This window comes from Hydra vulgaris, chromosome 10 (genome assembly GCF_038396675.1).
Source record: "Hydra vulgaris chromosome 10, alternate assembly HydraT2T_AEP".
NCBI lineage: Eukaryota > Metazoa > Cnidaria > Hydrozoa > Anthoathecata > Hydridae > Hydra > Hydra vulgaris.
Window position 1 is genome coordinate 47,333,309 of NC_088929.1, and position 144,179 is coordinate 47,477,487.

Here is a 144,179-nt window from a genome sequence, read left to right on the forward strand (position 1 = left end):
GATATCATTTGCTGTAGCTATGATAGATACATTTCCATCAAAAATATTCATAGGGACTTTGGCAGTAATGTTACAATCATCTGCTCTTCTATGATGCCAAACTTCGGGTTCGAATTCTGAATCAGAATCAGCGCTAGTGTCAGTGAAACTCAAGTCTAATTCTAAGGTAGCGTCAATCTTAGGAGATTCGTCTTCTAGCCTTGTCCTCTTCCTCACACCTTCAGAAACCTAAAATTTACTTTAACATGGTATATGTGTATTAACAAATAATGTATGTTAAATTAGCAAATTTTAATAAAAAGGTCAAATTAACCCACTATAAACAACATAAAACCTTTTTGCTAAATTTTCTATCTTCTGATCCCAAACTAAAATGTCTCGGTCCTTCCTGGTCTTCCAAAAAAGTTAAATCATTGTGCTTATCTTTATCTGAGCGTTTTTTATCCTTCCTAATTTGGTTCTTTAAATCTGTAGAACCAATCCAAAACAGCTTTTTCAAAAATGAAATAAACTCCCCTTGATTAACCTTGTCTCTAGCTGATCCTCTGTATTTATTTCTACTCAAATCTGAATACTTCTTGTCCATCTTCATTAGGTTTTTGATAATATTTTTATCTGACATTACTTGAAATCCCGCTTTAAGCCATGGTCTTTTAATTAAGCCTAAAATGCATTCACAATCATCTACTTCACATCTCTTGTAACCCTAAATCTTGTTAGGAGGGCATGATAAAATTGTTGACTTCTTAACATTATGAGGAAGTAGTGATCTTCTGTAGGGAATGTGTTGAAGAATATCCATTCCAGTAGGGAGTTGAAGACCTTAAGGAAAAAAAAATCAATAATCTAATTTTTAACAAAAAGTTTAAAATTCAAAACAATTTTTTTAAATTAGATATGTACATGTAATAGCTGGTTTAGCCTCATTTATGATAAAAAGTTTGCTTTTGCTTGATCTGAGAAACCTTCTCTTCCCAATATCTTTTACAATTTTTTTTTCCATTTTTGTATTCAATCTAAATAGATTTAATGGTTTGTAATTAGTTAAAAACTTCAATACAATTTTACTTTATATTGTAATTCGATTAATAACAATCAAGTAAATACGAAAGTTATTTACAAAATAAAATAATGTAACACAATTTCACGTACAATTTGTTTATAAAAACGCTTAGTGACTTAAAACATACAGTGCAGGATCTTCAGCACATTTTCTTCTGCATTATTTTATTAGAATTTTTTTATTGTTGCCGATTTTCATAACCGTGCGTAACATAAAATTTTCATTTTTTCCTTTCGTATATATCGTTTTAACCAAGAATATGTAAAAAACATGATGACATACCCTTTTAAAATGAAAATATAGATAACAAGTAACAAAAAAAAAAAAAAAATGGAGATAATTTTTTCATTTAAGTCCCCCTCAAACAACCTGAACACACCCTATTTAACCTTTTTTGAAGTACAATTTCTAAGCAACTTTAGTCTTGAGGAGGACTTAAAAGTCACCCGATTGACCTAAAAAAATTTTTGACTAAGTTTTAGCATATTTGCTCCAATTTTAGCTGGGTATGTACTTCGTTTTCGAAAATTCCCTCAAAATGACTACCCCTAATATATATATATATATATATATATATATATATATATATATATATATATATATATATATATATATATATATATATATATATATATATATATATATATATATATATATATATATATATAAATATATATATATATATATATATATATATATATATATATATATATATATATATATATATAAATATATATATATTGAGCGCTCTATTTGTTGTATATGCAAAATAAATAAAGAATCAAATTTAAATGAATTGCTTCATATGTGGAAAAAATTATCTTATTTTCACCTATTTGCATTGCATAACTTTTTTATGTTAAATTTTTATTTTTAGTTTACCCACAACAAGCTAATATCAGTAATGCAGTAGATCTACTGCATTACAGTGTAAAACTTCAACTTGATTTATCTCAGTTTAAACAAATGCAGAGTTATAACAAAATAATTCAACAATAAAATTACTATCGTTCTATTTTAAAATTTTTAAAATTTGCGAAAAATATATATATAGAGATTTGGTTTTGATGGAAAAATTTTTTTCTTTTAAATATAATTTCAATTTGTAGTATATTTTATATACGCGATGCTGTTTTTGATAGTTAAAATTTCAATAAAAAAGTATTTATTTTTCAACAATTGAAATTGTAACATTTTAATTTATATTACACTTATATACACTTTAAGTTGTATTTAAATGAGGATACGAAGAATTTTTTTTTTATAAACAGTAACTTAATGAATTTCTAATGAATTAGTCTCTTATTTAGAAAACAAAAGTGTGTTTATTACTATTTTGAATAAATAAATGACAAAAGATTTTTACTATTTTAAATGAAATTATTTTTATTAGCTACAATGACCAACAGGATAAAGAGGACAAACTCTTTAGATGACTATTTTTTCAAAAGAAATAAAATTCTTCCAATACATGACCATGCTGGTCCTATCGTTTTGCCTTTACCTTCGGTGTCATCATCCGAACGATTTAATTGTGCATTTATTGGCGGGGCTGAAAATATTCAAATTACAATGAAACATAGTCCTTTTTCTCCAGAACCTGAACTTGGTATGGAAGCTGCTAATTTTACAAGTAAAACTAACGCAGAAATTAATAAAGAAGACTCAATACCCGCGACAAAAGATGATAGATGTTTGCCTGTAGACATTGGGGCATTTTTAACACGTCCGGTAACTGAACAAGATAAATACCAAATATTGAAATGCAATTGGTTTCCTGGTCCAAATTAAAAATATCCATATTCTGTGCATTTAAAGAAGGGTAAGAATGTTAATTGCTTTTTGTCCGAGAAGCATATACATAAATTTTCTTGAATAATGATTTAAGAATGCCTTTATGGAATCTTTTGTAAGTATTGCTTTCTTTTTGCAAAAGTTGGGGGAATACGCGGTCAAGTGCAATTACTCAAGCTAGCTACTTTACCTCTTAAAAGTTATTCAAAGCTTTTGGGTAAGAATGGAGACTTACAATTACATGATTGCAATGCGTATCACAAAGTTGCTATGTTGGCAACATCAGATTTCATCAGAACATATGAATGTCTTTCTACAGATGTACGTAATTTAGTTAGCGAAGGAAGACTTAAAGAGGCTAAAGAAAACCGAGAACCATTAAAACCTATGATTGATTCTATAAAGTTTCTTGGTCGACAGAACATTGCTCTGCGGGGTCATCGCGATGAAGGCAGATTTTTGAAATACATCAAAACTCTTTAGTAATTAATGAAACCTGTATTAACTTGAGAATTACTAGCAAACACAGTTGCAAACACATTGACAAAATTTGACTTCAATTTAAAGGATTGTGTTGGTATAGGTACTGATGGATGCAGCCTTATGTTAGGTGAAAAGAATGGAGTAGTCCCGAAATTACAGATGATCCTGCCAAACGCTATAAAAAGTATATGCTACAATCATGCTTTAAACTTATCAATTTCCAAATGTTCGTCTGTGCGAGCTGTAAGAAATACAATTGGCACAATGAAAGAAGTAATATCATTTTTTAAAGCTTTGCTGAATCAAAGTAACGTTCTTAAATATATATATAAGGGAATGCTTACAAGCTTATGCGAAACGAGATAGATTAAACAGCATGATTCTGTGTTAAGTTTTAAACCTTGTTTGATAAATATAGTAGAAATACTGGTGGCCTATGACTGGACCTAATTTTGAAATTTCTAAAATCATCGAATATGACAATTTTGGTTTTCAACCTACAACTTTTTATTTTTTATTTTTACTACTAATTAAAACATGAACTACTTATTTATAAGCCTACTACATTTTCAACCTACTGAAATTTCAACCTACTGAAATTTCAACCTACTGAAATTTCAACCTACTGGGTTTTCAACCTAATGAATTTTTAACCTACTGTATTTTCGACCTACTTTTCTTTCGATCGACTTTATAACTACGTCTTTTCCGGTATGTATTTTATTTTAATTAGAACTCAATCTAATCAGCCGTTGAGCGCTGGCTTATAACTGAGAGGTCTAAGGTTCGACGCCTTGTTTTGGTATATAAGGCAGCATGAAAGTTCTCCTTAAATGCACTTCTTTGCAGCTCTACGACAAAACTTTTAGGCCTTGTTGGAACACTGTTATACCAGAAGAAAAGAAAATAAATCATTGTCTAACATTTGATGTAAATGACGGTACTTTATTTTATTCAAAGTGACTTAACGGTCTTATTATAGAGTATAACGAAGGAGCATTTAACAAGGTTTTTATTACTCCTCCCGTACTAATGTTGCTCATCTTACTTTTTTTAATATATAACTTTCGAGTTCTAAATACAAGGTGGGGGGTGGGAATAGAAGGAGGGATTTGAATTTTAGTTCAGATCTAAAAAACGGGGGTGGCGTGGTGGGTGGTGGGAGGTTTAATAAAAAGCTGGGGGGAATTCTTTTCTTCTAAACTATATTTGTCTCGGTCAGATCGTGAAAATTTTCAATCGGACGCCATGTTATAAATCTTTAGTTAGATTTTTTATAAAACACGCATCAAACCATTTAATTCTTGCGTGGCTTAAGGTCAAATACATATTTTCTAGCAGCTGTTTTATCAAAATTTCAATAGGATTTAAATGGTGATGTAAGTTTTAAACTAAGGTGAGTAAATTAAGAACTCCAGAGTACCTTTACATATTACAAATTAAAACATTTAGTTAATAAAAATAATTTTAAACATCTTTTTCTTCTATCAATTGATTTCTAAATAACAACAAAAAAATAAACAAGAGAAAGTAACGTAACAAACAAAAGTAAAAGCTTGCGGTTTATTTGTTCTCGTATAAACTCGCTTGCAAGTCATTTTTTTGTTTTTTGCTAAAAAAATGGAGTATCAAAAAGTTAAAGGCGATCGTAGAAGTTCCTTTTTATATATATCTGGGGAATTCGCCTACATAAAAGATAGAACAAGTTCAACGGGTGTTGTTTATTTTAAGTGCAAGCACTATAGAGACTGCAATGGGACAGCCAAAATTGATCCATCAAATGAACTTATGGAACCAATTGCTTCTCACACTTGTGGATCATCTGTTATGTTCTATGACTATCTTGGTTGTCTGCAAAACATGCGCGAGCAAGCCGCTAGTTCCCAAAAGCCTTTAAAAACCATCTACAATGAAGTTCTTGAAAATGCTCCGCGTAAATGAATCTTATAAGAACAGATAAAATGTTCATTAAATGTTTAATGAAAACATTTAACAACTCAAATATTTGTTGTTGTGATAAATAAAAATGCATGTCGGCTAATATTGCCTAATTTTTTCCAGTGACGAAGAATGTTTAGTTGGTTTATACTATTTTTTTAGAATCTACGAAATGCTCGTCAAAGTCAGTTTGAACGTAACCCATTGACTCCTAATGAAGCTATAGTGATGCTATTAGAACCAAACCCATTTCAAGATTTTTACTGAGGGGAAATTCGTTTTGAAGATCAGATTGGCATTGTTTTTGCTTCGCCTATTTTACTCAATCTTTTAAAAGGTAAATATGTTAAAAAATAAATAAATTTATATTTATTTTAAATTTTAAATAAAAAGAGCTTTTCCCATGGAAAGTATCAATCTAAGAACTTCCAATGAATATTCATGGAAAGTATAATTATAACTATTTAAATAAACATCTTTATCAATTAAATATTCAAAAGTTATTTGAACTTTTTATTTTTAACTGTTAATTTTGCCGTTTAATTGCGTCTACAACGTACTCATAATAAAGATCTTAATGCCTGGAGTGACATCATTTTGTCCTATTATCAAGCCTTTATTATATAATTTTTTATATAATATAACAATGTTTTATTATATAAAACAATTACATATTTTCTAAAATTCTAAAATTATAAAAAATCATAGAAATTGTAAATTGGTATATAGTTGATTGCTAAACTTGTAAAGAAAAAAATTATTAGTTATTATTCGTTAAATGCTTATAAATCTACAAAAAATAAAATTGATAAAGATATATTTTTAAATAAGTAAAAATGTACTTAGAATTTATGTGAAATTTGTTGAGTGGTTTTCTGTGTAAAACTTCTAAATATCTCCCTCTTCTGCGCGTGTAAATTTCCTTGCTACGTGTAAATTAAAATAATAAACTGTTATCTACCAAACAGTATATGTTTTAAAGTATTATGTGTATTGCTATCATCTTGTTTTATCAGTTTATTTTTCACTTTAAATAACTTTTGTTTAATTTTTTTTATCTAGAAGCTACCATTATGTTTGCAGATGCTACTTTTAAAGTTGTTCTAACAAACTTTTCTGGAGAATATTCATGACAATGTTATAAGAAAATGGGGAAAAAAATATATAGCTTTGTGTATGCTTCTTTCCTACTTAGTTCAAGGGGAGTTGACAAAACTGAAACTTATAACCGCTCAATTTCCCCGTGCAGATGTTAAAGAAAAAATGAAAAGGTTCGAATTATACTTTGATCAATTTTGGATGGCTTCTAAAACTCCTAACTATTTTTCTGTTTATGGACTAAAACATCGTACCAATAATGTTTCTGAGTCAATTTATTCAAAAATGCGTCGAAACATGACTTCACATACTGGTTTTTGGAGATTTCTTGATGAATTAGTTCATCAGATTATTTTGTCTACTGAGGTTGACGTCAGACAAATTGAAAATGGAGAAAACCCAAGACCAGCACCAAGAAGAGATAGACAAAAAACTGCTGAAAAACTGAATCTTTATGAATGTCGTCTTAATTCAGGCGATTGGACCCCTACCAAATTTTTAGATTCTTGTGCACATCTTTTTTCAGACTTAAAAATGCCGTTAGATGAAGAAGTTCAAGAACAGGTTGAAATAGAACTTATTGGCCTCAACACTTTACAGACAATTTCCAATATTGATCCTATAGATCCAAGTGAGGAAAGTAAATGTAAAATTTGTTATGTAAATCGCCTTGAAGTTCTTATTTTTGCCTTGTAGGCATTTTAGTCTTTGTCACCGGTGTAAAGAAATATTGTCGCTTAACAACGATAAAAAAATGTTCAATCTGTCGTGCAGACATTGCCGAATTTGTTTCTGTCTTTTACTAGCCTCTTACTAGGCTTAGATATAATCTTTTTATTCTTCAATCCTAGTAACAAATATGACAATAAAAAAATTTATGTGTTTTATTTAATTTTTAAAGATTTAAAAACTTCAGAGGTGTAATACCACTAAAGTTTTTAACTGAACTTTCCAGTAAGGTAGGTTTTAGAGGAGTTTCGCGGGGTTGGTTACACATCCCAAAATTGGTCAACTCCCGCCTACATTTTCAATCCTATCCCTACTTTTCGGATAATCTCCTTCATTTATTGCAGTTTTTTGAAATTTACTTTTTTTGTTTGGTTCTTTTTTTAAACATTAAGGGGTCGTTTTCACATATCTCCGTTAAGCTTAACGGAGTATTTGTCAGAAATTTCATTGCATCTTTTTAAAGTGAAAGATGGTTAAAAACTTCACTCAAATACATTAAAATAAAACAAAAACTATAATTAAACATTTATTTAAAAACAAATTATATTTAAAATTATTTTTTTATTAATAAAAATAAGACGAAACTTCTGACTAACTCTCCGTTAAGTTTAATGAATAGATAAGATTACGTTAGTTACTCTGAAGTGCCATATACACGAGGGAAGAGAGGGGGTGGTTTATCCAACGGGGTTTGAGACTTTTTGATAATATTGTTAAAAGGGGGCTTTAAATTGAAAGGGGTATCTTTTAAATAATAAAAAGATGGTTCCTACTAAACATTGAATGCTCCAGTGAATAGCCTATTATTAACTACAATTTTTAATTCACAATTAAAACAAAGAATATTAAATAAATTCTTTCCGTTTCAAAAAAGACTTGGGTTGAGTAAATTAGTCTTCAAATTGGCGAATTGAACAATATACTTCTGCTGATGATAAAGGGGTTTGTTACTACCTCAAACAATATTTTCATAGTTTAGAGCAATTAATAGAAAAAAATGTTCGTGACGCCAACTGTGTTCATTTTAGATTAAAATGATTAAAACTCAGATTTATAAATATTTTTATAAGAGGCATGAACTTCCGATTAAACACTCATCCGCGGTTCTATGTGATAAGGTGCACCTAAATAAATTAAAAAAAAAAAGTCACCTTCCCTCCGCGGTGTAGCCCTTGCACAGTAATGATGAAACATTATCCACTTGTGTCACTTTAAATATAAAAAAACAATCATTAATAAAGTTAAGTAAATTTTCAAAAGGTTCATTTAATCTTCCTCAGCTCAAATAACTAATTAAAGCTTCATAAATAAAAACAACATACTTACCGAGACTTCGTTTAATGAATTTTCAAGTACCAACGTAACTGGTTATAATATGTACTAAAAAGATTGAAGCAATGAAAGAAGAGAGATGGCGTAGCGTTATATATAGACAATTAAATAAATTTGTATTTATTTGAAGATGTTTGTTTTACTTACCGTAAGATTGAACAAGTTTAGATAATAATAACTGCAGATAGATAATAATATATGCAGATCCAAATATTTAGTTGGATGTATATACAGGCCATATTATATGGTAGATATTATAGATTAGGCCAATGTATTTTAAAATGCTTAGGCTTATATTGACAAATTCAGCATGAAAAAACTTTAATGTCCCAAATATTAAATGGTCTAATGGCTAATTTTATCAAGTTGAAGTAGCATTGAATTCCTATTTCGAGAAACTAGTTTTGAGCAATTTTTGATTTAACAGTGGGTACCCAACATTTCAATTAAACATAAATAACTCATACAGTTTTATTAAATCTTATTTTAACATTGTATTTCGATAATATTACTGAGCTTAAATCATAATTCATCTTAGGCATAGTAGTCAAAGGCCAATTGTTACTTAGTTTTAAATTTATCATTTTTGAAAATGTAAGTCTGCAGCGACCAATTTATAAAATGGATTATAAAAGAGGTAACATTGCTAATATGTTATTTAATTAGTTTGAATTAAATTATTGTTTTAAAGATCAACCAGTACAATTAATGTAGATGGATTAATGATGTTTTTAACGGCAGGTTTAGTTACTTTGCCCCAAAAATAAATGTAAATTTGAAATGCAAAAATGTAGCTCTTTGAATCAATAGCTATTTAAAGATTTTTTTTTAATAACAAGAAAATTCTTTATTACATCATTTTTTTTTGTCTGGATGGAAAGGTTAAAATTAGTTAGTACAATATAATATGTAAAGTAGTAAAAAAAGAAGCGTTATTGGCTTGGAAATTGTTTATTGGTTCGGAAATTGTTTATTGGTTCGGAAATTGTTTATTGGTTCGGAAATTGTTTATTGGTTCGGAAATTGTTTATTGGTTCGGAAATTGTTTATTGGTTCGGAAATTGTTTATTGGTTCGGAAATTGTTTATTGGTTCGGAAATTGTTTATTGGTTCGGAAATTGTTTATTGGTTTGGAAATTGTTTATTGGTTCGGAAATTGTTTATTGGTTCGGAAATTGTTTATTGGTTCGGAAATTGTTTGAACAAGAATTAGTTTAAAAATTAAAAAAAAATCCAAACTATTGTATAAATATGGTAATTTGCGAAAACCGTAGGTATAGATGACAGTATTGTTGAATTGCTAGCAAAATTAAATCTATTAAATCTTATAAACCTTGCTCAACCAACAATTTAAAAAATTATTCTACCGCATTGGCATCCATCGCCGATAACTTTAATTTTCAAAGCTTCAATTGAAATTTGCTACTTGCCATTACAATGGAGATCTGCTAATGTAAGACCATTGCACAAAAATGGTGATATATTATCAGCCTGTAACTACAGGCTATTATCGCTGCTCAGCTAGCAAAAATTTAAGACAGTTATTGCTATTAGCTAGCACAAATACTCATATACAAACATCGCGAAGGTTGGTTGTTTTTTCGAATGCACAAACAATATTGATTTAATGACGGTTGTTTAACAATGATAACAATCATAAGCTTAATACCAACGCGCCTGCATAGGTCATAAATACATGTGACCCCTTATATAGACCAAATATTTCTTAATATATAAATATAAGAAAAAATAAAAATTATATTCAAATTATGATTTCGATAAACATACAACACAAAATATAACGTCGAATTAACTTAAAATGCAACCCTAACTTAAAATACAACAATGTGCCAACGTTAGTTTTTTGTTGTTACACATACATAACTTTGCATAGTAACAAGCTTTTGGTAGTCGCAGAGCCGAATTTTTATACAAAATTTATAACATATTTTATAACTTCATTTACTATAAGTTATTAAATTTTTAATTTGAGCTTATAAAATAAATAAATTTTTTAATTTTGTATAATCCAGGTGTATAATCTTTCACACATTTCAGTTATAGTATTTAAAGTTCTGGCACACAACCCAGAAGTCCATGGTTTGATTAGCCTAACAAACGACATTGGTACGGAAGAAGACGTAAACTTTTAGTTAAGTATTCTCCTACCGTGCTTTGTGATAAGACCATAAGGGAACACCGACGAAATGTACGAGGGAATACAAAAAATGTACGCGTGACACAAAAAAATGTACGCGTGAACTTAATATCACTGAAGCACAAATACTGACAAATTTAATAATCAGCTTCAAAAACCAATACTGCTTTGTGAAAATAATTCACAACTAATTAATTAGTAACATTGGATTACACTGGATTGTCGCTCTCTTAACTGATTGGAGACAAAGAGTGCTCCTGGATGATATTTTATTATTGTTGAATGCTGCTCTTAGTGGAGTTCCACAAAAATCATTACTCGGACCTTTACATTTGATAATCTAGCCGCAGTTTATGTTAATGCTAGTTGTAGAATATTGTTAGAAGAGAATCAGATATATGATTAAACCTTAAAAGCAATATCAGAAAATAACTTATGGTAGAGATGCTGATATATTAACAGTAACTCAAGAAATAAGAAAAACAGCTGAACCATCTACAGTACTTCATAAAGTTTTAGGTACATCTAATTCTGATGAAGAACTATACAAAATTTGAAAAAGAGCTTGATAAAAAAATAAAATTGAGAAGTGTGACAAATGAACTTTTTAAATAAAAATACTTTAAATACAAATTTTATGGATACAAATTATCCATTTTTATTATTTTATGGATACAAATTATAATTAGGATACTAAAATACAAATTTTATGGGCAATTGTCACAACGAGAAGAAAAAGAACGTTTAAAAGTGAAATCAGCTTTTGAGAGAATTAATAAATACCCAAAAAGGATACAGAGGTGAGCAGAGTAATTACTTCTGTGACTTTCTTACTAGAAGTAGAGAGAGAGGCTATTTTCTGCATTTGATTTAGTATCAAGCAAAATACAACTACCAAAACTTATTATTTTATGAAATATTTTATTATTTTAATTTATTTCCTAATTTATATATATATATATATATATATATATATATATATATATATATATATATATATATATATATATATATATATATATATATATATATATATATATATATATAATTAATTAGTAAAAAACACTTATCTAACTTTTTTTACTAATTAATTATTGCTCTGTTCTTTAAGAACATTGAGCACTCTATTTGTAAAATACACTAACATAATTTACATATATATATATATATATATATATATATATATATATATATATATATATATATATATATATATATATATATATATATATATATATATATATATATATATATATATATATATATATATATATATATATATATATATATATATATATATATATATATATATATATATATATATATATATACATATATATATATAAATTTAAAAAACGGTAAAAACACTAACTAGTAGGTTGAAATGAAAATCTCTGAAAATCGGTTGAAAATCAAATAATCGCAAATCAAAATTTTATAATCGACATTTACTTCAACGTTTTAAAATGTACTTGTTATAAATAAGCACATGCTTGTGATACATATAATAAATTGATAACATTCCTTTAGTTACTGATTAATAAATTATATAAAACTATTACATAAATATAATTTTATATTTATATTGAATATAATTTGAGATATATTGTCAAAATGTTGGGAATTTTCTAAAAAAGGTCCTAAAAAACTCAAAAAAACACTCTAAAAAAAAAAGTCAGTGACTTTTGGGAATTTTAAGCCCATTGGGAATTCCACGTTATACGCGGCACCATTGGGTAGCTAACACCCTGATTGTATATAACTTTATATATATATATATTGTATATAACTTTATAAATACAGTATCGGACAAAACGAGTGCAACCAAATAATGCTAATTTAGTTTCTTTATATGAAAGTGCTGCATTTTTTCAATTTAGAGAAATAACTATGTAACTGTTTAGAGACAAAGTTCTTCAAGTTTTATTCATCACAAAGTTCATTATTTGTACACGAAAATTAATAAATTAATCAAAAGTATTAAAAAAAATTGATTTCCTTCTGGACAAAACAAGTGCAACTCGACAAAATGTTGACCAAGCTGTATTTCGCTATCAATATTTCGTGGCGAATCCTTTGTTGTCGATCACAGCCTTGCATCTTCGAGGCATAGATTCGATCAGGTGATCAATGAAACTTTGTGGAATTGCTGCCCAGGCCTTTTGGATTTGTTCAAACAGTTGATCCTTATTACGAATACCTTCACGATTAATTCTGCGGTTGACGATATCCCACAGGATCTCGATAGGGTTGAGATCCAAAGATTGAGGCGGTCAATCCATCACCGATAGGTGGTTGTCTTGAAACCACTGCTTGACTACTTTTGCAGTGTGTTTCGGATCGTTGTCTGGCTGAAAAACCCATTTTATTGGCATATTCCATTCAGCATGAGGTAACATAACATCTTTCAGGATATTTTTATACATGAAACGGTCTATTATTCCATCGTTTCGATGTATTGGACCTAGACTGTTAGCAGAAAAACACCCCCAGACCATTACATTGCCTCCACCATGCTTCACGGTCTTATGGCAGTAACGTAAATTGAGGCGTTTTCCGGCCGGTCGACGTACACGGCAAATGCCATCGCTCCCAATGCTGTTGAAATTCGATTCATCACTGAACAGGACATTTTGCCATTTCTGCAAATTCCAGTCAATATGAGATGTAGCAAACAGGAGTCTTTTCTTCTGGTTTTTTAGTGAAATCAGCTGTTTCTTTGCGGGGCGTCGAGAAAACAATCCGGCTTCAACAGCACGTCGCCTGATTGTTCGGTCCGATACAGGCAGCTCTAATTGCTTTTGTATCTCGACTGATGATATCCAGGGATCCTTCTTGACGGATCTGACAATCATAGAATCCTCTCTAGAAGTGGTGGAACGCGGTCTTCTACCTTTGTTATCTGCTGCCGATATTTGGAACATAGTCTTGATACGGTCCATTTATTCACGCGATATTTATCACAAATACTTTTTTGTGACATTCCACTTACGTAATCGCCAATAATTTTCTTTCTTAGTTATAACCCCAGACTGTCGGGAGCCATTTTTGCACTTGAAGTCATAAAAATAATAAAAATAAATAATCACGCTTCTCAAGGCTTACCGTGTTACATTTACCTTGTGATGATATAATAATGCTCTGTGGAACACAACGTCTTGGTTGGATGTGGACTGTATTGATGTAATGAAACACTTGTTGTATTTCACTTCTTGTATTGATGTTCTTCGATATATATGAAAAGTTCAATATATGAAAAGTTATATAAGTTTATTTGAAAAGAGTTAAAAGTTTAAACAAAAAAATTGTCCAAACACTATGTTAATTTTTAAATTAAAATTAGTTAAAATTAAATTAATATCTTGCTGGACCACCATCAGCTTCAATAACTGCTCTACAACGATTTTTCATTGATGAGACGAGTTTAGACGTAATTTCTTGATTAATTGATGACCAAACATGTAAAACCAATTCTTTGAGCTCGTTTTTATTCTTTGGAGCTCGATCTTTCATTCTTTTTTCCACCACCGACCATAAATGTTCTATAGGGTTCAAATCGGGCCATTGTGCAAACCAATCCAACACGTTAATGCCCTTTGCAGCAAGATATCTGATCTGTTACAGATCCAGCTTTGTGCTTTGGATCGTTGTCATGTTGGAATATAAATTCCGTTCCAAGTCCTAATTTTCCTGCCGAAGCCACCAAATTCCCTTCTAATATGGATCTATATAAGTGTTGATCCATTTTCTCATCAATAAATTCAATTTTGCCAACACCGGACGCACTTATGCAGCCCCAAACCATAACATTTCCACCACAAAATTCAAATGTTGCCTTCAAACACTTCACATTATATTCTTCTCCGACTCTTCTATAAACTTTTGCACCACCATCAGCTCCATATAAATTAAATTTACTCTCGTCTGACCAAATAATCATATTCCAGAATGTATCATCCTTCAGAACATGTTCCTTTGCCCACTGCAACCGTTTTCTCTTGTTCACTATGCTGATGAATGGTTTTCTCCGAGGCGTCCATGCAAAAATATTGGCTTCATGCAGTCTGTTCCTAATTGTTTGTGGCGATAATTTAATATTTAATTCATTTTCCAGCTCTTTTGATACTTCTTGGGCATTTTTTCTTCTAGTCTGCTCGATTTTCCCACCTATGCACCTGTCAACTCTTGGCGTTGTTGATCTTTTACTGCCTCGTACACCATTATTTGCCACTGATTTGGTTTTTAAATACTTTTCCCATATATATTGAACAGAGCTTGGTGGTATTTTCAACATTTTTGCAACTTTTCTAATTGATAATTTATTTTCCCTATCAAAAATTACTGGTTTACGTAAGTCAATACTATATTCTTTTCTTTTTCCTTCCATCGTAGCCACGTAGTTAAGGAAAGGTTTATTTTTATGTATATGTATATAAAAAAGTTCTTGAGAGTTGGGATTTTCCTAGCAATTTTAGGGATTTTCTCGGAAACTTATTTGTAAAAATCAATTCTCAAAATTTGCTCATAATTTTTTGCAATGCCTTCCAACAACATTAAACATTATATAAAAAATAGCAATATACAATCTAAAAAAATAAAAAATATGTTTGGTTTAACATCTGCATTTCTTTAAAAGTTTTGCCTATTTTGGCTGAAAATTCAAATAACTTATCATGGCCGACGACATGGGTTTCGAAGTGGAGGGGCACAATCGTCACTTTCTGAAAAAAGTCCTATAACTAGGATTTTCTGAAAGAAAAAAAATAAGTCCTTTAGAAAAAAAGTGGTGGTGGTGGTGGGTGTTTATCAAAAATATTGAGAAGCCGTTTGCGTCAGATACTTACGAAATTTTGATCAAATGCGAGTATTACGGAAAGTCTTAGTTATTGTTTTCGTTTTTTGTTTGGTAGTTTATTTTCAACTGAATTAGAAGATCACATCAACTATTATCTTTTTTGACTTATCGACATCGACTGTAATCATTTTTTATGTATCTCCTATTTTTCTCGACTAACTTTTTTTTTAAAACGCTGCTGAAATATAAGTTAAATACAAAAAATGTTTTACGATTATAACAAACAAGGTACTAGAAATTTATTTAACAAGGAAAATAGATTCTTTTACTTTACTGCTCGCTTGTATTAAAAGAATTCCATGTACATTAATGCCCACCAGTGAAAAAGAAATGTATTAAAAAGAATACTCTTAAAATGAAAGCAGCAATGATATACTAAGGTTAAAATAAAATCAAATGTTCAATTCTTACTAATAATTAATATATACTGATTAAAATAATATAAAAATATATAATTCCTAATAATCAAAGTTTAATTTGCCGTGTCATTGTGAAGCCAATTTAATTTTGTGTTGATTTCATATTCATCACATTTTAATCTCGACGGGGTCGGGAGAGGGTGGGGTAAGAGGGAGTGGGGAGATGAGGAAATATTTTGACCAAGTCCCAATTTCGTCAAAATGCTGTATCAAATTTATTCCTGGTTTACTATATATATATATATATACAGTAAACCATATATATGTATATATATATATATATATATATATATATATATATATATATATATATATATATATATATATATATATATATATATACATATATACATATATATATATATATATATATATATATATATATATATATATATATATATATATACATATATATATATATATGTATATATATATATATATATATATATATATATATATATATATATATATATATTTAAATATATAAATATATATGTATATATATTATATATATACACACAGGGTGTAAACTGGAATAAATCTGATACAGTATTTTTATGAAATCGGGACTTTGTCAAAATATTTCCCAATCTCCCCACTCCCTCCTCCCACACCCTCTCCCAGCCCCGTCGAGAATAAAATGTGTTTGTGTGGTTTTTTTATTTTCTTTCCTTTTCTACTAAAAAGCTGCAAATTCCTCAAACATAACCTATTCATCACAGGATTTGCCTGCTTTTTAAAAAGATTTTAAACTAAACCATTTTTTCGTAATTTCGTTATTAACTGAAACAAAACATTCAAAACCTTGATAATTTAAATTGTAAACAGTGTCTCAATGCAATGGTTACTGACCCATCAAAATGAGGAATACTAAACTTCTGTTTATCGCCTTGTACGTGTTTATTTGAGCAACCCTTTGGTCTTTGAACAAGCTTTTTTAATTGACCTGAAAAAGTTTTATATTTGAACGAGGGACAAATATAAAATATTGCGTAAACTCATGCATAAAGTGTTATGGTTACAAAATTTAGGTGAGAATTACTTAAATTAAATTTGATCATCTACTTTTAAATATTTTTTATTTCAGCCAATCAGTGTTGATTCAAATAACTTTACTAAACAAACTTTAACATCGAGACTTGCAAAAGCGCTAGTTGTGTAGGGGTAGAGCACTTGCCTCTACCCCTACACAACTACCGCTAAGCAAGAAGTTATGAGTTTGATCCCCACCATGTCCCTGGTAGTATCACGCTCAACTTGTTCCTCCACGCAGTGGCCTTGTTTGTCACAGTTCATATTTCTGAGTTATAGAGTTGAGAGAGGGTTGGTCTTTTGCTTTTTTAATTGACCTAAAAAAGTTTTATATTTGAACGAGGGATCAAGTACTTAAGATTTAACTGTATAATTTCCTATATGTATTAAAAAAAGGGCATTGTAAACTAGTTGATCCTTACCAAATGACTGCACAGAATAAGTTAGTAACTGACAAGCAAAATCAACATATTTTTTCAACAAAATAAAACATAAAAATAGAACTGCAACTGAAAGTACTAAAAAATTTGAATAGACTTTTGGCTAAATCATCCCCTTAAACAACTGCCCCAGTGTATACTAAAAAAAGTTTAGGCTCATTTGCTTTCCATTTTCTAATATCTAATAAGACCTTGGTTTTCTAGAGAATTTTCTTGGAATGTAACAACATATCTAGAACAACCCACCAGATAAAGTATTGACTGCAATCAGAGAAAATTTACAACATTTGGGCAATTTAACCATATTTTGATGAGTCTCCGCATATCCCTAAGCATACTAGATGCATAAACTCTAAAGGAAACTTTGTCATCATTTGTCATGTTAAAATTTAATTACATTTAACACACCACTAAGATGTTCAGAATGTTTTTGATGACAAAAATCTGAATCAGTGCTTAAAATTGATGAAATATGTGGGAGTACTATCTTGCCACACCACTCTCCTTTTGAACACAATGCTCACATCAGTTATAACCATTGTATCCCTAAATACACTTAACAAATGCTCTAGCTGGTGCATCACATATGAAAGCAGAAAGATTGATTTCATACTCAATATTTTCATAGATAAAACCATCTTTTGGAAGAACTTTGAACTCTACCAAAAAGTTATGTAGATAATCAAAAATGGAATTAGGTTATTGGGAACCACTTTTTAAACAAACCTCTAAAAACCCAATTTGGGTCCCCCAAAATTGCGAGTCCTAGGCCTAGGCTCTGACAGCAACATTTATAAACAGCAACAACTTTTGGCAAATTTTATTTAACATTTTTTACATGTATGTTTAAATTTTGCCACTATTTTAGATTTTCATTGAATAATTTCCTACATGTTTTTTTAACATAAAATAATTATGAAGTATTATTCATTTTTAGTATCAGCTATCAAGCTGATTAAACTGACTTGATCAGCTTCAGTTTTAATTTGAAGCTAATGATTTTAAAGCTGAAGCTGAAATATCAGCTGCAACCCCTGCTTTATAGACAACATAGTTAATATGATGTATATACTTTATCATACCACATGTGTTTTTTTCATACTTGAACACTTATTTTTTTATTTTATGATACATGTATTTTTTTATACGTGTTTTTTTATAACATTCAATACTTAAGAAAATATTGACTTTGGCCCAATATTCTCTAGACAAAAATAATATTTTTTTACATTGTGAAATAAAAAAAGGTAATACTCTAATTGTGGTAATAAACAAAGGTAATATTTACTCCAATCATTATATTTGTCCCCAAAAAGTTTAAGCATGTTTATCATACATAAGTCTTTCACTCATTCTAATAAATAAAAGTTATTACCATTACTATTGTAAATATATTTACTAGCCTGTCATAACTAATATTTATCAAAAATACATTCTGGTTGTTGAAGTCACTTTTACTCATATCAGTATGCAAATATTGTCAACAATCAGAGTGCAACAAGCAGAAATATTCTTAAACATGCTGCAAAATACAAGATATACATAAGATACATATCATATAAGATCTATTTTTGTTCCTTTAACCTGGAATTTAATATTTTTATCCCAACATTTTAAAATTAATAACTAAGTTATAATAAATAAGCATATGGTCATAATCTATATAATAACTACTTTCTTTTTTTAGTTATTGTTATTTATGTTAAAGTTATCAAGTTAAATTAAAGTTTTATAATTAAAGTTTGAATGCAAAAGTTCATATCAATAAAAATTTTATCAGTATTGTAAACATAAGTAAAGTATTATAAGTATTTACAAGTATTAGTATTGTAAGTGTAAGTTATTATTATTGTTAATAAAATTTTAAATTGTGAAAAAATGCGTACAATTTAAATCGAAGTCAAAAATATAAATGAATAAAAACTGCAGTTGATGTATGAAAGAGTTCAAAAAACTCCAACCACCTTTATCGACTTTTCTTAATTTAAAACAAAATCAATTTAAAAAAATTCTGAGAACAATTTTATTCTAACTTATTGACATGATTTTCACTAAATATTTAAAATATAGTCTTATTTTTTTAAATTATGATTACTACAACTATTATCATTAACTTCTTGTTGTTTATTTTTTATTATTATCATCAACGTTTTTATTATTATCATCAACCTATCCATCACAACACTCGCCTGTTTGCTCTTTTTAAATGTTTCTGACGAAACTAAAGTTTTGATTAAAGCAGTTATTACCATCACTAGCAGAAACAAAACTTTATATTTTGATCATTTTAAAAACACAAACAGTGTCTCAATGGAATAGTCACGTCATGTTTAATTGTTACTGGAACATATGCTAAACGTATTTGTTAAACTTAATAAATTTATTTTTAAAAAATATAAAAAAATTCTTTTATAATGGTAATAAATGAAATTTTAAAACGTCTTTGTTTTGGAGTTTCACAGTGAAAAAATACATCGAATAAAAGCATCGAAAAAAAATTTTCTCTTTAATGTAAATAGAATGTATACAAAAACTATAATGCATAAAAGTTAAATTTTTAAATTTATTTCATGCACAATACGAATTATAAATGGCAACCATCGATTAAGTTTTGTAATGATTTTTTTATTATCAGGTTAAACCTTTTGGGAACCTTATGGGAAACCTGTCAAATCTACAGATCCTTCGGGTCTGATAAAAAGCAAATAAAACCCAATCAAGCAAATTTGCTTAACCTTTTTACCATATGGGGCCCATTCGGAAAACAAAACACTTACCCGTCAAAATCCTGTTCCCAGACAAAAACCATACAGTACCCATCTGTCAATGTTGGTTGGGTATTTATAAGAAAAACTAAAATCATATTTAATGGTGAATGGAGAACTATTCCACCAGAAAACTCATAATTATTAAAATTTTTATTTTTGTTTAATTTGTTAAACAGTTGAGCAAGTGTTTTGCCAACTTCTAGCAAAACACAATAGCTGTGGGTAAACCCATGTATTTATTATTTATTTATTTATATATATAAAAGCCCGTCTAACTTATCTAAATCTACAAACTCTAAAACAAAGAAGGCAGTAAGGGGATAAGATACAATATTTTTAAGCATTCAAGGGGTTTAATGAAGTAAATTGGTTGCATATCAATGCAAACCATTTTCCCTTTTAGCACAAGGACCTGCAAGTAATGTTAAAGGCTCTAAATTATATACATATATATATATATATATATATATATATATATATATATATATATATATATATATATATATATATATATATGTATATCTATATATATATGTATATATATATATATATATATATATATATATATATATATATATATATATATATACATATATATGTATATATATATATATATATGTATATATATATATGTATATATATGTATATATATGTATATATATGTATATATATATATATATATATATATATATATATATATATATATATATATATATATATATATATATATATATATATATATATATATATATACATATATATATTAGGGTGTCTCAAAAAACAACATTTTTGAAAAATATATGCAGAGACCCCCTTAATGTGTTCTATCTAATACAAAAACATTAGATTTAAAATTTTTTTGAATAAAAAATAATTTAAGGGGTCCCTCAAGACCCTCGAATATTTAATGAGTCCCTAATATTTTCAAAAAAAAAGTTTTTTAAAAGTATGTCAACCTGGTACTCAAATGAAGCAAAATTATATAAAAATTTCAAAAATAATATTTAATTTAGAAAAATTTTAACTTATTTATTAAAATTGTCATAAAAATACATAAAAAATGAATTTTTTTGTTTTTTGTTAAAAAAACGTTATTTTTCATGTAATAAAACCAAAAATAACAATTCTATATTTGAAATCTGTATTATTTTTGAAATTTTTATATAACTTCGCTTCATTTCAGTACCAGGTTGACATATTTTTGAAAATTTTTTTTTTTGAAAATATTAGGGACCCATTAAATATTCGAGGGTCTTGAGGGACCCCTTTAAATATTTTTTATTCAAAAAAATTTTAAATCTAGTGTTTTTGTATTAGATTGAACACATGCTTAAATAAATTTATAAAAAATTATCAAAACTATTACTTTACTATCTTTGAGAATATTATATAAACTACCTGCAGTTGACAAATTTCTTCCTGAAAATTAGGTAAATCAATATGTGAAGAACCTCAGGTTCTTCACATATTGATTTACCTAAGTCTATTTTATCAGCAAGACCAATAAAAATCTGTAGATTTTCTTGAGGAAATTATTGATAACACATTTTGACTCGTAGCATTTACTAACCAAATTAGTGGTAGGTAATCTGTATTGTTTTCTTCATTGAATGCAACAATTGCATACAACATCTTACTCAGTAACACAGTGCAGTAATTATACAGTAAGTTACTCTGCCACAAAATGTAAAAGAAAATTAAAAAAATCCATATTCCGTAATCTCCTTTATATAGGAATAATTTCAATTTTCTTTTACATTTGAATTACAATTTTAATTTGAATTACAATTGAATTGTCTTCATAAACCATTCATGATTCTTAGAGTTTATGCCACAAGGAAGTAAGACAATAATGAAACCCACACGTCAACTTTATAATATTTTATGCATTTCCTTGTGGTGTTACTTTTCATAAACGTAAATGTTAATGAATTCTTTAAAGTAGTTATTGTTGTAATTGCATGTAAAACTTTGCAAAATTTTTAACTTTTTACTAAAGAAAGAAAAAGAGAAAAATTTATATATAAAAAATAAAAAATAGTTATCACAAATTTTTTATAAAGAGTTTCATAAAAAACATAAAACGAGAAAACGATTATAACTATAATATATACGCTATATTGTAAGAACTTTTTTTGCACAAGGTAAGTTGCAAATGGCGATAGTGGTCTGATCGCATAGATTTTTCCGCAAATTATTTTCACCAGATGGATCCCAAATCGGAAAATCCCGTGAAAATCCCAGTTTTCTTAGCCCTTAATCACTCAAAATCAAAAATAATGATATGCGGCCCATATCATTATTTTTGCTAAATTTTTCAACCGAACGGGACCCGTCTGGAAACCAGAACACAAACCCTTCTAAATCCCGTTCCCGTAAGCCCTGTTAAAAACCATACGGTACCCGTCTCTCAATGTTCGCTGGGAAATTACTTTTTAATGTAATCTTCTTTTACATCACTTACTTTTAAAATTAAAAAAAACTTACATTAATAAGTAAAAGTCGCTTCGAAAAAATTAATTACTTATACGGAAATCTAAATTAAAATAAAACGTTTAAAACTACTTATGTTATTTACTTTTTGATAAAAATTAACTTTCTCATGTAAGTAAAAAAAAAAGTAAGTAAAAGAGCCTTCCCTCTTTTATATAAATAACAATAGTTATTGTTTCTGTGACTGTTTTCATTACAATTACATCGTCCGAACTCTAGGGAAGCCGTTGTTCGATTCCTACCACTGATGTTTTTTTTTTTTTGTTTTTTTTGTTTTTTTTTAATTATTAATAATCTTTTTCGATTTTTCTAAAATACAAAATAAAACACTTTTGAAGAAAGAAGTTTGTATTAAAAGAAGTTTTGGTTTGTATGTTATATAACAAAATCAAATAACATAATTTGAACTCGCGACGATTTAACTTTCTAAAACAGTAAGGGGGTTTAAAAAAATATGTTTCTTTAAGAACATAGTTGAAAACTTTAATTTTATATTTAAAATTAACCATTTTATTAAATTCATAACTTTTAAAAATATAAAAAATTTAAAAAATACCTAATATTAAGGTAATAAAGAATTGTAAACTTTTACAGCAATTTTGCCACGCCCCCGTTAAACATTCCAAACCATGTGTGCAACAATGACAGAATTTAGATTACCATCAAAATACTATTATACTCCGTACTTGGCGATACATCTATGGTTACTATTTTTATAGTTAGTTAATCAACCAATTGTTAATTGATAATGCAAATTGATTTAAATTTTATTTGTAAATGTTTATACGTGCCTCAGTACTGGTGCACAGTGAATCAATGGACACAGCTGTGAATTAATGATAGTGAATAGGGACATCGCCAAATAACTATGAGGCTGATGGAGTAAAGACACTGTACACTATATTATTGGCATACTTTTATTAACTAGATTAATATAAAATCGAAAAAAAAGACATTTTGAAAATTGAGAAGAAAAAAAAAGAGTTTTATTGAAAACTTTTAAAAATATTAAAAAATTATTCATAAATTAATAAATTCTTTTTCGTGTAGTTTGTTTGTTAAAAATGCATAAATTTAATCTTTAAGATCATTAATGGGGCAAAGTGAATCAACTTATTCACTGTACCCTAATTAACTGTGCCCCACCATAACAAATTTTGTTCAAGTCTAATTTCTTGGGACACGAGTGTTGTTAAAAGAAGAGCTAAACTACCATAAGGAAGCATAAATATCAATAATCCGAATGAATAACTTCAACCATGATCTCTATAACAAACATTAGGAAGGTAAGAAAATTTACTTTAGTTAGCTAAAAACAAAGTTTTTAAAAAGTAAGCAATTGTTTAAAAAGTAAACAATTGAAAAAAAAATTTAAGTAGACTCTAGTACACCACAAAATATATTGACTCCTTATGTTATTAAAGTTTTAATAAAATAAATTTGTTTTAACACATGTGCAAGTAATCAACGCGCTTTAAAATAAAATAACTTCCGCATGATTAATGCGTAGGCGTTTTGTCAGCGTTACACTATCAGGAAATCAGTGACCTGGGTAAGTATATATAAGATTTTATTATTATCAGGGCCGTCCCGAAGAGATTTTAAAGGAAAGAGGGTAGCTCACTAACTTATCTAACGACTGCGGCTATTTCAATTTAACATAAATTGGAATTGACTTTGAAAATTGGAATTGAAAAAAAATCGTGAGGGGGCTAGACACCCCTTACGCCCTCTCTCGGGACAGCCCTGATTATTATCAGCTATTTTTTCATCAATGATATATCTGCTATATCTTTGGCTCATAAACCTTAGACGTATACGTTAAGCGACTAAAATTTAAATCAATTTATAAAAGGTTAATTCCAATAAAATTTAAGTCAATTAAAAAAGTCAACTCCAATTTATGTTAAATTGAAATAGCCGCAGTCGAGTGTGTTAGGCCAAGCACTTTTTTAATCAATGAAAAAGATTTTCTAGATTTGAAAATCTAAAAAAAAAATGTTGCTTCACATAACTAAAAAACCTCCTTCCTCCTTCTTTAACAAATTGTTACAAAATCCCTAACCACCCACCACCCCCCAATGAATGACGTAATTTGTGGATGACCCCTATCGAAGTTTGTGGGCTAGAAGTTGTTATTGTATCTATTTTTATACAGAAAAATTAGATGCTGATAGATTAGAGTGTGTCACGTTTTTTTTTTATTTATTTTCAATTTCAAAAATGGCAAGGTTACTTTTGGTGAAAAATTTTATGCAGATTCTAAATCTGATTCAAATACCTTGGTGATGCACCAGCCATACACAGTGGACATTTTAGACTTTTGGAGAGTCAATGTAGGCAAATACTCTATACTTGCAAGGTTTGCTAGGCTGATTCTGGCTATCCCAGCTTCATCTGCTTCATCTAAAAGAGTATTTTCAAGTGTAGCGAACATTTGCACTGTAAAGAGAACAAACTTAAGTGTTAGCGAAATGGAGCAGCTAGTGTTCATGAAAGAGAACAGTAAACTACTGGTTGAAATTTCAGATTTAAAATAGCCAGGCTACAATAATTTGAGTTGAATTGTTTTGCGTATTTTTACTTCTTCGGGTATTTCTACGAGTATTCTACGGGTATCAAGTATGGGGTATTCTAAGGGTATTTTCTACGGGTATTCTACGGGTATCAAGTATCGGGTATTAAAAACAATCGGGTATTATCCGATTTAAAAAGAAACGGGTATTTTATAACTTTTGGGTAATTACCCGAATATTTAAATTCAGGCCATACCGGAAACAACTAAACGGATGCGAGTCCCTAATAGCGTACTTGCTTGCTGCTCTGCCGTCAAAGATTTACAAGACCATGGAAGAATTAACAGCACCTGAAGTGCCAGAAAACGTTTTGTACAAAGATTCGGTGGCGAAACTGGAAACGTTGGAAGTAAAAAAACCATTGTTAATCTCACGGTATGAATTTGGTAAAACTTATCGTGGCAATGAATAATCGATACAGACCTTTGCGCATCGAGTAATCCGAGCAGCTCAAGAATGCAAGTTCTCGCCTTCAGAGAGAGACGGCCGACTTCGTGAACAATTTATTATTGGGATTAATAATGGTGCTGTTCTGCGTGCCATTCTTCAGGAAGAAGATGCGTTGAGCTTTGACGATTTGTCCAAACTAGAATAGATGCGGCATATTTATCTGTAAATGAAGAAGTAAATGCAAGTTACCGAACAACTGGGACTATAATTGTTTGATTAAGTTGTCATCGACACCTCGTGTTGCGACAATTGAAATTGTAACAAGCAAAGCTAATTTTGATGACAAAAAACGGATTGTAAGTTGGGAGTGGGAGAACAAGCCTATAATGAAAAACAGAACAAGCCATCTAAGTATCTAACCAACATCGTGAGGCTTTCAACAATGAAGTTACTGAATGGATTAAGAAGGCATACTTATCAAATATGACAACAAAATTATGAGAAAAGCTAAAGGATTATTACCGTTGATGTTTGACATTCTAGATAACAAAAAGAAGATAAGACTGGTTCTTGATTATCGCGAACTTAACACCTATATAAAAGCCTCTACAAGGGATGCGGATGCCATCAATGATGCAAGGAGGGATTGGAGAGTCATAAATAAAAATAGCATCGACTCGATGGAGGATCTAAAAAGAGCATACCTACACAAAATGTCATTTACAAAGATCAACGATATGCGCTTACATGTTTGGGCTTTGGTTTGAACCTAGCACCTGTGATGATGAGCTCAATACTACAATATGTTTTCCAAAAAAATTATACACTTGCAAAATCAACAAGAGGATACATTGATGACACCTAAGCAACCAATGAAAATGAAAGAAAACTGGTGGCACATATAAAGAAATGGGGTCTTCACGCAAAAACACCTAAATATTTTGGCGAAAACCCAGCTCATGCAATAGGATTGGAAGTAGCAATAAATCCATCTACAAAAAAAATGTCTTGGAAGAGATTCCCATTATTAGACATGTGCTCACCAAAAGGGAGATATTTTCATTATGTGGTAATCTAATTGCGAATCTACAAGTTGCTGGATGGTTGAGACTCGTATGTAGCTTTATAAAGAGATGTAAAAACGAAACAAGTTGGGATGAACCTATTACGAATAAGTACGTTAATGAAATGATGCAGGAAGTTGTGTATAAAATCATCATATGCGATGCAGCAAAAGACGTATAGAATGTCAAACCAAATGCATCTCTAACTGTATGGTGTGATGCAAACTCGCTCGCAAAAGGAGTTGTGATAATGCAAGGTGCCAAGAAAATAGAAGATGCAACATGGCTCCGACCAAAGTCTGATGCAATGCATATCAACGTAGCTGGATTGGATGCATGTATTGAAGGTCTCAGTATGGCATTGAAATGGAACCCAAGTGATATCTCTATCAAAATTGATTTTCATAGTGTATTCAGTTGGTTAAATTTTGAACTGACTCGTGACAAACCTGTAAAATGTGCTAGGCAATGCGAAACGCTAATTTGACAAAGGCTTTAAATATTCGGAAAATTGAGGATTATGCCATAAATGTAAATGTTACGTGGGTACTAACAACAAAAAGTATCGCAGACGAACTCACACGAGTGCCAACAAAATGGATAAAAACAAAGTTGCAACGTAAGAATGTAAAATCAAAAAAGTTCATTTAATAGCACACATAGGAGTTTCCAAGAGTATGGAGTTATGCTTGCGTGCTGTTATCCACGCTAACAGAGACACAGTGATACAAATTGTCGCTGAATGTGATAAATGTATTTCAATTGATCCTAATGTGATTTCGTGGGATAAAGGACTCTTGCTGTCAATAAAGTTCGGGAAAGAAAAGCCTGCGATGTTACTCACGTTGATTCGTTGCTATATCTCACCTGTATTGATTGTGGTCCAAGTAGATACACATTGTGGACACCATTAAGCGACGAAATTGCAGCAACAAAGGCGTAGCTGACAATAGTATAGACCGCGCTAATAAAAACTATCCAACAGATTGTGAGACAGAGTTACAACCTGTTTGGTTCACTCGCTATGGGAGAAGAGTACTTCCTAACCAAAAGTATCACGGTTATGTATAAGCTCTTGTTGAGCTGGGGGAGATGTTGTGATTTAAATGTGCGTCAATAATTTTGTCAATAATTAGCAAAGCTAATTATTGACAAAAAAAAGTCACATGTTTTTATTATTATAACGTTTTATATATGCATATTTTTATTATTATAACGTTTTGTAAAATAATTATTAATTGTTGACAAGAGTCACAAGTTGTATTTTTAATTGCTATATATAGCGAACAATTTTGTTGTAAAAACGTTGAGGTTGTTGATAAATAATAAAAACATTGAAAACAAAATGGCTTTTAAAAACAACACACACACACATTTATATATATATATATATATATATATATATATATATATATATATATATATATATATATATATATATATATATATATATATATATATATACATATATATATATATATATATATATATATATATATATATATATATATATATATATATATATGTATATTATATATATATATATATATATATATATATATATATATATACATATATATATATATATATATATATATATATATATATACATATATATATATATATATATATATATATATATATATATATATATATATATATATGTATATATATATATATATATATATATATATATATATATATATATATATATATATATATATATATATATATATATATATATATATGAATTAAAAAAATATCCATGTGATACTCATTAATTCATCAGATTGAGAGTTTGTGACGTATTTAAAAATTAAATCGTATTTCTCAAAGTTTTATGTATGTTTTATTTATGTACATAATATAAAAGTTTTATTTATGTATATAATATAAAAGTCAATTATTTTATGATTTGCCTTTTTTTAGAATGGAAGTTTTGAGGCATATTGTCAAAGATGAAATTATGTGAAGTTACAGTCAAATAAATACTAATCAATTTTAATGAAATCTATGAGTTCGGGTCCCGATTTTACGACAAACGAAAAATTTTCGGAAAGAAAGAACATACCATACTTTTCAGCTCCACCGAATACTTATGGTTTAAATGAAGAATTTTAGTCACTCAAAATATATAGGTGTTATTGATATTGACTGTAAAAGAATTTTATGGAAAAAAAGCTTGTTTAGTTTTGCTTTTTTTATTGCCTAAAGATATTCAACGTTAATATTTAGTTTTCATATAAGAACTTTTAAATTTTGAGCGATGATTTATTATATCTACATATGTTTTAAGTTCTAATCAGAGTGATAACGTTTTGAGTATTTTCTGAAATTCAGTTAAAATAATCAATGTATTTATATTTACACTTTTACTTCACCTACATTAAATAAAGAGAATATTTATAAGTTCTTAAATGAAAACTAAATAATAACGTTGAATATCTCTATGCAATAAGAAAAGCAAAACTAAACAAGCTTTTTTTCCATAAAATTATTTTACAGTCAATATCAAAAACACCTTGTTAATTTTAATGACTTAAATTCTTTATTTAAACCATAAGTAATCGGTGGAGGTGAAAAGTATGGTTCATTCCTTCATTTGGTAAATTTTTTGTTTGTTGTGTCAATCAGGTTATTTTGTCAAGACAACACTAGGATTCTTGGTGTTAACGACACCAACACACTACTGTTATCGACTTGTGAAATATTATTTTCGCATTTATGTTAGATTTAACATTATAGTTCAATATTTTCAAATGTTTTGTGTAAAATGACATGTCATTTAATCATATTGTTCATAAATTTTAAATTTCTTGTATATAAAGACATATTTGTGTTGTGCTTATTAATCTATCATGATATGTAAGGTATATTGTATTTTTATCGTAGATAATAATCTGTAGATTAATTTCATATCTTAATACTTAATATAGGTTTATTTTAAATTTAAGTATACTAAATTATAAAATACAAACAACTCACATTAATTAGAATTAGAGTTTTAGTATAACTTTTTGATTATAGTTTTAGATTTTAGATAATAATTTCCTTATTGTTATTTATAATTTATATATTATATATATTTTTTGTTAAAAACATTTTCAAAATTTTATTTTTATAAAATAAATGGAGTTATATATAATATGTGAGCCATTATTTAACTAATATTTTCATACTAATACTATTTTGTTATAGAGACTGATTAATTAAAAAAAGTATGGACAGACAAAATACAAGGTTTCAGTCTCACTTTGATCAGTATCCTATGTACCAGTCCCAAAGGTATTTAGATCAACAACAGAGTAGCCAGCAGCAACAATATCCTACTGAGAATGACAATTCTGAGTTAAAAGAATTTGGTGACATGGGTGCAGCTGTGAAAAAGTTTGCAGAAACTAGCTTTTCTAAGACTAGTAATTATGATTCAGTAGATATTGCTGAAAATATTCCTGAAATAAATGATTTTAACCCTTATAGAAAAAGTCATGGTTTAGTTGCTTGGGATAATTTTGGGGGACAAATTCCTGATCCATATCAAAGATTTGAAGATTTTAGAGGTTTAAACCCTGCTCAATTAAAGGCACTTTACAACTCAGGTTACAAGGCTCCTACTCCTATTCAAGCTCAAACATGGCCAATCGCAATGTATGATCGGGATGTTGTATCAATTGCAAAAACTGGTTCAGGTAAAACGCTAGCATTTTTATTACCAGCATATATGAAAATAAATCTCAGAAGATCTCAAGGTACAATTTCAGTATTAGTATTAGCCCCAACAAGAGAATTAGCTACACAAATTCAATTAGAAGCTGAAAAGTTTGGAAGTGTTGCTGGATATTATAGTGCTTGTGCTTATGGTGGCGCACCAAAACGTAATCAGCTACAAGCAATTAATTCTGGAATTTCTGTATTAGTAGCCACACCTGGTAGATTAAACGATTTTCTAGAATCTAATGAAGTTAACTTGTCATCAGTTTTTTATTTAGTTTTGGATGAAGCTGATAGAATGCTCGATATGGGCTTTGAACCACAAATTCGAACAATAATTCGATGTTTACCTCGTAAAAGACAAACACTGATGTTTTCAGCCACTTGGCCAGAAGAGGTAAGACGTTTAGCTGATGACTTTTTATATCAACCAGTTCATATTCGTCTTGGGATTGTTGGTGGTAGCACTAGTAGTGGCTTGCAAGCTAATGAAATGATTAAACAACATTTAATTTTATTAAATTCAGGTGAAGACAAGGATGGAGAACTTATTAATTTGATTAAATCAAGGTTTCATCAAAATAGGGATCTAGTTCTGATCTTTGTTGCTAGAAAAAACACCTGTGATTTTTTAACTAACATTTTAAATCGAGTGGGAATAGCAGCTTCTGCTATGCATGGTGATCGAGATCAAAAGTATAGGGAAAAAACTTTGGCTGCTTTTCGAGATGGTTCAAGACCTATAATGGTTGCTACAGATTTAGCTTCTCGGGGTATTGATGTTAAAGGTATCAGTGCTGTGATAAACTATGACCTTGCAAATAGTACAGAAGATTATGTTCATCGAATTGGAAGAACTGGGCGAGCTGGTATGTCTGGTGAGTCATTCACATTTCTCACGCGCAGCAATGATGATATTTGGAAAGCAATAGGAATTGTTGAAGTTATGGCAAAAACAGGTCAGTATCCTCCACCAGCTGTTCAGGAACTTATTAATCGGGTTAAAATGCGTCAAGAACAGAATAAAGAGCGTCGTGCTGCTGAAAATGAGCAGTTTTCAAAAGTTCTTATTGTTGCAGAGAAGCCTTCTGTTGCAAAAATGATAGCCGAACAATTATCTGGAGGACACTTTCGTACAAGACGTGGGAAAAGTCGTGCCAATCAGATTTTTGAATTTATAAAATGGTTTGGACCCGCTCAACAAAAATGTAAGTTAATGGTGACATCAGTGGTTGGCCATATTTTTGGATTAGGGTTTGCTGGTCGTCCAGACAGAGATATATCAAAGTTGTTTGATGCTTCAGTAGAAAAACAACTTGCTGATAGCACAAAAAAACTAAACATTGTTGACCATTTACAGGAATTAGGTCAAGAATCTGAATATCTTTTCCTGTGGTTGGACTGTGATAGAGAAGGGGAGAATATTGGTTTTGAGGTAATATCTTTAACTCAACAATGGATTCCTTATGATAATGTGTACAGAGCACGCTTTTCTGCACTCACAAAAACTGAACTCTCACAAGCATATGATAATCCTGTAAGACCTGATAAATATGCAGCAATGAGTGTGGATGCAAGACAGGAACTGGATCTCAAAATTGGGGTAATAATTTTTGTAATTGTCATCATGATTTTTTTAAATGTAAATGTTCTACACAAATGGGTTAAACAGTAATAGGCTGTGATTACTTAATTTGCCCTAATTTTACCCAAATAAAGCTAATTTAAATGTTATAACTTGTTCATAGAGAAATACCAGTCCTTTCATGTTGTGTTACACACTCTGTTTCCAACATCCAAATTCTATCTAACACTCCAGAAAAAGAAATATTCATACCCAATTATTTGTATCTTAATACTCTATAGTATAATAATTCTTGATAATGCAAAGCACTTTGACCTTCTCTAGTAAATCTGATCCAATCTTTACCTAAGTTCTCAGCTTGATTTTTTGTTCTTTAGAAAAACGTCACTAATTTATTTTTGCATTGTCTTTTTTTCCTGGTTTATTATCAACTATCATCAACATTAGTAAAAGACTATCATCGACATTTAAAGTGTTTCAGAGATAACTAAATTATCACATTACAACACACTAAACATGTATCCTGTACATTTTTCCTAAAATTTTTAGCAATGCATCTTTAGATGTTAGAAGTGAAGATGCTTCTTTGACTACACACTGGGGATATCTTGCCCATACCTCCTCTGCATCGCCTTGTCTAACTATATCTCCCAAATGATAAAAACTTACTTACACATGCTGTTTTGCAATCTTAATATCTTCTTTCATTATAAAATTCCCTAAATTCTATTGTTTCAAAAAATGAAATTTGGAATTTTTGTACGCTATTCAATATTTGAGATTTCAAGTTTTTAAGATTGTAATCATTAATTTCAAGAGAGCGTAACCATTAAATTTTCAAAACTGAAATCAATCAAAATTAAGTATTTACTGAAAAATTTCAGTAAAAGACTTTTTTTATTTGTGTCTGAAGAAATTATGTCAGAAAATAACAACTTAACCTCTAGTTAGTAACTTCTGCCATTATGACTGTTTTAATAGAAAATATTTTCCAAAATAATTTTGGCAGTTTTAAGTTCAAATAATGGCTATAATTTTTGTGAAAATCACTTTATATAGGTTTTTTATTTAGGTTAGGATTTTGGTTAGGTTTGCTTTGGATTTTGGTTTGGTTAGCTTTATTTAGGTTAGGATTTTGTATTTTTCACAGTATATTTTTACAATGCACAAATATTCAAGATATTGCTGATTTTTGCACAATTTGGTCACAAAATCGATATATCCAATAAGGTATTCAACCAGGGCAGAGTTAGAATTCGAAGAAAGTTCATTAGAGGTAGAGTTCGGACTGTTGTAATTGTAATGAAATCAATAACAGAAACAATTAACTATTGTTATTGTATTAACTTTTTTTACAAACAATAACAATACTTGTGCATTTCAATTATTTTTATACTGCAGTACAATAACAATAAATATTGTATTGCAATTCATCTTCATAATACAATAGCAATATCTGAAAAGGTATTGTAATGACCCACTACAATAACAATAAATATTGTATTGTAATTCATCTTTATAATGCAATAATAATTTATTGTTATTGTAATAAAAAAATTTATTGTAATTACCCACGTCAATAGTATAACTGATTCCATAATGCTGTAATTTATTACTCATTAACAATAAATTATTGTAATAAAAATAAATCATTTTCATGCGGTTTATGCAGTTAATTAATTAGTGAAGAGGTCATCTTCTGGTGGAAGATTTTAATATCAGTTTAGGCAAAAATAAAGTAAATAGTTATTTAATTACAAACGTATAATAAATTATATATTTGTATGATTTTGAATGAATATTATTAATGTTAATTCTAAATAACTTATTCTTTACACATTTATATTATTGAACTCAAAATAAATAAAAGTTTTATATGTAAATGGTTGCTAGAAATGGGTGCCACGAGCGCCCCTGAATTATATATATATACTTCTTTGGCTTTTCTGGCTTAACTTCTCCAAATTATTAAAATTTATATATGTAAAAGATTGCTAAAAACGAGCATCACAGGCACTATTGAATTTTCTAGTGTCTTAATGATAATAAATGTGTGGAAAAAAAATCTAAATACTTTAAAATACAATAGCTATTGGACTTTAAAACAGTAATACAATACACCACAACAGTTATTGTAATTGTTTTTCATCAAAACAGTACAATAGTTTTTAATTGTTTTTCATCCCAGCAATATAATTCAAAAGTTATTGTAATTGTTTCACAACACAATAGTTTTAGGATTTATGTATTCTTAAAACAAAAACAATACAATAGTTATTGTAACTGTTTTTCATCGAGGCAATATAATAACAATAAAGAATGTTTTAATTGCATCTCTGGTATTACAAAACAACATTATTGTATTGTGAAGTGTTATTGTATTTAAATTTTACAATTACAATTACAACTGAACCCTATTTAAAGGCCTGGGAAATCATGAAGAAGTAATATGGCTTTTCCTAATTTTCTTTCATATTTTTCTTAACTATGGCACACTAAAACTATATAAGTGTGTGTTTGTATATATATATATATATATATATATATATATATATATATATATATATATATATATATATATATATATATATATATATATATATATATATATATATATATTTATATATATATATATATATATATATCTATATATATATATATCTATATATATATATATATATATATATATATATATATATATATATATATATCTATATATATATCTATATATATATCTATATATATATATATATATATATATATATATATATATATATATATATATATATATATATATATATATATATATATATATATATATATACAAAACAACTTTTTCTATGGTACTTTAATTTTCATGCTTATACAGCAATCATCAGTCGTTGAATACAAAATCAAAAACAAAAAGATCTGCTAAAAATTACAAAATACTGTGTAGTGGGATCTTTAGGTCACTAAAAGACATGTTTGATGGCAACCAAAGACAAAAAAAAGTATTAGCTAATCACTGTGGAAGATAAGAGGAATTTATTCTTGTGCCTGCATTTTGAAATCAACTCATTTTGTTTATTTAACAAGTTTTCACCTTTATATGTTAAAATAAGGATAAATTTTTGATGAGGAGTTATAAGGATTGCAACGTTTCACTATTTTCCACAAGGGTATAAACAATGGTAAGCGAATTTGCAGATAAAACTTGATTTGAATAATGCATCTTGATAAGGAGGAATGGATTGTTTAAAAATATTTTCATTAGAAGAATTAGTTGACAATCTTAGTTTGATAGTTTGAGGAAGACTTTTTAGTATGCTAGGAGGGTGGTTAGAGACAGCATTTATATAGCTGATAGAATTACCAGGCTTGCAGTAAGTTGGAAAGAACTGTCATTAAGAATTAACATTAACGTTATGTAATTTTAAAATTGTTAAATAATTAACAATTTTAAAATTACAGCTGATGGATATAAAAAGATTATTATTTTACAAAATTTTCACAAAGTGCTTTTTAATTTTTTCATTTGTTGGTCACTCCGGTTTTTAAACACTGCTAGACCATCATCTCTATACAATCAGAATTCATCTTTATTTTAAGACTGTGATAGTTGAAACAAGGTAAATATTCCAACTAACTAACAAACTTCTGCGCCATCAAATGCACATGGTGACATTAAATAAACATACGGTTTTTTTAATCCTGGCTCCGCCATTGTTAAATAATAATGATTTCCTGGCGTGATTTATTAACTTTTTTTTTATCTTATTTTATAATTAAGTATTTTTCAGCCAAGGCTATAGCGTTCAGTAAATTTTCATTAATTGAAGGATAAAAATCAGTTATATCGAAAATTAAGAATTTGTATAGATGTTTTTATTACTTTGAAACCAATCTATAATGTTCTGTGAGTTTAACCACTGATTGATGCAAACTTTTTTTCTAAGATCACTATTTATTTTTGATCGAATAACTTTAGAAATTCTTCTAACTTCTAAAAAACTAAAGTTTTTTAGAAGTTAGAAGTATTTCTTAACTTCTAAAAAACTAAAGTTTTTTGCAGGGTTAAATAGCCAAACTGCAGGGTTGTTTAAAAAATTAACAGCCTTAAATATCAATATATAAACTGCCTTAAATATTGATATACACACACACACACACACACACACACACACACACACACACACACACACACACACACACAGACTATGTCAAAAAAGTCTATCACCCCCTGTTGATTCTTCAATAAAAACAAATTTTTATATGCTTAAATATAGATTTTTGACGTCAATTTTTTTTTCAATATTGAATTTATATCAAAAAACATTTTTATAACGAGAAATTAATATTCTTATACTTTAAACAAAAATTATCTACTAAATTGACTTTACACTTTTTTGACATACACTAAAAAAGTGTAAGTTTTTTTTTTTTTTTAAACATCTTTGCTTCCAACAAGGCTGCAAGCAACCACTAATTAAAGTTGGAAGTTACTGGAAGAGAAAAGATGAAGATTGTAGAGCAAGATAACGATTGACGGACGACTTAAAAGATTGCAAATTATATGAATCAGGAAAGCGAGATGTAGGAAGTGAATTCCAAAGAGCTAATGTTCGAGGAAAAAAACTAGATGAATAAGCGTTTTTGGAGCACTTAGGAACAGTCACAGAAAAAGGATGACACTTGATTGAATGACGAGTAACACGAGAATGAATTTTAGTAGATGGCACAAGAGACGCTAGCTCTTTAGAGCAGTGCCCATTATAGTATTTGTAGAAAAGAGAAAGAGAAGCAACATTACGACGATGTAATAATGGTTGGAGGTTGGCTGCAAGAGCAGGTCCAACTATGTTTACAATACGTTTTTGCACCTTGTCTAAAAGAGAAAGGGCATCATTAGAAGAACCGCCCCAGATATGGCAACAGTATTCCATACAAGGCCGGATTTGAGATTTATAGAGAATAGAATCCGAAGTAAGAAAGTGTCGAGCTCGATAAAGAGATGCAACCTTAGCAGATGCTAATTTTGCAACTGATTTGATATATGATTTCTAAGAAAGATTGGAGGTGAAAGTTAATCCTAAAAGATAAAGAGCAGATGACTCATCGAGTAAATCACCATTCATAAATATAGGAAGATCTAAATTATTGCGATAACGATTGGCTGAAAAAAATTGAGTTTTTATGTGTATTGAAGTTCACCAGCCACTGTGAGCCTCATGCTGTAGCAGAATTAAGATCCTTTTCAAGCTCAAATGAGGGTATTTGAGCAATCAGAGAGTGTTGGTTTCTTATAACGACAAGAATAAATGGTAGTATCATCAGCAAACAATGCCACCTTAGATGTGAGAATGTCTGGAAGATTGTTAATGTAAATTAAATAGAGTATAGGGCCAAGGATAGAACCTTGAGGAACCCCTGAAGTTACAGAATAAGAAGAAAAGTGCTATCCATCGAGGACAACTTTTATACTACGACTGGAAAAGAAGGATTAAATGATCTTAAAGATGTTGCCAGATACACCATAAGAAGAAAGCTTATGGAGAAGACCAGCATGCCAAACTTTATCAAAAGCTTTAGAAATTTCAAGAGCGATGACCTTAACCTCTCCACCTTTATCTAATGCACTATAAAACCTATCAGTTATTACTGTTAGCAAATCAGCTGTAGAACGAGAAGATCGAAATCCATATTGATGGTTAGAAAGTAAGTTATTAGATTCATAATGAGAAATTAGGTGTTTGTTAATTAAAGATTCAAAAACCTTCCTTATGATAGTAAGAAGACTAATCAGATTGTAGTTAAACAAATCAGATCACTCTCCAGAATTTTTGAAGATAGGGATAACAGATGCCGCTTTTTAGCAGGCTGGAAAACAAGAGTCTGATAAGCACTTGATGAATAGTTTTGAGACGACAGCTTTGGAGAACACTTCTGCAAGACAATAACAGGTATGTTGTCCAGGCCACAAGCTGTAGAAGATTCTAGGCAGGAAATCACTTTAGATACAGAAGCTGGAGTGATACGAATCATCCTCTAATCATTTTTTATCTTTTCTGTTGTTAACTTAGTAAAATTGCAGAAAAAAGCCAAAAACAAACAGATTTTATTGATAGAAGTTATTCTAATTTTTTAACAAAGTTTGTTTTCTTTTTAGGTTCCTAATAAAAAAATCATGGTGAAAAGATAGAAAGTTCATGAATCTGTAAAAAAACTGATCCTGGGACACTATAAAAGTGGAAAAAGATATAAAACTATTTCTAAAATAGTAAATGTTAAGCCTAATAGTGTAGGAAATATCATTAGAAAATATAAAAAAAGGGTACTCTAAAAAATTAGCCAAGAAAAGGGTGCCCAGCTAAGACTACCTAATGCATTGATAGAGAAATTGTTCGAAAAGTTGAACAAGATTGAGGATTATCTGCACCAAAGCTTGCAAAAGATTTACAAACAGATCATGGTATAACTGTAAATCCTCAAACTGTTCACAATCGCTTATAAAATCAATGTTATGTAGGTAGAGTTGCTCCAAAAAACCCTTTTTTGAGTAAAAAGAAAAGATTGGCTTGGGCTAAGAAACATTCAAATTGGACTATTGACCAATGGCAAAGAGTTTTATGGTTCGATGAAATAAAAATATGTTTGTTTGGTTCTGATGGTATCATACACAAATGGAGAAAAATTGGTGAACGCATAAGTCCTAAATTTATGAGACCAACTGTCAAGCATTGAGGAGATAACATTTAGCTTTATTATAATATTTCAATATGATATATACTTCTAACTAATTTTTTTCTCTTATCATAGGTCGAATGATGGTTTGGGACTCTTTTGCTTGAAGTGGTGTTGGCAAACTCGAACTCATTAATGGAATAATGACAAAAGAGGTTTATACTGATATTCAGAAGCGAAAACTGAGATCAAGCGCCAAAAGTGCTGGCTTATCTCGTAATTTTATCTTTCAACTGGATGGAGATCCTAAACACACATCAAAGTTAGCTACTGAGTGGTTAAAGAAAAACGGTGTTAAGATGTTAGATTGGGTTCCTTAGTCAGCAGACCTAAATCCGATTGAAAATTTATGGAATCTTTTTAAAATTAAAGTAGCTGATCAAAAACCATCCAGTTTGTCGCGATTAAAGGCAATTCTCATTTGAGGAGTGGGAAAAGTTTGACACACAATGGCTTAAAAACTTTGTAAATTCAATGCCTAAAAGATGTCTTGCAGTCATCAAGGCAAAAGGCGCACAAATAGAATATTAATTTTATATTAGCAAAATAATTATATAAAATAATAAGGGGTAATACACTTTTTTGACTTGCACTTTTTCTAATTTAGTGGATAATTTTTGTTTTAAATATAAGAATATTAATTTCTTGTTATAAAAATGTTTTTTGATATAAATTCAATATTAAAAAAAAAATTTGGGTCAAAAATCTAAATTTAAGCATATAAAAATCATCAGGGTGATGACTTTTTTGACATGTATATTATTTTTCTCATTTAGTTTTTGTTTTATCAAGATATTAAGTTGTTTGCATCTTCAATAATAAATACAAGTATTTTATGTAAATATTTATTATTTTAATTTCAGGTAGCATTTTCAAGATTAATGACTCGTGCATTTTTGGACATGGCAAAAGAAAAGTTTCGTTTAAAAGACCAAAAAGTTGTTAGTTATGGTCCTTGTCAAACACCAACACTTTGGTTTTGTGTACAGCGTCATAAAGAGATTCAGAATTTCAAATCAACACCATTTTATGTTGTCTCTGTTGTTGTCAACATTCAGGTAGGCTAATTTTACGGTATTATATAATTTTTATCAAAATATTCTATGGTAATCAATAAAATTAAAACATTTGTGATGGTAAATGTCTTATTGAATAGTTTACTTGAGAATATCTTAACATTATTAAGATATATAAAAATACCAATAATAAACTTAATTTGTTGGTAAACATAACAATCAAAAATCAAAGAAAAAAAAAATCAAAAACTGCAAAGATAAAACATATAATGCAATAAAAAAAGTAATCTTTATTTACCTGCATTTTTTTTTTAATCATTTTTTTAAATTTACGATTAGTATAATATAATTACATGATATTCTCTTAAATTTACTTACCACCTTTACACTCACCTGTTCTATTTGATGTTTTTGTTACATATTTTAATTGATTCTAAAACAACATAATGTAATGAAAGTTTTTTTAACATTTTTTTTTACCAAATTCTGTTAAAAAGTATTATTTTAAAAGACCTTGATGGTCTACTCAGTTTCATATGATTTTAATTTTTTTAAATTTAGATTCAACCCATTAAAATAATAACAAAATGCTTTCCACTAATGAAAAGTATTATTAAAAACTATAACCAAGTTAAACTAAAAAAAATAATCATTACTAAACAAGGAAAAAGTATATTTGAAGTGTTACTCGTCATTTAAAGTATAACTAGAGTTGTCTAATATAAATTGGTGTTTTGTTTTCCTTAAAATTTGTGCTAACAACAACTATTATCTTTTTTGGGAGAAATTTTTTAGTTTTTGCAGTAAGTATTTAAAAAAAAAATACATGTCACATGTTAAAATCTTTAAAATTAAAAAATATGTGCTAAAATCTTTAAATTTAAATAACATGGGTTGTTAAAATTAAAAGACTTATTAATCCTTGCTTTGTTAAAAGCCTCTTATAACACTGGCCAACAATAAATTTGCACCAGCTTTAATTTTAGGCTTACTAGATGTAGTTTTTCACGCTGATTCCAAATCTGTGTGAAAAACTACATCTGTGTATATTTCACACTGAAACTATATATTAATGCAAAAAACACACATACATTATCTCAAGAATCAGACGTGCTGATTCCAGCACGTCTGAATCTTGAGATAATGTATGTGTGTTTTTTGCATTAATATATAGTTTCAGTGTGAAATATACTAATGTTTCTTTATTTTCAGGGTAATTATTTCAATAAAATTAACTTTATATAATGCCTAGAAATTGCAAAAATTCACCAGACGCCTTTTGCTACATTTGTGAGCAATTTACATTGTCAAGGCAGCGAAAGAAAATCACTCCAGAAATCTCGAAAATTTACAAGCTGTATTTCGGTTGTCTTTTGGGAGATCAAGATAAAACTTGGGCACCACATGTGGTTTGTTATAGTTGTTGCAGCTTATTACGAGATTGGATCAACAACCGAAGGTCTTCTTTTCGATTTGCTAAACAGATGATTTGGAGGGAACCAAAAGATCATTACAATGACTACTATTTTTGCGCTGTTAATACTGCTGGATTTTTGTCGAAAAATAAGCACCAAATTGTGTACCTGAATTTGGATTCGGCCATGAGGCCTGTTCCTCATGACAGTACCCTGCTCATTCCAGTACCACCAGCTGATGGATTAGACTCTGTTGATGACAAATGTGTTGTTGATGTTGAACGTCAAAATGCGGCTGATGTTGACTTTGATCCAGATATTGACGGTGAAGAGCCCAAAGTTTTCACACATGGTGAACTGAATTAATTTGGTTAGAATAATTTGGTTATTTTTTAATAATTTGGTTAGAGACTTGTCCCTTTCCAAGGAAAAGGCTGACCTTTTGGCGTCAAGACTAAAAGAAAAGAATTTGTTAGCAGTTGGTTTCAAAGTATCCCACTTTCGAAAGCGCAACAACAATTTATCTAGGTTTTTCACCATTGATGGACCCTTGTGCTACTGCAATAATGTCAATGGCCTTTTCAAAAATTTTTCCCAAGTGCATTTGCCTCGTGATTGGAGCCTCTTCATTGATTCATCCAAGAGGAGTTTGAAGGCCGTGTTGTTGCATATTGGCAATCAAAAGCCATGTATTCCAATTGCTCATTCTGTACACTTGAATGAAACTCACGAAAATATGAAAATATTACTAGACGCTATTGATTACAAAACTCATCTGTGGAACATTTGTGGTGATTTGAAAGTGATTAGTATGTTAATGGGTATGCAAACAAGGTTTACCAAGTTCTGCTGCTTTCTTTGTTTATCGGATAGTCGTGCTGTGAACGAACATTACATAAAACGTGATTGGATGTTGAGAACTGAATACAAACCCGGTGTGAGCAGCATTCACCATATTCCGCTGGTTGATCCAGACAAAATATTTTTGCCACCGCTTCACATCAAGCTTGATTTCATGAAAAACTTTGTAAAAGCGTTAGGTAAAACTGAATCAGCAGGTTTTCAATACTTGGTTGAGAAGTTTCCCAAAATTAGTGCAGCGAAACTCAAAGAAGGCGTTTTTGTTGGACCCCAAATTCGAGAGGTTTTGAAAGACCATGGATTTGAAGAGTCACTTACTTCCAACGAAAAGAAGCGTAGAAAGCGTTTGTATGGGTTTTGGAAGAACTTCTTGGGGAATCACAAATCGTGTGAATATGAAAATTGTATTCAAAAGCTACTCGATTCGTTCCAAAAAGTGGGCTGTCGTATGTCATTGAAAATGCATTTTCAGCATTCGCATTTGGCATTTTTTCATGAAAATTCGGGCTTTGTGAGTGATGAACATGGTGAACGATTCCACCAAGATATTTAAGTGATGGAAAAGCCTTACCAAAGATTTTGGAATGAAAGCATGTTAGCTAACTACTGTTGGATACTTTATCGTGATGGACCGGAAAAAGTCTACAAAAGGAAGTCATATTCACAGAGATTTTAGGTGATTTATATGCTTTAGTCAACAGTCTTTAAACTATTAAATGTGTATAAATGTTTACTAATAAAGCTAGTCACAGAGACTTTGGCTTATTTGTATAGAAACATAAGTGGTGCTTGAAATATTGAATGTTTATCAATGTTTATGCATAGGGATAAAGGACAGAATGTCCGAAAATTACAGAAAAGTACTTTAAAAACAACCTATTAGAATAAAAAAAAACATATGATACTGTTAAAGAGATTTTTAGTAAACAAAAAAGATATAGCAAAGTCTTGCTGAGCATGATTGCCAAACACAACACTCAGATCTCTAATCTTACAACATCTCAGATCAATGTAAAATTAAGTAGCAGCAAAATTTAATGATTTTTTTGTAAACTTCCAAAGCAAAAGCCCTGTCCAAACTTCCCAAGCAAAAGCCCTGTTTAATTTTCAAACTATTAAAGTATGATAAAAAGTTTTTATTTAAAAACCTTACTTATAGAAAACTTGGTTGCTTAATCAGAAACTATATTGAAGACCCTTTTCGACAGCGTTGAAAAGGGTCTTCAATAGTATTTGGGCGCTGTTCAAATTCAAAAATTGAGGACCTTTTTTTTTTCTACAACAAATATTGTTTGTTTTTTTTCTCCTGAAAAATGCCTTCATACGACAATGCTTCTGCCAAATTTCCTTATGGCAGCCGCTGGCATGTTGGGTACCGCCGCCCAAATTATTTGTCTAGAATAGTCCCTGTCAATAAAAGAATTTAAATTAAATGAAGCAAGCAGACTATGATTCTATTTCTTTTGAATGACTTTATTTATTATTTTAAAACAGGAGTAGATTAGTACTACTAAGAGATCTAATTACAAATTATAAACATATATCACTGTTAACATGATGTATCATGCAAAATTTTTGAAGAAAAACAATCTTTTTGAAGGAAAAAAATTTATAACCAAAACTAATCATTTCTAGTGTAACTTGATTTTCAAACAAGTTACACTAGAAAATATGTACTTATGCAACTTGTTATAATTATCAACAGAGCATCTTCTCATAATAAATTTACTTCAAGTATATTTTCAGACATGGTAGAAGTATTTAATACTGTAAACCATTAGATTTTGTTAAAAAAAAACTAAAATATTGCAATCAAAATATTGTCAATCAAGATTCATAAGTTGATTTTTTCTAATAATACAATTTTTTTTTACCCAAGATTACTGATGATAAGATTTTTTTAACTTTAAATTCTCTAATTTAAGTTCTTCCTGTCGTGTAAATATACTTAACTATATTTTTTATTTAGTATTTTGTATTGCATGTTGTATCGATGGCTATAGGCAAAGGGGCAAAACACGAAATAATTAAGACATAAATAAAGAGTAATCTAGAAAAAAATATTTTTGGTGGCATCACCCACATCACAAATTAGTATCTGGTAAGGGGTGCTATAAAAACACTTAAAAAAAAGGTTCTTGGAGAAGGGACAATAATAGGATATTAACAATATTGAAAAAGCGTCGTTTAAACCCCTGTCATGCCATTTTTAATCTCTGCATAAGAGGGTTTGTTCATGTAACTCAGACTCTGTATTCTGCCACTGCTTGAATGTTAGTGGCAATCAACCATGACCAAATTTCATTGAGGTTGTTCCTTGCAAACTTTAAGTTTGTCTTTTTAAAATCAACATCAGCTAAGATACCTCTCTCATTCAGATGGTTGCTTTTAGTTATTAAATCGCAATATTAATTCACTGCCATAAGACTGTGAAGCATGGTGGAGGCAATGTAATGGTCTGGGGGTGCTTTTCTGCTAACGGTCTAGGTCCAATACATCGAAACAATGGAATAATGGACCGTTTCATGTATAAAAATATCCTGAAAGATGTTATGTTACCTCATGCTGAATGGAATATGCCAATAAAATGGGTTTTTCAGCAAGACAACGATCCAAAAGACAAATCCAAAAGGTCTGGGCAGCGATTCCACAAAGTTTCATTGATCACCTTATCGAATCTATGCCTCGAAGGCTGTGATCGACAACAAAGAATTCGCCACGAAATATTGATAGCGAAATACAGCTTGGTCAACATTTTGTCGAGTTGCACTTGTTTTGTCCAGAAGGAAATCAACTTTTATTTAATACTTTTGATTAATTTATTAATTTTCATGTACAAATAATGAACTTTGTGATGAATAAAACTTGAAGAACTTTGTCTCTAAATAGTTACATAGTTATTTCTCTAAATTGAAAAAATGCAGCACTTTTATATAAAGAAACTAAATTAGCATTATTTGGTTGCGCTTGTTTTGTCCGATACTGTATATGTATTATTATGTCAACATTCCTATCATAGTCACTATTAGTGATACAAAAGCGATCTTCAGTACTCTCTTCGATTTTTTCTAAATTTTTTTTTTTATTTTTTTTCTTTTCCAATTAAATTTTTCCATATTCTAATCTCAAATAGAAGATGGTAAAGGCGATACCATTTTGAAAATATTTTTATTTAATTTAAAGCAATATCAAATTTAAACATTTTCTATAAATACGCTTTTGTTAGGATTTTTTTTTTTTTCTATTTGAACAAAAGAATTTGTCTTCTAAAATTCTCTTGTTCAAATAATTTTGCTTTTTAAATTTTAAATTTAAAAAAAAAAAAAAAAAAAGGAAAGATTTAAAAGAAATTTGATGCTCAATAATCATAAATTTAATTGCAGCCGTATCCATAATACTCTTTGGAATAGTGAGGATCATTCCTGAAAAGTAAAGGTATATCTAGCTACAGTAACAGATTTATAACATAGTGCAAGTGAGTAAGAAAGTCTTATTAAAATCGTAAACATTTTGAATGGTTAATTATTTCTTAGTTTCTTGAAAGTAGTTTTGAAACATTAGTAGAAACATTTTATTGCAAACATTAAACCATTGATTATTGCAAACATTAAAACCAAAAATTAAATTATAAAAAAATTTAAATTAAAAAAAATAAATTATTTTACTTCTGTTCAAAGAAATTTTTTTCCAAAAAAATAATTTAAGCATATATTAACTATAATTGAAATATAATTCAATTTGTTAAACCAAATTTTTTTCATTCACTTTTTATTGCAAAACAATTTGAAAAATTAATTAAACTTCAGTTTTTAATAGTACGCAAGATCAAGGAAAAATGAATTATCAAGATTTTTATTCAAACTCAACCCTTCTCCCCTTACCGCAAAGCGGTAAGAGGAGGGGGGGGGGAGGATTTTTTTTTTTTTTTGCAACAAGATTTTTTTTGAATTAATTCAAGCCCTGCGGTTTTCAATCTTCAAAACTTAGCATTTGCTAAAGTTCCTTCTCTTTATTATGCTTGCCATTATCTTACTCCTGATTCAATTCTCTACCTATATAAAACTTTTATTTGTATCTAACCTTGAGAAAAAATCTTACCTATATAAAACTTTTATTTAATATCTAACTTTAAGAATAAAAATGGATAAAAATCAGCAAAATATGTTAAACTTTATAAAAGTAACATATATTACAGGCTTGGACAGAAATGACATGCAATCGCACGCTGTATCTGACCACGCTTATAATTTTTTTTCTTTACAATTTGACTACGGCTGTTTTGATGTTTTAACAATTTAAATGCAATTTAAAAATTTTTTATGTCATGAATAACTTTTTATCGTTGATCTTTTCTGAAGTTTTTTATTTTACGCAAAGGCTTTAAGTAAAATAAAAAATTAATTATAATGATTGTTTAAAATAAACACATTTTGTGTAAATTAACAAAAAAATATTATATATAAATTTTTTTATGTAGGCATGTATTTTTTATAATGAATTTAAACATTTGAAATTATTTTTCTATGTCTTTCTAAAAATCTTTTAAAATAACATTCGTTCTAGTTACTTAAAATTATGAATAATTTAAATAAAATCTTCGCTGCAATTGAATGATTTAGTTGCTTTATTTTATTTGTTTGTATTTTTAAAAAGAGTTGTTTAAATTTTTTTTTTTTAGCTTGACTTAATCAGAGCATGAAATAATTAAAAATTACTATTTTAAAAAGACTTCGTTATTCAAAAATAATATATATAACACTTTTTTTTTTTTGCACTTGCGTAATTTCTTTTTTGAATTGAAAATTTGGAATTGTTTTCATTTTATTAAGTTTTTTTTTTTAATTTACTTCCTAGTTTAAGTTTAGCTTTTTTTGCATTTCTAAAATCATTTCTAAAACATCTAAACAGTCGTGGTCAAGCTCGATCGTACACCGTTCTGTCCAAACCTGATGTTAGGGGTCTCCGCTATGCAACAAAAATTTTTTTTTAACTATATATATTTAAAATAGTCAATGTAGCAGAACCTTGCAGCACCAGGTTAAAAGATAGTTGATACAACAGCACTTCCTTGTAGCAGCAGGGTATAAGATAGTTGACTAATTTTAATTTGCATTTTTAGACTAATATTTGTCTCTCACATAACATTTCTGGATGAATTTATAGATTTACTTAAAACAATAGCATCAACAGGTTGCACATGCCTTATAGCTGGTGATATAAATATAGATACTAAAGATACTAAAGACCTATTTAGCAAAAGCTTCAAAGAAATACTAGATGTACTAAATCTTACAAGTCAAAGGACCAACTCATAAAATGGGACACATACTAGATGTATAAACTAATAAGCCAGATGAAATATCAGTAATTATGCTTGCTGTGACAGACTTAGGTTTAAGTGACCATTTTCTCATTGATTTTAAACTAGAACAAGCAAATAGAAAAAAAGCTATACCATACTATCACATACAGGAATTTAAAAACAGTGGACATAAAGTCCTTTAACAATGAAATATCAAGAAAGAAACCAGAAATATCATCAGCTGAAAATATGAAAGACAAAATAACCATATCCAATAATGAAATCCAAATAATCCAAATAATGAAAGAGATAGTGCAGAAACATGTTCCTTTGCAAACAAAAAGAGTAAAAATAGTCAAAACAGCTCTTTGGTTTGATGGAGAATATATGCAACTTACGCAAAAACCAAGAAAAGCAGAAAAATTGTTTATTAGAACAAAAAATGGAAGTGACAAAAAAAAAATAGGTACCTTAGGAAAAAAACAACAATAATTGCTTATATAAAAAAAGAACATATTTCTCTAAGCTATTAGATAAAAACACTATAAGTAAAAATCTATTCTTAATGGTAAACAAGCTACTAGATAAAACTCAAGAATATGTACTACCAATAGCTAATTGAGACAAAGAACTAGCTAACAATGTAAATAATTATTTTACTGAAAAAATCAGAAAACTCAGGTCTATTCTTCAAATATCTTAAACAAAGATAAACACATCAGATTATAATGGTCGATTTTTAAGAAATTTTGGTCCAGTGACATATGAAGAAATTTACGAAATAACCATGTCATTTAGAGTAAAATGTTCTTCTGATGAAACGATTCCAGTATATCTACTATGGAATAATTTACAAACATTTATACATATATGGATTGAAATAGTAAACCTATCGCTAGAATCAAGCAGCATGGATTGTCTAAAAGATGCTACATTACTTCCAATAATAAAGAAGTTAGACTCTACCACTTATACTGGAGGCTTCAAAAATTATAGGCCAATTATAGTTAAATTTATAATTATAACTAAATTATAGTTTCTAATTTAGTATTTATTAGCAAGCTAATAGAAAAAGTAGTTTCCAATTGTCTTGATTCCCACATGACAACAAGCAATCTGCATATAGAATATCAATATCGATACAAAAAACATCACTCAACTGAAACACTTTTACTTAAGCTTACAATCATATATTTGAACTCTTTGATAAACATACACTTTCAGTTTTAATGTTACTTGATCTAAGTGCTACCTTTGACACTATTGATCAGCAAAAACTACTTGGACTATTAACCAGTGAAATAGGTATAATTGACTCAGCTCAAAAGCGGTTTGAATCATTTTCAGTTAACCGTACACAAAAAGTTAAAATTGGTAACTCATTCCACAAACCGAAATGTAAAATATGGAGCATCACAAGGTATAGTCCTGGGTCCAAAACACTTTTATATATATATGAGACCACTATACAAATATTTGAACGAATTCAATGTTAAAACTAGTCCTGGATATACCAAAATGTCCAGAATACATATCTAAAAGGATGAATGAATCATTCTTATGTATTAACCAATTGAAAACAAAAATAATAATTATAGTACCACCTAGCATTCAAAAAGATATTATTATTAAAGGTACTTAAATAATAATATCTTTTTAAATAGTAAACAAAATGCAGCAATAGTTTTGGTAATCGAGCGTTATCCCACTATGGTCCTAAACTTTGGAATATACTTTCAAATATCATCAGTGACGAAAAAAACAACTATTTATAAGAAAAAACTAAAATCTTATTTAATGATGAATGGTGAACTACTCAACCAGAAAGCTCTTGAATGTTAAATTAAAATCTCTTAAATATTAATATTAATAATTTTATTGCTGAGCAAGTGTTGCCAACTTTATCCATTATTCTGGCAAAACACAATATCTGGGGGTAAACCTATGTATTTATTTATTTTATTACTTTATAAAAGTTATATATATATTAGTGGTGTCCGATTTGCAACAAAATTTTCAAAACCGTATATATGTGCGTGTGTGTGTATATATTTTATATATATATATTATATATATATATATATATATTTTATATATATATATTTTTTAAATATATATATATATATATATATATATATATATATATATATATATATATATATATATATATATATATATATATATCTTTTAAATAGTAATTAAAGATATGAAAAAGTTTGAAAAACATAAAAAAATATTTTTGAAATTATTTAAACTTCAGGATGCACATTAGTAGCAGTTTTTAACTTAACTTTACATATATTTATGATATATTTCCAGTATAATTTTTTAAATTGATTGATTGCTATTCCAAACCAAAAACCTCAGTCACTGTAGTTGTACTCCTTTCTCCTTATTCTACCTAATTATAATATAACAAATAAGTTAAATATTAAAAAAAGTAAAATCATTCAAAATTTATTTGTCTAAACACACATAGACATATAGTCACATAGATTTTGAAAATTATATTTTAGGGTCAAAACATTACTTTAAAATGGGTCAACGACACTGTTAAAAATGCAGAAGATCTCAGACAAATGGAGTCGATCATACAAAGAAATCCAGTTGCACATATTATTGATGTTAAAGAAGATAAAAAAGTTGTATACAAGCCAATAGGTTTAAATACAGTAACGTTATTAAAGTCTTGCTCCAAAGGATTTGGTATTTCGCCAACACAAGCAATGAATATAGCTGAGCATTTATACACATCAGGTTATATTTCATACCCACGTACTGAAACTACTCGATATCCTCCAACTTTTGATCTTGTTGGTGCCTTGGAAGAACAAGTCAATAATCCAAATTGTATGTTTATACTTTTGATTTAATTAAATAACAAATATTTATCTCATGTTTACGTATTATATTATATTTTTTCATATTATATTTATTTTGTATTTAAATTTAATTAATTGATTTTTGCATATTATTTCTTGTATACATTTTAATTTTTTACTTTTTTATAAAATTATATAGAGAGTAATTAAAATCAATTTTATTTTAAAATTATTTTATAAGTTATAATAAGGATGTAATAATATTGTGATGTAATTAGGCCAACTTTGACAATAGTGGTTTGGGTACAAATGGCTTGGGTACCTAAACTATTCTGTTCAAATTATTCTGCCCAATCTCGAAAATAAATATAATTGCCACTTGAAAGAAAGCAATTTTTTTTTCTAAATGATGCGCATTTGTTATTTAAACTTAAACTGAAGTAATTGATTATTGCAACAACAACAACAACGCATGCAAATTTTGATTAACAGATTCAACACTTAAGCAAACATAATAAAACAGACATTAATTATTGTTCTCAAAATAATTTCTAAAAAGATCTGCTGCATTCTAAAAATTTCATAAAATAAAAGAGCCTAAATCATTAATAACATGTCGATTCATTTTTTTTTTTTAGCTTTTATTAATTTCATCAATTTAGTTTCTTCTTCTCCTAATACACTTTTATAAAAAATAAAATAAATATAAAATAATTTTTTATGGACAGAAACCAATTAATAAAATAAAAGGTATGAAACCATAAAATGATTTCTTCATCTAATTCATTTCCTCTTGTTAGTAGTAAGTCTATTAGTGGTATTATTTTTTACTTATTATGTAGCATTTGGCTTTTTGTTTTGCTGCTATAGCCCAATCAAAATTTGTTGAACACAAGTTGGTTTTAGTTGTTAAAGGAAAAAACTTTTGCAAGTAAATATCTCGGCAAAAGAATATAAAGTTTATATCTTTTCAAAAAATCTAGAAAGTTTATATCTTGGCTTACTGTGTACTTTATATCTTTACTGCAAATTTTATATTTTTATGTGTACTTTATATAGCAAGTTTATATCTTGGCTTACTGTGCAAATTACTGTGTTTTAAACAAATACTATTATTTGTTACATATAATTTTTTGTTTAAAATATTAATTTTTTTCTTTTTCCTTTTTGGAAAATTTTGTTTTTATTTTACTATTTATGATTTTATTTTTATGACTTTGTTTTTAATGAGTTTTTAATTAGTATGAAAAAAGAATTGCTTACAAATTTTTATTTTTTAAATTAAGGGGGTAGAATTGCTGCATATATCCTAGAGTCTGGCAGAATGAACCCATCACAAAAAGGTTTTGATGTAAGTTATGTTCAATTGATCTTTTTAATTGATTGTGTTAAAATGTAGGTTATTTGTTATTTCTGGTTTAAGGGTTTAAAAAATTTATTTTTTTACTTCATCAAAATTATTTTTTTGTAAAATCAAGATAAAAGGCAGAAAGTTTTGAAGAATATTTGCTAAGGTTTTCAAATTTCCAATCTCTCTGAAAGTTAAAAATTTTAATATATTTTCAACTATTTTAAAATTTTTTTTGCAGAATTTATTTTTAACTATTTAAAAGTATATTTTAATAATTTTAAATAAAAAACAATATCAGCCAAGAAGGTAGTTCTGATTGTCACCTGTGGGAAATGATATATTATATATACTAGATATCTAACTTCAATCCAAAAAGTAAAGCCGCAGTTGCCCTTATTAAAAATGGCTTCAACACCATTAACTATATAGTTTTTTGTTTTTTTTAACATGGCGGGTTAAATTTGTAAATAAAAAAAGCAGCTTCACCTTTGGTCCAATAAAATCCCAATTTTTTTAAAAAATTTTTTAAAAGCTAAAAATTTAAAGACCAGAAGCATTTCTAGATATCACAATTCGTGATTTGTAATGCAAGTGTAATTCAAGCACTTTTTTTTTTTTTTTTTTTTTGTTATTCACCTCCTCAAGGCCGAGAAGGCCACTACAGATGAGGAGGTTACTTAATAGTGGTTATAACCCTCTCTCAACTCTATAACTCCGAAACACGAACCTTGACGAACAAGGCCGCTGCGCGGAGAAACAAGTTAAGCGCGGTACTACCAGGGACGTGGTGGGGATCAAACTCGGAACCTCTACACCACTACACCACTACCGCATTTATATATATATATATATATATATATATATATATATATATATATATATATATATATATATATATATATCATTGCCTGTGGGTCATTCCATATAAAATCATTCAAAACAATCATTCATGTCACCCTTAAGCTTTAAAATTTATTTTTACTTTATATGCAGTCCATAATATGATAACTGCAAATATTTTAATTAAAACACTTAGTTTTTGAGATATTGTTATTTGAAATAATGCTGATTCAACAAGTAGTGATAATCTGAAGAGACAACAAAATGACTTTGATATATATCTTGATAATGGTCTGAGTGATTTTTTTAAAACCCTAATAGATTTTTGCTTGGGGAAATCAAAAATAACCATTTGGGGTTTTTGTAGTCTCAATAGATGCCTTGTTTATTTAACTTTTTTCAAAAATTCTGACTTATAAGTTATGAATTTTTGAAGCTAAAAGTGAGGCTGTCACCCAAAATCTTGAAAAAGTTTAATTGGATATCATTATTTTATGTTAGATCAAATTAAATTTTTAGAATTTTATAAACATAAATTTTGTGAAAAGACAATACAATGTTTTCTCTTTTTTTTGTAATAAATGTTATTTTAGTAGTTAAATGTTTAAGCTAATTGTTAATAAATTGTTTACGTTTTTATTACTAGTAACATGGAATTTAGGATATCAATGAAAAACAAAAGAAAGTAAAAAGTTTTTTTTTTAATTTAAATCTTTATATCTATAATCAGGTTGGGGACCATCCACCAATAACTCCAATGAGATCTGCAAATAGGGAGGAGTTTAAACCAAATGAATGGCGCATCTATGACTATGTTACTCGTCATTTTATTGGGACACTTCATGATAATATGGAATATATAGAAAAGAAAATGTTAGTCGATGTTAATGGTTTTCAATTTGAATATGTTTGGCATGAGGTATAAATTTTGTATCAGCCTTTCTAAAAAAAGTGTAAAAAGTTTATATTGACAATGTTTTTTCAATGTATTGAATAATATTTTTGCCAAATAACAAAGTTTGTATTTAAGTTGTATTTATAAATTACAGTATAGTGTACAATATATTTCATATATTACAGTATACTGTAAAGTATACTTATTAATACAGATTTTTAATAAAAATGTTTAAGTTTCCTTATACTACATTAATCTTTCCATAATTTTAATATAGTGTGATACTGTATTGTTTTCTTACCTTAAAGTGTGTGTATATATGTATGTATATATATATATATATATATATATATATATATATATATATATATATATATATATATATATATATATATATATATATATATATATATATATATATATATATATATAAAGTACTGGTCAAAATTATTGCACAACCTCTTAAAATGAGATTGTCATGTAAAATTTTTGTATACATTAATCATATTGTTGAGAGGTACTGTATTTTTGAAATGCGTTTACATAGTAATTTAAAATGTGCAGATAAAATTATAAATTTTGTTCATTATTTATCTTAGAAATGAACAATACAAACATATACAAAAAATGTTGGTCAAATTTATAGCACACTCACATTCATACGTAGTTTTGACAGTGTGTATGGTTAAATGCATTGACACATTGTTGTGTGTAATACTTTTATCTACTAGCGTCATAGTTAATTATTTATAATAGCAAATCTTATAATTTTTTAGAGTTTTTTCAGTAATTTTAAAATTAAAACATAGTGTATGCAATGGGTTGCAAAGCTGTGAGCTCTGAGTAGCGACAACTTGTCAAAAACTTACTTCAACTAATGAAAAGCAGATCGAAGACGTCGTCGATGCAGTAATTCTACAGAAGACCACTATAAGACACTTGCTAAAAAAAAATCGTACTGATTCAAGTAGAAAAATTGCTATGGAGTTGAATGCTGCAAAAGAAAAAACCATTAGTGCAAAAACAGTTTGTTGTTGTTTGTTTGTAAAAGGGTCGAAATTTTACACACAGAAATGACATTTTGTCAAAATAAGGCTAAGAAAAAGAAGAGACTCACATGGTGTAAAAACTATGTTTATTGGACTCTAAATCAATGGCATTCATTAATATTTAGTGGCGAATCACATTTTGAAGTCATAAGTAGAAAAATCCTAAGTTTATACGTCGTCTTCCTAATTAAAAAGATTTACCATTTAATTTTACAACAGAAGCACAAAGCGGTGGTGGAACTATTTCTGTATGGGGATGTTTTTCTGCATATAAAATAGGTTTATTGAAGTTTTACGAAGGTCGTTTGAATGCTTCTTGTTATTTAGAAGTTGTTACTGAGTTACCTGACTATATGGACACTCTTTGATTTTGAAGCTGAAAATTGTTATCATATGCACTGTCACAAAGCAAAAAAAGACAATGCACTGTGACAATGCACTGTGTCACAAAGCAAAAAAAACGGTTGAAAAAATCGTTTGCAATGAAGAATATTTGGCTAACTTTTGACCAAAAACTTAAAAATTACAACATAAGCAACACAAATGACTTAAAGGATGCAAATCAAGACACTTGGGACAAGACTTCAATTGATCTTTGCATTAAGTTGGGAAATTCTGTTCCAGATCTTGTTTCTCAAATTTTTAGAACTAAAGGATCCAACATTTTTCCATATATGTGTATATATATATATATATATATATATATATATATATATATATATATATATATATATATATATATATATATATATATTACAACATTTTATATATATGCAACATTTCTCCGTATTATATGTATATATTATATATGTATATATATATATATATATATATATACATATACATATACATATATATATATATATATATATATATATATATATATATATATATATATATATATATATATATATATATATATATATATATATATATATTGAAGAGAGTACAACTTAAAGGAAATATACATGTTGGAGAGAGTACAAATAAAGTACAAGCACAACAACGAGACAAACAAGTCACTTAAAAACATGACATTTGAAGAAAGACTCCTGAGTTTAAATTTAAAATGATATTTAACTTAACAAAGTATTAACTGAATTGAAGACTTGATTCAAGTTTTTAAAATAATCGATAAAAGTGCAGTGTCAGATCTGTGCAAAGAAATATAGAAATAAAAATATATAAAATAAAAAAAATAAATGTATAAAATAAAAAATAGGTCAAAGTACTTGCAAAGTTTGGTGAAAAATGTAACTTCTCAAGATATAATTTCATACATACAGTAGCGTGCAAAAGTAATGGACAAGCGCATAACTTGAGATAACTTTTGAATAAAAAGTCTAATTTCTTTCAAATTTTCACTGGAATGTCGAAAAAATTGATTGCAATTCTAAAAATGAATTTTTACTAAATCTAAGCAACAAAATCTTAAAAGTTCATTTTATTGAAAAACGCGAATGCAAAATTATCTGAGCAGAAAAAAATACTTAAGGTAGATTTTTTTTTAAACATCTTTTTAATTAAAAATGTTGTAATTTAAAGTAAATTTTCTTTAATACTTCGTTGGGAAACCCTTGGCATTGATTACAGCTTAATAGCGACAAGGCATTGAGTCCACCAGCTTCATAATCACATTGTTGATTTTTTCCCATTCTTGTTTTAGAATTTTAAATAAATCATGTTTACTTGTTGATTTTTTACCTAAAATTTGTTGATCAAAGTGTTCCCATAAGTGTTCAATAGGATTAAGGTCAAGACTTTGTGAAAGCCATTTCATTAATCAAATTTTTTTGGTTTTGAAAAAGTCTTTCACAACGTTTGAAGTGTGCTTTGGGTCATTGTCCTGCTGAAATATCCATCTTCGGAGCATTTTATCTTTAGGATGTGGTAGCATAACATCCTTAATGATATCTTTGTACATATTTTTGTCCATTATACCATCAATCAAATGGATAGGGCCAACACCATCTCTATTGAAGCAACCCCAGACCATAACATTTCCACCTCCATGCTTTACTGTTGGTAGCTGGTATTTAGGATTGTTTCTATGGCCTTTTGGTCAACAAACATATCTAATACCATCAGATCCAAATAACATAAACTTAGATTCATCACTAAAAAGTACTTTCGACCATTGTTCTCTTGACCAATTAAAATCTTCTTCCGCAAATCTCAAGCAGTCTTTTCGATTCTTTATAGAAATAAATGGTTCCAAATAGATTTGCAGACCTCAAACGACACTTGGTTGTGTCTACACTACATTTTGCATTATAAAATTCTTTTATTTCACCATTTTACAAGACAGCATTTTTGTGTGGATCATTTTTTGCGGCACAAGTTAAAATTTTATCTTGTCTTTCAGATGTAATTCAAGGTCTTCCTAACTTTAGAGAGATCCTAGTTCTGCTTGGATACTTTTGCACGGGCATATTTCAATAAAATGAACTTTTAAGATTAGATTGCTTAGGTTTAGTAAAAATTCATTTGTTTTTAAAATTAAAATCAATTTTTTGACATTCCAGTGAAAATTTGAAAGAAGTTGGACTTTTCATTCAAAAGTTATCTCAAGTTATGCACTTGTCCTGTTACTTTTTCATGCTACTGTATTATGACAGTAAGCAGATCATAAGAAAACTCTACACAATTGTTGTTGGATTGTTGCACATGCTTATTTCACATGTCTTTGTGTTTGACGCAGTGGTATTAAATGTTATGATAACCATTAAGAAATTAGATCAACTGTTAAGTCTACTACAATTTCACCACAGATTTGATCAGTGCCAGGGTGATATGTTAGAGCAACCAACAGATCAGCCATTGATCTCTCCAGGTTGTTACAATTTTCCTTTAATTTTTCTCTGTTAATTACCCAGCAGTTTGATTCATTTATTTATTTGTTGTGGTGTAAGTTTTTCTATTTTGTTCAATTTGGATAGCTTTCAGTTTTTGAAAACAGCATCAAAAGAATGTTGCTACACAATTAGTCTTTATAGAAAAAAACACAGATATTTTGTGTTCTTAATGAGTTCTTCAGCATTAAATGGTTGAAGTTAAAATATCTTGGACATTGTTTTGCAGTGTCATCAACAGCAACAGCAGTCTCAGATTAGTAGTAATTTTGTACTTAGCTTGCACATAGCTAAGAGCATTTAGCATTTTAGTATAGCTTAGAATAAGAAAATGGGTGACAAAGAAATTTTCACATTTAGGGCTGGGACCCATAACATCATTTTTATTACAGTCAGCAAAAAAATGTAGTTAAAAAATTAGGGAAAAAAATAATGTATTAGGGAAGGGCTCATTAAGCACAACAAAAAATATGTAAAAACAATATGCTTAAAACATTTTCTTCACAAGATATAACTCCAAAAAATGTGTGTAAAACACGTAACCAGAATTTACAGATTGTCACAAAGACTGAAAATTTTAAGTCTTTGCGATGGTCTTAGTTATTCCAAATTTGTTATATATCAAAGATGAATTTTATCAATAAAGTCATTTTTATTGATATAATTTCAACTATATCATTTATTAAATATTATATTAAATAAAATATAGTTTTATCAGAATTTGAAGTTGTAAAATTTTAAAAATTAAAAATATAAAACTTTAAGGAGTGTGTTAAACAAAAAGATGTCCTATCTATTTGATTTTTGAGAGTGACAAACATTTTACATAATTTCTCTCAAAAATCAAAACCTTTTTTATAATCTTTTTTGTTTTTATTTCTATGAGATATATTTACCTTATTGGCAACTTTTAACTTTTTTATTTAAAGGCTTTAGCCTGTTCAGTTCTTATAATATCCAATAATTCTTCTATATTGTATATATATCAAATTCTATTTTAGTTCCTCTGCACTGCTTCTAACTCACTTTTCTTAAAATTATCATTTGTTGTAAATTTTAAATTGCATGCTTTTATTTTTTCGTTCTTTTGGGTTTATTTTAATCATTAATTTTTTATATTTTTAAGAAGAGTAAACAAATAATCTAATATTGGAGAAGTCATCTTATTAAATTGCAAGAGAATTTGACTCAGAATTTTTTTTTTTCAATTAGTGTATTTAATCTATCAAAAAAATATTCTGAAAGAGATTTTTAATCGAGCAGATTAATTACTGGTTGTTAATTTGAAAAAAACTCTTTGCAAATGGGGTGTTTACCCATGTTTTAAGGGTACCAAAATGCAATGTTTAAAACAATTTTGCGAAGGGAAAAAACAGAATTCAAAAATTTACTAAAAGAAATAAAAGTAAAAAGTAAAAAAAAAATTAAAAGAATTTAAAACTGAAAGTGAAAATTATGTAACAATAATTTTTAAAATGTTTAAAACTGATTAATGTAAGGACTGAATGTTTAAACAAATTTACACCCCACTGTTTGAGCAACATTAATTCACTAAAAAAATTTGGCGCATTTTTTTCTATTTCCTCTATTTATAAGGAATGCTCTTTTTAAAAGCTTGTTTATGATTAAAACTATGTTTTAATCATAAACAAGCTTCAGAAAATTACTTTTCTGAAGCTGGAACAATATTAATCTCAGTGGTGTTTAGTTAAAATAAATGTAATTGTTTTTGTTTAAAGACAATAAACAATTCATCAATACTTTGACTTCTTGGGCGAAAGATTAATGGAACAGGAGAAAGAGACAATTCTTTTCATTCCTATTATATCAACTTTTGAAAAATTTAAGGTTGAATCGTTCCTTCCACAACTTAATGTTATACTTGGTGTAAAATTATATAAAATTTCAAATTTAATAAATGATAAGATAATGCCAAGCATAAAAAAAGCAATAACAAAAGATAATTTTATAAATATTCCTTTAAAATATCCTTAACCTTTAAATAACCTTTTTTGATGAAGTCTAATGAAAGTGCTATTTTTTCTTTCGCAATATTTTTTCTAAACTATTCCAGTATTTTGTTGTATTTACAAATAAGTAAATAATGTGCATTCTTTGAATATTTTTTTGCAAAATATTTGCAACTGTATGACTTGATTGTGTTGCCAAAAATATTTAAAAAAATCTTAACTGGGTCTGGTTTACGAGCCATATTTATTGAATAAAAAACTTTCAACGAACAAAAAATGTCTATAACTTGTTTATTTTTTTAATTAATTAATTTGTTTAGATATTTAATTAAATTTTCATAATATAAAATCATTAAACAAACTGCAGCGTGGAAAATAAAGAATTGAAGGCGAGCGGTCAGTTCGACCGGCCAACTCGAGGAATCGATAGTCAATTGTTTTTTTTGGACAGTCAAAATTTTTCTTTTTTCTTTGTTTAAATCTTAGTTCTTCTTGACTAAACTTTATATATAATAGTTCTTCTTGACTAAACTTTATAAATACAAAGATAAGTTAATGCTTGAAGGGTAAAGAATAAAATTATTTTAATAAAAACAATTTTAAATTAATGCTTTTTTTAAACAGCGCAAACAGGCAATTGATAGTTTTCAATTTATTTAAAAATAATTCATTACATTGCAATGACTTCGCAATCTTCTTAGTATTAAACTTTAAATTGTTTTAAATTTAAATTGTTTTAAGCATTTATCTTCTTAAATTGTTTTAAGCATTCATCTTCTTAAGTTGTTTTAAGCATTCATCTTCTTAAATTGTTTTAAGCATTCATCTTCTTAAATTGTTTTAAGCATTCATCTTCTTAAATTGTTTTAAGCATTCATCTTCTTAAATTGTTTTAAGCATTCATCTTCTTAAGTTGTTTTAAGCATTCATCTTCTTAGTGTTAACTAATTTGTTTAATGAAACAAATTATAAAAATTTAATTTTAAATTATTAAACAATTTTTTAATAAAGCACTATAAAAATTATTAAATTTATGTAAAATGAGATTTTTAATAAATATATATATAAGAATTCACAGATCTATTAATAATTAAATTTTTTTAATAATCCTGTTATAAAAAAAAAGCGCAAGGGCTTAGTAATTTTTGATTTATCTATAAACCATTCATTCATTTATTTGCAATTTGAGGAAGATAAAACAAATTGACTAAGTGCAGATGAAAGAAAAACTATTCATAGTTAAATACATAATTTATTATATATTATTATATTATTCATAAAATATATATATATATAAAATATATAAAATTTTTATATTTAAAACAGTAATAAAATAAGAACTTCAATCATTTAAGAAAAAAGAATATTCACCATCGGTAAAATGAAATTAATTTAAATAAGTGAAGCAAAAAACTTAATGATAAAGTTTTTTGCTTCACTTATTTAAATTAATGAACTTATTAATTCGCTTTAATCATTAATTAAATTAATGATTAAAGCGAATTAATAAGTTCAGGGTTGTTAAAGCAGAAAAACTACTTGTTTCAATTAATATGCAATAATTATTAGATAAAAGTTTTTAACAACGATAAATTTAATATATACTCGAATATATTATAAGTAGTTAATTAATAATATAAATTTGTTAATACATTATTAATTTTCAATTATTGTATTATACTGATAAAAAATAAATTTATTAGAACATTTTTAAAACAAAAATAAAAACCAGGCAAAATTCAAAAATAAAAGGTCAAATCTTGTTTTTAAATCTCTGATTTTTTTCAACTGGTCATCCATGACCAGCAAGAATTCATTTTGGGAGGTCATTGACCGTTAACCAGCCGTTATTTTCCACACTGAACAGTCAAATTTATACATTTTAAGTGCAGATTTAAAAAGTTATTTGAAAATATTACAAAAGAAGAAGAATGCTGGAAAAGTTTTTTTCCTGGCATTTTTGACTTATAAATGTACATTGTTATTGTGACTTGTAGAATGTTGTTTGCAATATTTTTATTGTAGTTAAATTATTTGTATATTAATATTTGTTTAATTATTTGGATGATTTAGTTTTTGTGTCTTTTATAGATACAACCTGCCCAAACCCACAGCTAATATATGTACTCAAGCCTATGCAGATGGCTTTAGTACAAATATTAGCTTTTTAGTATAATGTATTGGAGTGTATAATTTTTAATGTTTTAATATTTAGATTACAGACAAAGGTTTTATGTGGGCAATGCCGTGGAAGTTAAAAGGTCTAAAATTAAATGAATCTTACATGCCTCCAGTTAATATGTTGCAGGGTTTAACTACAGGAGTCTTAAATTTTCTCAAAGATGAAAAGTACACACAACCACCAGATTATCTTCAGGAAAGTGAGCTCATATCTCTTATGGATAAGCATGGGATTGGTACTGATGCTTCAATACCTACCCATATAAAAAATGTTCAAGATCGCCACTATGTTGATGTTTGCGGTCCTAGTGAAGGTGGGCAGCGTGGGCAGCTTATTCAAGAGAATAAGTTTTTTGGGAAAAATAGTCGTGGTAAAGGACAAAAACAGCAGCCAAAAGCACTTTCTCGTCACATGGTACCTCGTGGGTTTGGTTTAGCATTTCTATCATGCTTTGAAGATCTGGATAAAGAACTTTGTGAACCTTCAATTCGTGCTTATATGGAGCAGCAAGTCAGCAAAATTGCTACAGGTGAAACAGACAAAAATGAAGTTGTGTCAAGTAATCTTAAGTTATTTCAACAGAAGTTCATTTATTATAGAGAAAACTTAGAACGTGTTAGTAAGTACTTTGCACCCAAAACTCAGGGTGGCCACTTTGGAAGAGACTTTAATGGTGATAACTCAAATCAAAATTACAGAGCAGGGGATTACAGACAAAATAATATTCAGAAAAAAGATTTCGGAGGCAGAGGTAGAGGTAGAGGTGATTTACATAGGGGAGGAAGAGGAGGTTCCAGTAGGGGAGGTAGGGGTGGAAATTTTAATAGTAATGAACAGTACAAAGCTCAAAACTTTGAAAACAGGTATCAAAATGATGGATATGGTTCTTACAATCAAAATGAAAATAATTTTAAAGTTGAAAATCGAACAGGTGGTAATTTCCAAGTAAATAGTTTCAGTAACCAAGGAGGTTTTCAAAATAGTGGCCAACAAAGCTCTTTTAGAGGAGGTTATAACAATAACAGAGGAATGGACATCAGAAGTTACAATAATACTGGAATAAAAAGATCTAATCCTTCAGAAATTCCAGCTGATGATGTGAAACGTTTTCATCATTCATACTAGATTTTTAAAAACAATTACAAATTTATATTATAAATTTAATAGTAAATTTTTAATGTTTTTAAAGAAGAATTATGATTGTTTGATTTTTTTTTTTTTAATTTAAACCTAAACTTATTTATTGTTGTTGATTTTTTTTTTTTTTTCAACTTTTTATTTAGAAAAGCAAAAACTAGATCAATTTTTTTATTACTGTTTTTTTTATCAACTTACTTTAATGTAACTGTTTGATCTGTTTAATAGAATTTTTCTCATGCTTATGCTCTCATTATCTGTGTATAATAGTTGTATGATTCCTCATATACATATATATATATATATATATATATATATATATATATATATATATATATATATATATATATATATATATATATATATATATATATATATATATATACATATATATATATAAATAAATATAATGTAAAGAGAACTTAATTATTTTTTGTTATCAAAAAGAACTTACCAAATAGGCAGGTTTTTTAAATATTATTGGATCTTATTGGACTTATGCTATGGCGGATGGATAAATAATGGATGATAGCTTAAAGAATAATGTTTCTAACAAGAAAATAAGAAATTATAAAGGTGAATTATCTCTGTTGTGTTTTTAAATTTTCTTAATTTTATTTTTTTCTATTTATATATTATATATTTATTATAAATGAAAAACTTACATCTATTTTATTTGATTTGAATTTAATTGTAATTTTATTTTTATATTGAATTTAAATTTTATTTATTTTAAATTAAATTTAAGTTTTTATTTATCTTTTTTTTTTTCTTTCTATATCTATTTTAAATGATTTTAATTTAGTTGTAAATGATTTTAATTTTTTAACAATTTTACTATTTTTATTTAGCAACTATTTTTGTTAAGTTTAATTAATTTTTAATATTTTATTATTTATATATATATATATCAGGGGTGTACCCTCCGGTGTTTTCCCGGTTGCCCTGCGGGCGACTGTAATAGTTTTTATTTCTTACTAGAGTGTTCCGCTATGATATCAGTAGTTTGGTAATAAAAAAATTTTTTTTTTCAATTTTGTCGGGTGAAAATACTGAAGAAAAAAAATTAAAAGTCTGGCTACTGAAAATGACTAATGAGAAACGGTTAAATAAAAGTAAATTGATTAATAAAAAAAAGTATAATGTTGTAAGCTATTAAAAAATATTGTTATCTTTATTCAAGATATTGGTAAAAATATAACTTGAAATATAACTTTTAAATAATGTCATTTTTGTTTTAATCGATATCTGTTTAGTGTTTCTTTTTGTCAATCTTAACAAAGGTTTCATTAGAGATTGTCCATAATTTGTGCAATGTTAAATTTAACTTTAAACAAAACAAAAAGGATCAAAAGTTTTCCCTCACCGAGTCTTTAATTAAACCAAAAATTTAATTAGCGCTTTGTTCAATGAAAATCACAGCAGAAAAAGCAATTGATCTTCTACTTATATTTTTTTATATAAGTTTAGTGATGTGTAATTTATGGACAATCCCTTATGCGGAGCAAAAGGTTATAAGCCATAACCGCAAAAAAACGTTTTATAAAAAGAAAAATATTCTATTATTCTCTCTCGATTTTCAAGACTTCTTTTTTTTTAAAAAAAAGATTTTCCATGTGCATCATAAAGTGCATTCTAACAACATTTTTTTTATTTGCATTCTGATGTTTTTTATTATATTAATTTTGTTTGACAAAATTAAAATAAAAGTTTCTTTTACTAATGAAAAACAAGAGATTTAGTGTTATTAATAACTCCACTGGCCATTCAGGTGATTCAGAATGTTACTATAATGTTTAAAAAATAGTACATTATCATTTTGAATTGAAAGAAAATCTAATTTTAAAAATCATTTTAAATTGAGAATAAGTGTGCTTCAAAATGTAACAATAGCGTTTAAAAAAACAGTTTAAAATTATATAATGCATGATAAGTGTGTTTATTATTAAATGAAGCGTATACTTTAATTAAAATGCTTTTAAAAGGTTTCTTTAAAATAATCACAAGAAATAAAATCTTCATAGTTCAAAATCTCTATATATTATTGCCAAACTTAATAGTTTTAATAGTAGTAGTAGTAGTAGTAGTAGTAGTAGTAGTAGTAGTAGTAGTAGTAGTAGTAGTAGTAGTAGTAGTAGTAGTAGTAGTAGTAGTAGTAAGAGTGATAGTAGTGTGTCCCTTGGAGTGTGTTTGACACGAAACCCTTGGCAGCCATTGCAACTGAGGTATTGGCAAGAAAGAGTCCCAGCTTTGTTTTATAAGAAAACATGAGCGAATGTGAAACTTTTATTGTACGAGCATATACTTCATATTATGTAATGTTAAAACATACTTAAACATATATCAAGTTTAACACTTTGACTTTCACTTAAAAACTGCATTGCGTCAACCTCTTCTCAATTTTTAATCTGCAGCATTTATTTCCGTTAAAAACAATTTTTATATAGTTTTAAAATTTTGATGACCAATGTGCCAGCATGGCCGAGTGGTTAGCTTGCTGAGCTTTTGAACTTAAAAGCCGTGGTTCGAGTCCTAACACCAGCGAGTTTTTTTTAAATTTTTTTAAATACAAAATACTTGTAAAGATTTATAAAGATTATAAACAAACATATCTAACAATATTATACACTTTATCAAACGAAAAGATTTTTAAAAAAGCTAAAAAATTCTAAAACATTTAAAAACAGGGGATATTTGTTGCATGTGTCATGATTGAGATACTTGTGTTATTTTAGTTTTACATTTCAAGTTTTTTTCCAATTAAGTTGAGTTTGTGCAAGAAAAATGAGTATATAAAATGTTTATATATTGAATATAAAATCTATGGAACTGTAAAGTTGTTTTGTTTTGCAATATAGCAAGCTGATGATTTAAACTTGCCACACGGCGACCTTAACTTTTTAAGTTAAGGTCGCCGTGTGGAAACATACTTTTTAAACCCCCTTAAAACAGTAAGAGGGTTTAAAAAGTATGTTTCATATAAGAATATAATTGAAAGTTCTAATTCTATATGTAAATTAAGCCATTTTATTGAATTAATTACTTTTAAAAATAATTAAAAGTTAAAGTTATTTAATATTGATACAATAAGGAAATTTAGAGTTTTACAGCTAATTTACCACGCCCTTGTTAAACATTCTAAACCATGTGTGCAACAACAACAACAGAATTTAGATAACCATCAAAATAGTATTATACTCCATTATTTTTTGGCTGATCTCTAATCTTAACTTTTAAATAAGGCCCATAAATTAGGCAACGCTAAATTTCACTAATAAACAAAACAAAAAAGATCAAAATTTTCCCTCACATAGTCGTATGTTAAATAAAAAATCAAAATCGCTCATTAAGTTTAATTGAAATCGTCATCTAAAAGAACTGAAGATCTCCTTCTTTTTTAAAAATAAATTTAGCGCTGCGTAATTTATGGACGATCTCTAAGCATTTTATAGTCTATAGTTTTTAATGGCCTAAAATCTTCTTAGTTCTGCTATTTGGATAGTTTTGTCTGCATCTGCATTGCATACGAATGTCTGTAAGTGTAAACATCTTTAGCATATATTGAGTTTGCAGGCAGTATATGGAACAATCGGGTATAATAAATTTATAAAAATAAGAAAACTTTCGAATTTTATTCTAACAATTAAAAATCTTTTTTGGTATATTAATATTTTTTTGCTATAAACATTGCTATATATATATTATAGATATATACTATTCTAAAATTTTTTAGAAATATTGGTATAAATACAGCAAGATTGAAAAATTTCAATCTGGCTGTATTTGTCTTTAATCCTCCAAAATGACACCAATGACAGCGCACTTAACCACTGAGCTATCAATGATAAGCAGTTAAGAGTAAAACAAATGCTGAAAGGGTGCGCATGTTAATTTTTGTGCTCTTAAAGCAATTTTTTTAAATGAGTTATTTTATGTAAAAATATTATAGTAAACAAATGATAGGTATAGAAACAACCTGTGTGGAATAAGTAATTATAGAAATGGTAGATTTGGTAAAGACCCGTATTTTATGGGTCTGGAAAGCTAGGATATATATATATATATATATATATATATATATATATATATATATATATATATATATATATATTATATATATATATATATATATATATATATATATATATATATATATATATATATATATATATATATATAGAAAAAAGTATAGAAAAGGTCAGTGTAGAATAGACTTACAAAGACCTGTATTTTTACAGGTCAGATCAGCTAGTATGGTATTATTAATAAATACTCTTTTGTAAGTAACAAACTGTCTGGTTGTCCTACCAGGCTACTGGCAGGCATTTTTTTAAACTTCAGTTGCCTTTTTAGAAAATGAGTTGTCCCATGCCACCAGATGACCATAAGGGTACACCCCTGTATATATGTAATTTGTTACAGAAAAATTAAAATATGTTAGTAAGTACTTAGCCCCCAAAACAACAAATTAGGGACTGGGCAATACAGTGCAATGTTCTTTGTACTTACTAACATGTTCCAAATTATAATACTGTGTTATCTATATCTAAGTTATAATACTATATCCTAACAAGTTCTAAGTTAAAATAGATAATATTATACTGTAAATGTTTTCACTTTTTATTTAAGTCCTGCAAAACTTGTTTAGAAACAAAGAGTGAAGAAAAATTATGCAGAAATAAAGAAAGTTATCTCATTGCATGTAAAGAAAATGGTGTTGTACCTGTTTCATACTATTTACACAATAATAGCAAGCGCAAATTAAATATGTCTCAAAGAGGACTTGGTACATTGGGTACAAAGGCTTTGTGTGATTCTTTAACAGTAACATTTTTATAGTATTTACTTAAATCATCAGTTTAAATTATCAAGTTAAATTATCAGTTTAAAAAAATAAAAAACTAATCTATTTTTTATTTATTATAAATACTTTTTCTTATTTTAATGATTGATGTTAAATCTTTACTGTTATTTTTTATATACACTTATATTATACATTACATTTTGTATTTGTGTTATTTAAAAATAAGTTTACATAGTTATTGCATAATAATAAAATGTTTTTAAGTTAAAAGCAAAATAAGTAATGGCACTTTTTTTCTTAACTTTTAAAATAAACATTCAACATTTTAACATAAACTTTCATAGTTCTAAGGTGTAATTTGATTTAAAATGTTGCAAATAACATTGGAAATTTTTTTTATAATTTTATTTGGAACATTTTTTACCTTTTTTACATTTTTATTTATTATTATTATTATTTTTTTTTGTTTGTTTATGTTTTCTAGATATTATCACCAAATCAATAACCAAAAATGTGTATTCAAATAGCTAAAGAAATGTTAGGCCCCAATGTTTTGAGGCGATACTAACATAGACAGTTTTTATTATGATGATAATAGCCACCAATAGTTAAATATGTCGAAAAGTATTATGTAATTATTTTTCCTCAACAAGTTTGTCCATATTTGAAATATGACATGGTAACTTCAATTGTAATTCTTTAAAATTGAAACAATTTATTAATTTGTTTTTATACTATATATTCTTTGTGTGATTTTTTAATAAGAAATGGTGGTAAGCACTTTTTAAATTCAAAGTGAAGAAAACTTTTTATTTTGTTCATTTATCATATTGTCTGTTCTGGGAAAAGCATTTACATCTTACTCAAAATAAAACTGATCAAAATATTTTTAAAATGTTCAATAAAATTAAACAATGTGTCATTTTTGGAAATACATTTTTAAAATATTATAATTTTTTGATGAATATACCACATTCTTACTTTGAACATTGCAAATTTGTTAAAACAGGAAAAGAAATATTTTAGGAAAATAAAGAGATAAAAATATGGCACCAATTCTCATACTATATATTATCACTACTATCACCATATTTATCTTTAGTTTTAGTTGCAAAATTATTAAAAATAGATATTGATTATTGCAGCATTTTTAGATCATATTTATTAATAGAAAACAATCGAGGACATTGGGAATGAAGTTGTAATGCTGGATATTTTCCTAGATATTGAAGTTATAATCTAGTAAAGCTTATAAAAAAACTTTATAAATAAAGTCTTTTTTTCCTTCTAAAATCGTTATGATCACCGCATTGACTAAGTTGTTCTCCTGAAGCATATTTTAGCATAGTTAGCCTAATTGTACTCCAGAACATAGTGAGAATTTTTTTTTTGAAAATAGTAACTATAATCTATTATGAATGAAAATTCAAACTTACTAAACTAAAATTCAACTCTTAAAGTCCTCTATCAGTAAGAATTCTTAACTTTTGATAATAGCTTTCAAAGTTTATGTTTGGCCAATTATAGAATTATGTAATCCTGTCTGGAATCCCTATCTCTTGAAAGATCTATGCAACAAAAAAAAGTCCAGAAATATTATGCATGAGTTGTCTGTAAAAGGTGTTGTATTTCTTATAATCTTATATTACCTTAAATCTTGACTCTCCTGAATGTTTTAGTATAAAGTTCTTATAATGACATACAAAATAATACACAACCTTGTGGGCTTATCTTTTTCAGGAATTTAAAGTTTTTGCTACTAAACACTATTCAACAAGGTGTCATTCAAAAAATATTATTTAAAGTAGCAAATGCAATAGTATTACATATAGATTATTATGCAAAAGAATGATTAAAATACAGAATTCTCTACCTAATTGTGTAGTTTATTTGTTTTGATTGTCTGAGTTGTCAATTTGTACAGTTTAGTAACATCACTTGACTGGTAAGGATAACAATCTTGTTCTACACACTGATAAGTAACACTACTTTAAAAACATAGAAAAACAGAACATAAACATATATTAACTTTGAACATAATATATTTTATGAACACATTTTATAAACTATAAAAATTTATTTTGTTACACATTTATGCATACTTATAAACTATAAATTAGTAACAAATTAATAAATTTGAAAATGAATTTGTGAATTATTTCAGTTGTAGTTGTAGAATTATCTCACACCACTATATTGGGTTGTAGGTAAAAGTAATAAAAAGATCTGGTTAACTGAACTTTTTAATTAAGCCATTGCATCTTTAAAGTTTTTTTTTAATGACTTCCTAAATAAGTTGATGGCAAAACTATAATGGGCCCTAGTCTAACATGATTGTTTCCAAAGTTGTTTACATGTTTATGTAAGGTATCATACTGCTCACATGGCAGTTTATTTTGTTTATTTCTGATTAAAGATGTTGCTGCCTTATAAATAAATTCTTTGAAATCCATATTATTTTATAAGTTATATAGATAACTGTTTATATAATTTACAGTTTAATGTTTTTATAAGTTATAATGAAGTTTTATGTGGCAAGCATATTGATCAGTTTTCATGTGGCAAGCATATTGATACCAATACATAAATGTCATGAAACAAAATAGCTAAAAGACAGAAAAAAAAGTTCTCCAAAAAGCAGCCAAAAACAAGTATGAAAAGATAATATACTACTTTTCTTATTTTCCAGTATCTGGTCAGCTGTACAGAATTCCCAAATACATGACTTAGAAGAGAATGATCCTACTTACATGTCTAATTAATGTCTCCAGAAAATGCTTTTATTTGTCAGAAAACGTTAAAAAAAAATAGATATAAAAAATCATAGATATGCACTTCAGAGTAAGGTCAGTAAAATAACATATTTAAAAACTGCATGTCATTTAGTCATTACCTTCTACTATCATAAAATAAGCTCAAAGAAACCTTTGATAACTTTTTAAAAAAAGTGAACAAGGAGACAAATTCTCCAGGACACAAACCAGGACAAGGAGACAAATTTTCAAATATTATGGAAAACTCAAAACAATCAGAACTTATTATTCCAAATGATTTTATTCCTGGTCCATGGATCAAAACACTTAAATATACAAGGGGGGTCCAAAAGTTTGTGGAATGAAAGGGATAGAGTGGGGAGAGGGGAGGTAGCTATGTCTCATATTAATTAGTGACTCATAAATATAGAAATTTTTGTTTCAGCTCTGACATTTACCAACACTCACCTGCTAAACAAGTTAATCCAGAAGAAAACTGAAACTATGAAGAAAATTAAACACCATGCTGTGATAGAATTCCTTACCAAGCAAGGAAAGAACGCTTTCGAAAGAAATGGGAACTGTTTATGGGGAAAAGTGCCCTAGTAAATCAATGATTTACATATGGCATGGTCAAAAAAAACAATTTTTGGAGTTGTGTGGAGACAAACCTGCTCAGATTTTGGAGCGGATTGTTACCAGAGATGAAACTGTGGGTTCATCACTTTGAACCCAAGTCCAAACAAGTGTCCACATTTTATGCAATGGCATAAAATGTGGACACCACAGCCAAAAGAAATTCAGAGTGTCGGAGTTGGCTGGAAAGTTGATAGCTACTGTTGTTTTGTGAGGAGATATTACTCATTGACTGCAAAAAAAAGGCCAGGAGCATAACCGGAGAATACTACACAACAATATAAAGGAACAACAAATAATAGAAAAGTTAAAGGAGGTTATCAAAGAAAATTGACCAAGGGTGTGTTGCTCTTGCCAGACAATGTGCTAGTTCATAAGAGCAGAGTTGCAATTGCTGCTCTGCACACACATGGCTTCGACTCACTAGTGCGCTCACCTTAAAGTCCAGATCTGGCGCCAAGTGATTTTTATTTGTTCCCTAGTTTGAAAATAAACTTAAGAGGAAGGAAATTTTCTAATAATTGCTTCCTTGTTCTGATGACAAGGAGGCAATTTTGGCTCATTTTGAAGCAAAAGATAAAAAATACTTTTATGATGGCATAGAAAAATTAGTTCATATATCTAATTAGTGTATTCAGCCCAAGGGAGATTATATTGAAATGGAAAAATAGATTTGTTGTTTCAATTTATTTAATTTATTTTATTTTAACTGTTGGACCCTCCTTGTACAGTCAAAAAGTTCTTATTCTATCAGTAATAACACCACTAATGTATTAAAGAAAAACAACATTCAAATGAAAAATTTAAAATGTAACATTTATTAATCTACTGCTATTTTAAAAAATGATGCTGGGGAACTACATTGTAAAATGTTTCACCATGGTGAACCATTGTTGAACAGTTTTCTTAAGGTGTCTCAAGTATGAAACTATGAAAAAAATATGATGTAATGCTGGATGTAATTAAGTTTGATTTTAATTAAGTACTAAAAATAAAAATAAATACAAAACATTATTTTGCTACTTCCATGATGTATTAGAATTAGCAAAGCACTGAGCCTTATAAGTTGATGACTGTTTTCATTTTAGGGTGTCGTTTAGCAAACTTGTTGAAACTTTATTCTATATCTGCAAAGGGATTCACCACTTAAGATATGATAACAATATGCCACCAAAAAAGTAAAGATCAATCTTATTGCAAAAGTACTATTGCCAAAAAATACATTAATGCATATGTCAACCCTGGGAATAACTATATAAGCTCAGGATATAAAGAAAAAAATTTTATTTTTTTCTTGAAAAAAAAGAAGATAAGAGTAAAGTAAAATAACACATTTCAATAGAACAGTTAAGAATTTGCTTAGAAATTAAAGATTCATCAGAAATGCATTTCTGATGAATCATTGTTGATGAAACACAGTGTTAAATGGAAAAAATTTTTGTTAAGTGATTTTCTACTACTAATATATATATATATATATATATATATATATATATATATATATATATATATATATATATATATATATATATATATATATATATATATATATATAATCATATGATAATGTATTAGTTTAGTTTTAAGTTTTAATTTTACTTTATTTTTATAAAGTTTCGTCAAGTTGTTACATATTGTTCATTGAAATTTTTTTTTAGGGCAATTATCACGTATCACATTTGAATTTGTCTGAAAATTGTTTCGGTTCTGAAGGTTGCTTATATTTGTCAATACTCTTTAAAGAAAATAGTTTTATTTCTACTTTAGTAAGTTATTTATTTTATTCACTTTCCCAAGGCTAAGCAAGAATGTTGTTTTTACAACCCTCTCTTAACTCTTTAACTTTGAAAGACAAGTTTGATAAATCAATAAAAACATATACTTATTATATCAAAGGATATAAAAAAGAAAAATTAACCTATTGGTAGAAAAAGAAAAAATTAAGAAAAAATTTGGTAGAGCTATTGATTCGCCTACTAGTAGTATAATTAATGTAATACATGCATACATGCATACCAGAGACATGGTGGCCCCAGAGGCTATGCAGGATTCCCACATGGGCTTTTCACTTTTTCATCTAAATATGGGCTTTTTGGCAAATTTTAATTTTTCTACATTTTAAAGAAATTCCACAATCATTTACAATATTTATGTTTGCACAAATTAAATTTTATTAATCAATTGATTTAAAGTCTTCAACTTTGAGCGCAATTATATTAGTATTTTGCATAATAATAATATTGCTCCAAAAAACAAACCCTTAAACGGTTTTTAACGATCGTAATGTTGACAAAATAAATTTAAGAAAGTCTGCAGTCCCCAGACAATAATAATAGCTATTATTATTGTTGGACTTAAGTTAACTTAATTTAAAATTTAACCCCAAAACATTTTCCTTAAATGAATTAAAAACGCTATACAATTACTCTATAGTAATTGTATTGCGTTTTAATTCATTTAAGAAAAATATTTTGGTGTTAAAATTTAAATTAAGTTTTATATAAATGAATATCGAACTCGTGTTTTGCATTTTTGTAAAGTTTCGAAACTGATATAAACTTGGTTTATAATAAATAAAAATTTTTATTTTTATATTATATTTACAGTTTATATTATTGTATGTAAATAAAGAAATCACTCCGTAATATCCTGTCCTCTTACAGATTAAAAAAAGGAAGATGGCTGTGCAAAAAGTACATTTAAAGAAGATATGTTTTATACAAACTTTGAATTATGAACTATATAAATACACAAATACATATTTAAGTATACAATATATATTAAAAAAAACTAAACCTGACGAAATATTATAATAAAAAATATCTTATAAGTAAATCTGGTACTCAGATCATTGTACACACTCAGTTAATTTTCATGAGTATTTATAAATGTCAATAACAATTAAGATAACCATAAAATTACTTCCCGCTATCAATTAAAATAACTTGTAATCCCCGCTATCAATTAAAATAACGCAAGTTTTTAATATAAAACTCCCGCGAATTTAAAAATATATATAACATAAATAACCTTTTAAAAATAGCGTAAAACAATATTATTTAACGAACTTATTTTAATTGAGGTGTGGGAGTACCGCAAATATTTTCAAATACAACTTGATATTACATCTATACACTTTACTTATTTACTATTAATTATAGGTAAGTTTAAAATAAATTATAAAGATTCTTACATAGCTTTAAATTTTTTTATTTTCATTATTTTAGTTTTGTTTTATTTTTGAAATGACAAAACAATAAAATAGCATTTTTGGAAAAAATATGAAATACTTTTCAATTAAGTAACTGCTAAATGAAACTACGTTATAAAAACTTTTATGTTTAAATTATGTCAATAGCGGCACCATTTTTTGAGTGGCATTTATGCTGTTGTGAGTTTATGCAAAAATGCTAAAAAATTTAAAACACCGAATTGAACAAAAGCATAAACTATATTTAAAAAAAAAATTATATATAATTTAAAAAAATTTATATTATTATAGAATAAAATATATATCATCATATAGTAATAGAAAAATTAAAATCTTTGATTTTTAATTTTGTGTTCTTCAAACAATAAAATACTAATCGTATTTGCTTGCGGTAAAGTCGCTGCATCGTGTTGTTACCATTTTTTATTGTGATGTATTACAAACAATATTATTGTTACAAATAGTTTTATCTCAAATTGTTAGTTTGTATTGATGATTTATAATAAGGTCAGATATTAATAAGGTCAGATATTATGTATATATATATATATATATATACATATATATATACATATATATATATATATACATATATATATATATATATATATATATATATATATATATATATATATATATATATATATATATATATATATATATGTATATATATATATATATATATATATATATATATATATATATATATATATATATATATATATATCAGGGTGTTAGCTAGCCCAATGGTGCCGCGTATAACGCCTTATTCCCAATGGGCTTAAAATTCCCAAATGTTAATGACCTTTTTTTTTTTTTTTTAGAGTGTTTTTTTGAGTTTTTTAGGACCTTTTCTAGAAAATTCCCAACATTTTCTAGAACAACAACAATAAAATTTCCCAATACGGCAAAAACCCGGTATAAAATTTATTTCTGGCTAATGCCCTGTATATATATACATATATATATATATTTATATACATATATATATATATATATATATATATATATATATATATATATATATATATATACATATATATATATACATATACATATATACATATACATATATACATATATATATATATATATATATATATATATATATGTATATATATATATATACATACATACATACATATACATATACCTATACATATATATTTTTTTTCGTATGGGCCTTTACATCAAGCATATATGGTAAAATCCCGCATATATAGGCCTTTTAATAAAAATCCGCATGGGCTTTTTAGAGCCACCACGCCCCTGATACATACATACATACATACATACATACATACATACATACATACATACATGTTGCATTAAACATTGTATGATTCATTACATATAAATTGTATTATAAATTGTATATACATACATACATTGTATAATACATTATATACATACTGAAAATAACAAATGCAATAGCCTTGTTTATCAAGGCTGATGTTTTAAACGCAGTATTATCAGGAAGCAAGAAACTTATCGCTTAGAAGCAATAAGTTTCCAGTTCCCTTTGTTAAGTTTTCTCTTTATTAAATTGTTGTTGTTGTTTTTTTAATAATTTTTTATTTTGGCTATAATCGACGTTGAGAAAGCACAACTTTTTTTCTTTTTTTAAGTTTTTTTTTCTAAAATTGTTAAATAATTATATAAAATCTAATAAAATCTAAACCTAGATTTAAAAATAGTAGTATAAAAAGGGCGTTCTAGCTTATTTTTTTTCAACCATTATACTAACCATAATTTCTTAACCTATTTTAACCATAAACCTATCCATAATTTCTGAGCTAAAATAAAATAATGGTAGCATAACAACCATAAGATATTAATATATTATGGTTACATCATAACTATAAAATCTGAGCTAAAAATTTTTGTAATTTTGTAATTTTTTATAAATCAATTTTTTTATAAATCAATTTTTTTAAGTTATAAGCTCAATTGATTTCACAAATGAAATCTAAGCGTAAAAGTAATATAGCTTAAGCGTAAAAAAAAAAAATTACAGCAAAACTTCCAGATTGCCCCTCTTGTGCATCCCCAGAGTTTAATGTTACTACTAATCTTCTTCCAGTAGTAACACTAGGCATGGAATCAGTAAAATTTCTGTAAAATGATATAGTAGTTGTAGAATCAATTGTTGCTTTTGATTGATACAATAGTCCAGATGATTCATTATTAAATGATTTAATATTATCACCGTTCCACAAAGAAAGATAAAAGTCTTCTAAACCAGATGAGAATAGTGTATATACATACACTATTCACATCAAATTCAGAAAATAGTGTATAATATTTCCATTATATGGTGTCCAAGGTTGTATAGCAGAGTTAGTATTTACTGGAGAATTGTATGCATCATACATGCGTACTCTAGATTCCCACCAATTTCCAGATCCGCCAATAATATGCATTATAATATATTTAAGATAAACACCATTACCAGCATTGTCTGTAGTGTCTAATAATATATATTCTTTACCATAAGTTGTGTTTGTATATCTAAATATTTCTGAGAATAATTTAATAAATGACAACGATTGAAGTATTGATATAGTTCTTGTAATAAAAGGTTGTAACCAATATGTTAGTGAATTACTAGTTTTATTGTATAATTGAAATACTAGACTAGTATTAAATGGTAAATCTAGTGTAAAGTATCCTCCTAATGCATTAGCCGTATGTACATTACAACTTTGTAAAGAGTTTGCATAAAATGAGTTGCCAAGTGGGTCAAGTCGAGAAAATAAAAAATCACAGGCTAAAGGGATATTATTATCTCTAAGACTATCTGTAGAAGTAGAAAAATCTCCTATGCAAAGTGTATGATCTGCATATATTCTAAGAAATACATTACCTGGAACATTATGATTAGGATCAAATCCTTCAAATGCTAGACATAGCTTTCTGAGAATACCAGGACCAGAAGGTTGAACAAAGACTGTTGTTGCATCAGCACCTGCATTTGGTGGAATAGTCTGTTTTTTTAATCCAAGGCATGTTAAACTTGAATTTGGTGTTATTCCTAATTCATTAAGATTAAGTGTTTTATTATCAACATAATTTTTTGTAGCAGCATTATGTGAGCTAGTAGAAGTTCTGCTACATTTATTAATTTATTAGAATTCATATTATTATTACTAGCTGCATTATTTTGTCTATCTCTCTTCTAATGAACAAGTTAGTAGCTTGAGATATTGTTAAACCATCTACAGCTACAACTGAATTAGTGTCACGTCCGAATTTATCAACAGGCATTTTATATATAGAAAATTTTTTTAAATAGATTTTTTTTTTTTAATTACCATAGATTATAAATAATATTCTGAAAATCATGTCCTTCATCTAGTTTTTTCAAAACATATAAACACAAGTGTCCACAGAATGAGGTATTTCCAAATTGAACTTTATCCCTATTATAATAAACAGGACTTTTTAAATAATTAACTACTTCAACTGGCAGTGGTAGTCCATAAGAGTCAAAACTTTTTTATCTCCGTCTTTATACCAGCAAATCCAGTGAAATCCTTGGGTACTTAAATCTCCTTTATTTAATATTCCACATTCTTTTTTTTGTGTATTTTTTAGATCCTTTGGATCTATAAGAATTAGGTAATTCATCTCTTACAAATACACCTTTAAAATGTTTTATTTTTAATTTTTTTGCTGCTTTGATCAATTGAAAATTTGTTAGTGGTTCATTTGGTAAAATTATTCCTTCAACATTGATAAGTTTATAATTATAATAATGATAATTGTTATTTTCCATTTTTATTTATATATATTTATATTTTTGGGCTCTTTGAACTATTTGGGCTATTTGACCTATTTGTCCTATAAATTATTTTCTTTTAGTTTGTAGTGTCCATATGCTAATGTGTGTATACCATCTTTTAAAATAACTCTTTTAACGTCTTCTGCGCTTAATGCTATTTTATTGATCTCTTCTGTGTAAATTTCATGTGAATGTGATCTTATTACATTCATATTCATAATCTTATTTTCTTTACTTAATAAACATTTTTTGTAATCTTCATGTGTTATATATTTTTTAATAACATTTTTCTTTACTCCTTTACATTTTTTGTTATCTTTTCCGTGTACTTTGTAAAAATACAACTTTGATCTGAGTCCTACAAATTCTTCAATTTGTGCCCCTCCAGACTCATCTTTAAACATTCCTATTACTTTCTTATTATCACCAACTTTAAAATCTACATTATTAATTGCTGGGTGTTTTGGGTCAAATTCACTTGTATCAAATTTGCTTTCAACATCCTTAGAAATATCAGCATAAAAGTCTTCTGTTTTAATTTTGTATGCTAAAGAATCTGTATATGTGAATAATAGTTTTGCTCGATCAGCATATTTTTTCTTTATGTAATCATAATGAAATTCATACATAAGAGTTTTGCTGAAATCTAAAATACACATTCCTAAGTAAATTGGTTTAGCATATTTTAATTTTGTTCTTTTCATATGTATTGCTATTAAGTTTTCATCAAATATTGTTCTACTTTCAAAGTTCGGTTTTGATGCTAGTTTAATAGCTTCATTTCTGTCTGTTACTAATCTAATATCAACTATGTTTTCAACATTCTCCATTGTTTTTCCAAATACTGAATTGTTCATGAGTTTAAAAAAGTCTTTAAATCATTAGTTGCTTTAGTTCTAAGGTTTGTATTTAATTCAATGTATTCATTTAGCCATGCTTTTTCTTAAAATTTTATTCCTCTATGAATTTTAGTAATCTTTAATCCTAATCTTTTATATAGTTTTAGATTTTCATAATGTAATATATAATTTTTCTTATTACTCAAGTTAGGTACTAATTTTTCAACTTTATCAGTATTTATCCTTTTAGGTGCAAGTGGATAATCGTTATGTTCATCATGTAGATATTCAGGGTAATCTAAATCTACCTCTAGTATACATGGAGTTGATTTCCAGTTTTCTATTTCATTTTCATCCATCCATTTAAAACCATGTGTTGGAAGTGGTTTACTCATTGCCCACCTATATAAATTATTAGCATCTAAATATTGGATGAATGTTAATGGTTTGCTTTGATCATACTCAATACCCATGTACTTATTATTAGAAGTTCCTAACCTTTTTGATATCATACTAATTCCACCTCTTATACCTTTCTTTATCATTAGTATAATATTGTAATCACTTAGCAATTTTAATTTTATTTTTGTTTTCTTCAATGCTGCATCCCAAGCTAATCCTGGTGATGTATAATACCAAGCAGGATATAATTTATAACAATTCATACAAACAAAAGCACATCTGAAACATTGTACAAATCATGATAATCTCTAAATGTTTTGCAATTAAACTCATTCCATATATTTTGTGCATGTGAGTAATCATCATCACTTATATCTTCATTGTTTAATTTTGAAAAGAATGATTCTTTTGGCGGTAATTGTTTCTCATTAAATCTATTAATAGAATCAACCCAATCATATGGGTATGCACCTTTTCTTAGTAACAAATCTAATTTTTTACCTGAATATAATTTTCTGATATTTTTGCACTGGTCTTTTGCTAAATTCTTTGATAAAGCATCTAAACTAGAAGGCATAAATCGTAAGCTCAAATGCCCCATCTAAGTAATCAGAGGGTGTTGGCTTCTTATCACGACAAGAATAAATGGTAGTATCATCAGCAAACAATGCCACCTTAGATGTGAGAATATCTGGAAGATCATTAATGTAAATTAAAAAGAGTATTGGGCCAAGGATAGAACCTTGAGGAACCCCTGAAGTTACAGAATAAGAAGAAGAGTGCTGTCCATCGAGGACGACTTTTATACTACGATTGGAAAGGAAGGATTCAATAATCTTAAAGATGTTGCCGGATACACCATAAGAAGAAAGCTTATGGAGAAGACCAGCATGCCAAACTTTATCAAAAGCTTTTGAGATGTCAAGAGCGATGGCCTTAACCTCTCCACCTTTATCTAATGCACGATAAAACCTATCAGTTATTACTGTTACCAAATCAGCTGTAGAACAAGAAGATCGAAATCAGTCAGAAAGTAAACTATTAGATTCAAGATGAGAAATTAGGTGTTTGTTAATTAAAGACTCAAAAACCTTGCCTATAATAGGAAGAAGACTAATGGGACGGTAGTTAGACGAATCAGATCGCTCTCCAGAATTTTTGAAGATAGGGATAACAAATGCCGCTTTCCAGCAGGCTGGAAAACAAGACTCTCATAAGCACTTGTTAAATAGTTTTGAGAGTATAGACGACAGCTCCGGAGAACACTTCTGCAAGACAATAACAGGTATGTTGTCCGGGCAACAAGCTGTAGAAGAGTCTAGGCAGGAAATCACTTTAGATACAGAAGCTGGAGTGATATGAATGTCAAGCAATGGATCAACCTGTTTGTTGGCAATATCAGGTAGAACGCAACTAGTGGAATCAAGAGATGATATTGATGAAAAGTTTTTAGCAAATAATTCAGCTTTGTCTTTAGGTGAGGTGACTAAGTCTGAACTATACAAGAGAGGTGGAATTAAAGATTTGCCCTTATTATTGATATTATTAAGGATTCTCCAGAAGTCGCCTAATTTTTGAGATGAGATATGAGATTTCATGACCTGAGAATAGCGGGCTTTGGCATTAGACAAAACCTTTTTACAATTGTTTCTAGCACTAATAAACAGACGCCTGTTTTCTGGAGAATTGTTTTGCTGATAAATATGGAAGTAACGGTTTCAATTGGCAATCGCAGCAGCACAGTGTGAGGAAAACCATGGAGGAGAGTGAAGCTTGACATGGAATCATCGAGAGGGAACAAAAGATTCCATGCCAGCCTGAATCCATGAAGTTATGAAAGAAGAACATTTGTCAACAGAAAGACGAAAGATTTCTACCTAAGGGCCATCACAAAGAAAATCACGGAAAGAATCCTAGTCAGCTTTACTGTAGTTGTAAGAGGTTCGATAATAGGAGGATTCAGGTGATGAAGAAGAATGAGATATTAGTTTTAGAGAGATCAAACTGTGATCAGAAGCACCTAAGGGTGAATGTGGAGAAACTGAGCACTGACTAGGATCAGAAACAAGACATCAGTGGAGTAGAGAAGGTAAATGATTCGGGTTGTCAGGAAAGCGAGTTGTAAAGTTGACTATTTGAGTTAGGGATTGAGAAAGGCAAAAGTTGTGGGCTTTAAAGCCTGCAGAATCACTGACACTAGAGCCAAGCCATTCAGAATGGTGAGCATTAAAGTCACCGACAACAACTATATTAGCTGATGGATAAAGAGAGAGGGCTAGGTCAATATCATCAGAAATAACATCAAAAAGAGTGCAGTCTTGAGATGAAGGAGAGCGATATAGAACAAAGAGAAAGGTAATAGAGTGAAGTGGTGCTAAACAAAAGTGCATGAAAGAATGGTCTGTGGATTCGAACCTAGTTTCACGACAAATGGGTGAATTCTTACAAATGTAAATGCATGTGACTATTGGAGTCTTTACGAATTAGAGGAAGATAACCATCAACACTAAGATCACAAGATGAGACAGCCGAACTCAAATTAGTCTCACAAAGAGCAAGTAGGTCTGGTGAACTTTGCAAGAGATAAGACTCAACAGAAGAAAAGTTACTTCGAAGACCACGAATATTAGTGAATGATAGGTTTAGAGAACTTGGTGATGATGATGGTTTTTTGTGTTTTATAGTTTTTGTTACTTTATTCATTTTTAAATTAGATTAAAGAACTTGACTCAAAGCATAGATAGTACTCAGAACACTGTGTTATAGCCCAAGTGATTGCCTCATTACTACTAATAAACCCTAAGCCGTAACAAAGGGCTCCAAATATGGCCTCTGCAATGCACACCAAAAGTAAAAACAGGGACACCATCCATGCGCAACATGGCGCTGTTAATACTTTGATATTTTTCAGCTGTTGATGGAATCAGCCTCTCTGAGAGCTACCACAGAGTTCGGGAAACCTGACTTCCAGCCGGCCTCAGAACCATAAAACTGAGTTTTAGAGCTGTACCCTCATTAGGAGTAATAGAATGAGTTTCCTAGTCATAAAAACAGAGACACAAGCAAAACCCATCGGTTGAGTCAAGAAGATCCAGAATTCAACATCCTAAACTGGAAACAATGTATTAAAAATACATCTGCACCAGCCTAATAGATGGAGAAGGGGTGCGAGGCTGGTCAACAGATAGAATCTGTTTACCCCTTAAATAATCCTATTTTCCATAATCCTACTTTCCTAATCCTATTTTTCCTAATCCTATTTTCCATAATCCTATTTTTCTAATCCTATTTTCCATAGCAATCATTAGCAATGTAGCGAGATGTCAGATGTTTTTGAAATATTATTTTTTTCTAATAGATTTTTTAAACTTTTCTTTGTATATTTCATTCTTTTAATATATATAAAAAAAAATTTTCATTAATTTTCAAAAAAATTTAATTTGCAAAAAATTTAATAGACAACATTCATTTTATTTCCCTCTGATTGAAATTGTAACAATTTATCAGATATTACAACAGCAAATGCTTCAGTATCTGCTGGAACAGCTGCATTAAATGTTGCTTTAATTAGTACATCTATTGTTGATGATTTTAATCTTTCTGATTGTTTACTAACATCAAAAACAAAAAGTGGGTATAAATCTTTATAGTTAGAAGGAGTTATATTGCTGTGTGTGATCAATTCATTCATTCCATAAAATTTTTCATTAAACACAGCTGCATCTCTATAAGCTCTTGAAAATTGCTGATTTGGGAATGATAATTTATAATCAACAGCAGGATATCTTTCTTGATTAAGCATAATTTACATATTTTGCACGTCGCAATGATCAAATATTGAAGCATTAGCATTTTGCTCTCCATCCTTACTTGTTTGAAATGCAACAATAATGTATCTTGGTTTTTCAGGAGATGTTTTTACACTCAATCTCCAAGAAAATGTAGTAGATTGTGCAATAGATATAGTATCACACTGACGCGCTCAAAACTTACTGGAAGTGTCACTTTTGATTCAACATTGAGCAACAAGATTTGTTCACACTTCCATCTGAAGCTTATCTCTTATTTGAAGGACAACTTGTTAAGATGCAGTGATGCTTACAAATTATGGTATTATGCATTTATTTAGTCAAATATCATCACAGAATCCAAAAATGTGCCTTAAAGGTACGCAAAAGGAAAATGTTCCTTTTGTAGTTGGTTTCTGAATTATGTATGCTTGTCTTAATGCAAACCCTGAGTTATCAGCATGTACTACTGTTGATGTAGCATCTTTTTTCCATAATTGATTTAATCCTTGCGCTAATTGAAAATCATTTGGGTATTTAAGCATTCCTAACATTGTAGTTGCTTGACCTGGATAAGCAGTTTCTATATCTTGGTTTGATATTTGGTATGATATTTGACTAAATAAATGCATAATACCATTATTTGTAAGCGTCACTGCATCTGTATTAGCATAAGCTGTTCTATCAGCAAGTTTAACAAGTTGTCCTTCAAATAAGAGATAAGCTACAGATGGAAGTGTGAACAAATCTTGTTGCTCAATGTTGATTCTTATTTCTCCAGCACTATTTAGATTTGTACAAGCCACTGGCTCATATTCATGGAATTCAAATCTTTCAATTCCATTATCTACAATTGGCATTTCTGTAATATTTAATACTTCGGAAGTTGTCATTTTGTTTTTTTATATACAATATTAAAAAAAATTTTTTGATTGACAATTCTTAAAAAAACTAACAATTGTATAAAAAATTTCACAAGTCTACTCAAGTCTAAGCGTAGCTCATTGATTTAACAAGTGAAATCTAAGTGTAGCTCATTGAGGTCTTAAGTGTAGCTCATTGAGGTCTTAAGCGTAGCTCATTGAGGTCTTAAGCAAGTTGAAGGCCGCGTCCTTTTTAACTAGATCTTCTATTCTTATAGCATTTTCATTTGATACTTTTTTTGATGATCTTATTGCAGACCCCATCATTATTTTATTTATATTTGTTGTTACCTCATCTACATTATTTTTTAGATCTTTAGATCCATTATTTTTTAGATCTTTAGATCCAATCAGATTTGAAATTATTTCTTCAATTTTTTTATTAGCAGAAGGTTGGGAAACTATCTTTGAAAATGCTTTATCAATTATTTGTTTTCCTTGTTCAACTGCAGCATTTCTAGCAGCTTCTATCGCTGATTTTGAAAGTTCTTTTCCTGCTGATTTACCAGCAGTTATTGCAGTTTTTCCTAAATCACTAGCAGCCAACTTCTTCAACATAGCCGATGATACTCTTGTTACATTTGACGTTTTTATTCGTTTAAATAAATCTCTTATACTTTTGAATATACCACTTCCTCCAATAACATATTTCTTTCTATATCTCTTATTATGAACAATTTTTATGTACTATATATATTTTTTTATATACACTGATATATAATTATAAATTATTTTCTTGCTTTATACTGTGAAGTATTTATTACACCTTGGCGTAATAATTCATCACAAATTGCAACAGCTTCATTTCTTGCTCCAGTGTTACCTGCTTTCCATGCAGCTATACGCAATTCAAGCGTTTCAATTAATGCATTACTAGGAAGAATTATAGTTTGTATTTTTGTTCCTACTCCTGTTCCTTTTGATTCACGCTTCCTATTTTCTTTTATATCTTTCCAAATGGGTGCTATTATTTCTCTGTATTTTCTACTACGAGATGATTTTGGCTTGTATGGGTTTTCAGAAGTAATTGCATCTGTTTGTATTAATATATTTCGATATTTTTATATCGAAATATATTAATACAAACATAATTTTCACTATATATTCCCTTATTAGGATTAAACTTTGTTATCAACTCCCAAAGTCCAGGGTTCCATAATATGTTTCATCATCAATTAATGGCTTGTACAACTTTTGTAAGTCTAACTGTAAATTAGTTTTACCCATCTTTTCATATAAACTATTCCTCTGTATTCTTTTTTTAATATCTAAGAATTCTTTAACAACTTGATCTCTTTTTTCAGGATCTTTAATTTTTAGAAATGACATTTTGTTTTTTTATTAGAAAGAAATAAGAAAGATAAAAGAAAGATTAAAAAAAACACAACATTAATTGTTATGTTGTGTTTTATGTTTTACGTTTTATGTTTTACGTTTTATTTTAATACATTACTTTGAGTTTTGACGTTTACATTTTTACTAAATCTGTTTTGAAGTATATTAATTGCCTCATCTCTTCCTTGTTTAATTAATGATTCTTTAGTTTGTTCATTAATTAATTCTTTTGTTTTTGTTCTAATTTGTTCAAGCATGACCTTAAATTTTTCAAGTTCACTAAGTATTAATCCAAATTCGTTGTCATTTATTTGTCCATCTACTAAAGCTTTCGAAATATAATCACTTATTGTATTTAGTTTTGAATCAGCAAGTACCTTAATCTTTTCAAACTATTCTGCTTTTAAATTTAATTTTTTATTAATTTGTCCACCTATTATTGATAACACACCTGATCCTAATGCTGCACCTTCACATACAATAACTACTGGTGCTGCAATTATTGTTGACAAAAAACCAATTCCAATAGTTCCAAGTGCCATAGTGCTTGCTAGTAATGCATTATCAATTGCTGAAATTATTTTTAAAGCTCTATGATACTTTTTACTTAACATATTTCTCTTTTCTCTCTCACTCTCATTTCTTTTTGAATCTCGTTAATTTTATTTAAACGATATACATGTCCAGTAATCACTTGATTTTCAGCAGGCGCATCTGGAAGAGTTGGGTATATTTTATGATATTCCATTTTTAATAAGTAAAAAAATAATTTTTTTAAAAATATTTACAATAAAATAACAAAACATAAACTTTCTCCTTTATTAATTAATACATCATAAACAGAGTTATTAACAACATTTACTACAATATCATCAACAGTCTCTGATATTACAGAATTTTGTAAACTTCACATTTTTTATTCAAATTCTTGTTTTAGTAAAACTAACGCAGCACCTTCATTAATTGCTACACCAAACTTTAAAAGAATATATTGATGTGATAAAGATTTTATTGTAATATCATTTTGTGCAAATATTTCATACTTATTCTTACTTATTTATACTGAAGGGTGCTCTAAATTTTTGTGTACCTTAAAATGAAGAAGTATTTTTAGAGGTTCATCTGGTATATACTTGTTTATAAATTTATGTAATGGCGGATTATTTCTTGGCATTTTATTATACATATAAAAAATTTCAAGAAGTCACAGAATCATATTCAAGAATGGAATATTAGCAAATGGTGAATTTGGTCCTAATAATAAACCTGATCCTGTTGATGTATATCATTTTACACTACGTAAGTACAATCCATCACCTACAGAACCTCCTTTACTCTATGGTCTATAACCATTTCTTGCAGCGGTCATTAAGTTATACAGCTCTAGAGCAATTTTATAACCAGGACCTACAGTTGGAAAAAATGAATATATAACATTATCAGTTCCTCCATTTATATACGATGATCCTGTTATATCCTTTGTTACTAGTATACTATTAACATTTAATATGTTTACTATATTCCACTGTCAAAACTAAAAACAGTTCTATTTTAATTTTTTTTTTTTTTTTTTTTTTTTTTTTTTTTTTTTTGTTAATTCACCTCCCCAAGGCCCAGAAGGCCACTACAGATGAGGAGGCTACTTAATTGTGGTTATAATCCTCTCTCAACTCTATAACTCCGAAACACGAAACTTGACGAACAAGGCCGCTGCGCGGAGAAACAAGTTGAGCGCGGTACTACAAGGGAAGTGGTGGGGATCGAACTCGGAACCTCTCGCTTATGAAGCGAGCGCTCTACCACTACCGCATATACTTTTTTTTGAATTTGTAGTTGAATTTGAATTTGTAGTTGAATTTTTTTTTGAATTTAAAGTTGTAAAATCAACTTTATAACCAGCTGCAATAGTTAAAGCTGATCTTAATGCATTGTTAATGCAATTTTATAACCAGGACCTACAGTTGGAAAAAATGAATATATAACGTTATCAGTTTCTCCATTTATATACGATGATCCTATTATATCACTTGTTACTCGTATACTATTAACATTTAATATGTTTACTATATTAGTTGATATATTGTAGCCTGCTGAATATATTCCACTGTCAAAACCAAAAACAGTACTAATTGAATTTAAAGTTGTAAAGTCAACTTGATAACCAGCTGCAATAGTTAAAGCTGATCTTAATGCATTGTTATTTCCTTGAATTGTAATATTTGCAATTCCTGAACTTGCATCATCGTTTCCAGTCATAATCAATTGAATATATTTATTTATATCATCAATTTCATAACATCCATCTGAAATGTTTATATCCTTCCAAGTTGATCCATTATCTACGCTATATCTATGATTGTTGTTTGAAGAATTAAGAATTATTAAGAAAACTGCAATATGTTTCTAAACTAACTAGAGCCATTTCATATTCTCTGTCTTTTCTATGTTTAATAATAGGGGCAAACTTAGTTTTTAAGATATTGCTATTTCCGCTCACTGATAAATAATATGCCATTTTTTGTTTTTTTATATAGAAGATAGTATTTTGTTTTTAATTATTTTTTTAAAATTCACAAGTTGGTGTATAATAACAATATAATCCACTTCTATATTTTCCATAATCTCTTTTAGAAGATAGATCTTTAATAACAAATCCATGAGGCTCTGACCAAGCTTTCTTACAAAAAATTTTAAACTCATCTTTTGACATATCACTTGAAACATGATCATTATAAATGTGATTTAATTTCTTTGAATCTTGTGGAAATAAGCAAATAAAATTTGTATTTTCTCGTATAGTTTGCCTAGATAACATAAAATAATTTTGTGCAAGATAGAAACAATCTACATTACTATGTCTTCCTCTTATATAATATTTTTCACACTTAGAGTTGCAACTCAAATAAAACATGCGCGTTTTTTTTATAAAAAACACGTTTTTTTTGCAAAAAAAAACAGGCCTGTCCTAAAAACATGTTTTTAATGGGTTTTTTTTGTTTTTTTTAGGTGTCCATTAAATTTTATATATCAATTATCCTTTAAAAAGTTACAGTGTCAGTAAGCCTTCAAAATATACATGTTTTTTATTAAATGTAATGTATTTTACCCTATATAATGTTTCTTACAAATTTATAGAGTTGCAACCCAAAAAAAACGGTTTTTTTCTTCTTAAAAACTGTTTTTTATAGTTTTTTTTATTTTTTATTTTTTTAGTATTTATTAAATTTAAGATATTAATAATACTTGAAACAGTTTCAGAGGCATTAAACTTTCAAAATATGAATGTTTTCTATTAAATAAAATGCATATTTAAAAAAAAAACAGTATTAAATATTAAAAAAAAAATTAAGTAATTTTTTTAATATATCTCAAAAAAACTATACTAGTAGCTACTAGTTAATTGTAAGTATAACACTACTGAATGAATGAAATAAAAATGTTATTTCGGGCAGTGTTATTTCATTCATAAAAATGAATGAAATATCACTGCATTGCAAAATACAAAAATGAACCAACAGTTATATAAAATTTACTTTAGTGTTTTATTTACTTTTGTTTATTACTTTTGTAAAATTTTAATAGTTTATTTCTTTATTTTATATATTTCAATTTTAAACAGAGTTTAAAATTGAAATTTTAACTAGTTTTAATTATTGGAATTTAAAATTGAAATAGTTTGGTTTATTTTGAAGATTTAATTTTGTTTTTTATAAGTTTTTTTATCTTGGATTCATTTGAGTTTAGAAAATTTAAATCATTTTTTTCAGATGTTTATTCGAATTGCAATTAGATAGCTAAAATTTTATTTATTCAAAAAGTATTCAAGTAAATAAAAATAACACAATAACTAAGTTTGTATAACTAATGAAAAAAACTTAATATTAAACAATTTTAAAAATATTGTTTATATTTATTTAAAAAAAAAAAGAAATCTAAAAAAAAAATGCCAGGCAGAAAGAAATGTTTTGTAGCTACATTGTTCAATGAGGCACCTTTAGAATCTGGAGGTTCTAAAATTCAACAAGTTATATGCAAATTTTGCAGCTTAAAGCTATCAAAAAATGGCACTCGAATGACCGAGCACATTGCAAAATGTATGAAATGTGGAAATCAAATAAAAAACAAATATTTGAACGATATGTCTTTTAAACAAAAGAAAGTTCAAACTGAACTAATGATGGAAGAAGATATTCCTGAAAACTTACCTATTCAATGTATGGAAAAGAAGGAAAAAATATGTTTATCATCTGCTATATTGCAAATTCCAATTGAGTCCTTCTTTCGAACCCCAAGCTGTTGTGGAAACCAAAGTAGGTCTACAACCCCTAAGTTTGGAGACTGTAAGCCAAATAAAACCAATTTAGATAAGCCTCCCTTGAAACGATTGCATTCTTCAACAAGAGTTCCATTCACACCTCAGAAAAATAAAATTGCATCCTACATTTTCTCGGACAAAATGACTAATGAACAAATAGTAAGAATTATATTTAGAATATTTAATACTTTCAAATATTTAGCAAACTTTATTTAGTACATAAGTAATTTTTGTAATAACAATTTTTGTAAATTTCATGTTTTTACAGGATGAATCGCAAATGATTTAGCACGCGCTGTCAATGGTACTGGGTGCTCATTAAGAGTTTTTGAAAATAAACTATGGATAGACAGCTTTGCAAAATTGAGACCTGCATTTAAATTACCTAACCGTGATATGTTGTCTAATTCCCTACTTGAAAGGGTTTATAATGAAACCTCAACTACCGTTAAAGAACTAGTGGGAACTGCTTTAAGTGTAGCAATTTTGTGTGATGGGTGGAGCAATATCAGGCAAGGAAAATATGATTTAAAATAGTAGGACTATTTATCTACGTTCTGATTTGTGCACTAGTATAGGAGTATCCAATACCTAGATACTTTTAAACGTTATATAACAAAATTATGTAACAATGTAAGCTACACATATATAATTTAGGTGCATTCTAACTTCATGTGTATAATTCATAAATAATAAAAATCAGTAATAAAGATAGATTTTACTATTTACAGGAATGAAGGAATCATTAATTTTTTTGTAACGGTACCTCAACCTATATTTTGGACCAGCATAGAAACAGGTAGTCTTTTTAGATTAATTTTAGATATCATGTCTTCAGAATTGTCAGATAGCAAGTTTTATTTTATATTCTCCAAAGTTGTAAAGTTTTTCAAAAATATTTAAATTTTTATAGTTTATTATAATTATTAAACGTATAACTCTTTATTTAGGCGCAGAAAGTCATACTGGCGAATATATGGCAAATATAGTTAAAAAAATAATATGCGATGTTGGACCTATGAAAGTTCTTGGTGTTTGTACTGATATGCAGCCAATATGAAAAAAGCATGGCAACTAACAACTTGTTTCTCCGCGCAGCGGCCTTGTTCGTAAAGGTTCGTGTTTTGGAGTTATAGAGTTGAGAGAGGGTTATAACCACAATTAAGTAGCCTCCTCATCTGTAGTGGCCTTCTGGGCCTTGGGGAGGTGAAATAACAAAAAAAAAAAAAAAGTTACTGAATTTCCTCACATATATCCTTATGGATGCCTGGCACATACCTTAAATTTAATTTTTACTGATGCGAGTAACTTGAAATCAATAGCAGATTCCCAAAGAAATTGCACAATGGTGGTAAAAGGGATAAAGAACTCTCCACTTTTATCAGCTTTGTTAAAACAACATCAGCAGAAATCAGGACAAATCATTCAACAATCACTAAAGCTTCCAGTAACAACTAGGTTTATTAAAAATTAATTTTATAATAAAATTAAACATAAAAACATAAAAAATAAAACATAAAAAGTATTATTATAAATTTTTAAAAAATTTATATTACATTATAAATCATAATACTTAGTATGGAAATAACATTAGGCAAATAAATATTTAATTATAAATAAATATATTCTTCAGATTGGCTTCAATTATACATTGTATGGAAAGTCTTCATAACAACAGATTAGCACTACAGGGATTAGCTATTGACGATGAAGCAAAATCTCTTGCTAAGCCTATTCAAAACCTATTGTTGTCAGAAGTGTTCTGGGATAAAGTGGATGGGTTTATCAAGTTATTAAAACCAATAGCCATAGCCATTGCAGCAGTTGAAGGAGATAAATTAAGTCTCTCCATTGTTGCAAAAACATTTTCAGATTTAGAAAAGTCTTTTCAAGACAGTATCCTTTGCAGTCCAATTCTAAAAAGCGAGGAAAATGCTATGATGGAAATAATTGCCAAAAGAAGGAAATTTCACATTCGAAACATTCATCTTGCTGCAAATTTAGTGGATCCACGTTATAAAGGATGTCATATCTCTGGAGATGAAATGGTGAGTATTTTCAGAATTTAATCCTCATTTAAATTAATTGAAAAAAAAGGAAATTATATTTAAAATGAATTAAGATGCCATATTTAAAACATTGAAACGCTACATAAATTAGGAAAAATGGATTCTTCTATTAAAGAATGTGATGACAAAATTTTGGGTGAGATAGCTGATTATAGATCAAACGAAGGACTTTTTGCAAAACCTTTTATATGGGCTTCAGTAAAACATTCATCTCCTGTAAGTTGGTGGAAGGGAATATGTTGTTCTTGTGCTCCAATACTATCAAATATTGCAAGTAAAATTTTATTACTTCCGCCAACAAGTGCTGCAGTCGAAAGATCATTTAGTAGACAATCTTGGATCCACAATCAAAAATGGAATAGATTAACAAATGACAGAGCTTCAAAATTAGTATTTATATCACATAATTTACAACTCAAAAATCTAAAATGTAATGCAGAATCATCAACAAGTCAAAGCCAAGAATTTTTTCTGGACAATAGTACTTCACAGAGTTTAGAGTCAGAGGTATCAAGTGACTCTGAAGAATATGGATTTGACTTTACAATAGAAGACCTTAATGAACGAGAAAGCCAGAATACAGAGTCTTTTGTTAATTAAAAATAAATTTTTCAAGTGATGTACTATATATTTATCATATATCATGTTACTATTATATATTGTTTTACATTTATAATAAAAATAGAAATTAAATAAAAGTAAATAATTTTTTTTAATCTAAAAAAACAAAAAAAACTATAAAAAACAAAAAAAACACAAAAAAAACATGTTTTTTTTGCAAAAAAAACACAATTATAAAAAAACGGTTTTTTTTGCAACTCTATTCACACTTATTTTGCTTTGTTAATTGTAAACCATCAAATTATTCTTATGAATATCGAGATCTTCAGGATTAGGTACATCTTCTGCTGTTTCAAAAAACTTGCACTCCATATCCGTTTTCTCATTCAAATTTTTTGAAATGTCTTCAATTATAAGCTCAGGGTTTGCATTTAATTTTTCTATTTTGTCTTGTAGCTTAAATAGTTGAAGAATAATTTCTTTTGGTAATTTTTTTCAAAAGATTGTTTTAATATTTTGTATTCTGGTTGAAAAAGAGATTTTCCAAAAACTTGTAAATTATTATAGTCTAACCAACTAGGTCTCAAAAGTAAATTCAATAATAAAGTAGTTTTTCCACAACCCGACTTTCCAACGATAATTCCTCTTATACTCTTAGTATAAGAGTATAAGAGGAATTATCGTTTTTTTCTCAACCAAATATATTATGCTACCTAATAATATATTATGCTACCGTTATTTTATTTTTATATTATTTTATTTTAGCTCAGATATTATGGATAGGTTTATGGTTAAAATAGGTTAAGAAATTATGGTTAGTATAATGGTTGAAAAAAATAAGCTAGAACGCCCTTTTTATACTACTAAAAATGGCTGCTGCACAGAGAAACAAGTTAAGCATCTACCTGGGGACATGGTGGGGATAAAACTTGACGCTTCATGCTTTTGAAGCAAGCACTTTACCAAAGCTACATATACCACACTACTATCAGTTACTATTTTTTACTTTATTTTTTGTTTTTTTACTTTATTAGTTAGTTATTGATTTTTTTACTTTACTATGTTAATTACTACTGTTTGCTTTGAATTATTTATGAAATTGTTCATTTGTATTCATATTACTTTTGTTACTTTTGTTTTACTATCCTTTCTGGCATTAACTTGTTTTGCAGATCAGGATATTTTTGTTATGATACTACCCTAGGAAGCATTCTATGTTTACCAGAACTTTCTACCTTAACCACAATTATATTGGGGTTTTTCTATAAGTGTTTTCCTTTTCCTAGGTAAGTTTTCTTGGCTAAATCATGGCTAAAAATCCTCACCTGCCTCAATACAGCATCAGTTTAACATCATGACCATTACTAATGATACTAATTAGGTATTTGTATTATTTTTTTAAATTGTTGTATGATGAGATTTGTTTTTCATCATATTAGTTTGAAAGTTTTTTAAATATATTTAAAAAATATACAAGGCTTGAAAAAATGTTTATTTTTTTATTTTTTATTAAACATTTATTAATATTTATTGAATCTCTAGTTGAAGAGAAATATTTTGTAGATTAGTGAGAATAATGAATAATGAAATATTTTGTTGATTATTGAGAAGAGTAGTGTGTTCTAAAAGAATTTCAAAGAGCAGTATGTTCTCAAAGAATCTCAAAGAGCAGTATGTTCTCAAAGAATCTCAAAGAGCAGTATGTTCTCAAAGAATCTCAAAGAGCAGTATGTTCTCAAAGAATCTCAAAGAGCATTATCTCAAAGAAGATGTTCTGTAAGGGTACGAAGAGAATGTTCTTAAATGTTTTGCCAGTGCAAAGACATTTTATTACAAGTTTTGAATATTTTCAAAACTGAAAATAAGCTATTTACAATTATAGGTTTTTATTATTTGCTTTAAAACAATATGATTATTATTTGAAAAAAAAAATTTATGGACTACAAAAATATTTTAGCAATACTTGTAGACGCATTTTCTGTAAATCTTATTTAATTGCAGATTACAATATTAATTTATATAGTTACACAGTATAGTCTGATTTATGACAGTAGAAGGAGGAGGGGGAAGTGTAACAAGTATATTCTGATTTATTAGTTTGATACAAAACTAGTGTGTTACTTTTATTACTTTTATATGTATTTGCATAAATGAGTGAAATTTTAAATTGATCTTTTACTTTATATTTGCTTATAAAATACAAATAAGGAGTTGATTTAATCTTATTTATAATATATAATCTTAAATTTGTTAATTTTTTTTTTACTTTATTTTTATGTTCCTTATTACATATCCATATAATATCTCTATACAAATGACCTTGCTGAATGAGTATAAATTCATTAGTTATACTTGATTTTGAATAATTTATCTGCTTATTTAAATAATATGATGGTTTTATCTTTATAAACAAGTTTATTGCTATTCTCCACTTGTCGCAAGTTTCTGGAAGAAGTATTTTTACATTCTAGTAGTTGTAGTATTTAGACATGGTTTAAACTTTTACAGTTAAGCAAGGCTAGTACTAATTCTTGAATTTTTTTGTTTTTGTTTTTATTGCTTTCAATTTGTTCTGCTCCAATTGTGTTCCCGTGATGCACATTTAACTTTTTGCAAATTGCATCCAAACTTCCATAATTAAGATTCAAATCTCCATTAATTCCATTAGCTGTTTCCACTAATTTCATTAAAAGTACATGAATTTCCATTAATTTTATTAATAATACCTAAATTTACATTAAGTCTATTCATAATAATTAAATTCTCTTTTATACTATCCACATTTCAATGATTTCCTAATTTCACATTTAAATTAATGCTCTTTTGTTGCACAATAACCATAATAAAATAACCAATGCACTCAGGTATGGTTATTTTTATCATCTGAGTAAATAAAGTAAATAAATAACAATGTCAACAAAATAACATCTAAATGTCAACAAGACATTTACATGTTACTGGTTATTGATATAAGTTTAAAAATTATTTATTGAAGTTTTTTTTTCTGGATTGTCATGTTACTAGCTGTTTGGACTTGTAAAATATGGGTCTTGGTAAGTCTCTTCTACACTGACCATTTCTATTACTTATTAATTATTCCTTAATTCAATATTTTATAATTATTATAATTATATTAATTATTCCTTAATTCAATATTTTATAATTATTATAATTATATTAATTATTCCTTAATTCAATATTTTTTCAGTAAGCAAAGACTATACATTTTGTTTATTGAAATGATTAATTACAATCAGTATGAAAAGTTTTAAAAACATTTTAGACTTGATTGGAGTAGTGATTTTACCATGACCCTTGTAAAGTGGAATACATTTTATTTGACCCGTATGACCCAGGTCATGGTAAATCTATTCCACGTTGACCCTTTCTATACTTATTTTTTATATAGTTGTTTTATTTTTTAAAATGTTAGTAAGTTAAAATGTTTATAATGGCCCTTGGGTAGAAATCTTTTGTCTTACTGTCAACAAATGTGCATCTTACATAACTTCATGGATTCAGGCTGGCATGGAATCTTTTGTTCCCTCTTGATGATTCCAGGTCAAGCCTCACTCTCCTCCATGGTTTTCCTCACACTGTGCTGCTGCGATTGCCAATCAAAACTGTTACTTCCATATTTATCAGCAAAACAATTCTTCAGAAAACAGACGTCTGTTTATTACTGCAAGAAACCATTGTAAAAAAATTTTGTCTAACGTCAAAGCCCGCTATTCTCAGGTCATGAATTCTCATATCTCATCTCAAAAATTAGGCTCTCGTGACTTCTGGAGAATCTTTAATATTATTAATAATAAGGGGAAATCTTTCATTCCACCTCTCTTGTATGGTTCAGACTTTGTCACCTAACCTAAAGACAAAGCTGAATTGTTTGCTAAAAACTTTTCATCAATATCATCTGTTGACTCCACTAGTTGCGTTCTACCTGATATTGCCAACAAACAGGTTGATTCATTGCTTGACATTCGTATCATTCCAGCTTCTGTATCTAAAGTGATTTCCTGCCTAGACTCTTCTACAGCTTGTTGCCCGGACAACATACCGGTTATTGTCTTGTAGAAGTGTTCTCCGGAGCTGTCGTTTATAATTTCAAAACTATTCAACAAGTGCTTATGAGAGTCTTGTTTTCCAGCCTGCTGGAAAACGGCATCTGTTATCCCTATCTTCAAAAATTCTGGAGAGCGATCTGATTCGTCTAACTACCGTCCCATTAGTCTTCTTCCTATCATATAGCAAGGTTTTTGAGTCTTTAATTAACAAACACCTTATTTCTCATCTTGAATCTAATAACTTACTTTCTGACCATCAATATGGATTTCGATCTTCTCGTTCTACAGCTGATTTGCTAACAGAAATAACTGATAGGTTTTATCGTGCATTAAATAAAGGTGGAGAGGTTAAGGCCATTGCTCTTGACATCTCAAAAGCTTTTGATAAAGTTTGGCATGCTGGTCTTCTCCATAAGCTTTCTTGTTATGATGTATCTGGCAATATCTTTAAGATTATTGAATCCTTCCTTTCCAATCGTAGTATAAAAGTTGTCCTCAATGGACAGCAGTTTTTTTTGCTCTTTGGAATTCGCTTCCTTCATCTTGCTTTCCTGATTCATATAATTTGCAATCTTTTAAGTTGTCCGTCAATCGTTATCTTGCTCTACAATCTTCATCTGTTCTCTTTCAGTAACTTCCAACTTTAATTAGTGGCTGCTTGCAGCCTTGTTGGAAGCGAAGATGTTTAAAAAAAAAAAGTGTCAGCATGGCACTTATTGCAATCAAATTCAGAGTCAATTACAAAAATTCCTTGTGTTAATATCTTTAAATATCCAAACCATTGTGAAATCAAGATTCAGGTAATTTAGAAATTTTTTTGGAATTACTGTCCCATTGTTAAAAAAATTGAAAATTCAAAATACAATTGGAACCAGTGACAAAAGCAACTGAGACAGAGCGAGTTAGCAAAAAAAACTGTATGTTTTACATTAGGCGTCCAAGAGAAAATCCTAGCTTGTTTAAAATTACAAGACAGCTCATTTAGTTCCTTATATGGACTTTTCTATTGTAATTATAACCACACAAAATGATTGCATTTTTATTGATAAAATGGAAAAAAATGTTTACCATGGATTCTTTACCTTAATAATAATAATGGCTTCACTTAATGATTGCTTAATTTAACAATTAATTGTTTTTAAATAATCTTATTTTATTAAAATTAAAGAAAAAAAGTTTTTAAATGAAAAATAAAGGAATTAAGTAGTTCGAAATCAGCATAAAAATTAATGAAGAAAAATGTGTTATATATATATTTTATATATATATATATATAAAATATGTTATGTGTTTAACATCAATAAAACTTTAAATAAACAAAATACTTTAAAAAATGACAAATAAATGCTATAAATCAAAACTTAGGAGATGTTGCCGAAATGCAATTTTAAAGTAGGTGTAAAACTGTAAAACCTAATAAATGTTTTAACATTCCTTAATTTGAAGTTTACCTTAGATGCATGCACTTTCGTTCACATTTTCTTGTACAAATAGTACTGCAATTCTTTCTCGCTAACTACTCAGGTGTAATGGCTGCTGTGAGTTCTTCTGTGAGCAGCATTCGATAATTAAATATTATAAGATAATATTTCAATATAGTTTGAATCTTGTATACAGTCTCAGCATTAGATTTTAAAGGAATTTTCGCATATTTAGACCCTTAAACAGTTAAAGTAGTGATGCACCAAAGATCTTGATTTGAGTTCCTGTTGGAACACAAGTGTAAATATTAGTGATGTAGGAAATAAAGAATCAACTTAAATAATATTACTTATGTGGCAGTGCAATAAAATGGTTTTGTTTTCTTAGAGCTTCCTTACTTAACAAGAAAAGTAATATAGAAGGGTCAAAGAAAGGGAATATAGAAAAGGGTAGAAAAAGAAAAATATATAAAACTAAAGTTTTTATCTTATTAAGTTATTTCTTGTTGATGAAATTGATAAATACAAAATATTTTTTTGAGTTTTTTGTCTAAACGAGTCCAAAGTAAAAAAAATATCAAAAAAGATATTTAAAAATATAAAGGAACAAATTTAACTTAAATTTAATTTCTAATTTAAAATTATTTAATATTTTATTTATGCATATTTTATAAATTATTGGTTGTATATATTTAAATTATATATATATATATATATATATATATATATATATATATATATATATATATATATATATATATATATATATATATACACAGTTTTGACACTTACAGGCATTGTGCAAACTCCAAACTTTTGTATGTTTATGCTTATATCAAAAAAGAATGTTTTGTTTCAAAAAAGAATTGGGGTGATTAGAGTTTGGGAACAAAAAACCCTAATTTTTGGGCCCACCCAGCCCTTAACGTGGGAGCAACGAGTTTATAAAATTTTTTCTTTACTATTTTTATCTAAATTTATATTCATCAACAAATTTCAAATTTCTTGCAAAACTCCAACATCTAAAAATCCAGTGTACACCACTAATATACGTATGTACAGTGTCTCAAAAAATTATACGACCAAACAAGTTTTTCCCAAAAAAAAATGTTTACGCTCTATTATATTAAAAATTCTCTAATTCTAAAATCTATCATTTTGAGTAAGAAACACATGAAAAGAAGATTGGAGTTTGCTAAGAAGTTCAAAAACATACCGTTAAGTTTCTGGAAAAAGATCCTGTGGAGTGGCAAATCGAAATTCAACTTAAAGTCATCTGATAAAGCCCAAAAAATTTGGAGAAAAGCCGGAGAAGCCTACAAATTAAGCTACATGAGAGGAACTGTCAAGTATGGTGATGGTAGCGTGATGGTATGGGGTTCAATGGCTTGGGTGTCAGAAAACTCCAATTTATTGATACTCTAATGAATCAGGTGCAATACAGAAACATATTGAAGCAAAATTTGAAGTCATCTGCCCGAAAACTTCAGCTAGGATCTGATTTTACATTTCAGCAAGATAACGATTTCAAGTATAGTAACACTAAAACCAAGGAGTGGTTTGCTGAAAATAATGTTGAGGTCTTGGAATGGCCCGCACAATCACCGGACCTTAATCCTATTGAACATTTGAAGAAACAGAATCTTTAGTTGAATCAATGCCTAGACGTCTAGAAGCTGTAATCCAAGCAAAGGGAGGCCCAACAAAGTATTAAAATAATTGTTTTGTTATATAATAATTTATTATGAAACAAATGTGTTTGGCCGAATATATTTTTGACAATAAAAAAACTAAGTTTCTTTATTTTAAGACTAAAAACTTTGTGATTCATATTTTACATTAAAATAAATAAAATCTATTTAAAAACATGTTATTTTTATTAATCTTGAGTTTACCAAAAAAGTCTAAATTTACAAAAATACAGCACTTTTTTCAGGAAAAATATTTTTTTAAATGTTTGGTCGGATAATTTTTTGAAACACTGCATATATATATACATATATAAAACTATAAATGCATGTTTAGATTACATGTCTAATGTCATACTCAAATAGTCTGCTGCCAGGGGCTTCAGTACATATCAAGGTTGGGGTCAAATACGTATTTTATTTGTATTTGGTAAAAATGGTCTAATTTAGTATATTTGTATTCGTATTGTATTTGATAAAAAAATTTAAATATTTGTGTTTGTATTTGATTGAAATGTATTTGCAGCTCCATATTCTAGGTTAACCGGTATTTTTTGGGAAATACCAAGAGTTTCATTGTTTTTTAATTTTAACACTAAAATAAATTAAAAGTGTGTTAAATAGGGGTATTTATTAGAAGACTTATTTTCATTCTTCTATGTAGTAGACCATTTTAACAGTCTTGTTTTGAAAAAAAAAAATTTATAATTTTTCTTAACCTAAATTACAAATATTTTTATTTGTAATTTGTATTTGGAAAATGCCGATTGAATTATTTTTGTATTTGAATTTGTATTTGGAAATCTAGAATTAACATATTTGTGTTTGTATTTGATCAAATGTATTTGACCCCAAACCTTGTACATACATCAACTATCTTGTAGCCTGCTTCTGCAAAGGAAGGCAATTTTTATCTTTCATTATTGTTTGTTTTTTTCTTCTTTTTCCAAAAAAAAAGTAATAAGCAAAGCAAAGATTTAGCAAGCAAAGCAAAGCAAAAACATTCTAAAACATAAACCTTGATGTTCTTTTTTCTTTTTCTTTTTTTTCTTTTTTTTTAATAAAGGTTGGATTGATTTTTTTTTGATAAAGGTTCGATTGATTTTTTTTTGATAAAGGTTCGATTGATTTTTTTTTAAAAAAAGTGATTTGCCTTGATGTATAAAATGTTAAATTATTGAAATTAAAAAAATGAAACAAAAATAGGTTGTAGCTATAGAATTTTTTAATTTTGAATTTTAAATTGTAATTTGAATAATATTTTTTTAAATTTATTTTTCATTAAATTTATTAATAAAATACACATAAGTATTTTTTTGATTTGCTTTATTTTAATAAAAAAGATAAAATTTCATTTGTTTCAGGACGTTTCTGAGAATGCAATTGGTTTTCAGGGAATGAAACATATTTGCAACATTCTTCAACATACTAAAACACTAAAAAGACTTTCTTTAAAAGGTGAATAATAGCACAAATGATAAATAACTTATTTTTTTGTCTAACTCTACTCTCTGTTTATACATGTGTGTATGAACACACACACCAACAATCCAACAATATATTTGCATACTTAACTTTGCATGAAATATCTTCAGTGGTGTCATCATGAAATATACATCTGCTGTTAATTTAGTACAATAGAGTTCCTAGCAGATTACACAGGTCAGCAACAACAACAAAAAATATTCTAGTGCCGAGCAAACAAGTTGTTTTTTGTATAGCATTTCTCATTTTGATTTCAAATATGCAGCTTATTTTTCACCATCACATCAAGTTGTAAAGATATTTGGGTTCAAATCCTTAGCAGGGGTAAAATCCCTAATGATGTCAAAAAAAAAATTATTCAAAAGTATATCAAACTGGGACTCAAAAGAAGCGTATTTTCATAGAGACTTAAAAAAATTTTGTTTGTAATAAAAATTAAAACTGTTTGTATTGCTGAGAAAGATTGTGTTAAAATTTTTTTTAAAACAATGTTTTTAAAGGGTCTACTATTTTTTCACATAATTTTTTTGTCAATAAATATTTAAAATATTTATGTTTTACAAAATCTCTATAAAAATATGCTTCTTTTGAGACCCGGGTTGACTTACTTTTGATTTTTTTTTTTTTTTTGAAATTTTAACGGTGTTTTATACAATAGACATATTAGTGAATGATAAATTGACTTTTGACATATGTCATTCAATATTTTTCTTATTTACATACTTTTTTAAATATTATTTTACTTTTTTCTTTATTTTTATTATTTTTATTTCTATATTTATTATTTTAAGTAAAAATCTTATTCAAATGATGTTTCATAAAACCATTCTTATTCAAATGATGTTTCATAAAACCATTCTTATTCAAATGATGTTTCATAAAACCATTCTTATTCAAATGATGTTTCATAAAACCATTCTTTGAATAAGAGTCAATAACTTTTTGTAAACTTTGATGGTTACAGAGGTATCACAATTTAACTCATTTGCTGAGATCTTTACATGAATAAAATTTGATAGTGATAAATTGTTAGTAAACTAATTTTTACACAGTTATGTTAAATTTGCTTTGTGAAAATTACCATTATTAAAATTTGAAATAAATAAGATGAAATAGTTTTAATAGGTTTTTTTTATTAAAACAATTATAATAAATTTTTTACCTTTTTGTTTATTTTTTTCTCTCTATATTGTTATTGCTAATCTTTTTGACAACATTATTCACTAATGATATACATTATAATGTTTCAAGTTTACACTTTTTTTTTTTAATTTCTATGTGATCCCCTGTAAATTTCTTTGTGATTGCAAATATATATAAAAAAAATATTTTCGAAACTCAATTTCAGCAATATTTAATATTCCATTTTTTCGTTTAAAGCTGAAATTTTGCACATTTTCTTAATGAAAATAAAAAATTGTGTAAAAAAAATGTATTTCAGGAATAATAAATTATATATTTTTTTTAGCTGGAACTTGAAAAGATATTTTTTAAGCTTCTTTCTATTGTATCCAGCCACCAGCATTAAATTTTGTTGCATATTGTCAGATTTGTATCCACCTAAAAAGTCCTGAGTAAGGCGTATGTTTCTCTCTGCACAATCATTGATGCAAATCAAATTTTTAACAAACTTTTTGAATCTAGCGACTTCAGGTTTTTTTCCTTCCTACAATTTTCAACGTAAGTCAACCAGTTCTCAAAGCGCAGTGGACTCTGATATGATTGGTAGCTCAGGTTTTCAAATGTTTAGCTTGTCAGGTACGTTATACTGAACAAATTTATCCAACATCTTTTTCTTCACTTCCTGCTCTACATTTTTATCAGCCAGAGATAGCAGCACCAACTGCTCAGTTAAGTACCAGTTATTTCTTAGCATACTATTAACCAATGCTGAAGTAAGATTAGAATATATATCTTTGGTGCAAAAAGCATTCTTGAAAGTGGCAAGATCATTTGAGGGTGAGCTTGCAACCAAATACAACTTTAGAAACCAAGGTGCATACCAGACAGATGTGAAGAAGACTGCTGTTTATATATATATATATAGAGAGAGAGAGAGAGACACGCACACACATATCACACATATGTACATACATATATACTACGGTGGATTTTAGACAAATTTTATGTGCAGTCTTTTTAAGAATCTGCCATGTTTTATTTTGCCATGACTTTTTCCTTGTGTAGATCCACCTGCCTGCAGTCTAACCCATTTTGTTGATTTATGTACTGAGCCCATTGTCCACCATTATTTCAATATCACATTAGTGTTACTGCTGTGCTGAAAAGGATTCAATAAACTATTTATTGATTTATAATATTATTTCTTTCATTTGATTAAAAACACTAATATGACTTATATTGTATTTTATGGTATCCTAGGTAATGGCTTGGAAACTCTAAGTGCTGATATCCTTGCTAAAACATTACAAAAGGTTTTTAATGTTTTTATTTTTTTTTAACTGAAACTCATTTTTTATTTATTTTTTTAATTTTCTACTATAATGGGGATTGCAAGAATTATGGACAACCAAACATGTGTGCGGTAATTTAAAAATCAACCCATAAAAAAGTATGCTAAAGCTATTTGCGCATTGTATGAAACAATAATATCGATTTTTGTTTAGGGGGAAATTTTAAGAAATTATTTATTTAAAAGTTAAAATGTTTTAAATTAGAAATTAATTAATTTGATAATAAAAATAATAATAAAAAAGATATATTTTAAAATAAGTTATTGGAGGTTTTTTGTTTTGTTTTAAATCAACTATAAAAAGTTTAAATTAGTTTTTATATATTTGTAAACTTCTCTATCTTTAATTTTGTCATAATAAAAAATTAATGTTGATCAGAATTTTTTTTAATTGTGCTTTTATTCTTCTTACTTTCTTGATTTTCTTTCGTGATTTATTTTTCTTTTCTGTCAATTTATTAATATATTTATATAATTTTTCAGATAATTTATTAAAATAGTATAAAATAACAAGTTTTGAAAATTTTATGTTTACAACAATAATTGGTTGAGAAATAAAACTTTTAACTTATGTAAACTTGCAAAAAATATGGTTTCAAGGAGGTTTTGCTGAATAACATTGAATATAGTTTTTTCGATTACAAAAAGGTTTTTGACTAGATAAGACGCGTTTTTGTTTAATCGTATGTTTTCGATTTGGTTACTTTTCTACAGACAATCGTTTTTCTGTAGTTTTTTTATACATATCTGAAAAAGAGTTATGAGCATTTAATTTATAAGAAAATATTGAAAAAGATTTAAATTAATTATAAAAATATTTTGTTTTATTTTATGATTTCTTTTATTTAAAATATTTGATCACCGCTAAATTACTTTAGACTGTTGTGATTTGCAGTTGTTTTATAATAATTGTATCATACTTTATTGTGCTTTATTTTTCTAGTTTTATCTGATGATTTATAAAATCAATTAAAATATTAAAGTTTGAATCATAATTTTTAATAATTTTTAAAATAATTGTGTTTTAATTTTGATGTTTTCTTTTCATAAAAATAATTTAGTATTCTCTAATCATAGACTATTTATGCATATTCTTCTTCTTACTTATTTATGCATATTCTTCTCATTAATATTTTACATGATTTGATGACTATAAGGTGATATAGGTGTTAAGAGTTGTAACTTTATGTTATTATGTTTTTGTTGATATGCATCAATTTAAACTTGCCTATCCTATTGGAAATAATATGTACTATTTAATGTATTTTTTTCTATCTGGCTTCAATAATTATAGTATAGTTTATGACATTCCTAAAAATACCTGTATTGAACACCAAAAAATTCAAGATATTTTTGCCTTTATTTTTGTATAATAATGGAATATTAAAGTAGTAAAAAAAAAAATTTTTTTAGCATGGTAAATGTTTAAAGCAGCTCAATCTAAGTCACAATTCTTTTGGAGAAGAAGCTGGACTCCTCCTTGCTTCTATAATAGGTTATTTTTGTAGACGTTTAAATAACTAATGTTTTTACAATGTTTTATTATAATTGTAATAGCTGTTTTGGCTCGTAAAACAGGTCATGTTAAATCTATGTTTCTTACCCCCTACCATTTATTCTTTATATACTTTTTTAACCTAAAGTAAACAATGTTTCATGTTAGCTATTAGTTAATAAAATTAATGTTTAAGACTTTTCATAACTTTTTATGAAGGTACTTTTTATAATCAGTTACAACAGCAGACAACTCGAAATAGAACCCAACAAAGCCTAAAACAAAGTAAAAGCCATAAAAATATTTATTAACAACAAAAAGATTGATTATACATTATGTGTTTCTTTAATATATGAAATTTTTTTTAAATGAATTGAAAATCAAGAATATCTATATATTAGAGAGTTTAGGCATACAAGTGTTATGCCGAGACAGTGGTAGGATTACAAAAGAATTTCTCGTAAATAATTAATAAGTCTTAGAGGAACTTTCTTTCTAATGCATCGCGTTTAAAAAGTATGTTAAAAATCTTATTTCTTACCGTTGTTTAAAAACGTAAGTTACATGAACTCATACTTTTGTTTTAAATGATTTTTTATTAAATGCTTTAATATTTTTGAGGTTAACGTCTCTAACTACCAATATCATCTTTAAATTTAAAGTAAACTTTGATGCAGATTTTCTACTATGACAGACTATAGGAATATCAATACTACTTAGCCACCCATATTTTTTAGTATGGATTTTCCGTTAATGACCTGCCTTGTTTTTCGAGTTATTCCCAGGTTCAAAAACATTTATAAGGATAAATTTATGTGTAAATAACATAGATTTTTTAAAGACATTTTTCTAACAATACAAAAAATCATAACCTGCTAAATATTTTTGTTATTATTTTCAACATCTGACTTGTTTAAACAAGTTCATGACTTTTTATCATATTCGCAATATGGGATTGTTTTTTGGTCATACAGTATGCTGTGGTTTTTGGTTATACAGTATGCTGTGGTTTTTTATTTATGTGGTTAAATTATGTAACTATAAAAGTTCTTCTGTCATCTTTCTGTCATAATGAGTTAACTGATGTAAATTAGTGTTGTTTCTTGTTCCTTTTTTTTTATTTACTATATATGTTAAATTTATTTTTATAAATATAGCAGTAAATGAAACATTAGAAGAACTTGATCTAAGTTGGAATCATATTCGTCAGAAGGGTGCTTGTGCTATTGCATTGGCCTTAAAAGTAATTTTTTTATTTGTAGAAGTGTGTTTTGTTGAAAAAGTAATATATTGTAGTTCTATTTATCTCTGAGTTCTATTTATTATTGTATGTAGTTCTTTTGAGATATCAAATTAACTATTTTGTTTAGAAATCTTTTTTTTGTTGTTGTTACTAAAATTTAAAACCATTATTAAAAAAATGTATTAATTATTGATTTTAGGAAAATATATCAATGAAAAAGCTCAACTTATCTTGGAATGGGTTTGCTGATAATGGCATTTTTGTTCTTTCTGAATCTCTAAAAGTTAACAGTTCTTTACAACATCTTGATATAAGGTATCTATCTAATAGTATAACAACATTTTAATAATGTTTTTATTAATATATATTAACAAAATCATATTTTGTTATTAATAAAATCTCAAATGTTTTTCTGTTTGTAAAATACTCAAACAGAAGTGTTGAGTGAAACAGAAATAATTAACTTTTTTTAATGTTGTGATTGGTTTGTTTTGTAAAAAATTATCTGTTAAGTATAATAACCAAAAATGACAATTCTTTATTGTTTATTTGTTATAAATCATTTTGTAATTTAAAATACTGTCATCTATAATTTTTTTTACTATTTTTGCTAATTATTAATATTCTATGGTTGCTATTGTTAATGCGATAACCATTTGTTATTATTTGTTAATATTATTATTATTAATTTTTTTTTTTCTTGTTATGATTATTATTGTGTATAATCAAACATTAATGTTTATTCTTTTTCACTATTGTTGTAAGAAATTTATTTTTATAGTATAATTGTAATTTCTGTTTTTTCTTGTTATGATTAGTATTATATAAATACAATATTATTTCATATATTACTATAATTATTATTTCATGTTATTTTTTTTTTCAATAGTTTTCCTTTTTTCTTTCTATTATTAATACAAATATAAACTCTAAATAAAATTTATTTTATTTTATAAGTTTCTACTTAATTATAAACAATTTTATAAAGAAGTTTATTGAATTTTCTTTTGAAGTTTTAAAGGGATCCCTAAGTACTAAGACAAGCTGTATTCTTATCGTAAACTAACCATAGAAATTAGTTTTGTTTTTAAAATATCTGGTTTTATTCACGGATGTGTGTGTTCACTGTATAGTTTTTTCAAATGTTTTAAATTACAAAAGAGCTTCATTTTTTCCTTTTTTACTTTGTCTTTAATGTTTCAAGTACTTGAGTTAATAGAAAATTATTAAAACTTTTAAGTTTGCTCTTAACAAACTTAAAATTTAATATTTATCATGATATTTCGGGACCAAATGATATGGCACAGTACATACATTGAGTGTACATACATTGACTGAATTAAATAGGGAGAACATGTAGGTACATACATCAGGGTTAGGTTTAGGATTGCCAACCCAAATCCTCAGCATGCTTTATGTTTCCCTATTCAAGTCAGTTATTGTATGTACAATTTCTGCATGTTCTTCCTGTTTTTCTCAAGTCAATTATAATTGACTTTAATTGATTTACTTTAAGGTTTGTAAAGTTTTTCTTACTTTAAATAATAATGTAATAATTTAAATTAATTTAAGGTAAAAATGAGAAAAATTTCCACAATTGTTTGTCCATCCATATATTTCAAACACTGTGATATATATTAAATAATAATTGTTTATTTCAAAATTCCACAGGAATACTTTTTGTTAAAAAATCATAAGTTAACAGGGGTGTAAGTTTCAATTTGGTTTATTTTTGTGCATACCTGCAAGCTAGCACATTAGCATGATTGTGGTAGTGTATGTATGGTGAAAGAGACATAGCCTTACAACAATATCAGTAGTGTATTGTTGGAATTTTGTTCAGTTGTTCTTCAGGCAACTAAAAGATAATAGCTTACTAATAAATTGCTTTTGAGTTGTCTGCTATGATTATTATTTGTCCGGTTTCATTTTAATTTTTTGTTTTCAATCTTTGTGCATTTTCAACAAATTATTTAGATCAATCATTAGTAGAGTGACTATCACTGTTTTAATTAGAGGAACACAATGAAAATTTTGATTTAATTATGCTTCTTATTGTGCTATGTAAAAACCAGGTCACCTTAACAGGAATTATTTTTTCCAAATATTTCCGGAGTTCCGGATATTTTTCTCAATTTTTGGTTTTTTTAGTTTATCAAAAATGTTTTCCATATATAGTTATATGGAATATATAGTTATATATTTTCCATATATAGTTATATGGAATATATAGTTATATGGTATATAGTTATGTAATATTTGTTTTTTAAGCTTTTTCACTAATTACAAAAATTAAGAAAAGTTAAAAAAATAAATTTGAAACAACTCACCTAAAAGCAAAATTAAGTGGAATATGAGGGAAAATATATTCTAGATATTTTACCCAAACTATTTTCCGGATTTTTAAAATATGACCTGGATGTTGGAAGAGTGAAAACTAAACATGTTTTAGTGAGTATAACATTGTCTGGACCACTTAATAACAAAACGCTAAGCATCAGAACTTGACTCAAGCATGTATAGTAATTGGTATCCATAGTAATAAGCTATTTATTTGGAGAATTAACCCCTGTTAATTATGGATTGTTATTTAATAATTATTTTTAATTATATGTTTGTAGTCTTTTATCATTTTTATAAGCCATATAAATTTATATATATATATATACACACACACGCACATTTATGTATATGTTTATATATATAACATATTGTATTCAGATTTATCATAGATATTTATAACTTTAGTTCAATCAGAATTTGTGTTAGCTCAGAAAACTAATTTTTTCTTTTTTTAATTTACCATTTATAAATTTAGCATAAATATTTATTAATTGATAATTATCAAACCTTTAAACATAATATTCTTATTATGTTATTATACATACATAAATACACACACGCACACACACACATGCGCACACACACATGGGTGTATTTATGTATGTATTTAAAATGTTATGTTTAGCTGCAATCGTATATCATATGATGGTGCTTGTCATTTGCGTAAAGCATTAACATTAAACACAGGCTTGATTGTTTTAAAAGTAAGCAAATCAATTTTTTTTTTTTTTTTACCTTGCATACTGAGATCAACATAAAATGTTATTGTTGATACTTTACTGAAATAGCTATATGTTATGTCATTGTTGACACTGTACTCAAATATCTATATGTTATGTTATTGATGTTAAGAAAACTGTTATATATGTTAAAGGTTTTGTAAAATTTGTATGAATTGAGTAAATGTCTTTTAATTATGTTTAACAAAATTTCAATGTAAAAATATGTCTTGTTTATTTTCGCATTTAATTCATTAACAATAATACGACGGTAAAAATGTTCCTCTTAAAAAAAAACTCTGCAATCTTGATAGCAATTTTTGTTCGAAAGTAATTTTTTTGTATGGTCAATACCAAAATCTCATTGCTAAACAAAATATTGCAATATTATAATTGTTACTAGCTGTCAGGACCAATAATACAGGTCATGGTAGGTCTTATACTCCACACTCATTTTTTATAAACTCTTTTTTATTCGGGTTCTGATTTTAAAAAAATCCTCTATATTTATCTTTAGTTTAAAGATTATTCCAAAAGTACACAGATTTTTATTTATCCAGTTTTTTTTTTGTTTTTTTTTTTTTTACATTTTTAAAAAGATTTTTAGGATTTTTCATGCTGAAAAAATTTTTTAGTACTGGATTTAAGTGTTTTTAGTACTGGATTTAAGTTTTTGTCGTACCACGGTGGAATGAAATCAATTTATAAGCATACTTTAGTACTTTAACTAATATCTGCCAAATAGATTGTCTGCATCCAAATACATCCCCAGATGCTGCAAGGTCATTTTCCCTATATTAAATAGGGTAGAGCATGGCAAATAGGGGTACTTAAGAAACAAATGCTAGTTGTGGATAAACTAATTAAAATTAAAACTATTTTCTATAAATTTCTTAGAGTTTATTGATATAAGAAAACAAAAAAACATTTTCTAAAAGTAAGCTTTGACAACGAAAAGTAATGAAACTCTAAACTAACAAATTTTTCACATTTTGCAAATAGGTGGAGCATAACGGAACAGTTAGCAGCAATTATTCGTTGATTGTAAAGCTTTAAAAATGATGAAAATCTATCATTTAAACATGTTCAGACATTAAACTCTTAAAAATGTATCCTTATAAACTATTCGCCCATGCACCACAAAAAAGAAATACCAACTAAAATAAAAAAAATATTATTTGTGTTTTATTATAAAATCCTCTTAAACAAAATTAAATAAATATTCTAAAAATTAACTAGAGTCACTAATTTTAAAATTAAACAAAAAATGTTATTGATTATTCACACAATATATCGAATTCACACAAAAAATATCCTGAAACTATTTGGCAACAATTTTGATGAGCTGACTTATTAGCTATTAATAATCCAGCTATTAATAATTGAAGTTAAGTTATAAAAATAACAATTTCTTTAAATTTATAACTAATATTGCTTTTCTAAATAAGAAAAATAACAATTTAAATTAAAAATAAAATCATCAAATGGTAAACATCATTATATAATGGTGGTAGTATAGTCTAGACAGCCTATATACTCAGAGAGCGGACATTCAAGTGATTGTTTTTGATTGGATGTTCGATTTTTATGGTTTTTGATGCCAAGTTTTTGCCAAAAAAAGAACTAACTGCAAGTGAACTTGTTACTAAATTTTTGTAAAATATTTGTAAAAGTTTATGAAAACTAAAGAAAATGTCATGAAAATTTATGAAAAATAATATGCTTTAATTCTTGCTGAAATGTCAATAACTGAAAGTGTTAACTTTGATAAATATCAATCCATACTACGAAATTGTTAGATTACCTTAACATGATGGCCAAGCTAACCATGCTTTACTTTTATGCTCAGAGGAATATCTACGAGATGAAAATAAACTGTAACATATTATTATAGTGAAAGTTCTGTTTATAAAGGTACAAATAACCAGTAAATGTGGAGATATTTTAACATAAGCTGTACTTAAAGTTATAATTTTTCCAGTTAAAGTAAACATCCATGTGACTCAAGTTGTTCTATTGATAATTTAGCAAATGTGCTACATTTAATAAAGAATACAAGTACATCTCTCTTATGTAACAAGCCTTTCATAATTACAGCTGGAATTCAAAAATATATATATATACTTCTATCACTAGTTATTGACTCAAAATTCCTGCATAAGCATGTTGACATTTTAAATATGGATTTGAAGTTTACTTATAAACTTAGCATCTTGATGAAAAACATTTCAATAAAACAAAAGTATCAAGATTATTATATTGTAATAAATCATGATTTAAGTTGTGTATTAAAATTTATTGCAAATAAAAAAGATGATTTCATACTCACAACTGCTTGATTTAATTGAATTATTGATAAATGGTTTATACATATGACATCACAAAACCCTACTATGGTTTTTAGTATAAAAAATCACTAAATTTACAATGAAACAAAAGCTTTTTTCAATGAAATTAAAGAGGTACTATGTGGATTACATGTACTGAGCCAAAGAAGAAAATTAAGGTGGAAACTTATTCCATCTGGTATTATTTTGCTGACAAGCAAATACTAGAAATTAAGTTTCTTCTTGATAAAAAAACTTTTAATATGAAATTGCAATTTACCCAGAATTATTTTAAAAATATTTATAAGTGGTACGTTTGGTACGTTCTCAAAACAAGTAATTCCAACAGCTTTTCAATACAAAACTTGAAACTTATTTATGTTGCTCAACTCTTTAAAAAATTGTCAGATACACTGACAAATAATGGCAAACAAATAAATAAGGAGATACACTGACAAACAATAGCAAATAAGGAGATACACTGACAACTTAATGCTGCAACTTCAAAAATAAAGTCTTGCAACATCATTATGTGAAGCATCATTTATATATGGTGTTCCAAATTCGAATATAACGTTCAGGATAAGGAACTCTGCATATTCTCTTGGTACTGCAACTGCGTAAATGCTGCTGGATCTGCACTTTAACATTATAACTTTTTAACCTAACACCTCGTAGTAAATTGATGTACAAAAGGCTTTAAAAATGCAGAATATACAACTTTACCATCAGTTTGGATCGAAGACAATTTATCTAATTAGCGAATATTGCATAAGTTGAGCATGTTAACGGTGTATTGTTTTTTGCAACCGAAATATCATAATATTTCTACTTATTTTTGCAGATTATAATAATTTAATCTCTCCTCTTAAAGAATATTTATGAATAGTTCATTTAAAGAAAAATCTTTATATTCCAAAAATTTAGTTATTTTCAACACATCCAATCATCTCATGTTAGGAAACCAGTTTCTTAAGATGAGCTTTTTTTAATGGAACTCAAAAAAATTTAGAATAACAAAAAAATAATCGCACAAAAAAATTAAATAAAACTGTATCTTTAAGGGCTATACTTAAATAAAGAGTAATTATCTCAACCATTTAAAAAAAAAAAAAATCTTTCCTATTTCTAAAAAAGTTTTTGATACTAATTTTTGAAAACACTTTCGTTCTTGAAATACCAAAATAAAGCTCTATGGAGAATAACTTTAAAAAAACGTGCTTTTCTCAAAGGGATTGTCCATAAATTACGCAACCCAAAATTTATTTAAAAAACAGAAGTAGAAGATATTAAGCTCTTTAACGCGGCGATTTTCATTAAACGGGCTGTTTTGAATTTTTATTTAAATTAAGACTCTACGAGGGAAAATTTCAATTTTTTTTTGTTTTGTTTATTGTGAAAGTTTGCATTACGTAATTTATGGACGATCCCAAAGTGCAGTTACATACCATAGTTTGATGCCGATCAGTTCTTGACTTGAATAGTAAGTGGCACAAACCACACACACAAAAAAAGATTTAATCAAAAATTTTAATCAAAGATTTGGACAAAATGTCAAGTTTAATCTTGAGTAATGCTGAGCAAAACTGTTTTTTTATAATGCGGGATTTATACAACTTCTAGAGTTAAAGAAATTTACAGAATTTTCCTAATTTGTTTTGAATCTCAATTTTTTTAAATAGAGTAAATGCTGATTATACAATGTTTGTTTATGCAATCAGCACAATGCAGGAAGTTTATTTTTTGCTAATGAAACAAACTTTGCTTCTTTTTTTTTTTTAAATGGATTTATTATCAAATAATAGAATTATTTAATGCTAATTTTTAATGGAATTATTATCAAATGATAGAATTATTTAATGCTAATTTTTAATGGAATTATTATCAAATAATAGAATTATTTAATGCTAATTTTTAATGGATTTATTATCAAATAATAGAATTATTTAATGCTAATTTTTAATGGAATTATTATCAAATGATAGAATTATTTAATGCTAATTTTTAATGGAATTATTATCAAATAATAGAATTATTTAATGCTAATTTTTAATGGAATTATTATCAAATAATAGAATTATTTAATGCTAATTTTTAATGGAATTATTATCAAATAATAGAATTATTTAATGCTAATTTTTAATGGAATTATTATCAAATAATAGAGTTATTTAATGCTAATTTTTAATGGATTTATTATCAAATAATAGAATTATTTAATGCTAATTTTTAATGGAATTATTATCAAATGATAGAATTATTTAATGCTAATTTTTAATGGATTTATTATCAAATAATAGAATTATTTAATGCTAATTTTTAATGGAATTATTATCAAATGATAGAATTATTTAATGCTAATTTTTAATGGAATTATTATCAAATAAAAATTATTATCAAATAATAGAATTATTTGATATTTAGATCATTTTAGTCATAAATATTTTCCTAAAAAAATCGTAATTCTATTCTTTAAGAGAAAGTTGATGAACAAATTAAAACTAATAAACAAATTAAAAGATTAGCTTTTATCCTAATTCTCATTAATTTTAATCGAAGCTTGAAAATTGAAAACAGGTTTAAAAAATTCAGACCTGAAATAATTAGCCTTAAGAAGAAGAAGTATGAAAAAAAATTATTTTGAACTCGGCAGCAAGATTATGGCAATGCATGCATTGGATTTGAAAGTTTAGATACAACTAAAACTAATTAAAAAATTGTTAAACTTTTAAGTTACTTATAAATTACAAGTAATTTTTTTTTTTTAAAGAATTTATTTATCTGCCAAATAAATTTTTATTAAAAAGCTGCAAAAAAACAAATTTTCGTTTAAAATATTGTGTTTTACAATTGTTATTACTTAAATTCATTTGTCACGCGCTAATTTGGCAAAAACATGGCTGCCGTTTTCTGTGTCCGTATGTCCGTAGGGATGTGACTTTTTGGTAACTCTAGTTTCCAATATAAAAAACAGATGAACTTTGGTTTGAAAGTTACTGAAAAGTCATTGGTTTTATTTAATTTTTGAAAAAGGTCACCCTCCATGACCCTTGATTTCACACTGATTTCAAATAAATTGTTCAAAATAAATCCTTTTGTCGATGTCGATTTAGAAAATACGAAAATTTACTGATGCATTTTGGTACTTCCAAAAAAACATTTTTTTTTTTAATTATCAAACAATTTGTTTAATTTTAAAAAATTTTAGAAAAAAAAATTTTTTTGATATAAAGTTTGAGGCATAACTGTCCCGATATGCCCTGCTCTACCCTTAATTTAATAATATCTAAGTGAGGGGTTTTGAATTTTACATAGTCATAACTTTTGAGCTCTTAAAGATCTAAATTTTTAAATTTTTAGTTTTAAATTTAAATCTTAAAGCTCTAAATTTAAAATTTCTGGATGAATTTAAATTTAGTTTAAGATAGTAAGAAAATACTTAATTGACTAATTGGGGTAAGAGGGCAAACATTTTGGGGTATTCTTCAATGTTAGGTAATTAGGGTTGGCTCCAATCACTAGGTTTTTTTTTATTGACACAATAGTATTTCATGCCAATAAGAATTGCTAAAGCACAATTTCAATGTCAGAAATGGATTCCAAAAGCCCAAATGTATAATATGAGTTTAGATGTTTTGTATATTTATTTACTTTTGGAATATTCTAGCCGACTGTGCGATGAAAAGCATTTTATTTCTTAAAACGTGTGTGAATTTACCTTGGTATGGCATCTTCGCTTAAGAAAGTATTTTTTCAAGAAGTGTTCATCCCCATCGAGTCTTTTGGAAAAGTTTGGAAAATAATAATAAAATAAATAGGTTGACGCAAATAATATACGACAAAGTACAAGTAAAATTCTGACAAAATCTCTAAAACCTAACTACCAGACAATCTCACAAGAAAAAAAAGGTTCGTTTTAAATAATTTTTGTTTTTAATTGTTTTAAGAAAAAAAATAGGTTAAAAATTTATTCGTTTTATAAAGAAGCAGAATTTGTCGTAATAAAGAAATCAAATACTTTTCAGAAATTAGTGGAAGAAATCAAAAAATTGGTAACCATCAGTTATGACCATACACAAACTTCTAATTGTATTCCTCCAAGACTGTATGATGTTATGAAAGCTCTTAAAGCAGATAAAAATTATCTATTAAAACCAGTGGTTTCCACTATTGGTGCTCAAGCGTATGGCTTTTCAGAATATCTTGTTACAACAAATCAAGCAACTCTAAATAAGAACAAAACAAGATTACTAATCTTCTTCAATTAATGAAGCAAAGTCCTGGAATATATAAACAAAATTCAAAGACATAAAAGTTCAGAGTTGGAGCTAATAGTAAAAAATTATCTTGAAAACAAAAAAATAGTCACAGAACAAAAAAATTTCCATGGAATCCGATGATAGAATTATAATTAAAAAAAAATTCAAAAAGTATAATGTTGAAAATATTTTACAACCCAAATTAATTTAAAAATAATTCTACACAATAAATTGAAACTGACCAAATAACAATCCTGGTTTATATAAACCTACGTGTTCATGCGATGACGAGAAACGAAGAAGAGAATCTCAAAAGGAAGCATCGAACATTAGGAAATCAATATGAAAGGTGATTAACATGCTTCCGGAGCAAGAGAACATTGCAATGATTGCCACGGTATATTGATTTGGGTACACACCAAAACACTTGCAATTCTATTTACCATGAAAGAAAGATAAAAATCTCTTTTATTAACTATAAGATTAACTATGTTCAAACGGCTCATAAAATGAAACGTTTCACACCGGTTTTGAACAAGATCATCGGTATTAAAGTTGCGTCTAACAGGTGGTGGCCTCTTTTTAAGATAATTATTCAAATATTAAAATACTTTTAACCTGACTGAATATGAATCAACACTCTCTAAATATGACTCTCAACTGACTGAATCTGACTCTCAACACTCTCTGAATATGCAGGCTTTTCAAAACTCAGACTTATTTTCTTGTTTAATTTTTAAACTAGTTGGAAGTTTTTGTTAGAAAATTTACTTGAAATTTTTATTAAGGTAGGTCAGAATCCTTTACAACATGGCACTTTCGAGATAATTAAAGCATTTCATAATAATATGGTTTCAACGATCGCTGAACTACATTTTACTGTGAGTAATTGTTTTGTTTTTTGAATATGATTCCAACGTTAATGATTAACGATTATCTTTTAGAGTTTATTTCTGATATAAAACGTAGTGATACATTTAAAAATAAAAGATATAACTAATAATAGTTTTATAAATCTAGGTTTTTTAAACCAACCCAGTGGGTACAGACGTCCCACTGGGTTGGTTTGAAGACATAATTGTATTTTATTTTATAATTATAAGCAGGCCTTTATGTTAAGGACAAATTATGTTTCACACGTATTATGCACACTTTTGCATGTATGGGTCCCTGCATGTGTACGTATGATGCACGCAAATTTTATAGTAAAATATTAAAACCCAAAAACCTTTGTTATTTTGTGTGTAAAAGATAATATCTGGTTTATTGCAGGTATTTTTTAAACTCAATTTCATGCACTTGTCCTTTTGCGTTGTGATTTTAAAATTTCACGAATCGAATAAATGATTATGCAGGGTTTTAAATGTTTTGTATTGCATATAATTTTAGGATATTCAGGTGACCAAAGAATTTATTGAACTTGTTGCGAAAATTAAAAGCAAAGTACCCACTTTAAATGTTTATCACGGCGGTTTAGGCGGAAGTTTGCAAAGGCCAGAAGAGCGAAAAAATCCTATGAAAGTGTTAAGAGTTTATATAAAAGAAAATCAGTTGCGAATTTTTGACTTTTTCAAAAAACTTGATAAAGATAAGAGTTTGAGTCTGACCATTGCTGAATTTGTATCTGGCCTCAAAGAATCCGGTGTTCCGCTTCGCCACGATGAGTTAGTCACACTTGTTCAGTCGTTGGATATTGATGGAGATGGAGAAATTGATTACAAGTAAGATTATATTTATCTGTAAATTTTTTTACAATGTTGCTTTTAAATATAATGCTTTTTTTATTATTATTATTTCAGAGAGTTAGTTCTTGGACACCACGCAATTTTAAGGGAGGAGCGACATGAAATTCTCAAAGAAAAAGCAATTCAAGCACATAAGGAAAAACTACTTTCAAGTGAAAATTTAACACCTAGAATGAAAGAAAAAAGCGAAACTTTATTGATACGAAGTCGAAGTAAAACACATTCATTCTCACGACCAATCAATTCACCAAGTAGCTCCATAGATTCGATTCGCACTAGTAGCTCTCAATCTTTGTTGCGTCGCTCTAAATCCTCAAAGATGTTGGAAGGTAATAATATATACCACAATAATGTTGAAGAATAAAGTTGTGGCGTTAAAGAATGCAGAAAGAGAAAAGCAAAGAAAAGCAGTGGCGTTTTATTTTTTTCATAAAGATTCTATTAACATTTCTACAACATTTAATTTTCCATTAATATCAAATTTTTGATGTATGGTCCCTGTTTATATATATATATATATATATATATATATATATATATATATATATATATATATATATATATATATACATATATATACATATATATACATATATATACATATATATACATATAATATGCAATGTTTTATAAATAAACCTAGCTATTAATGATACGTGATGCTTATCGTTGTCATCATCGTTTATCTATACTATTCGTCTTGCGAAAATATTTAAGTTTTATAATTGATTCATCTTAAAGTTTGTTTTTTTAAAGTTAATTACAAAAACTTGTTTATTAGAATAAATTATCTGATAAATAAAAATTTAAAAACAGGATTTTTTTTTATTTTGATGTCGTTTAAATAAGTAATTATTGGGTATTTTATTTTTATTTTATTTTTTCTGCTTTAGTAAAAGTTAAAATATTTAAATGAATTTTTTTATTAGCACGTTAACTTTTAATGATGTTAAGAGTTGGCTCTCTTAACGCAAAAAGTGATATGAAATGATGTTAAGAATTGGTTGTAATAAAATAAACTCGTTCTACAATAAACCATGTGCTATCCACCGTCTTTTTCTTACCTCTCGTTACACTACGCACGAAATATTGCCAAAAAAAGTTACTTTTACAGACAAATTTAAATCCGTTTGGAATGGACCTAATTTTAAATATTGGTTTTTGGGAACAACGTTTTTCTTTTCATGGATGACGTACTATGGTATAAAAACTTATAAAAAAACAAGAATTAATGTTGAATTGCTGCCACCTTTGCCTGTTCACCCATTAGTGAAACGAACTTATGAAATGGAACAGTTGCATTCAAAAGTTTCTACGCAAAGTTCTTTGTTAGGTGGTGAAAATATAAAAATTGTTATGGTTTTGGGTCCTCCAGCAACTGGGAAAACTGTGTTAGTTCGCGATTTTGTAAAATCTATTATAGAAAAGCAAGAAGGATTCAAGTTTAGTCTTCCAAAATCACATGTATCGGTATTTTTACAGGCTGACAACGAAGATGCATTTCTTAATTCTCTTAAAGCTTTTGCATCTTCGCTAAAAATAAAGCCAAGCGACTTGGATAATAAAATACACGAATTGAGTCTATCGCGTACATTTAATTTGTCGTCTTTTAGTGAACAATGCGATGCTTTGTTATGCTGTATCCAAGAAATTCTTTTTAAGCATGCTGGATGGGTTTTAGCTATCGATAACTTGCAACCTAACACTCCGAATTCTGTGATTAGTGTAATTAATAAATGGTTTATTGGAAAAGAATCAAACAATTGGAGCATGGGAACAGTAGCTCTCATATATGACGCTGTAAATTGTTTTGCAATGAATTTTCCTGAAAGTAAAAAGTACTTTATGGAAAAGGGGTTTGTTATGTTCTAAAATTTATTTACTTAAATTCATCGACAAAGAGCAGTGCACTCTACGAGTATCCTGCTCTTTTCTTTTATTTAATTTAAATAGTTACCTTTTTATAAGATAACCCTTCTCCATTTCAACCCTTCTCCTTCAGATCAATCTAGACATTTTTTTATAAGCGATTTATTATTCATTCTTTTTAGATTTTACGAAAATGATTGGTTTCAAGCTTTAAAAATAGTATCTGGTTTAGACGCCACTTTACAAATATCTGCTAGTTTTGAGCGCCTCGCTGCTGTAGTAAAAAAAAATCCTTTAGCAATAATGTGTGCTGGATTTTTATTAAAAGAGAGGTTGTCATTAAAAGAAATACGCAGTATTGATACCGTGGTTACAGAGTTATGTTCTGAGATTGAACAGAAAGTTATTGAAGTTAAAGAAAATAATAAGTTTATGTCACAGTTTATTGAGAGCGAACTTGGAACAACTTTAGTTGTTACTGAAACTATCGTTGCTATGGCTCTAAAGTTATTGCTTCGAGACGATAATTATCTTAATCACGGCATAGATTTGATTGCCTCGCTTAAACCTAACACACCAGTGCCTCAGTCTCTTTTAACAAGACATTTGTTAAATTCGTTTTATAAACTTCCAACACTTAGCAAAGCATCTTATGGACTTGCTGATGTATTTAGTAGACAAAGAGCGGAGCTTGATAAACAAGAAAGCGCATTAAACGAATTGGTTGACAACGGAAAAGCATGGTCCAATAAAAACCTGGCTGAATATATGCGAAGAGTAAAAGACTTTGTTTTAACTGGATTTGAAACTATTAAAATGATATATAATTTATTATATGGTGTTTTGCCTGATTTGCCAGAAAAGGATGATGGGTTAGGTATGTTTCGGTCATTCCCACTTCTAATGACACAAACAGTAGAACCTGGAGGTGAGAAGTTTTTATAAATAATCTATTGATATCCCCTAATATATTTTTATTGAATTGAATAAACTTTATTCTTATACTTTTAAATTTTCGATTCTAATATAGTAAACGACTATTGCATATATTTACTTAAACACTCTACACATTTAAGATATATGTCATAGATGTGTATCTTGGCTGTGTAGAGTTAGTAGGAAAAATTCACGAGAACCGATAAACTGTTTTTAGCACATTAAAGCCATGCTTGATAACACTCTTTTCGTGACAACCAATGGTAAACAATATTAAAACGGTTACTAATGACTTAAGATTTTAAGGTCTGAAACAGGTAACGTTAAATCCGACGTAAAATCGATGGTAGGATTTAAAATTATTCACTACTTTATAATTGATACGTTAAAATCTTTTTTTTAAGGTGTCAAAACAATTTCAATGCATCCTGTAGTATACAATGTTGCTCGTCAGCACTTTCTTTCGTCTACAGTACATCGTATGGAGTGTGAGCATATCCTTGAAAGTGAATTAGCATATAAAAATCAATCTTGGTATAAAAAGTTGAATGGTTTTAGCAAACAAGCATCAATACATTTATTTCGGAACTCTGCTGGAGTTTATGATGGCGACATTTCTTTTGCCCAGTCAATTTTAAATAAGTATAATTTTGGAATAGACATTTCTTCGATATTTAAAACGATCACCGTGATGGCAAAAGATGAGTTATTTTGGGTTCCAACTGATAAAGAATTAGCGCGCTACTTACAAGGTCATTTAGCTCGTTCGCTATCTTCAATCAATGAAGAAATTTTAGTTTCTAAGCAAGATACAGGAGGATTAACTTCAAGAAAACTTTTGTTGTGTCATTTAAAGTATATTATGGAGAATCAGAAGATGGAGGTTATAGGTAGGAAACGTTATGCTGAATGTTTAAGTTCTTTAGCCAATTGTTCGGCGTTAATTAATGAAGATTTTGAAAGTAGTAAACAGATATTTCAGCAAGTTCTGGATTTACAAGAATCTTCTCAAGAAACTAACTCTTTGGATATTGCCAAAACAATGACTGATATTGCTAAAATGCAACAGTCGCTGCAACAGTTTGATGAGGCTAAAGATGTATTAGAGAAAGCTGCGCAGCTATATGAAGCTGATCGTCGAAAGTTTGGCGAGTATAAAAGGCCATCTGATTATGGCAGGCTACTTGGATTACTTGGTGTATCATACAGTGCTCTTGATATGAAACGAGAATCAAAAGAGTTTATTGAAAGATCTCTCATGATGTTACAAGCTATAACTCCAGACCTTTCCGATGAAGCTAAAAGTAAACAATTTGGAGCAGAATTTGCAAGTGCGCTGACGGATTTAGGTCACGCATACACTTTAATAGGGCTTCCTCTTTACGGGAAAAAGATACTTGATTTGTCATTAGCAGCACTCAGAAATATTCACGGTACTGATAATCATCCTGAAATTGTAAGAGCCTTAACAGTATTAAGCGTTGCGCATCTTATGCAAGGACATAACGAGGAAAGTAAAAAACTGAGGAATGAAGCTGGAAAAATACAGACAGCGATAAATGCTTTACCTCTGTATTAGCTTATAAATTTATTTTTATAATTTTTGTTTTCTTATTCTAGTGATAAGTAGTTGATACAAAGTGTAACTTTAAGAAGGAAGAAAACCTTAAACCCAAACTTTTTTTTAATGATGTATCTATAAATTTCTAACTAGCGTAATAATAATAATTATTAATTGGCTGTTTATTAAATCGCTGTTTGAAACATAAACTTAAGGTGGTATGCCTTAAGGGGCAACTACCCTCAAATTTTAAAACTACACATATAAAGTAACTTTCTCTTTAGTCACATAGGAAATATTATACTGACATTAAAAATACCAAAAAATACATAAAATGGTAGCTTGTTGCTATGGTAACCAAAAAATAGCTGAAAATACCACAAAATCTGTATTTACGCCGTAAAAAAATAAAGACTTGTGACAAAAAAATAAAGACAGAAGATGGTCTTATCATCTTGCCTCGTTAATTTCAATTATGTTTTACAATCAATATCAATTAAATATAAGATAAACACAATTTATAAGATATTTAAATATATATAAATATAAGAACTCGTATAAGTAAAATAGCCAAGTAAATGTATCTTTATAAATATAAATACAATTAAATGCATTTTTATAAATATAACCAAAATCATTTCCAGCTATTGAGTAAATCGAAAAAAAAAAATAATAAAAAAAATTTTAAGACGTATGAAAGTTGAGATGTAAGAGATTGTTACAGTAATGTTGAGGTCAAGTAACTGTTGGTTAACAACGCATTTAAAATGTTGAAAAGAGTTTATCGTTTTAATCTCATTTGTGAGAAATGAGTTCCACAATTGTGGTCCTCTTCTAAATATTGAGAATTGGGATTGACTCAAAGACATTTTTATATAGTATATATTGGTATATAGAAGTTATGCTTAGAGTGTTTTGTTTTGTATTAATGATTAATAAGTTGGAAGTAATTATGGAATATTTTTGGGACCAAATTATTTTTTACTTTGAACATAAACTGAAGGATGCTATAGATGCTTTGTTCATAAATATTAAGAACTCTCAGTTCTTTCATTATTTGTTTAGCACTAACATATCCATTTGTGAATATGCGGCATGCTTGCTTTTGTTTTTTATAGACTAAGGCTAGTTTTGATTGGTAAGTACTTGCCCAGGCAACATTGCAGTAGCTAATGTAGCTATGAACAAATGCAAAGTATAAACCTTTAAGACATACTTTATTTAAAATATACTTAGTTTTATGCATAATCCCGATGCTTTTAGATGTTTTATTTTCTAACAACTTGATATGATATCTTTAAAAAAATTACTTTTTAAAAGAATATTTTAAAAACTACCACATTCATAATTTTCCTTGGACTTTTCTATTGACTTTTGGTGATCATTCTTTAACAATCGTCGATGTCGTAACAACTTTCGCTGAATCTTAAAACTTTCACTCGATTTAAATGATGATAGATTTATTCGTTTTTTGTTTATGACTCTGCAACCAGCTAAAGTAAAATGTCCTGGTTTCATATTTAGTTTTTCATAAATAAAAATTACAGACTTCATACCAATATTATAATTTGCAACAGCATCGTACACTCCGAACTCTAAACTGGCTAAACCAACATAATTACTTTTTGGTAATCTTTCCCATATCAAATTATTAAAACTCTCATTACAATTCTGGGTTTTGCCATGCAGACACTTTACTAATTCAGAATCTTCACTTTACTAATTCAGAATCGGACCACTACTATTTTTAATCTATGTAAACGACTTAAACAATGCTTCCAAATTGAAAAGTATAATGTTCGCTGATGATACTAATCTTTTCTTATCCCATACTGATGTTTATGAACTCTTTTCAACTACAAACAAAGAACTCAATCTCATTTCTAATTGGTTCAAAGCTAATAAATTAACTTTAAATATAAACAAAACAAAATGGATTATCTTTCACTCCTGCGCAAAAAAACGTTTTTTACCAAGTAATATGCCTCAAATTTATATTGATGAAACGATAATAAAAAGAGATAATGTTATAAAATTCTTAGGTGTTTATCTTGATGAGAATATTACTTGGAGAAAACATATTGATCATATAAGCACTAAAATTTCTAAAAACATTGGCATTTTATACAAAGCCCGAAATTATCTAAACAAAAAAAACCTAACCCAACTCTATTATTCATTAATACACAATTATATAAATTATGCAATCATCGCCTGGGGAAGTACGGATAAAAGTAAATTACAACATCTTTATCGCCGTCAGAAACATGCAATCCGCGTAGTTAATTATGCGGATCGCTTTTCACATTCAAAATATTTTTTTGATTATATGAAGGTTTTAAATGTTTATAAACTGAACGTATTTAATGTCTTATGTTTTACTTTTATATGGAAAAACGATTTATCTTTATTTGTTTTTAATGATCTTTTTTCTTTAAAACCAATAAATAAGTACACATTAAGAAATTTTAGTTTTTTAAGTGAACCTTTTTGTAGAACTAAGTTCAATCAATTTTGTATTTCATATCGTGCACCCCATCTTTGGAATAAAATAATATTACCTAACTTTGATCCTTCTATTACTCTTCCTGTTTTTAAAATTAAGTTAAAAAAATTAATTCTCTCTATGGACAACATTCTAAAATTCTACTAAAAATAAATGTAAAATGTATTTGTTAAATCTTCAGCTTATTATATATTAAAATGTGTTGTATATTTGCATAATGTAAATACGTTAAATCTTATGTGTGTGTGTATGTGTATGTATGTGTGTGTATGTATGTATGTATGTATGTATGTATATATGTATATATATATGTATGTATATATATATATATGTATATACATATATATATATATATATGTATATATGTGTGTGTGTGTGTATATATGTATATATGTATATGTGTGTGTATGTGTGTTTTGCATATATATATATATATATATATATATATATATATATATATATATATATATATATATATATATATGTATATGTGTATATATATTTTATTTTATATATATATACGTTATAAATATTACTTTTTAAGGTTCCGATGATAAGATCCTTATGATCTTCTTTTGGAAACCTAGCTTTATATTGTTAGTACGCTGAATTGTATTATTTGCGTAATTGTATTACGACTTATGTTTATGTATTACGGCTTATGAATTATGTAACACGACTAACATTGTAAACTTAAAATAAATAAATAAATAAAAAATCTTTATTTAAATCAACATATATTGACTTGATTTTGTGAATAATATCAACAGGAATTCCTGGTCCAGGTTTGTATACGGAAGAAGACTTAGCTCCAGTAGGGCAGTAAGTGTGAGTTATTTTCCTTAGAAGAAGCTACATGGAAAAGGCTAGCTAGTACTGCGTTTTTCATTTTATTCAAATCATTTGTATTGCTCCGGATAGCTACACCAAAAAAATTTTGCAAACGATCAATAACTGCATTGGTTAGTCAACCACGACCTCCTAGACCCTTAACATTTTTTTTTAACTTGCATAAGCGAGTACCAACTTGTTTTTAGTAATATCCTACACACTTCAACTTTTTTACCTCCATGTTTGGGTATATATCTTTGATAGAAAGATAGGATTTACTATCGCCATCACCAAGAAATTCAGTATATCTTAACTTGTGCTTTTCAATCGAACGTTTAAAAACTCTCACTGTACCAACAGATTCCATACCACCAGCTGTACCTTGATAGTTGTACAAGCAAATATGTTTGTTTTTCCAATTAGCATATGCATCAGGATTTGATTTTCTTAATTTTTCCTTCATACATTATGCTTTACATGACTTATTCATAGGTTCAACATCAGTTTTTTTTCCACTATCTATTAAAATTGCAGTAAAAACACGATTCATTGACTGATATCCTCTTTTTTGCCATGATCCATCGCATGATACACCAACATCAATAGTATCCTCACCAGTTGCATTTCCTTTTATTTCAGTTGCAGCATCTGACATTGTCTCGTTTGCAACACTTTTCACAACGTTTTTTAATTTTGTTGTTATTTTTGTATAGTTTTTGGGTGTCATGGGTTTAGGCATTTTCATGAGCTGAGTAAATTTTTTAATTTAATTCCAGTATGACCATGTCCTAATACTCTCATTGCATATATTGTCCTGTTGTTAATATTAAAACCTTTATCACAATTATCTGATGTATAAAATTCATGATTATAATCACAAGATAGTGTAGTGCACTTCAAATAAAGCAACGATGACCTTTCTTTTTTTCACGGTGATCACCTAGGTACAGTGCACAGTTTTCACATTGAGGACACATTAACAATTAAAGAACTTTAGATAAAATTTCAGTGTCTATAATTCTGTAACCACTAATTTTTTTAATGTTTTTACTTGGCACATTTGAAATGAATTTAACTTTCTTAGCAGATGCTAAGAAAGATTTAGATGCTAAGAAAAATATTTGCATTTTTCTCTTGGGTTCAAAAAAAACATAAATTAAACAAAAACTTATGAAGAAATCTATAATTTTTTTTGCAGATTCAAAATCTACATAAAATTTTGGGCAACAATTATTAGAAAAAAAAAATCCAATTTTTGAAAAAACTTGAAGGTAGTTGCCCCTTAAATAAGTTTTTAAGCACAATAGTTATATCCGAAATAAAAGTAAGCAACTATTAGCAAAAGTTATAAATTTAAGTAGCAAAAGTTACAAAATTAAATTCCCGCGCATGCCTCTACACTTTATAAAAAAACAGAAACTTTAAAAAAAAAAATATAATTTGAAAGTTTAACAAAAATAAAAAACAAATAAAAGCGAAAGTTACTATTGATTAACACTATATATATGAGTACACAATTTATTTGTCACAGGATTTTTCAATTTCTCTCACAAAAGAGATATAATAGATATCAGGATATATATAGATGGAGGTATTATAATTATCTATTATACCTCCTGGTCTCTTTGGTTCAGATTATATTATTATCTAAATAACAACTACGCTGACGATATAAATATACTTAAGAACCCAATATATATATATATATATATATATATATATATATATATATATATATATATATATATATATATATATATATATATATATATATATATATATATATATATATATATATATATTTCAATTATTTTAACAAAAAAAGAAAAGTTAATTCCACATGGGGGCATCCATAAGATATAGACAGAAAATTTTAACTTATCAAGCATCAATAATAATTGTCTTTCTCTATTTAATTTGATCATTACTTCATTAGATAACATTTTGACGATTTAATTTTACTTTTATTTTTAATAAATTATGAATTCAGCATATTGAATAACAGAAACTAAGATGAAATATGATTTACTTCCTTCAACCTCAATAAATCTTAATGATATGTTTATGAACATACTCCAACAAAAACTTGATTTTTTATTTTTTTTATTTATTTTAGGTGCACAAGAAATCCTTACGGTATTACCATAGAGCACCGCAGAAGAGCATTTGAAGGGAATTTCACGCCTCCTTCAGATGCTCTTCCGCGTTCATTTGCTCAAAAGTGGCATTGAACCACGGATCTCTTGCATCTGAGGCAAGCTAACCACGGCTGATCTTTTTGGAGGGGCTCTACTATCTTTCTGATATACCAATTTATAAATCTAGGAACGATTTACTTTGTAAAATCCCTAATTCTTAGAGTCTGTTTTTGTTGAAATTGTCTTTCCTAAAAAGTCTAATATCAAAATAGGCTGTGCTTATCGTCATTCTAACATGGAACATGGATATTAATAAACAACCCTGAATGGTTTAAGACTTACAAATTATCTCTTAAAATTGACAAAACTAAATGGATTCTTTTCCATCCTATTATCAAAAAACATAAACTACCAATTAACATGCCTCAACTTGTTATTGACAATATACAAATTAAAAAAGTAACAGTAACCAACTTTCTAGGTGTTTGTATAGATGAAAATCTTACATGAAAAAATCACATTAAAAACTTATCAAGTAAAATTTCAAAAGATATGGGAATTTTATACAAAGAAAGAAATGTTTTAAATAAACGTACTTAAGTACAATTATATCAGTCATTTATTTATTGTCACATAAACTATGCAAACATTGCTTTTATACATTTTACGCATAATGACTTTATTAAGCAGCTCATTTTTCAAACAAACCTTTTTAAATTTTGTATTGATTATCGCGGACCATTCTTATGGAATAAAATAGTTTTAAAAAATTTTACTGAGAATTTTATTCATCAAAGTAACTACTTTTCTTTTGAACGAAATCTTAAAGAACTCATTTTTACAATTGAAGATTTAACAATATACTTCTGATATTTTTTTAGTGATTTTCCTTTTTACCCTCTATTTTAACATGAGTTTATAAAAATTGATAGGTATTATTAACAACTGTAATCTACATATATAATAGATATAACGCATCTTGTATTTATAACGGAATATTTTAAGTTTCTAACTTCGTAAATTATTTATTATCTCCTAAAAACCTTATAAGTTTTATCACGAACATTTCTTAGCGGTACTCGACGACAAGACCGTATGGTCTTCTACGAGTCCCCACGTTCTTTTATTTATTTAACAACGATCATTATATATATATTTTTTAATATTATATATTTGTATTTAAATATTGTAACGAAATGCTTATTTAAAATGTAATGCTTAATTTAAAAGAACAAAAAATTAAAAATTAAAAAATGAATTTAATGTTTCATATCTAACCATCCCACTTAAAAAACTGATAAAAATAATAAAAATATCTTCATAATAAGTGATTTTAATATCGATCTTGTAAACGCAAGCTTTGATACAACTTGTTTCCTCTTATATTCTTACCGATAAGTATTTCAAATCAGTCAAGATCATCAATTGATGATGTTTTTTTCTTATTCAATTTCTAAAGATATTTTCTCCAGCAAAATAACTATTAGAATATCGGATCATTTGCCCCCAGTTTTTTTCCCCAGTCCCAGTTTCTAATATTTTCGTCTTTTTTAATAAGAAAAATTAATTCTTTTTATAACACAAAAATTTTGATTGCATAAAATATCTTGGTATTTAAAAAATACAAAAAATGCAGAATTTTTAGAGTTAATGAGGAGCTTCAGCATTACATTTGTTGGTTCCAGTCCCTTAATTTTACTTCTTTTAATAATATTTTGTTTATAGTTTATCTCTTGCGTTTCTTAATGCTTTGATCATTTTAATACTTCACTTAGATTCAAACTTAATACGCATTTTATTTTAGCATAAGATACACCGGACAAGTGATCTTTTATAGCAAAAGGAAGACATTACCAGAGAGACCACAATAACATGCGGTCACTTTATGCAAAAAATGTAACTTATGCCCTTTCAATGCCACTGATTTAATTAGGGTAAATTTGGGTAATACGAGCACCTAAAGCAAAAACTGGAATATTTTCAAACATAATTATACTGGATCCAAAATTATTTTTAAATAAAAATAACGAAATTTTTTCTTAAAAACGCAGAGGTTTTAAAAAAGTAGCAAAAGTGCTCATATTATATTAGTGCTCATACCTAGACCACTTGGTAACATGAACACTTTATATAAGCTCAAATAAATAACATTAATTAAGTAAAAAAATACCAACCTTACATTTAGAACTAATTTTTCGAATATAATGATTCGTTATTAACAAAACTTATCATAAAAAAAACCAAATTTTAGGCCACTTTTTGTTAAATCAATACAATGTTTTCCGCAAAAAAAAAATTCGTTATTTTTTTAATTATATTAACTCAAACCTTTGAACGATAAAAATTCAAACTTTTTGAATTTAAATTGCAGAAAAATATTTAGCATTGTTTAAATATTAAAATTTTTTACTATTTTTTGTTTTTATTCAAAAAGCAATTAAAACCACTGCTATTTAAGGATTTTAAACTAGGTAATTACAATGAAAAACACTGGGTAATTTGAGCATGCTCATATTACACAAAAATGGCACCTTTAAATAATGTCTAATTTAAATTTTTCTATGCATTGTTTTTCAAACAAAAATGATTGGACTTTTAGCTAACTTATTTTTCTTTACGAATAAATTAATTTCATTATTTTAGTACCAAAATTTCGCGCCACAGATTTATTCATGCGTGATGATATTATTTTATCAACGCAAAAAATTTAACAGCGTTTTAATTAGATGATAGCTGCTAATTACTGCATATAAATTTACGCTAATTGTGCTGATTCCTGTTATCACCACATAAAGTCGATTTGAAAAATACAAAGCAACTTTAACTTCACTGCTTACATCTAAGAAATCTTTAAGTATGCTCATATTACCCTAGTCTACCCTATACCTAATGTAAACCGTTTTACTCGCTCCCGAACATTATCTTCTAAGTTAAATATATTGAGTATCTATCAAATACGTGTTGAGTATCTACCAAATGAGTACCTACCAAATACATGTTATCATCTTCAAATTTTTATGTTAAAAATTAACAAAAGAATTATTCCTAAAATTTTCAACCCGTTATTCAAAAAAAATCAGAATAAATATTTAACCAAATATTCAAATAACAGATATAAGCTGCCGAAAAGATACTTTGCAAAAATTGGATTTTTTTTCTTGACTTGTGAACCTAAGGTATGGAATATATACTTACAAATGGACTTAAAGAATTAATAGCATTCAATAAGTTTAAAGAAAAAATAAAACAAAGATCACTAATGAACAATATAAGCTATATCTATATTATATTTTATTTTATTTATTAATTAATAAAAAACTTACGTTATATACTTTACAGTGCTGGCAAAAAGTCTTGCAACAAGGCACAATTTTACACAAATCAATGTTTCCACGCCAGTAGGCTTAGTGTTATTATCTTATATTTTTATCTTTAGGTATAAATATATTTATAAAGACAATTTTGTAGCTTAAACAGTTAATTCAGTGAAAATCATGGCTAAGATTCGGCAGCTTAGTAAAGAAGAAAAAGCATGCATTCAACGTCTTGCTAAAAGTGGTATGTCTCATGCAGACATTGCAACAATTTACATGGTTGAACGCACTACAATTTGGCGTGTTGTAAAGCAGGTTATCCCCCTGTCTCCTAAAAAGAGGTCTGGACGTCCTAGAATCACTTCACAGCGTACTGACCTCAGGATGGTAACAATAGACAAAATGAATCCTTCAATAACCTCTGGTAACCTACAGAACAGCATACCAACACTTTCTAATGTCTCAAAGCGCACAATCCGTCACAGACTTTCTGCGGAATTAAACTTACCTGCACAAAGGCCATTTAAGAAGCCATTAGTAACTGAAAAGATGAGAAAAAAGCGCATTGAGTTCTGCAAGAAGCATCAAGATTGGACAGAAGAGCAGTGGGCGCAGGTGATGTTCAGTGATGAGTCCATGTTTCGTCAGTTCTCTGATGTTAAGCTTTTTGTTCGTCGACCTACTAGTTCTAATCCTACCAATCCTAAATACACATGCAAAACTGTGAAGCATTCACCTTCTGTAATGGTGTGGGGTTGTTTTTCTGCTCATTGCCTCGGAGATTTATACTTTTTGCCCAAAGGAGAAACTATGAATGCAAAAAAGTACCTCAACGTTTTGGATGAATCTCTAATCAATTTCATGATTATTTATCAGTGCACAATTTTTCAACATGATTCAGCACCATGCCACACTGCGAAGTCTGTGAAGCAGTGGCTTGGATCAAAAAACATACAGTTGCTTGATTGGCCTGGAAATTCTCCAGATCTCAACCCAATTGAAAATCTTTGGATGTTAATCAAGAAGCGTGTATCTGCTAAGAACTGCAGTTCATTAGATGGTTTAAAAAATGCTATTCGTCATGTATGGTGTACAGAAATTACATCAGGACTATGTGAAAATCTTGCCAAATCCATGCCCAAATGAATTAGTGCTGTGTTAAAAAACAAAAAATTTCCTACCAAATATTAATAGTACATCTGTTTAAAATGATTATACAATGTAATAAAAATAATTGAACTTGTTTTTGGTGAAAATATAATATTTTTGGAAGTATTATTGTTTTTGGAAGTAATTATGAAAAGTATTTGTGGTGTTGCAAGACTTTTTGCATATGTGTAAACATTGCAAACATTGATTTGTGTAAGATTGCGCCTTGTTGCAAGACTTTTTGCCAGCACTGTAAGTATATTACTATATACTTTGCTATAAAAAAAAATAAGTAAGACGCACACACTTATATACATAGTTTTTTGACTTCAATTATGCCATGCCGTCTACACATATTTCACATAGCCTTAATTGTTTCATAGTACCCTTCTATTCGTAATGTTGTGCAATAAAAATTTATGACTTTTCAACTATATAAGAAATGTATGTTAACTTGTAAAACAGAACAGTAATCAACACCACCTTCGTATCTTTAATAATATTTTTTTGGGGTACCGTAAACCGGATATATATAATACTTTGAATGGGGGGGTAACTTTGAATACAAATCTTTTTTTTTTTCAAGTTGTAATTATGGCAAGTACTTATATGAATCTGTTCAAACCTTAAACATCAAAGTGTTAAAAATAGTTTATATTTTGATTATTAAAAGTTTTACTTTGTGTATTGGTTTTTATTATTCCTTAAAAAGCGAATTAAATTAGTCAGAATACTTTGTACACTGCCTCAGCTAGTGTAGCAGCTTGTTGTCTAAGTTGCATAATTTTTGTTTATAAATTACTATAGTTATGTTCCATTGCTATATTATAACATGCTTTATTTTATACATTTTTTCGCATATAAGGTAACTTTGAATAAGGTTCAAAGTAACCCCACTACATAAATAGTCAAAAACATGAAACAACATAAAAAATTCCTTTGTCATACATGTATTATATATAATATTATTATGAATAAAAATTAAAGTATCATTTGTATACAGAGTAAGTCACACATACACATTGTTTCTGTATGTGAAGACACACATATATAAATATTTATATACGTGTGTGTGTATAAACATAAACACATACACATATATAAACATATGTGTGTCTACATCGTAGACACACACACACACACACACACATATATATATATATATACATATATAAACATGTGTGTGTGTCTACGATGTAGACACACACACATATATATAAATATATATATAAATATATATATATATATATATATATATATATATATATATATATATATATATATATATATATATATATATATATATATATATATATATATATATATATATATATATATATATATATATATATATATATATATATATATATATATATATATATATATATATAGGGGAACCTGTTGTACCTTTGACCACGTTGTACCTTTGGTCACTCTACTCTGTTGGCTTACTATTATTATTTAAAAAAAACGGGAAGTGTCATTTGAAATAGTAGTCCATGACAACTCTTCTTATCGTAAAACATTATACTTGGGATAGATGGTATTGATCCACAAGCAATTATAAGTTTTGACTCTTAAAAAGTAAATATTTGTGTTAATCTTATTCTGATTTTAAAACTGTGATAAATTGTTGTTTGATTCATCTACGACATTATAAACATTACCCAACATCTTTTTTTTGTTATGGAAAATTTTGGATGATTATGTCTGACCGTAAATGGGGATTAAGACAATAACTGTTAAAGAAACCCATCTCGTGTACCTTTGACCAGTCAAGGACGTTGTACCTTTGACCAATAAAAACTGCTTCCTCGGTAATTTGCGGACTTTAAGAGGGCAAGATTATAAAATTTATAATCTACCTTATTAGGCGTCGTCTGTGCTTTATTGCTTTTTTATGCAAAATTGTTTCTAGTATTATGATGATGAAATAATTCCATTGAATTTTAATGCAATTCACTATTTATTCTTGAACCACCACTTAGAATAATCAATTTTGTTAATTTAGTTAGTTGGACAGCTGAAGCAATATTATTGTCAATTTCATTTTATTACCTAGTTTCTGCTCAGCTATAGGGAATTAAATGTATCGAAATAGTTAATTAATTTTGTTAATATATTTTAGTTTTAAAATGCCAAGGAGCAAGATTGGTGTTTTTCGCAAAAAGATTTCCGAAATGGATATGCTAAATGCAGTGAATTTTGTGCTTCAACAAAAAATGAGTTTAAGTGAAGCTGCAAGACATTGCAACATTAAAAAGTCAACTTTAATATATCAGTTGAAGCAGTTTAAAAAATCTGGTAGTTGCGAATATTTATATTCACATACCAAACCAAAAAAAGTATTCTCAACTGAAGAAGAATTAATTTTGTTAAACTACTTGGCAGATGCTGCAAATTTGCATTATGGACTTACATTAAAGCAGATAAGATCCTTTGCATATGAGTATGCTTTAGCAAATCATAAAAAAACTTCATGGATGAAAAATAAATGTGCAGGTGAACAATGGCTGCGAGATTTTCGCAAAAGATATAATAACAAGCTATCTCTACGTAAACCACAACCTACAAGTCTTGGTAGATCTTCTGCATTCAATAGAGAAACTGTAAGAATTGTATATAAAAATTACAAAAATGTTTTAGAACGTTATCATTTTGACCCATCAAATATTTGGAACTGTGATGAAACAGGAATTACCACAGTCCACGTACCACCAAAAATTCTAGCTCCAAAAGGTAAAAAACAAATAGGGAGCATAACTAGTGCTGAACGAGGCAACAATGTAACAATGATTGCAGCCATTAATGCTACTGGAAATAGCATCCCACCATTACTTGTATTTCCACGTGCTAAATTCAAAGACTACATGTTAAATAATTGTCCTCCTGGAAGTGTAGGAGCAGCTAATAAGTCTGAATGGTCAAATGAAGTCATTTTTGTGCAATTTCTTGAACATTTTATTAGTAATGTGCGACCGTCAATTAAAAAACCTGTTCTTTTATTAATGGATAATCATGAGAGTCATGTAAACATTTCTGTTATTGAGTTAGCAAAAAAATCAGGCATAGTTTTAATGACATTTCATCCTCACACAACCCATAAACAACCTCTTGATGTGGTATTTTTGGACCATTTAAAACTTTTTATAACAATGCCATGAATAACTGGATGATATCACCAGGCAATGCTGGTAAACCAGTCACAATTTATGATATATCTTACCTTGTTGGTCAAGCTTATCCTCATGCTTTTGTACCAAATAATATTATAAACAGTTTTAAATGTACTGGATTTTATCCATTTAATGAAAATATTTTTACTGATATTGACTTTTTAGCTGCAAATGTTACTGATAGGCCAATAGTGAATACTGAAGCTTGCCTTTCTAATGAGATTATTGATGTTAAAACTGCTCCATCCAGTGTACCATCAACGTCATCTATTGTTTTAGGGGAAATCCCTACTGTGAGTTTACCATCAAGATCAATTGTTTCACCTGAGATAATACGACCTCATCCTAAAGCCAAATTAAGAAAAACAAATACTTCAAAAAGATGTAATAGAAAATCATGTATTTTAACTGATACCCCTGAAATTAAAGTTATTCTAGATTCAAAATCTAATAACCAACAATTTAAAAAGACCTCTTCAAGCAAAAGAAAAAAAATGGCTAAGCAGATTATTTTTAGTCAGTCTGACATATGTTTAAATGATGAAAGCTCTAATGAAATTGATTTTGGAGTAAATATACTTGATAATGAAAGTGAAATTGTTTCTGGAGATTTTTTAATTGTCAAGTTGGCTGGAAAGAAATGCTCTAGATTTTATGTAGCAGAAGTTTTAGAAGTTGTTGGTATAGTTTACAAAATTAAGTATCTTAAGAAATCAGGAGACTTTTGTAACAAGTTTATAAGAGAAGATGACAATCTTTATGATTTGGAACTTAAGGATATTATTATGAAACTTCCACCACCAAGTATTGGTCATGGTTCATCTAAGCGTCAGTATCTTATGTTGATCTGACTATTTGCAATAGTTAATATATTTTACTCTTTTATCATTGTATTTTTTGTTGTCATCATTAAGATATTTTCTATAAAAAGCATTATGAACATATGTAAATGAATATATACCGCCAGCTAACATAAGTTATAAAAATATATTTTTGCTCTTTTCTTATCTAAAATAATAAAAATAACTGTATATATTAGAAAATATGTTTTGTACAATTAAATCGCGTTTAAAGTTTTGGACCTTAATCCTAATTATTTCATGTAAGTAGCATCTAACTAAAGAAAATATGTGACTTTATCTAAATAGTTATAATAACTGATTTTATTGAAAAAAATTAGTAATACTGAGTATCGTAACTTTAACACACAAGTCTTTGCAAGATTGTATGGATTGATTTTTCTAGTTTTTTTTTAGACAATTAGGCTTGATTACAAAATAATTAGATTTTTTTTATTGATATAAGATGGACCAAAAGTTTCTATATAATATATAACAAGCTAAAATATTAAAAAGGGTTCAAACATTGCATGATTTTTTAATAATAACATTTTGGTCAAAGGAACAACGCGCATCGGTCAAAGGTACAACGTACGTGTGTACCTTTGACCAATAGACTTCTTTTTTTAAAACGCGGGAAAAAGATACTTCTTGGTCAAATAAAAAAAAAGTTCTAAGTATAATTTTTGGGCAAAATATAAGAGAATATTATAAAGTTTGAATGGTTTGGATTTACTCAATAGGCTACGCAAAAAACGCCTTAAAGCAAAAAGTGGTCAAAGGTACAACAGGTTCCCCTATATATATATATATATATATATATATATATATATATTTGTCTGTGTGTGTCGTGTATCTAAATAATTTTTTTGCAAAACACTAAAGAATTTTAAATCTTGTATGAAAAATATGTTATATAATATGTGTATGAACATTCAATATTGTGTTGAATTAAGTTTGTTGAAAGTACTCTTATTTATCTTTAAATTTGTTTTTGTTTAGCATTTCATAGCAGTACTATCCCACATTTATACGAAAAAAAACTGACGTAAGGCAGTATATAAATTATGCTGAGTGCCAGTTTTCAAATTTTATGTTAACAATAAACATTACAAGATGAAAGCATTAGATGTTCATTGGGTTCAAGTTACCACCTTGCATAATAAAGTTTAAAAACTTAATCCGAAAACACATGGAAAATCCATAGTATACAAATATACAAAAATGTGCTTCTAGTCAAATTGTCTCTGGTTATGTTTATAAAGCTGACCATTTATGGACTACAAGGACCAAAAGTGAACCACCTAATATACAATACAATTAAAGTCAGGACGGTTTGATTCTATTCACTCTTTTGACTGGTTTGTTTTTGTTCTTTGTCAAATTGTAGGAGTTAAAGTTCCTATTAGTTATAATCTAAGCAATCTTTACAGTGAAAAGGTACTTGAATTTACTAAAGAAAATAGTATCATATTGCGAAGAAAACAGTATCTTGTTATATAACTGGTAACTCTACCCATTTATTGCAACCTCATGATGGTACATTGTATGGACCTCTTTAATAGTGTTAAAGGAAAATACTTAATCAATCGAAAACCTCTTGTTCCAAAAAAGCACAGACAATAAATAAATCTCCTTTGTTCTTTCTTTACTTATAAACAATATATTTTTTCAGATCAAAAGGTAATCAGCAACTTAGTAGCGCCCCTCCCCTCCAAAAAATTACGTGTAAAAAACTTAACAATTATTGCAATAATTGTTAATTTTTTTTCGGGTTGAACTAAAGGCTCGTCTTTAGTTTATCCTAGCCCTATAGCAAAATAACAGTTGCGACCTCTACAAACTCTCCCCTCCTCCCCTTCCCAAAATAAATCTGTTTTTCTGATTAGTAAAAGATAAACTTGCCTTTCAAGCTCAAATAAAGTTGATTGATTAGATCCGTTTAAAGTTTAAAAGTGAAGTTTGTAAAGTTGAACCAAAAATAGTTTAATTTTTTTCCGGTTTACTTCTCCAATCCCATGGCCCCGCAGCGGCTCCCTAGAAATGGACATGTGTAAAGACGGGCCTGAATGTACGGTCAGGAATATATTTGTTTTATAATATTATAATGCCCTTATAATAAAAGCTGTAAAACCGATACTGGTATAGCTATACTACCGATGATAATAAAATAATAAAGCTAATAATATTAATAAGTTTTTTTAAACTTTTTGTTTGTTTGTGAGGAGGAGGGGGGGGAGGAGGAGAGAGAATTGTCCCGGTGTTGGTAACATCTTCTGACGGGTATTGAAAACAACTTTTGCGCTTTTGCGTTATTTGAATAATTGAAATCCAAATTAAATTCAGCAGAAGTTAGAAAAATACTTAAACACCTACAAACAAAAAGTAACAAGTGTTTCCGATGCATGTATTACCGGGGTTATTTTTTTAATATGACTAATAGTTTTAAATCGACCGGGACAAATTACCCTTTGATAGGGACACTGGGACACGGATCTTAAAACCGGGACGTATGGCAGCCCTAACTTAATTTGAAGTTTAGAGTTTTTTTATAACTTTTAGATAGGTTTGATTCGAAAATGATGTGTTTTAAGTTTTAAGTTTTAATTTTTTAATTTGAGCGCGGCCTTTGAACTAGATAGTAATGTTCGAACTAGATAATAATGTTTGAACTAGATGTTTGATAATTTTTTAAATGATTTGTTCGCTATGAGTAATTTTTTCCTCTTTTCTTTATTTTTATTATATGTTTACTTATATATTCTGTCGTTTCTGTTTATTTCACTTTTTTATTTTTTTTTTTTTTTTTTTTGCTTTCTTTTTTCTTTTTTCTTTTACATTATAAGAGTGTTCTTTTTTTTTTTCCATTCGAAATTCTTTTTTGTTTGTTTTTTCTTAGACTTTTTTGTTTGCATTATATTAATTTACAAAAAGAGTGTTCGATCAACTAATAAACCAAAACTCAATGTAAATTATTAAAAAAAAAAGTTTTAAATTTAAAATAATTATTTAAATTATGTTTTTTTTTAGTACCCATCCTTTAGTAAAATATCTGAAAACGCTTGAAACAGTCTTGAAAAAGCATGTTAACACAAATACCGACACATACGCGCGCACAAACTTTTCTTTCTATACAAAAAAAGCTAAATTTTTTTTATATACTTTTTTATAAAAAAGTAAATAAAGTATTTTACTCAGGTTCTAAACATTTCAATAACTTTAGCAATAATGCAGCGAGAAAAATCATAATAAGTTTAACTGATTCAAAATATTCCAAAAAAAGCAACCAAAACTATTTAAATTAAAAAATTAAACGGCAATTAAAGATTTTAATAAGCGAGTTACGATAAGCTAAGTTGCTTATAAGCAACTTAGCTTGTTGCTTATAAGTTGCTTATAAGCAACAAGCTTGTTGCTATAGGTTCGCTTATATTATTATATATTTATATTGTATATATTTAGCTTATATTATATAAATATATTCTATATAAATATATTATATTTATATATTTATATATTATATATTTATGTATTTTTATATTATATTTATATATTTATGTATATATGTTATATTTATATATTTATTATATATATATTATATTTATATATTTATTATATATATTTTAGCTTATATTATATATATTTAGCTTGTTGCTTATAGTTGCTTATAAGCAATTTAGCGCTACTCGCTAATGCAAAAAATGTTATGTACAGTACAATTAAATTTAGTATTTTCAATTGAGCTTAATGAAGGCTTTACTAAAGTTAATTCAACTCGTACATATCATTTTTTGTTGACAAAAAATATATATTTAGATGACTGAATTCTTAAGATCTAGTTCAGAAGCAAAGTCTGATTTCTTTTTGTTTTGTTTTGAAGTTAAATAGTCGTTAGCAGATATTTTTAAATTATTTATTGTAAGTTTTTATTGGGATTTAAACTTGCGTTGTAAAGCAACAGCTACTAGACCTCAACATTAATGAAACAATCTCTTATTTTTAAAATTTTTTCTTATTTTTAAAATTTTTCCTTTTTCAATTTAAATCTTCACTTTTTCTTGAAATTCTATTGTTTTACTTGCTTGGTTATTTAATGATGTTCATTGTAAAAGTAATAAAAAAGAAAAAAAAAAAATTAAATGTATTATAAATATTTTATTATATTTGTATTTGGTTTATATTTTGTTATATTTTGTCAACGACAAAAATGGGGTAAGATGATAAGACTATTGTTTTCTACTTGCTCCAGTCATATATTTCACGGTAAAATGTTGTACAAACTTATTTTAATAATGACGAATATATATATATAAAAAAAAAAAAAAAGAAAAGAAAAAAAAACACTGATCTTTTTATCTCTATCAAAAAATATATATACTAAATTAAATCAAGTTTTTCAAAATGCTAACATAAAATTGTCTGATCTGATACAGTGGTGTTGATAAATAACTTTTAATAACCTCAAAATATTGGATAATAATTTTATTAAAATAACTTTTAATAACCTCATAATATTAGAAAATCGCACATAAGAAAGAATAAAAATTCTATTCGTAGTAGCAATAATAATGATGATAGAAACGAGTTTTTTTTTACGTTTTTTTTTTTTTCTTTTTTTGTAAAAAGATAATCTTAAAATAAAGCAATTTACAGAGTGTAAAAAAAAAAAAAGATTAATATAAACGTTTTAATGAGATTTTTTTTTTACTTTAAGCTTAGATCTGAGCACATTCTACTAATTTTAAGAGCTATGTTTTCATATTTATCGGAGTTATTACAAAGTTCTCTATTATAATCAATCATATAGAAAAAAGTGGGGAGAGGAGAACGAAACTGCAATAGCGTAAACAGCTAACGATACGGGGGAGGGGGTAGAGGAGGAAGGAGAAGGGGCACGTGCTCCCCCACTTTTTTTCTAAAGTGTTTAATAGAAATTTCAAGATATAGAGAACCTTTTTTTGAAATTAGATTAACATATAAATTTTAATTTAAAGATTTTTTGAACATTATATTGTATATCTTTTTTTTTTTTTTTTTTAAACATCTTCGCTTCCAACAAGGCTGCAAGCAGCCACTAATTAAAGTTGGAAGTTACTGAAAGAGAAAAGATGAAGATTGTAGAGCAAGATAACGATTGACAGACGACTTAAAAGATTGCAAATTATATGAGTCAGGAAAGCAAGATGAAGGAAGCGAATTCCAAAGAACTGATGTTCGAGGAAAAAAACTAGACGAATAAGCGTTTTTGGAACACTTAGGAACAGTCACAGAAAAAGGATGACACTTAATTGAATGACGAGTAACACGAGAATGAATTATAGTAGATGGCACAAGAGACGCTAGCTCTTTAGAGCAGTGCCCATTATAGTATTTGTAGAAAAGAGAAAGAGAAGCAACATTACGACGATGTGATAATGGTTGGAGGTTGGCTGCAAGAGCAGGTCCAACTATGTTTACAATACGTTTTTGCACCTTGTCTAAAAGAGAAAGGACATCATTAGAAGAACCGCCCCAGATATGGCAACAGTATTCCATACAAGGCCGGATTTGAGATTTATAGAGATAGAGAATAGAATCCGAAGTAAGAAAGTGACGGGCTCGATAAAGAGATGCAACCTTAGCTAGTTTTGCAACTGATTTGATATATGTTTTCCAAGAAAGATTGGAAGTAAGAGTTAATCCTAGAAGATGAAGAGTAGGTGACTCATCGAGTACATCACCGTTCATATTGTATATCTGTATACAATTAAATAAAAAATGTGTATTAAACTGAAGTGAAATACTTTTAGCTCAATCTAGTAAATTTTAGAAGATTATTTATTTTAGCATGAATGTTTAATTAAGACGTTATAACGAGATACAAATGTATACATCAAATAAGCAACATCGTTTTTGCCCTCGAGGCTTTGATACTCAACAAAGCTAAATTACTACGGTACTCCATAGTATTGGAAAAAATGTTTTTTTTTATAAACTTAAATTCGGAAAATGTTCTGTCGGCTGTTGCCAAAGTTTCTGTGTTAAAATTAAATAAAATTGAAAGAATTAGGCAACTAGCTAAATATTGCAGTAAACATCTATTTTATCTTCATATCTGGGCGAGGTAACTGCTTGTATTTTTGATTGTATTTTTGAAATAACCCACCAACCATGATTACAGTTTGCGTTTACTTCTTTATTCAACAGCAAAGCTGTTAAAAACAAAGCTAGCGCAAATATTTATCATAATCATACTGCCACCATTTTTTCTATAAATAAGCAGCCGCGGCGCATTGGTTAGAGTTCTGGCTCAGAACTAAGAGGTTCGAGGTTTGATGCCAGTTTTCTTACACCTTAAACACCTACTTTTACACCTTAATAATAATAAAAAAAACTGTAATAATAGTCTTCTACTTATGTATAATTTAATGGCACGATTCATGACGTAAGTGCGGTATTCATGACGTAACATGCGGTAGTGGTGTAGTGGTTAAGCGCTCGCTTTATAAGCGAGAGGTTCCGAGTTCGATCCTCACAACGCCCCTGGTAGTACCGCGCTCAACTTGTTTCTCCGCGCAGCGGCCTTGTTCGTCAAGGTTCGTGTTTCGGAGTTATAGAGTTGAGAGAGGGTTATAACCACTATTAAGTAGCCTCCTCATCTGTAGTGGCCTACTCGGCCTTGAGGAGGTGAATAACAAAAAAAAAAAAAAAAAAAAAAAAAAAGTATCAGCCTAGTTTTTATTTAATTTTCTGGACCCCAATTCCTTCTCTGCCACTGTCATACGTTGGATATATATATATATATATATATATATATATATATATATTTATATATATATATATATATATATATATATATATATATATATATATATATATATATATATATATATATATATATATATATATGTATATATATATATATATATATATATATATATATATATATATATATATATATATATATGTATATATATATATATATATATATATATATATATATATATATATATATATATATATACTTAATTAAATATGTTACTTTAAAATGAAATTTCTTTCAAAACTTTTAGACAAATTTTAGAAATAATGAAATTAATTCTAAACCTTTCTAAAAATTTTAGAATTACTTTCATTTTAGAAAGATTTTAAAAACTATTAAATACGAGTATTTAAAAATTCGATAACCAAAGTCAAAGTAAAATAATGTCAGAGGTTACGTATAAACTTTTAAAGAAAATTCATGATTTTTGAATTTCCTTTTAATTGCGTTCAATCGTTGGAAAATTTAAAATAGTTTCAATAACCGTGAGAATTAAAAGTAAAAAAAACGATTACGTAGAAAGAAGAGTTTTTTAATTAGCGAGTTTTAATTTCATTGAAAATTAAATTTTTTTTTCGCATTCGAATCGTTCTGATAACGCGCTCTTGACATAATAAAATAAATCTGTAAAATTGTGGCGCGAAAATTTGCTCACTGTTAAAATCATTCCTAGGACCAATAAATTATTTGTTTGTGTTTTGAAGCTTTTTTGAATTTATACCGTTTTAATCAATAGTTTTTATCAATGCAAAAGGAAGTCTGAATAAATCATCAACATTTTAAGGTATGAGAATATAGCGGGTTTTTTTTTGTTAGTATTTAACTAGTAGTTACAGACTAATTTGCTATCGACGAAATCATTATATTTACTATCGACGAAATCAAGAAAAACGAACGTTATTTTTGCAATATAGTTTCTTATTCAGCATGTCAAAAACATGATGAACGACATATTATCATTTTCTAATCAAAATATCCTTAATCGCTCGCACATGGAACTTATAAATTCTCGAAGATCTCATAACTTTTTTTCTTGCCAGCCGGTTTTTGAATATACTCTTGGCTCACCAGAATCGTCTAGCAACAAAATCTCAGTTGGATCGGTGGGAAATCACCGTGTGCATGATCAGCGCTCAATAATTCCTCTTAAACATCGCTATGGAGTTGCAACACAAAAGAATGCGTACTACGAACTGGTTACAATGAAGCGTCTTGGATCCAACAACAACGAAATTAATTCACGACAAGGTAGAATTCTAAAGATTGAATGTCGTTTCGTTTTTTATTTTTTTTTTAATTCAGTTTTTTTAAAAAATGTTTTAATTGCGGTCAACTTAAAAAACAAAATATATTTCTTAATTAAAACAAGGCAGTTTTAAAACTTATTATTTTAAGATTTTACAAAGAAGTTCCGTTATTTAATGTGCATCATCGAAATTTTAGTCGTGAATTTATTTCAACAATATTTTTATAAGTACATAAATTTAAAGAAATTTAATTGCAAAATCTATTATTTATTATTTGATTTAATAGAATTAAAAGGTTATGCTTTTTATTTTAATTTTTTCTATTACTTAAGTTAAATTCCTAAATGTTTAACTTATAACTTCAAATCCTTCCATTTTAAGTTTTAGCTATGACTTGGCTGATGTTAAAATGTCTACAATTAATTTGTATACATTTATTATATTTGCAATTTATTTTCTCTTGAAGATATAGGAAACTTAGTAAAATAATTTTTTTGATTTAAAGTTGTAATTATTCATGGACCCAAATAATTTAAAACAATTAAAATCTAAAAAATAATGTTTTTAATGCTCACATTTTATGCACAACTTTTTAAAAATATGCAGATTTTTTTAAATTTTGAACTTTGCAAGTTACTCAGATATATAGATATTGTGTATGATAAATCAGTATGCCTGCTATTAGTGTATAAGTGGTCCATCACCCTCTCTCTATGCAGTGATCTCTCATGGGTTTTTTGCTAGTGAACCTTGAAAACTACCTTTTTTTTAATATGCATTTTA

At 27.7% G+C, this 144,179-nt stretch overlaps 5 protein-coding genes across 7 annotated transcripts in view; 4 read left to right on the forward strand and 1 right to left on the reverse strand.

Moving 5' to 3' along the window:
• LOC136086008 (uncharacterized) overlaps nucleotides 1-1,110 on the reverse strand; it is a 1,779-nt gene extending 669 nt beyond the window's left edge. Inside the window, exons 1-3 of the mRNA XM_065808174.1 lie at nucleotides 904-1,110; nucleotides 335-822; nucleotides 1-228 (exon numbers count right to left, since the gene is read on the reverse strand). The exon at nucleotides 1-228 is cut by the window's left edge and continues 669 nt beyond it. Of these exons, the coding sequence (XP_065664246.1) occupies nucleotides 1-228; nucleotides 335-622 (516 nt within the window). The 5' untranslated portion in view covers nucleotides 623-822; nucleotides 904-1,110. The remainder of the gene's footprint in view (nucleotides 229-334; nucleotides 823-903) is intronic.
• A 28,696-nt stretch (nucleotides 1,111-29,806) lies between these two features.
• Nucleotides 29,807-62,414, forward strand: LOC100215195 (uncharacterized). Its single transcript, XM_065808175.1, has 6 exons — nucleotides 29,807-31,946; nucleotides 39,515-39,709; nucleotides 49,762-50,095; nucleotides 51,354-51,418; nucleotides 52,989-53,177; nucleotides 61,240-62,414. The coding sequence occupies exons 1-6, from the start codon at nucleotides 29,853-29,855 to the stop codon at nucleotides 62,329-62,331; spliced, it is 3,969 nt and encodes a 1,322-aa protein (XP_065664247.1). The 5' UTR covers nucleotides 29,807-29,852; the 3' UTR covers nucleotides 62,332-62,414.
• Nucleotides 62,415-62,763: 349 nt separating this feature from the next.
• Nucleotides 62,764-117,551, forward strand: LOC100205700 (leucine-rich repeat-containing protein 74B). The gene is made up of 12 exons (XM_065808176.1): nucleotides 62,764-62,919; nucleotides 66,992-67,167; nucleotides 72,195-72,302; nucleotides 100,304-100,397; nucleotides 102,807-102,859; nucleotides 104,311-104,392; nucleotides 105,550-105,635; nucleotides 105,835-105,950; nucleotides 108,604-108,682; nucleotides 116,072-116,164; nucleotides 116,673-117,004; nucleotides 117,083-117,551. The coding sequence occupies exons 1-12, from the start codon at nucleotides 62,865-62,867 to the stop codon at nucleotides 117,390-117,392; spliced, it is 1,584 nt and encodes a 527-aa protein (XP_065664248.1). The 5' UTR covers nucleotides 62,764-62,864; the 3' UTR covers nucleotides 117,393-117,551.
• A 365-nt stretch (nucleotides 117,552-117,916) lies between these two features.
• On the forward strand, nucleotides 117,917-121,510 carry LOC100209216 (uncharacterized). The gene is made up of 3 exons (XM_065808177.1): nucleotides 117,917-118,884; nucleotides 119,080-119,825; nucleotides 120,238-121,510. The coding sequence occupies exons 1-3, from the start codon at nucleotides 118,016-118,018 to the stop codon at nucleotides 121,410-121,412; spliced, it is 2,790 nt and encodes a 929-aa protein (XP_065664249.1). The 5' UTR covers nucleotides 117,917-118,015; the 3' UTR covers nucleotides 121,413-121,510.
• A 19,808-nt stretch (nucleotides 121,511-141,318) lies between these two features.
• LOC100197285 (heterogeneous nuclear ribonucleoprotein L) overlaps nucleotides 141,319-144,179 on the forward strand; it is a 14,754-nt gene continuing 11,893 nt past the window's right edge. The window contains exons 1-2 of one of the 3 annotated variants that reach the window (XM_065808184.1): nucleotides 141,319-141,450; nucleotides 142,980-143,397. In XM_065808184.1, the coding sequence (XP_065664256.1) occupies nucleotides 143,088-143,397 (310 nt within the window). In that variant the 5' untranslated portion in view covers nucleotides 141,319-141,450; nucleotides 142,980-143,087. Of the gene's footprint in view, nucleotides 141,451-142,769; nucleotides 143,398-144,179 lie in introns of those variants that run through there. The other 2 variants (XM_065808183.1, XM_065808182.1) reach the window with 2 other exon arrangements.

What these genes read in the sequence shown, in the direction of transcription:
- LOC100205700 (XM_065808176.1), top strand. Translation starts at nt 62,865, where the DNA reads ATGGATGATAGCTTAAAGAATAATGTTTCTAACAAGAAAATAAGAAAT. An exon ending in CAGGCTTGATTGTTTTAAAA is followed by an intron (nt 108,683 to 116,071) that starts GTAAGCAAATCA and finishes ATTTTTATTAAG; the next exon opens with GTAGGTCAGAATCCTTTACA. An exon ending in GATGGAGAAATTGATTACAA is followed by an intron (nt 117,005 to 117,082) that starts GTAAGATTATAT and finishes TTATTATTTCAG; the next exon opens with AGAGTTAGTTCTTGGACACC.
- LOC100209216 (XM_065808177.1), top strand. Translation starts at nt 118,016, where the DNA reads ATGATGTTAAGAATTGGTTGTAATAAAATAAACTCGTTCTACAATAAA. An exon ending in AAGTACTTTATGGAAAAGGG is followed by an intron (nt 118,885 to 119,079) that starts GTTTGTTATGTT and finishes CATTCTTTTTAG; the next exon opens with ATTTTACGAAAATGATTGGT. An exon ending in ACAAACAGTAGAACCTGGAG is followed by an intron (nt 119,826 to 120,237) that starts GTGAGAAGTTTT and finishes CTTTTTTTTAAG; the next exon opens with GTGTCAAAACAATTTCAATG.
- LOC100215195 (XM_065808175.1), top strand. Translation starts at nt 29,853, where the DNA reads ATGGACAGACAAAATACAAGGTTTCAGTCTCACTTTGATCAGTATCCT. An exon ending in AACTGGATCTCAAAATTGGG is followed by an intron (nt 31,947 to 39,514) that starts GTAATAATTTTT and finishes TTTTAATTTCAG; the next exon opens with GTAGCATTTTCAAGATTAAT. An exon ending in CATCACAAAAAGGTTTTGAT is followed by an intron (nt 51,419 to 52,988) that starts GTAAGTTATGTT and finishes ATCTATAATCAG; the next exon opens with GTTGGGGACCATCCACCAAT.